Here is a 144,179-nt window from a genome sequence, read left to right as displayed (position 1 = left end):
GACGGACCTTCTGCGATCTAGTGAACAAGGCCCTCATACTGGAGGGTAAGTGTCGTGCAATGTATGATACCCGTAAGCGCAAGCTAATGGGTAGTGGACGACCCAATAACCCGAAGTCATGCCCATGGCAGTCAACCCCAGGAAGACCCAACTATCAGCAACAACAGTACAAGGCACCAACATTCCGCCAGAACTACCAGCCCCGGCATCAAGTCAACACCAAGCCATCAATCTACCCACCCAATAACGGTGGAGTCAAGCCCAACATCCCAGGGCAGGTTACCTGCTTCGTATTTGGTCAGACTGGGCACTATTCCAGGCAGTGCCCCAACAAGAAGCCTGATACACCCCACCCCAATGCGTCTAATCAAGGACAAGGTCAAGCAGCGCCAGGCAGGAACCAAGCTCCCCGCAACCAGCAGTACCGCAGCACGGGACATATTAATCACATCTCCGCAGAAAAAGCACAAGAAAACCCGGACTGCATTTTGGGTACGTTCCTCGTCAACTCCACCCAGCAACAGTATTGTTTGATTGTGGTGCTTCGTATTCTTTCGTTACTCAAAAGTTTGCGAAAAAGTGTGGTTTGAGGCCTACCCTCCTTAATGGTAAAATGGTAGGACATACACCGGGAGCAATGCTAAGGACCAACCTAGGATGTCGAAGAGGTTGAATCAACATTAATGGGATAAGCTTCACAACATATCTCATCGTCATTAAGTCCCAAGGCTTTGACATGATCCTTGAAATGGATTGGTTGGCCAAGCACCAAAGCATGTTGGGCTGCGCCAAAAGGGATATTACCATGATTAGCAACCAAGGGGTCAAAGTCAAGTATGTGCGTGAGCCTACATCCACTAAAGTTCCTCAGGTAAATTGCCTATCGGAAGAAGAGTTGGACCGAGTGCCAATAGTTTGTGAGTACCCGGACGACTTTCCTGATGAGCTGCCAGGGATGCCTCCTGACCGAGACATCGAGTTCATCATTGACCTCATGCCCGGATCAAGGCATATATATAAGAAGCCTTATAGGATGGGATCCGAAGAACTAGCGCAATTGAAGAAGAAGTTGGTTGAGCAACTCAGGAAGGGATTCATCCGTCTGAGTGCATCACCTTGGGGATCACCTCTTCTATTCGTGTCTAAGAAGGATGGGACTATCAGACTCTACGTCGATTACCGTTCTCTCAATGAAGTCATGATCAAGAACAAGTACCCACTCCCCAAGATTGAAGACCTATTTGACCAGTTGAATGGTGCCAAGGTATTTTCCAAGATCGACCTCACATGTGGATATTACCAACTGAAGATCTGACTTGAGGACATACCTAAGACGATGTTCGTAATCCGGTACGGTCTGTACGAGTACATAGTCATGTCATTTTGGTTGACCAATGCCCCAGCATACTTCATGTACCTCATGAATAAAGTCTTAATGGAATACCTGGATAAGTTTGTCGTCGTCTTCATCGATGACATATTAATCTTCTCCAAGTCCGAAGAAGAACAATAACAACACTTCAGGCTAGTGTTGGAAAAAGTTCGAGAGCACCAACTTTATGCCAAGTTTAGCAAATGCAAATTCTGGTTGCATGAAGTTGGATTCTTGGGTCATACCATGACGGCAAACAGATTGGCGGTCGATCCTTCCAAGATTACCACGGTAACCAAATCGGAGTCACCAATTGATGTGAAGGAAGTCAGAAGCTTCCTCGGACTCACGGGATACTACCGCAAGTTCGTGGAAGGATTCTCCCAAATCGCCCGGCTAATGACTCAGCACTGGAAGAAGGGCAAAAAGTTTGAATGGACGCCGCAGTGCGAAGAAAGCTTCCAGGAGTTGAAGAAGAGATTAATTACCGCTCCAGTATTGGCTATTCCGGATATCAGCCAGGAGTTTGTCATATACTGTGATGCCTCAAGAACCGGGCTCGGTGGAGTCCTATTGCAAGACGGCAGGGTCGTGGCTTACCTGTCACGGTAACTGCGCCCATATTAGGAGAACTACGCCACGCATGATCTCGAGTTGGCAGTCGTAGTGCATGCCCTGAAGACAAGGTGACCTTACCTTCTAGGGAAGCAATGTGAAATATCATCGACCATAAGAGTCTGAAGTATATCTTTACTCAAAGGTAATTGAATATTAGGCAGCGAAGGTGGTTGCAGCTAATCAAAGACTACAACCTCAGCATTCAATACCACCCCAGTGGGGACCCCGACTTACGAGGTGAGATCGCCGAATGAACGTGCTCAGTGATCCCATAGATCAATGCTCACCGAACACACAAATGTTGAATAATAAGAATCTTACATCCAATGTACTGAATTAATACAACACATGACCTATAAGGTCAAGTTCACAAGGTAGGCCCATAAGGCCAAATCATATTGATACAACTAGTAGCAGAAATCTCGGGGCTAAGTGGGTGCCCATGCCATCAGCCTACACCAACAGGCATTCTGACAGGGAAGTGTCCAAGTTCGTAGGGCCGTCTCCGATGATGTACTCTTCTCCAAACTCCGGTCCTTCCATGTCTGGTCAATCATATAACAAGTGTCAAGCCAATGAGTACTTTGAATGTACTCGCAAAGAGCCCATGATACGAATAAAGCAACTGGTAGGGTAACACGTAATATGCAGAATTGGTGGATAGCAGCTTAACTGTAAATAAACATGATCATGGATGTGCAACATAAGCTAGATGGTATTTAGAAGAACAGGTTAGACTTATCAACATATTTGTCAAGGGCTAAACACTCCGGGTTCACCCGATATGCCAAGTCACCAAACTTTGTCATATCAACTCTTTCTCAGATAACACCTTTATACACAGACACACACACTTGGTTTACACGGAAATGATTGGACGTAGTTTAAGCAGGATTACCCAAGTGTCCTTGACCGTGGACACGTCTATTCGAATAGTTTTACACTCTACAGAGGTTGTACGCTGTACCCACGAGATCCGAGAAACTTCCGTGTCATCCACGACTCGCGGTATATAACATACCCAAGGTAAGTACACGATCAATGCCTTTACCCTAACGATACTAGAAAAAGAGATCCAATCAATTGGTACCCAGCCCACATGATGTACATCTTACGAGGACCGACTCTGGATAGTATCATCCATGCGGGGACCAACGGTGTGCCCGGAACACGTAAAAATGGCATAGTTGTCCTACCTGGCACACCCCCATCACGAGAGTGACCACACATCACTCCCACCACTAGTAATGTGGCTCTTTGCTAGACCCGACCAGAGTAATCAACAAAGCCCCGTCCCATAAACGGGTAACATGGTCGCACATGTAAGGTTGGGACGGCGGACACATCATAAATCTATTCCCATTTCCGAAACCACTCACACCAAAATACCCGGTGCACCACTTCAGCAAAAGTGGCCACCTATCTCATCATCACCCTCAAAAAACCGATCACAAAATCATTTTAAAAATGTTTCTTAATTCTGATAAATCCATGTTGTTATTTAAAAAATATTTGTCTCTGGTTTTAGTGAAATGATTATTTTTAAAATCCCTTTAACACAAGCAAAACTATTCCAAATAGCCTTTTCAATTATTTAAAATAGAAAGGTTGTCTAAAAAATTTGTAGAAAGGCTCTGTTAAATAATACACATTTTTAGAAGAATTATGGTGGAAGAATAATAAAAATATATTGAATAATTATTTTTATAAAAATCATTTAAAACTAGATTAAATAGAAAAAGGAAAGAGGCTGGGGCTCACGCCTAGCTCAGCCTGTGGGTTAGTCCGGCCCAGCTAGCCACCCAGCCAGCCAGCCCAGGCGTGCGCGTGGCCAGGTTCAAACCTGAGACGCATGCCCATGCGGTCAGTGGCAAAGAGCAGAGAGGGGGAGTGTCACGCCCAAGATGTGACCCTATCCTCAATTTGGCACGAGGGCCTCGTCAGGGATAGAAGCGCATCTCGTCGTGTCGCTAGAATGGATATCGTTACAGGTACATGTACTGAAAAGAAGGGATATATAGATAGAATTGGCTTACACTCACCACAAGCTACATCAGAGTCACATCAGTACATTACATAATCATCAAGTGTAAGAGCAGGGTCCTACTACGGACGAAAACAAACGAGAATAGAAGAACGACGTCCATCCTTGCTATCTCAGGCTGCCGGCCTGGAACCCATCCTAGATCGATGAAGAAGAAGAAGAAGATGAAGCAACTCCACATGAACAATCAACGCGCTCGCGTCAAGTTACCTTTACCTGTACCTGCAACTGGTGTTGTAGTAATCTATGAGCCACAGGGGACTCAGCAATCTCATTTCCAAAGGTATCAAGACTAGCAAAGCTTATTAGGTGAGGTAAGGTTAAGTGGTGAGGTTGCAGCACTGGCTAAGCATATATTTGGTGGCTAACTTACGAGTACAAGAAATAAGAGGGGGACGATCTACGCATAACGAACGTGTCTACTGATGATCAACTGAATGATCCTGAACACCTACCTACGTGAGACATAACCCCACCGTGTCCTCGATCGGAGAAGGAACTCACGAAAGAGACAGACACGGTTACGCACATAGTTGGCATATTTTAATTAAGTAATTTCATGTTATCTAGAACCAGTCTTAAACAAAGTTTCCACGTTGCCACACAACCGCGGGCACGGCTTTCCGAAAAGATTTAACCATGCAGGGGTGCTCCAACTAGTCCATCACAAATTACCACAAGCCGCATAGAAATCCTCAATCACGAAACTCGCGATCTCGTCGGATTCCCTAGTGGAAAACCTCAACGCTGAGATTACCCAAAGCATCACCGGAATCCCGATGCACAAGATATCTCGTCAAAGGTAAAACTAATCCAGCAAGGCCGCCCGGCGTGTCGATGATCCCGATAGGAGCCGCGTATCTCGTTCTCAGGACACGACGGATAAGCACAGCGTACGGTGGCCTGATAGAAATCTCCCGAGTTGCCCCGGGTTGGCCCCGCAAACGGCTCTAGTTTTGGACTAGCACCAACAGCACTGGCCCCCCTGTATTATGTGAAATTACTCCTCGGGTTCGTGACGCCCTATGCTTTCAGTATTAACAAATTATTATGTTGGGCAAATGTAGTACCAATGTTGGGCCTTGCCGGACCAGCTTTAATCTAAAACGAATTATCAAGGGGGTCCCCATAACAACCCCAATCGTGTTAGGAGCGCTCATTTATGGAACATAACACCGGTAGCTGAAACTAAGGGGGCAAAGGTGGAACAAAACACCAGGCTAGAAAGGCCGAGCCTTCCACCTTTTACCAAGTATATAGGTGCATTAAATTAAATAGCATTTAATATGATGATATAACAAGGAACCCATGTTATCACATGGAAGCAACTGCACCTGCAACTAGCAACGCTAATACATGGTTAAGCAAGCGGTAACATAGCCAATCAGTGGTTTGCTAGGTTGAACAAGTTGAAGGATTTTCATGGCATTGTTGAGAGGCTGATATTTAACATGTGGTAGGCAACGAGACATAATCGATAGAAGCGATGAAACTAGCATGGCAATGATAGTAATGTTATCTGGGGAAATGGTCATCTTGCCTGAGATCCCGCTTGGAAGAAGAAAGACTCCGTGAAGCAGACGAACCGACGTAGTCGAACGGGTCCTCACAATCCGACACGCTTGCGGAACTCTATCGAGACGAAGCAAACCGGAAACACAAATCAACACACGATATTCACCAGACGATGCAAGACACATATGATGCATGAACGGTCTAATGCAAGGCATGACATTCACAACAATCAAACACTACACATTAAGTGAGCTCGATATGCAACGAGTTGCATATCGATGAAACTCCCTGTTGAATTATTTAGTTCACTCCTGTTCAGGTACACGGCTATATTAAATGTTGTTAAACATGGCACGGGGGTGAAGCACAAATTAATCTACCTACCTAGGCATTTTAAATGAGGCCGGATACGACATATAACATCCCCGAAATAACCCCACGTGTTAAATCTTAATTCTGTCCAGATTTGTCCTAAACACTCTTTAGGTTTGTTAAACAGTAAAACAAAGTGGTTCACGTGATTCTGCTCGTTTGTCTGCTCCATTCACATATATGGCACATCTCCAACGGAGCTACGGACAAATAGTTACGACCTATACCGTTTTCAACATGTCGACACACAAACCGATGCAAACAACACTCTAAATAGTTCTAATTATGCATGAGGGTTGGAAAATATTAATCTACGCAAAATTCTACACGTTCTACATATATAACTCGTTCCGGTCCATTGCACGGTTTAAAACTTACGGACGGTTGAAGAACATGCTATTTTGTGAAATCTAGCAAATTCGCTAGTTAATAGCAAAAACGTAGACAGCAAAAAAAAATAGCTATGGGTCGAATTGCAACATAGTGCAACAGACCATAATTGAATAAGCCCGAGGGGCTGAGTGTAGGATAAAAGAAATAAAACATAGCAAAATGAGGAGGCTGGGAATTGAACCCAACACCTATTAGGTGTGACCTAACAAGGGTCACCAATGGGCTAGTCGTGACATTGTGCTAGTGATGTGCATACGATTATTATACATAACAACCAGAGCTGACAAAATTCAATGCAAAATCGCTGAGAAAAACTATATTGGAGCCGGTGGGATTTGATCCCTGGTCTGCTGGATGGAAGTTCAACGCTGTGATCAGCTGAGCTACGATGGGTACGTGATAAAATGGGGTTCCGTCTGAAGATGAGCACAACACCACGCTGAATCTGAACCTGAACAAACTGTATCACAAGATTATAACTGAACCTGAGAAAATCAGGTCGGCCTTGCCTCTACTCGCGGCAATGTAGCTGCTCTCCGGCGCGGATCCTAGGGCGAACGCCGGGGTTGCTCAAGCCGTGACAGATCCGACAAGGGAAGTTGGGCGATGGACGGATCCGACCCTCGGGGCCCCAAACCCGACCGGCGGCGGAGCTCCCTGGCGATGACGGGATCCTGCCCATGGCTCTAATTTTTACCTGACAAGAGCAGGGAGAGTAACAAGGTGAGAGAAAGAGAGATGGGTAGAGAAGGGAGAGACCGATGGGGACCTTGCCTGATGGCTGGCTCGCGGTTGCCGGGAGAACAGGGCGACGGTCGAGAGCGGTCATCCGACCACTACAGCTCCGATGGAAGACAAGGCCGCAGGCGCGCTGCCGCGACGAGCGGTGTGTCCAGGAGCACGCGATGAAGGGGCTGCGGGCTATCGTCACCGGACACGTCCAGGGACAGCAGGGCGAGGTGGCCAATGGGCTACTGGCTACGGTGGTCAGCTGGGGCTCTTGTTGGATGGATTTGGATCGGGAGGGGTCGAGAGGTGGAGGGGAATTGGTCGGGCATGAAATTGCAGACACGGTTGGCGGTGCGGATAGAAAAAGAAGGAGGTTTGTCTGCCTAGGCTAGGGTTGGTCCATACATATAGGAAAAGAAAATAGCTCACGACCCTTCGATCGTAATTGAAGGGTCGCAGATAAATAGGTTAGGGATCCAATGGACAAATCGATGACAATTTGTGGTAAAACGGGGTTGATCCGGATCCAACGGTCACGACCGCCCGGTTCGGGTTTCGGGAGGTTTTAGGACTAGGCTGCGCGTAGGGTCCGTGCACTATGCAGAGGGGCTAGGCGAAGATGAGAGGGGAAAACGGGCAACCCGACGACGGACTTTTAAAACAGCAAAAAACGTGAGACGATAAACCAATGACGGTGCCGCTACGATCGACCGTTCGGCTATCAAACGAGCTCTGATCGCGACGAAAATTGGCACGCGGCCTACCTACATTAAAATAAGACCGCACGCCAAGTTTCAACTCAATCGGTGAATATTTTCTGGACACTTTTGAAAAAACCAATATTTTAACGATGTCGCACGCGCGTGCGTGTGTAGTTGGGCTCAAAACGGACATCGATGAATACAGAGGGAACCGGTAACTAATAACGGATGCAAGTTTTGAAAATTGGCGGTAACGGAGATGCCGATGCAATGCAGATGATGCGCATGATGCGGTGATGATGCCACAAAAGAAAATAGAAACCCGACGAAAACGGAATAAAGGGGGAATCTTCTGGAACGTCGGTCTCGGGCTGTCACAACTCTCCTACACTACAAGAGGATCTCGCCCCGAGATCCAAGAATGAAAGGGGGAGAGGATGATAAAGAATAAGAGGTAAAAACTTAGTCGCTTCTTTGACAAACGAGTGAAATCAACGATCCTTGATAGTTGCAAGGCGACGAGGAATGATAAGAGAAAGGAGCAATAATTCACGGAAAATTTCGGCAGCACTTCGGTAGGAAAATGGGACAAAAAATTCGATAAGAAGAGATAATTAGACAATATGCACAACAAACAACTAAGTAGAGCAAGGAAACACCATGATCTTGATAAAACAACATAATAGACCGAAAAGAGCAACATCACAAAGCCTCCGGGACAAGAGAATATGAACTAGCTCAAGCGGAAGAAGAGAATGAAGAAAGAATTCCAACTATCATCACAATAGAATTGAAGAGCCTCCGGACAAAGAATTGACGTAGCAATTGGAAAACCAATAACGAAAAGAACAAGATAGTAGTGGGCTTATGAAAATCATCTTAACAAATATGAGGTTACAACCAACCACTAAAAGAAACAAGGATAACTTTGGAGCAACAAGAAATGGACACTTCTTACACCAAGAGGGTACATTGAGAACTGGGATTAATGACAAGCACCATCATAGCATAGTCCATTGGAAAAGCTTTAGGTGAAATCCAAAGCAAGATAGCTCAATGAAGAAATCATGGGTTGCAAATATCTCATGATCATAGAATTGGTGGTTTAATTATCTCATACTTGAAAGGAAATCTCTTCGAAACTCCTACACGAACAAGAATGCTATAATACCAGCTCAAAGGATAAGGAAGAACAATTGCACATATAAATGCAAGAGGAAGGATACTTGAGGTACTCCAACAGAATCTTGAGGAACACTTGAGAATGAATTGAAACCTTGATGAACCACCATGAAGGACCACAATATACAAATGAATGGTGCAACGATATGAAGGTAGAAAGAATAAGATTATGACCTTACCAAGATTTAGATGAAGCCTCACAAAGAGATACTTAAAAGAACTTGGAACTTCGGAAAAAAACATAAGCACTTGAGAAAAGAATTGATATCACGAGCCACTCCGAAAGAAGAATTGAAATCACTATGAACAAGAATAAGAATTACTTTATGCTTATCCTTCATCAAGTTTAATTGATGACAAGCAACGGATTTAGCATACAACTTATTTTTCTTGAAAAGATTGAGGAGAGATATGAGCACAAACTAGAATAAGTCTTGAAGTAGACACCGGTGAGAATTGAAATAATGAGGCAACCATGAATGAATGGAGATACATGAGAATGAAGAGATCATGAGCCACCTGAGAGAAAACTAGAACAAGGCACCAGAATAAACGAGAGACGAACGAAGAGACAACAATGGAGAAGAATTTGAGAATGAAAGCTGCAATCTGAGAACGAAAAAAATCTTCCAAAATGATGGCCTTCGGAGGATCGAGAATGAAAACAACTCAGAAAAGCACCGGATAGCAAGAAAAGGGATTACTCATGATTGAAAACAAATTCAAGATGATAACACGAAGCTGAAATGATGAATCTCCAAGAGAATGGACCAAGATTCGAGAGAAACACTCCGTCGGATAGCAAGCTGAGAATGATCGAGAACAACACCAAGAATTACTGAGACCTCCAGAATAATGAAGAATGCAACGTTGAGCCAAATATGAGAATTAATTCAAATATATGTTAAAGAAGTAATATGACTGATGGAAATCATACTTACATCATAGTTGAAATAATTAGAGAACTTTGGGAAAAGATTAAAATAGCCAGGAGAGATCCTGTGAAAGAACCTGTGGTTATGGGCCCACTCAAAGAAACCACCGTTGGAAAAGATTACTTGGAAGAGAGATATTGCACCGGTACAAATGAAGAATAGATGAGGTTAGCACCTTGAAACAATTAAAAGAATTGAAACCACGAAACTCAGAGATAACTTCAGCACTCCGGATAGGAAAGAGAGAAATGAATAACAAGACTGAATAAGGATGAACATGAAGCTCCTGAGAATCTTCACAATGAATCACCGTGTAAGAGAGAAAAGAACAGACAGCGGAAGCACCATGAAAAGAAAACTCTTGGATGAAAATTGAATCACTGAAGAAAAAGGGTGGGAGGGCGGGGAAAAACAAAGACGACTTGGGACAGATGAGATGAACTCCGGAATAAAATGAGAGAAAGACCTTGCAAAAATTGGAGAGGATTGAATCCACTTGGGAGAGAAACACACCGGTTGGAAAATAATTGACACCACAACTCCGGTTGAAAAGGAATTGATAAGACAATTGATAGAGCAAAAGAATTTGCATTCCCATAAAAATATGAGAACACCTCTTAGGAAGGATCTGAAATCACCACTTGACATCGAAGCAACACAAATTACCATATTCCAACAAAACAAAGGGTGTGGCTTATGAAACAAGCCAGAACAAACTCATGAGAAAGATGTCGTCCGATATTTTCGTGGACAGGATCGCACGGGCTCGATTTTACAGTAGCCATCAAGTGCAAGGCAGTGCACCCGACATACGAAGCGTCCCCGAGTCATAGCAAGCTACAAGGACTCTTTAAGGCACAACGTGTACCGCTGTAAGTCGACCGTGAACAAACGAATCCACTAGATGTCGAACCCCAACCTAACATCATGCATTTGTTGGAAGAATGTCCTATAAGTAACTACTTGAATTCCCACCTATGAATTCCCGAAATATCTGGTCATGCAATCTGGTACACGGATACAAGGAGTAATATCACACAACTCCTATACTAACCCGTCACTTGTATCACATCCGTCAACACATAACCAGAATCTTGGACCTTCATCTACAACAGACCCTCGTGATCACAACAATACAAAGTATGGCAGTACTCCCGAACAATCGGCACCAGTACTGGGGATATCGGGGTTATCTCGCCACTACTAGTATTGAAGCAATTACGAACATCCTTCGTTCTGAGATACTAAGAAATCTGAATGATAACGATGTGCTCAAGAATCCCCTGGAGCTCAACTCCCCTGAAACTCAAAGAGGATAGGACGCACCAAGACAGAACTCCGTCACATCGGCATCATATAGATTCCAAAAATATCCGCATGATCCTAAAAAAATTTGAGTGAGAAGAGGAATAGAATAAATTATTATGTCAAGATTCCTCACCAGAGCATAGAAGAGGATAAAAAAGAATCCTACTCTCCGATATATAAGTAGACTCAAAGCAGTTTTTCAATAGACTCGACTCGGCCAAGTTCGATCTGTCAAGGGGGCTCCTAGGTCGGTACTTCTCTGATACCAACTTGTCACGCCCAAGATGCGACCCTATCCTCAATTTGGCACGAGGGCCTCGTCAGGGATAGAAGCGCATCTCGTCGTGTCGCAAGAATGGATATCGTTATAGGTACATGTACTGAAAAGAAGAGACATATAGATAGAATTGGCTTACACTCGCCACAAGCTACATCAGAGTCACATCAGTACATTACATAATCATCAAGAGTAAGAGCAGGGTCCGACTACGGACGAAAACAAACGAGAATAGAAGAACGACGTCCATCCTTGATATCCCAGGCTGCCGGCCTGGAACCCGTCCTAGATCGATGAAGAAGAAGAAGCAACTCGACATGAACAATCAACGCGCTCGCGTCAAGTAACCTTTACCTGTACCTACAACTGGTGTTGTACTAATCTGTGAGCCACAGGGGACTCAGCAATCTCATTTCCAAAGGTATCAAGACTAGCAAAGCTTATTAGGTGAGGTAATGTGAAGTGGTGAGGTTGCAGCAGTGGCTAAGCATATATTTGGTGGCTAACTTACGAGTACAATAAATAAGAGGGGGACGATCTACGCATAACGAACGTGTCTACTGATGATCAACTGAATGATCCTGAACACCAACCTACGTCAGACATAACCACACCGTGCCCTCGATCGGAGAAGGAACTCACGAAAGAGACAGTCACGGTTACGCACACAGTTGGCATATTTTAATTAAGTAATTTCAAGTTATCTAGAACCAATGTTAAACAAAGTTTCCACGTTGCCACATAACCACGGGCACAGCTTTCCGAAAAGATTTAACACTGCAGGGGTGCTCCAACTAGTCCATCAAAAATTACCACGAGCCGCATAGAAATCCTCAATCACAAAACTCGCGATCTCGTCGGATTCCTTAGTGGAAAACCTCAACTCTGAGATTACCCAAAGCATCACCGGAATCCCGATGCACAAGATATCTCGTCAAAGGTAAAACTAATCCAGCAAGGCCGCCCGGCGTGTCGATGATCCCGATAGGAGGCGCGCATCTCGTTCTCAGGACACGACGGATAAGCACAGCGTACGGTGGCCTGATAGAAATCTCCCGAGTTGCCCCGGGTTGGCCCCGCAAACAGCTCTAGTTTTGGACCAGCACCAACAATACTGCCCCCCAGTATTATGTGAAGTTACTCCTCGGGTTCATGACGCCCTATGCTTTCAGTATTAACAAGTTATTATGTTGGGAAAATGTAGTACCAATGTTGGGCCTTGCCGGACCAGCTTTAAGCTAAAACGAATTATCAAGGGGGTCCCCATAACAACCCCGATCGTGTTAGGAGCGCTTGTTTATGGAACATAACACCGGTAGCCGAAACTAAGGGGGCAAAGGTGGAACAAAACACCAGGCTAGAAAGGCCGAGCCTTCCACCTTTTACCAAGTATATAGGTGCATTAAATTAAATAGCATTTAATATGATGATATAACAAGGAACCCATGTTATCACATGGAAGCAACTGCACCTGCAACTAGCAACGCTAATACATGGTTAAGCAAGCGGTAACATAGCCAATCAGTGGTTTGCTAGATTGAACAAGTTGAAGGATTTTCTTGGCATTGTTGAGAGGCTGATATTTAACATGTGGTAGGCACCGAGACATAATCGATAGAAGCGATGAAACTAGCATGGCAATGATAGTAATGGTATCTGGGGAAATGGTCATCTTGCCTGAGATCCGCTTGGAAGAAGAAAGAGTCCGTGAAGCAGACGAACCGACGTAGTCGAACGGGTCCTCACAATCCGACACGCTTGCGGAACTCTATCGAGACGAAGAAAACCGGAAACACAAATCAACACACGATATTCACCACACAATGCAAGACACATATGATGCATGAACGGTCTCATGCAAGGCATGACATTCACAACAATCAAACACTACACATTAAGTGAGCTCGATATGCAACAAGTTGCATATCAACGAAACTCCACGTTGAATTATTTAGTTCACTCCCGTTCAGGTACACGGCTATATTAAATGTCGTTAAACATGGCACGGGGTGAAGCACAAATTAATCTTCCTAGCTAGGCATTTTAAATGAGGCTGGATACGACATATAACTTCCCCGAAATAACCCCACGTGTTAAATCTTAATTCTGTCCATATTTGTCCTAAACACATTTTAGGTTTGTTAAACGGTAAAACAAAGTGGTTCACGTGATTCTTCTCGTCGTTCTGCTCCATTCACATATATGGCACATCTCCAACGGAGCTACGGACAAATAGTTACGACCTAAACCGTTTTCAACACGTCGTCACACAAACCAATGCAAACAACACTCTAAATAATTCCAATTACGCATGAGGGTTGGAAAATATTAATCTACGCAAAATTCTACACGTTCTACATATATAACTCGTTCCGGTTCATTGCACGGTTTAAAAGTTACGGACGGTTGAAGAACATGCTATTTTGTGAAATCTAGGAAATTCGCTAGTTAATAGCAAAAACGTAGACAACAAAAAAATAGCTGTGGGTCGAATTGCAACATAGTGCAACAGGCCATAATTGAATAAGCCCGAGGGGGTGAGTGTAGGATAAATAAATAAAACATAGCAAAATGAGAAGGCTGGGAATTGAACCCAAGACCTATTAGGTGTGACCTAACATGGGTCACCAATGGGCTAGTCGTGACATTGTGCTAGTGATGTGCATACGGTTATTATACATAACAACCAGAGCTGACAAAATTCAATGCAAAATCGCTGAGAAAAACTATATTGGAGCCGGTGGGATTTGATCCCTGGTCCGCTGGGTGGAAGTTCAACAAAATTCAATGCAAAATCGCTGAGAAAAACTATATTGGAGCCGGTGGGATTTGATCCCTGGTCTGCTGGGTGGAAGTTCAACGCTGGGACCAGCTGAGCTACGATGGGTACGTGATAAAATGGGGTTCCTTCTGAAGATGAGCACAACACCACGCTGAATCTGAACCTGAACAAACTGTATCACAAGATTATAACTGAACCTGAGAAAATCAGGTTGGCCTTTCCTCTGCTCGTGGCGCTGTAGCTGCTCTCCAGCGCGGATCCTATGTCGAACGGCGGGGTTGCTCAAGGCATGACAGATCCGACAAGGGAAGTTGGGGGATGGACGGATCCGACCCTCGGGGCCCCAAACCCGACCGGCGGCGGACCTCCCTGGCGATGAAAGGCTCCTGCCCATGGCTCTAATTTCTACCTGACAAGAGCAGGGAGAGTAACAAGGTGACAGAGAGAGATGGGTAGGGAAGGGAGAGACCGATGGTGAACTGTCCTGATGGCTGGCTCGTGGTTGCCGGGAGAATAGGGCGACGGTCGAGAGTGGGCATCCGATGACTGCAGCTCCGATGGAAGACAAGGCCGCGAGCGCGCTGCCGCGACGAGCGGTGTGTCCAGGAGCACGCGATGAAGGGGTTGTGGGCTATCGTCACCGGACATGTCCAGGAACAGCAGGGCGAGGTGGCTGCTCGCTACGGTAGTCAGCTGGGGCTCTTGTTGGATGGATTTGGATCGGGAGGGGTTCCAGAGGTGGAGGGGAATTGGTCGGGCATGAAATTGGAGACACGGTTGGCGGCGCGGGGAGAAAAACAAGGAGGGTTTTCTGCCTACGCTATGGTTGGTCCATACATATAGGAAAAGAAAATAGCTCACGACCCTTCGATCGTAATTGAACGGTCGCACATAAATAGGTTAGGGATCCAATGGACAAACCAATGACGGTTTGTGATAAAACGGGGTTGATCCGTATCCAACGGTCACGACCGCCCGGTTCAGGTTCCGGCAGGTTTTCGGACTGGGCTGCGCATAGGGTCCGTGCACTGTGCAGAGGGGCTAGGCGAAGATGAGAGGGAAAAATGGGCAACCCGGCGATAGAGTTTTAAAACAGCAAAAAACGTGTGACGATAAACCGATGACGGTGCCGCTACGGTCGACCGTTCGGCTATCAAACGAGCTCTTATCGCGACGAAAATTTGCACGCGGCCTACCTACATTAAAATAAGACCGCACGCCAAGTTTCAACTCAATGTGTGAATATTTTCCGGACACTTTTAAAAAAACAAATATTTTAATAATGTCGCGGGCGGTTGCGTGTGTGGTTGGGCTCAAAACGGACATCGATGAATACAGAGGGAACCGGTAACTAATAACGGATGCAAATTTTGAAAACTGGCGGCAACAGAGATGCCAATGCAATGCAGATGATGCGCATGATGCGATGATGATGCCACAAAAGAAAATAGAAACCCGACGAAAACGGAATAAAGGGGGATCTTCAGGAACGTCGGTCTCGGGTTGTCACAGGGAGAGAAAGGAGGCACCCGCAGGTGAGCCCCACTTGTCGGGGTCATTTTCCACCTCGGGACAGAGAGGAGGGGAGGCACGCCGGCGACGCTACTGATATCCTCAAGCCCAACTGAAGGCAGAAATAGAACTAGCTCACCATCGCCTGCCTGCTGGTGGTCGAGGGGTCGATGGGGAGGCCCTAGTTCAGCGGCGATGAGTTGGCTACGGCGGATCTGTTTTGGGAGGCTGATGAATGAGGTGCTACGGGCGTGGATTAGCTCCGATAGGTGATGGGGAAGCTCCCTGAGGTTGCTAGGATCACGAAGGAGGTGAAAGGAGCACCGGAGCTGGCCCGTAGCCCGAGATCGACGGAGCTCCAAAGCGGTGGGGCCTTAGTCGATCTCGAGCACATGAGCTTGTTGTGCTCAAATGGAGAGGCTAGGGGTTGAATTTAGGCACTTGAGAGGTGGGATGGAGGTGCTGGAGCAAGGGGGAGGGTCTATTTATAGGCTCCCGACGGTGCACCGAGCCGGTGGCGCTGGTGGTTTCACAACTATTCGCAGGAGGGGAAGTGAGTGCTCGGGGTCGAAACCACAGTATGCGAGCCTGGTTTAGGACTTGCGAGACCTACTAAGAGGGTGAGAGAGCGAGGAGGAGCGTGCACGCATGGACCTGCTCTTCTGGTTGGATTGGCACACGTGGGCACACGTCTCTCCGGTCAACAGAGTGATGGAGGACGACCCATGGGGCTGCCCTGATACAGAGAGACGGTCGGGGACTCGAATGGGCATCAGGGGGAGGCTTGAACCGGCTGCGGCTGGTCACCTTTGCTTCGGGTGCACCCAACAGCGTGCCCAGAGCACAGTTTTGGCATGCCACGGCATGATAGCACGCTCTGGGGCACTTTGGCCTTATCTTGGGTGTCCTGGGGCTTGGCCTATAGATGCCTAGCCATTTGGGAGCCGAGGGACTTACTGTTGGCCATGGGGAGAGAGGAAAGAACAGATGCCAGCATTGGCTCAGATCTTAGAATGAAGATTTTGGGGCCTTCTGCTTGGATTCAAAGAGGACCCACTCTCCTGTAGTTGGGAAATGGTTCTGGCTGCTTGGTCAAAGAGTTTGGAGGGAAGAGCTTAGGTGTGGAGTGGGTTAGGGGCTGATTTGCTAACATGGCAGAAGGTGTTCGACAGGTGTTTGGGATAGAAACACCTCACTAGTAGTGATGCGAGTTAACAAGATTAACTTTGATGAAGAAATAAGATACTCCACAAAATTTGAGCATCATTGCACAAGTTTGGCAATGCAAACTGGAAATCACCCCCTAAATGGCAGATATGTCCCTTCCAAAGGGAATGTGGGTAGATTACCTTCTGCAAATCCCATATTTAGCAAAGACTCCTCATTTGGGGTGTTGAACACTCCTGCAATGTTTCAACCCATTTGGATAAACTTTGCAATGTAGAGATGTTTGAACTTGGTTCTAGACACAAAGGGTTTTAGGATTAATTAGTGAACCAAATCACCTTGGAATGAGGTGAAACTTGATGTGGCCACTAAATATAGCTTGGGAAGGTTCCTGGATTTTTATGGGATTTTATTGCAAATATTCCAACATATAAAAACAGACAGAATAGGGTTTGAGGGCTTTGCTCAAATATTTCGAATATAAATAGTGGTTGAAAATCTGATGTATGGAAAATATATGTCCTCTCAGTATCTCCAAATTTTCTGAGATTTTTCTAAGGCAGAAAAGTAATTTTCCATATAGGAATATCATTTGTGGCCTTAGAAATGGACATGCAAATAAAATAGGAAAATAATTAATAAAATAATTATTTTATGGTTTTGGGGAGTTAAAATAGTTTTAGAACTACACCACCATCTTTGGGTAAGAACACTCACTTGGTGCCAAGGACTTGTAGTGCAACCCAAAGCAGGGTTCGAAATAGTTAAAAATAAGAAAAAATAATTTTGGGAATATTTATGTTATGAAAAATATGGTTTTTGACACTACTCAGTCAAGCATACAAGCATACAATAACAACCATGGCACTCATAGCATTGGTTTTTGAAAAGTTTTAATAAACTCAGATTTTCACCTAAAGTGAAAGTGAGGTGAAAAGAGGGTGTGATAGACCTATCCCCCTTACAAGAATCTCGTCCCCGAGATTCCTAAGCTAGTTGCTAAAAAGGGACGGAAATTCGCATCGGAGATAGTCTTCACGCTCCCATGTTGCTTCTGCTTCGGTGTGGTTGCTCCACTGAACCTTGATGTACTTGATGGTGCGGCTTGTGGTGCAACGCTCTGCTTCATCCAAAATGTGGATCGGCCTCTCACGGTAAGTGAGGTCTGGCGGGAGGTTGGTGGCCTGATGGTCAATGTCCTTATAAAGATCTGGATGGTCCGGCGCTTGCAGACACTTCTAGAGTTGTGACACGTGGAAGACGTTGTACACACTTGAAAGTTCCGAAGGTAGCTCCAACTGGTAAGCAACTTCTCCGCGCCTTGCCGTCATCTTAAAAGGTCTAATGAACCTTGGAGCAAGTTTCCCCTTGACGTGGAAACGCTTGGTTCCATTGAGAGGTGTGACACAGAGGTATACCTGGTCTTCAAGGTTGAACTCGAAGTCGCTGCGGTGAGAGTCCGCATAGCTCTTTTGTCGTGACTTGGCCGCTTTTAAGTTTTCTCGGACAAGTTGCACCTTGTCTTCGGCCTCCTGGAGAACTTCTGGCCCGAAAATCAATCCTTCGCCAGTTTCGGACCAGTTGAGAGGGGTGTGGCACTTTCGTCCGTATAGCACTTCGAATGGGGCCATCTGGAGACTAGACTAGTAGCTATTGTTGTATGAGAACTCAGCAACGGCAGACAATCTTCCAATTTGGCACCATGTGCCAAGACACAAGCGCGAAGCATATCTTCAGGTATCTAGTTTACTCCCTTCGTCTGTCCGCCCGGGTGCGGGTGGAAGGCGGTGCTGAAAGAGAGCTTGGTTCTGGGAGCTTCTTGGAACTTCTTCCAGAATCTTGAGGTGAATTGTGTGCCTCGGTCAGATATGATTTCCTTGGGAACTCCATGAAGGCTCACAATACGCTCAATGTAGAGGCTAGCCAGCTTGTCGCCCCCATAGGTTGTATTGACTGGGATGAAGCAAAAAACCTTGGTCAGATGGTCGACGAGGACCCATATAGAGTCATGGCCTCTGCTGAACCTGGTTAAGCCGGTGACAAAGTCCATGCCGACTCGGTCCCACTTCCATTCGTGCACCTGGAGAGGTTGTACCAATCCAGCAAGTCGTTGGTGTTCAGCCTTGACCCTTTGGCATATGTCGCACTTGGCGATGTAAGATGCTATTTCCCTTTTCATGTCATGCAACCGGAATCTCTCTCGGAGGTCTTGATACATCTTGGTGCCGCCGGGGTGAATAGAGTAAGATGTGTCATGGGATTCCTGCAGGATCAATTCCTTGAGTTCTGCCTTGTTGGGTATGCATAAACGCTTCCCAAACCATACTACTCCTTGTTCATCCACCGAGAACTCTGGGGCCTTGCCTTCCTGGATCTTCTTCTTGATGCCTTCGATGCTCTTGTGCCCCTTCTGGGCCTCCTTGATGTCGTCTGCCAGCGTGGGTTTGACTTCGAGGTTAGGTAGGAATCTAGGTTCAACTAGGTCCAACCCGAAGCTTTCCATCTCTTCATACAAGGCGGTTAGCCTTTCCTTGAGCATAACATTCAAGGTGCTGGCCTTCCGGCTTAAGGCATTGGCCACCACATTGGCCTTACCGGGGTGGTATTGAATGATGAGGTCGTAGTCTTTGATTAACTCTAACCATCTTCACTGCCTCATATTCAATTCCCTTTGAGTAAAGATATACTTCAAACTTTTGTGGTCAGTGTATACTTCACATCGCTTCCCCAGAAGGTAATGTTGCCATGTCTTTAGGGCATCCACTACTGCTGCCAACTCGAGATCATGGGTGGCATAGTTTTCCTCATGCGGGCGCAGTTTCTGTAACAGATATGCCACGTCTCTGCCGTCTTGCATTAGGACTCCACCGAGCCCGGTTCTAGAGGCATCACAATATATCACAAACTCCTTGCTGATATTTGGAGTAGCCAATACCGGGGCGGTAGTCAAACTCTTCTTCAACTCCTGGAAGCTGGCTTCACACTCCAGCGTCCATTCGAACTTCTTGCCTTTCTTCAAGAGATGGGTCATTGGTCGAGCGATGCGGGAGAATCCTTCTACGAACTTGCGGTAATATCCTGCGAGTACAAGGAAACTCCTAACTTCCTTCACATCAATTGGCGACTCCCAATTGGTTACCGTGGTAATCTTGGAAGGATCACCCGCCAATCCGTTTGTCGTCATGGTATGACCCAAGAATCGAACTTCGTGCAGCCAGAATTGGCATTTGCTGAATTTAACATAAAGTTGGGGCTCTTGAGCCTTCTCCAACACTAACCTCAAGTGTTGTTCATGCTCTTCTTCAGATTTGGATAAGATTAATATCTCATCGATTAATATGACGACAAACTTGTCCAGGTATTCCATGAAGACCATGTTCATGAGGTACATGAAGTATGCTGGGGCATTTGTCAACAAAAATGACATGACAGTGCACTCGTATAGACCGTACCGGGTTACTAATGCAGTATGGGGTATGTCTTCGGGTCTGATCTTCAGTTGGTAATATCCAGATAGGAGATCGATCTTGGAAAATACCTTGGCTAAATTTAACTAGTCAAACAAGTCTTCAATCTTGGGGTGTGGGTACTTTTTCTTGATCGTGACTTCATTGAGAGAACGGTAATCGACGCAGAGTCTGATAGTCCCATCCTTCTTGGACATGAACAGAACAGGTGATCCCCAAGGTGATGCACTCGAATGAATGAACCCTTTCCTGAGTTGCTCATCCAGCTGCTTTTTTAGCTCTGTTAGATCTTTGTATCCCATCCTATAAGGCTTCTTATAGATAGGCCTTGACCCTAGCATGAGCTTAATGATGAACTCGATGTATCGGCCGGGAGGCATCCTTGGCAGCTCATCAGGAAAGACGTCCGGGTATTAACAGATCGGCGCTCGGTCCAGCTCTTCTCCCCATAGGCAATCTACTTGCGGGACATGAGTGGACGAAGGCTCAGGGACATACTTGACTTTGAGCCCTTGGTCGCTTGTCATGGTAATAGTCCTGTTGGCACAGTCTAAGATGCTCTGGTGCTTGGCCAACCAATCCATCCCAAGGATCACTTCTAAGCCTTGTGACTTAATGACGATCAGATCTCTTGAGAAGCTTATCCCATTAATATTGATCCCGACTCCTCTACATCCTAGGTTGGTCCTTAGCACTGCTCCCGGGGTATGTACTGCCATTTTCCCGTTAAGTAGGGTAGGCCTCAAACCACATTTTTCTGCAAACTTTTGAGTAACAAAAGAATGCGAAGCACCACAATCAAACAATATTGTTGCTGGGGTGGAGTTGACAAGGAACGTACCAAGAATGCAGTCCGGGTCTTCCTATGCTTCTTCTATGGGGATGCGATTAATACGTCCGCTGTTGTGGTACTCCCGATTGCGGGGAGCTTGGTTCCTGCCTGGCGCTCCTTGAACTTGTCCCTGATTTGGCACCTTGGGGCGCGGGGCATCCGGCTTCTTATTGGGGCACTGCCTGGAATAGTGCCTAGCTTGTCCACATCCAAAATAGGTAACCTGTCCCAGGATGTTGGTCTTGACTGCACTGTTATTCGGCGGGTTGATTGTTGGCTTGGTGTTGACTTTATGTTGGGGCTGGTAGTTCTAGCGGAATGTTGTGTCTTGTACTGTTGTTGCTGATAATTGGGTCTTGCTGGGGATGACTGCCATGGACGTGGTTTCGGGTTACTGGGTCCTCCACCACCCATCAACTTGCGCTTACGAGTGTCATCCATTGCACGATGCTTATCCTCCAACAAGAGCGTCTTGCTAACCAGATCGCAGAAGGTCCATCATTCACAAACAACCAGTTGATACTGGAGTGACTACTACGGTCCTTCCATAAAGCGTTCCACCTTAGAGGCCTCAGTGTTGACGTCCTCTGGTGCATATCTCAACAGGAGGTTAAACTTCTGCAGATACTCCTTGACGGTTCCACTTCCTCGCCTTAAGTAGCAGAATTCCCGCTTCTTAATGGTCATCATTCCAGGAGGAATGTGAGCAGCGCAGAATCCTTCCTTGAATACTTCCCAAGTGATAGCTTGCCCTTCCCGCATGATCTGGAACCCGTCCCACCAAGCTCTGGCTGTGCCTCCAAGACAGTGAGGAGCATAGAGGACTTTCTCGCGATCATCGATGCACTTGACCAGCATGACGAGGTCTTCGGTAGTACGGATCCAGTCATCGGCATCCAATGGTTCAGTTGTCGCCGTGAATATAGGAGGCGTAGTCCGCATAAACTTAGATAGAGTAGAGCGCCTGTTGCCATTTTTGTTTTGCGGCGGATTGTTCACCAAGACTTGAGCCAGCTGTTGGATGGCGTCATTGTTGGTGTGATGTTCCTCTCGGAGAGCTTGGAGGAACAGAGCCAAAGTCAGGCTCTCTAGAGGAGGCGGTGGCGGAGGAATATCGCCTTGCTGCTCCTCGTGGTGATCTCCAGCTTGAGCGTTTCCACCGGTTCCCTGGTGCTGTCCAGAGGTGGCAGAGCCAGGATTGCCAAAGGTGCTGGTGCGGGTTGAAATCACCAACCTTTCAGGGGAGTAGACAGGTCAACATGCCGAATTGGCCGAGAATCATAAGGGATGATGCTCTAAATAAGGGGGGTTCGGTACTGTCCTAGTGTGAGATTTTTAAACAAAAGTTTTTGGGAAAGCTAATGCATTGAATTAAAAACAAGTGATGTAGTCGCTTACAAGCTGCCTAAGGCAGGAATGTGGCTTGCATCATACATGTTCACACAACACTCGTGGTTTACATGAACTGATACATGGACTCAACTATGCTTGGGAAAGACTCCTAATTGCATAAGTCGTACTTCTAAGCGGCGGACTGCTCGGTCTTGTAGGCAGGCTCTGCAGGGTCTTCGTCTTCACCTCATCGATACTTTCCTCCTTCATATGTGTGGGAGACAGAAGTGGTCCATCACGGCGTCTCTTAGTCGGTGAAGGGTGAGAAGTTCAGTGTACTATTTCACGGTCACACAAAAACTCTGAATAGGAGTGGCCTGGAGCGGTGGTATCCCTCCTCGAAAGGCAATCGTTGACTGCCCTCTGCGTGCTCCTTCCTTCTTGACCTTGCGGGTCTGCATCTTTTCCAGGCGAAGTAGGTCCTTGACTTGGTGTAGCTCTTTGCGAAGCGTCATCGACTCCTTGATCAGACGGTGAGTCTAGGTGTTGGCGGAGAGGCTGAAGTAGGTTTGAAACCTGAGTGGCATCCCGTCATCCGAAGATGGGTTAAGTGTCCAACTCCCGTCAATCCCGTCCTTAATAAAAGGAAAGTGACGAGTAGCTGGCTTGTTAGCCATCTCGGGAAGGATGTCGCGGAGACGCACGAGCGCCTCTTGTGCGGCTGTCTCCACTGCCAACATCAGATTCTCCATATGTGGTCCTTCAAAGAACCAACTAGCTGGGGAGTCGTTAGCCTTCACTATTACCTGCACGTGATATTCCTTGGTGTCGGTGTTGACCCAATGCTCTTGGTGGAGAAAAATGGGTGTGCGGCATACTTGACACTTCTCGAGGCTATCTCCCCAAAGTAGGGGAAAGTCTGTCTCCAGAAGCATCTCGGGTACAGCGGTCATCTACAAGGTCGTAGGAGAGGGTTAGAAATTTTTGGTGGGTGCAGAAAATCTCAAGTGTAAGGCTGAGTGAACTACTCCTCTCTGCTCTCGTCCATGCTACCTAAGGCTTCTTACAGTCAAGATGGCTCTATTACCAGCTCTGTGGGGACCCCGATTTACGAGTCGAGATCACCCAATGAACGTGCTCAGTGATCCCAGAGATCAATGCTCACCGAACACACAGATGCTGAATCATAAGAGTCTTACATCCAATGTACATAATTAATAAAACACATGACCAGTAAGGTCAAGTTCACAATGTAGGGCCTATAAGGCCAAATCATACTGACACAACTAGTAGCGGAAATCTCGGGGCTAAGTGGGTGCCCATGCCATCAGCCTACACCAACAGGCATTCTCACTCGTAAGCGTCCTAGTTCGCACGGCCGTCTCCAATGACGTACTCTTCTTCAAACTCCGGTCCTTCCATGTCTGGTTAATCATATAACCAGTGGCAAGCCAATGTGTACTTTGAATGTACTCACAAACAGTCCATGATATGAATAATGCAACTGGTAGGGTAACAAGTAATATTTAGAATTGGTGGATAGCAGCTTAAAATGTAAATAAACATGATCATGGATGTGCAACATAAGCTAGATGGTATTTAGAAGAATAGGTTACAGATATCAACATATCTGTCAAGGGATGAACACTCCGGGTTCACCCAATATGCCAAGTCACCAAACTTGGTCATATCAACTCTTTCTCACATAACACCTTTACATACACACACACACACACACACTTTATTTTATGCGGAAACGACTCGACGTAGTTTAAGCAGGATTACCCAACTTTCCTTGACCGTGGACACGGCTATTCAAATAGTTTTACACTTTGTAGAGGTTGTACGCTGTACCCACGAGATCCGGGAAACTTTTGTGTCATCCACTACTCGTGTTATATAACATACACGAGGTAAGTACCCGATCAATGCCTTTCCCCTAACGATACTAGAAAAAGAGAACCACTCGATTGGTACCCAGCCCACATGATGTACGTCTTACGAGCACCGACTCAGGACAGTATCATCCATGCGGGGACCAACGGTGTGCTCGGAACACGTAAAAATGGCATAGTCGTCTTACCTCGCACGACCCCGTCACAAGACTGACCACACATCACTATCTCTACTAGTATTGTGGCTCTTTGCTAGCACCGACCAGAGTAATCAACAAAGCCCCGTCCCATAAAGGGGTAACGTGGTCGCACATGTAAGGTTGGGACGGTCGACACATCATAAATCTATTCCCATTTACGAAACCACTCACACCAAAATACCCGGTGCACCACTTCACCAAAAGTGGCCACCTATCTCGTCATTACCCTCGGGAATTAGTGGCACCCGACGGGGTTTTCATAAACCTTTGATTTACACCATCATCATGCTCATGTTTCTACTATGCTTAGTTCTACTTGTGAACATGGTATTAGCGTGACCCTCATAGGTGGTAGGATCATGCTCAAAATGCAAGTGCTCCGGAGGAGCCATCAGTAACTTCATATCGATGATTTACCGAATACTTATGATCACATGCAATGGAAATATTTGCTCTACTAGCATGCAATATAGTATTTGCTCAGATATGGTCAAAGGGCTACTTGCCTTGATCAGCTAAGTATCCGGGGTCTTCAAGTCCAACTCGTTCGTCAAACGTGGTTTCTATCGTTGTAAGTAACAAAAAGCAATAAGTAGCTCATCACAAAATCATTTTAAAAATGTTGCTTAATTCTGATAAATCCATATTGTTATTTGAAAAATATTTGTCTCTAGTTTTAGTGAAAGGATTATTTTTAGGATCACTTTAACACAGGCAAAATTTTTCCAAATAGCCTTTTTAATTATTATAAAACAGAAAGGTTGTCTCAATTTTTTTTACAAAGGCTCTCTTAAATACTACTCCCTCCGTCCGGAAATACTTGTCCTAAAAATGAATATATTGGATGTATCTATAGCTAAAATAAGTCTATATTCATCCATTCATAGGACAAGTATTTCCGGACGGAGGGAGTACTCATTTTTGAAGAATTATGGTGGAGAATAATAAAAATATATTGAGTAATTATTTTTATAAAAATCATTTAAGACCAGAATAAACAGAAAAATCAAAGAGGCTGGGGCTCAGTCCTGGCTCGGCTTGTGGCTTTGGCCGGCCCAGCTAGCCATCCATCCAGCCAGCCAAGGCACCCGCGCGGCTAGGTTCAAACCTGACACGCGGGCCCGTGCGGCCAGTGGCACAGAGGAGAGAGGGGGAGAGACAGGAGCCACTGATAGGTGAGCCCCACTTATTGGGTTCGTCTTCCACCTCGGGACAGAGAGGAGGGGAGGCACGCCGTCAACGTTACCGACATCCTCGAGCCCAACCAAAGGAAGAAATGGAACTAGCTCACTGTTGCCTACCTGCTGGTGGTCGAGGGGTCGATAGGGAGGCCCTGGTTCATCAGGGACGAGGTGGCTATGACGGAGGTGTTTTGGGAGGCTGATGAACTAGGTGCTACAGGCGTGGATTAGCTCGGAGAGGTGATGGGGAAGCTCCCTGAGGTTGCTACGATCACGGAGGAGGTGAAAGGAGCACCAGAGTTGGCCCGTAGCCCGAGATCGACGGAGCTCCTAAGCGGCGGGACCTCGGTCGATCTCGAGCACAGGAGCTTGCTGTGCTCAAACGGAGAGGCTAGGGGTGGAATTTAGGCACTGGAGAGGTGTGATGGATGTGCTGGAGCGAGGAGGAGGGCCTATTTATAGGCTCCCGGCGATGGACCGAGCCGGTGCCGCCAGTGGTTTCACCGCTGCTTGCAGGAGGGGTAGTGAGTGCTCGGGGTCGAAACCACGACATGTGGACATGGTTTAGGACCTGCGAGACCCACTAAGAGGGAGAGAGAGCGAGGAGGAGCATGCACGCGTGGACATGGTCTTCTGGTTGGATCTGGTGCACGTCGGCACGCATCACTCCGGTCAACAGAGCGATGGAGGAGGGCCCCTGGGGCTTGAACCGGCCGAGGCTGGCCACCTTTGCTTTGGGTGCGCCCAGCAGCATGCCTAGAGCACAGTTTTGGCATGCCACGGCATGCTGGCGTGGTGTGGGCGCTTTGGCCGTGTCTGGGGTGTCCTCGGTCTTGGCCTAAAGATGCCTAGCCATTTGGGAGCCAAGGGACTTACTGCTGGCCATGGGGAGAGAGGAAAGAAGAGATATCAGCATTGGCTCAGATCTTAGAATGTGAATTTTGGGGCCTTCTGCTTGGATTCAAAGAGGGGCCACTCTCCTTCAGTTGGGGAGTGGTTCTGGCTACTTGGTCAAAGAATTTAGAGGGAAGAGCTTAGGTGTGGAGTGGGTTAGGGGCTGATTTGCTAATATGGCAGAAGGTGTTCGACACGTGTTTGGGATAGCAACACCTCACCACTCGTGATGAGAGTAAACAAGATTAACTTTGACGAACAAATAAGATACTCCACCAAATTTGAGCCTCATTGGACAAGTTTGGCAAGGCAAACTTGAAATCACCCCCTAAATGGCAGATCTGTCCCTTCCAAAGGGAATGCGGGTAGATTACCTTCCGCAAATCCCATTTTTGGAAAAGACTCCTCATTTGGGGCGTTGAACACTCCTGCAAAGTTTCAACCCATTTGGATAAACTTTGCAATGTAGAGATGTTTCAACATGGTTCTCGACAAAGAGGATTTAAGATTATTTAGTGAACCAAATCACCTTGGAATGAGGAGAAACTTGAAGTGGCTACTAAATATAGCTTGGGAAGGTTCCTGGAATTTTATTGGAAATATTTCCTTTGGAAATATTCCAAAAGATCAAAATAGATAGAATAGGTTTTATGGGGTTGCTCAAATATTTTTAATATAAATAGGGGTTGAAAATCTTATGTATGGAAAATATATGTCTTGTGAGTATCTCCAAATTTTCTCACATTTTTCTAAGGCAGAAAAGTAATTTTCCATATAGGAATATCTTTTCTGGCCTCAGAAATGGACATGCAAATAAAATAGAAAATAATTTAGAAAATAATTATTATATGGTTTTGGAGAGGTAAAATAGTTTTAGAACTAGACCACCATCTTTGGGTAAGAGCACCCCCATGCTGCCAAGGACTTGTACTGCAACCCAAAGCAGGGTTTGAAATAGTCAAAAATAAGAAAAAAGTTGGGAATATTTATGTTATGAAAAATATGGTTTTTGACACTACTCAATCAAGAATCTAAGCATACAATGACAACCATGGCACTCACAACATTGGTTTTTGAAAAGTTTTAATAAACTCAGATTTTGGAACTACAGTGAAAGTGAGGTGAAAACAGGGTGTGACAACCCGGTAAGGCCAATGTGGTGGCCGATGCCTTAAGCCGGAAGGCCAGCACCTTGAATATTATGCTTAAGGAAAGGCTACCGGCCTTATATGAAGAGCTGGAAAGCTTCGGGTTGGAGCTAGTTCAATCGGGATTCCTAGCTAACCTCGAAGTCAAACCCACTATGGCAGACAACATCAAAGAGGTCTAGAAGGGGCACAAGAGCATTGAAGGCATCAAGAAGAAGATCCAGGAAGGCAAGGCCCCAGAATTCTCAATGGATGAATCAGGAGTAGTGTGGTTTGGGAAACGTTTATGCGTACCCAAGAAGGCTGAACTCATGGATTTGATCCTGCGAGAAGCTCATGACACAGCCTAATCTATTCACCACGGGGGCACCAAGATGTATCAAGACCTCCGGGAAAGATTCTGGTGGCATTGCATGAACAGGGAAATAGCTTCCTATACCGCCAAACGTGACGTGTGCCAGCGGGTCAAGGCTGGGCACCAATGACCCGCTGGATTGCTACAACCTCTCCAAGTGCCCAAATGGAAGTGGGACCGAGTCAGCATGGACTTCCTCATCGGTGTACCTAGGTCCAGCACAGGCCATGACTCCATACGGGTCATCGTCGACCATCTGACCAAGGTATCTCACTTCATTCCGGTCAGCACCACTTATGGTGGCGACAAGCTGTTCATTCTCTACATTGAACGTATTATGAGCCTCCATGGAGTTCCCAACGAAATTGTATCTGACGGAGGTACGCAATTCACCTCAAGATTTTGGAAGAAGTTCCAAGAAGCTCTCGGAACCAAGCTCTCCTTCATTACTGCCTTCCACCCACAGACGGGCGGACAGACGGAGCGAATGAATGAGATACTTGAAGATATGCTCTGCGCTTGTGTCTTTGCACATGGGCCCTAATGGGAAGACTGTCTTCGGTTTGCTGAGTTCTCATACAACAACAACTACCAGTCCAGCCTCCAGATGGCCCCATTTGAAGTACAATACGGACGAAAATGCCGCACCCCACTCAACTAGTCCGAAACTGGTGAAGGGTTAATTTTCGGGCCGGAAGTTCTTCGTGAAGCCGACGATAAAGTGCAACTTGTCTGAGAAAACTTGAAAGCGGCCAAGTCATGACAAAAGAGCTATGTAGATTCCCACCGCAGGGATTTGGAATTCAACCTAGGAGACCAGGTGTACCTCCACGTCACACCTCTCAAGGGAACTAAGTGTTTCCACGTCAAGGGGAAGCTTGCTCCAAGGTTCATTGGACCTTTTAAGATCACAACAAGGCGTGGAGAAGTTGCTTACCAGTTGGAGCTACCTCTGGAACTTTCGGGTGTGCACAACGTCTTCCATGTGTCGCAACTTTGGAAGTGTCTGCAATCGCTGAACCGTCCAGATCTTTATAAGGACATTGACCATCATGCCATCTACCTCCAGCCAGATGTCACTTACCATGAGAAGCCGATCCGCATCCTGGACGAAGCAGAGCATTGCACGAAAAGCTGCACCATCAAGTATTTCAAGGTTTAATGGAGCAACCACACCAAAGCAGAAGCAACATGAGAGCATGAAGACTATCTCCGATCCGAATTTCCTAACCTTTTTTGCACCTAGCTTAGGAATCTGGGGGACGAGATTCTTGTATGGGGGATAGGTCTGTCACACCCTGTTTTTACTTTACTTCTACTATAGTTTTCAAAAATTTGAATTTATTAAAACTTTTTAAACAAATGCTATGAGTGCCATGATTGTCATTCATTGTGTGTATGATTGATTGAGTGACCCCAAAACTAGCTTTTATAACATGGCTATTTAAAAAAACCTTCTTATCGTTTTTGATTATTTCAAAATCTTGCTTTGTGTTTGCACTACTAGTCCCTACTGTCAAGGGAGTGCCTTTACCCAAAGATGGTAATCTGGTTTTAGAACTATTTTTACTCTCCTGTATCATAAAATAATTGTTCTATAAAATATTTTCCGATTTTATTTGCATGTCCATTTCTGAGGCCTAAAATCATATTTCTGTATGAAAAATTACTTTTCTGCCTTAAAACTGTGAGAAAATTTGGAGATACTCACAGCAGATATATTTTCCATACATAAGATTTTCAACCCCTATTTATGTTCAAATTATTTGAGGAAATACGTGAAAACCTATTCTCTCTGTTTTGACCTTTTGAAATATTTCCAAAGGAAACATTTCCAATAAATTCCCATAAAATTTCGGCATTCTTCCCAAGCTATATTTGGTGGCCATGCCAAGTTTCACATCATTTCAAGCTCGTTTGGCTCACCAAATAATCCTAAAACCCTGTGTGTCCAGAACAAAGTTGGAGCAACTCTACATAGCAAAGTTTGTCCAAATGGTTTGAAACTTTGCAGGAGTGCTCAACACCCCAAATAAGGATCCTCTGCCAAAAATGGGATTTGTAGGGATTAATTTACCCACATTCCCTTTGGAAGGGAAAGATCTGTCCATTTGGGGATGATTTCAAGTTTGCACTACCAAACTTGTCCAATGAAGCTCAAATTTGGTGGAGCATCTTATTTTTACATCAAACTTAATCCTATTAACTTTCATCACTAGTGGTGAAGTATAGCTACCCCAAACACCTGTCGAACACATTTTGCCAGCTTAGGAAAAAAGCACTTACCTCACTCTACACCCATGCTCTTTCCTTCAAACTCATAGACCAAGAAACCAGCACAACTCCTCAACTCCAAACGAGTGGCCCCTATTGGGTTCCAAGCAGAAGAGCCAGAATCTTCTTCTTTTTCCCGGCTCAAGTCTGGCATCATCTCTTTAGCCACCCAGTTTGACCCATAGTGAGTCTCTCGGCTCTCAAACGGCTAGGGATCATCTAACCCCACCCCAGGACACACGGAACACAGCCAAGGCACCCCAGAGCGCGCCAGCATGCCGTGGCATGCCAAAACTACGCTCTGGGCACACTGCAGGGTGCACCCGAGGCAAAGGTGGCCAGCCCCGGCCGGTTCAAGCCTCTCCTCGATGCCTCTCCACGTCACAGACAACCTTATGGCGTCAGGGAAGCCTCAGGGCCCCTCCTCCTCAGCTCCGTTGTTTGGAGCGACGCGTGCCCACACGCGCCAGATTCGGCCAGAAGTACGTGTCCACGCATGCACTCACACTCCTCGCTGTCTCTCTCTCTCAGTGAGCCATAGGGGTCCTAAACCACGTTTGCAATATCGTGGTTTGGACCCTGAGCTCTCTCTGCCTTTCCTGCGAGCCATGTTGAAACCACCGATGCTTCCCACTCGGTGCACCATCGAGGGCCTATAAATAGGCCTTCCCCCTCGCTCATGCACCCTCACTCCACTCCTCGAGAGCCTAAATCGAGCCCCTAGCCACCCATTCGAGCACAGCGAGCTCCGGTGCTCGAGATCGACCGAGGTCCCGCTGCTTAGGAGCTCCGTCGATATCGGGCTAAAGGCGAGCTCTCACGCTCCTCTCACCTCCTCCATGACCGTAGTGAGCGCAGGGAGCTCCCCCACCTCTTTCCTAAGCTAATCCTTGTCCATAGCACCCACTTCATCCACCTCCCGAATCGGCTCCGCCACTGCCACATCGTCGGCGGTGAACCTGATGTTCCCCGTCGACCCTTCGACCACCAGCAGGTAGGGGGCAACGTGATGGGGAATCGTTGGGGCTTGAGGGCATCGGTGTCACCGCGTGCGTGCCTCCCCTCCCCTCTGTCAAGAGTTGGAAAACGACCCTGACAGGTGAGCCCCACCTGTCAGTGGCTCATCTCTCTCCCTCTCTCCTCTCTCAGCCGCTGACCGCAGGGGCCCGCGCGGCAGGTTTTAACCTAACGGCGCAAGCTCCTGGGCTGGTTGGCTGGCTGGCCAGCTGGGCCGTCCCAGCCACACGCCGAGCCAGGCCAGGGCTGGGACCTTTTTCATTTATTTTTTAATTCTATTTTAAAAGATTTTTGTAGAATTTGATATTCAACTAAATTTAATTATTTTTCCACCACAATTCCTCTAAAAATGAGCAGAATTTAATAGAGCTGTTAGGCAATTTTTTATGACAACTTTTCTGCATAGCTATAATTAAAATGGTTTATTTTGAATAATTTAGCTTCTATTAAATTGATTTTAAAAATAATCTTTTCACCAAAATGAGCGACAAATCTTTTTAAAACTCCAATATAGAATTATCAGAATAGGATAACATTTTTGAAGAGAGTTTGTGTTTCGTTTTTGATTGAGCTACTTATTATCTTATTATTTACTACGACAATAGATACCACGTTTGACGAAGGAGTTGGACTCGAAACCCCGAAGACCCCGGATACTTAGGTGATCAAGGCAAGAAGTCCTTTGACCATGTTTGAGAAAAATATTATTCGCATGCTAAGTAGAGCATGAGTATTCTGTAAATCATCGATATGATGTTTCCGATGGCTCCTCCGAAGCACTTGCATTTGAGCATGATCCTACCACCTACGAGGGTCACGATAATATCATCTTGACAAGTACATCTAAGCATAGTAGAAGCATGAGCATAATGATGGTAAATATCAAAGGATTATGAAAAACCCGTCGGGTGCCACTAATGCTAGAGGGTGATGCTGAGTTAGGTGGCCACTTGTGAAGAAGTGGTGCACCGGGTATATTTGGTGTGAGTGGTTTCGGAAACAGGAATAGATTTATGATGTGTTGACCGTCCCAACCTTACATGTGCGACAACATTACGCCTTTTTGGGACGAGGCTTTATTGATTACTTTGGTCGGTGCTAGCAAAGAGCCACATTACTAGTGGCGGGAGTAATATGTGGTCACTCTCGTGACGGGGTCGTACCATGTTGGTCGACTATGCCGTTTTTATGTGTTCCGGGCACACCGTTGGTCCCCGCATGGATGGTACTGTCCAGAGTTGGTGCTCGTAAGACGTACATCATGTGGAATGGGTACCTCTTGACCGGTGTACCTACAAATTGGGTTGAATACTCTACCCTCGAAAACTGCTGCGAACCCACGCGCTGGTGGGCCAGCAACAACATTCTTCCAGTTTCATTGTCGGGGAGTTCTATCAGCATTCTTCCGGTGCCATTGCAGGAGAAGGTTAGTTGTTTATAAGCATTCGTCTAGCTAACACTAGAGATTGCAGGATCAGCCCTTTTCTGGAGCCATTGCCAGGGAAGCACAACTGAGGTCAGCACTTTTCTCGCGCCGTTGCCGGGGAGGTATTGCTATATTCTCTGAGTCACTTGGGATTTATATCTGCTGATCACTATGAAGAATCTGAAGGATCCGAAGACCAAAGTCTTGCCCTCAACTACGAGGGGAGGTAAGGAATTGCCATCTAGCTCTACACTTGATTCACCTTCAGTTATGAGTAAGTTTGCGACATCACCTCCTCCTAGAAATCTTGATATGTCGCCTATGCTTGATGATGCTTGTGATACTACTGCTAGAGATGCTATGCTTGATACTATGCCTGATACTGCTAGAGATACTTGCTTGATACTGTTAGAGATTCTATGCTTGATACTGCTTTTCCTGATGATGCTAGAGATGTTATTATGCCTGATGATGCTATGCTTGATACTCCTAGAGATACTCCTTTGCCTGATGTTCCACTGGGAGCATTCCTTGATGCTTATATTGCTAGAGTTACTGCCAATGCTCATGATGCTGGTGATACTGCCTATGCTATTGAGATAGAACCTGCTTTTGCTCCTGTTAGACCTAGCTCTCCTAGATATGAATTGCCTGATATACCTGAGGGTTACGTTATGGAGCGAGAGATAGCTGAGGATTTTCTTGCGTGTAAGGATGCCTATGACGTTGAGAAATTAATTCTCAAGTGGAAGGAAAAATGTCGGGAAGTTAGGATGAGAAATGATCCAAAGTTTGCCACTTCGCCTATCTTTGTCACCGATAAGGATTATGAATTCTTTGTCAACCCTGAGATAATCTCTCTAGTCGAATCTGATCCTTTTCATGGTTATGAGTCTGAGACGGTCATAGCCCATCTTGCCAAACTATCCGAAATAGCCAACCTTTTCACTAATGAGGAGAAGATCCGCCACTACTATATCCTTAAGTTGTTTCCTTTCTCTCTAAAGGATGACGCTAAAGCCTGGTTCACCTCTCTTGCTCCTGGATGTGTGCGTAGTCCCCAGGAGATGGTCTATTACTTCTGTGAGAGATATTTCCCTGCCCATAAGAAGCAAGCTGCCTTGCAGTAAATGTACAACTTTGCTCAACTCCAAGAAGAGAGTCTTCCGCAAGCTTGGGGGAGGCTCGTCCAGCTGCAGAATGCTTTGCCTGATCACCCTCTTAAGAAGAAAGAGATACTTGATATCCTCTATAACGGACTTACCGATGCCTCTAGAGACTACCTAGATGGTTGAGTCGGTTGTGTTTTTAGGGAACGAACTGTAGAACAAGCTGAGACTCTGCTGAATCACATCTTGATCAACGATAATGCTTGGACTATTCCCGAACCACCTCCTAAGCCAACTCCTAAGAAAAGAGGTATTCTATTCCTCAGTCCCGAAGATATGCAAGAAGCCAAGAAATCTATGCAAGAGAAAGGCATTAGATATGAAGATGTCAAAAATCTACCACCTATCGAAGAGATCCACGGTCTCGATAACCCGATACAGGTAGTAGAAGTGAATTCTCTGTGTAGGTTTGATGAGAGTGATATTCCTTTTTATAAACCTGCTAGGCTATGCTTTGATGAATTTGACAACTTTGTTGCCAAACAACAGAGTTTCAATGATTATGTTAGCAGACATTTGGAACAAAGTACTCGTATGCTTAGCCATTTAAGTGCTTGTGTAGACAGAAATGTCAATGCTTTGAAGCTTCTGAGTAAACATGCCTCTATGATTACTACTCAGGTAGAACAAGTACTTAAAGCTCAGAATGACCTACTCAATGAATTAAATGATAACTCTGTCAGACTCATTACTAGAGGAGGTAAAATGACTTAGGAACCTTTGTATCCTGAAGGTCATCCTAAGAGAATTGATCAAGATTCTCAAGGAATCAATGATGATACACCTATTCATCCTAAGGAGAAGAAGAAGGATGATAGAAACCTGCACGCCAATTCGCCAAATACTATCACACCTGAAGAACCTAATGATATTTCTGCGTCTGATGCAGAAACACAATCAGGTGATGAACATGAACCTGGTGACAATGTGGACAGTGGTGTTCATAATAATGCTCAACCTAGCCATGATGAGGATGTGGAGATTGAACCTACGGTTAATCCTGATAATCCACAACCTAAGAGATACGACAAGAATGACTTCACTACTAGGAAGCATGGTAAAGAAAGAGAGCCATGGGTTCAGAGACCTATGCCCTTTCCTCCTAAGCCATCCAAGAAAAAGGATGATGAGGATTTTGAGAGCTTGGTTGAGATGATAAGACCCGTTTTTCTGTAGATGCGGTTAACTGATATTCTCAAGATGTCTCTGTATGCTAAGTACATGAAAGATATCGTGACTAATAAATGGAAGGTACTAGATCTTGAGATCTCCACCATGCTTGCCAATTACAATTTCAAAGGTGGAACTCCTAAGAAACTTGGTAATCCCGGAGTGCCCACTATACCTTGCTCCATTAAAGGAAACTACGTAAGAACTGCCTTATGTGACCTTGGAGCCGGTGTTAGTGTTATGCTGCTCTCTCTTTATCGTAGACTTGAGTTGGATAAGTTGACACCCACTAAAATTTCTCTGCAAATGGCCGACAAATGAACTGCTTTCCCTATCGGCATTTGCGAGGATGTGCCTGTTGTGGTTGCTAATACCACTACCTTAACAGACTTTGTTATCTTTGATATTCCCGAGGAAGATGACATGGCTATCATCCTCGGAAGACCCTTTTTAAACACTGCATGGGCTGTTATAGATTGCAACAAAGGCAATGTCACTTTCCACGTCAACGGTAATGAGCACACGGTGCACTTTCCGAAGAAACGATATCCAGTACATTGCATCAATGTTAACGAAAAGACTTCATCGATTCTCCTTGGGAGCTTTGAATGCCCTATTCCTCGTGTCAAGATGAAGTATGATTGGCTTGTTGGGGAGATACATATCCCCATTGAGGTGACTTAGTGGCTATTCAAAAATTCTCCGTTCTCTCTTGCGATTCGAGAAAGTTTTGTCGTAAGGACTTGATCAATCCCACTGACGGATTTCTTTCTATGACCATGAAACGGATGAATCAAAGAGCCACATACCTCTGTTTTAAGTTTTCCTTTTCTTTTGCTTAGAAGAAAAATGATAGAATTAGTTTAGTTTTTCCTATTTTCTATTTTAGCATCTCGGAGAAAAAAATACCTCGAGAATAAAAGTTCTCCAATGGTCCTGAGAATTTAGTATGATTTTTTCTGGAATTTTTGAAAATTTCTGAGCCTGAGAGCTGGTCAGGGGGCCTGACCAATGGGCCACAAGCCCCCCACCGCCACCTACCCCCTTGGTGGCGGGGTGCAAGCTTGTGGAGCCCACATGCACCCCATCCACTCATTCCAGCTCTCAACCTCTTCTTCCACCTCCAGAAAAAATTGTTTCGCAGCTCAAACCCGTCTTCTTGCTCATTTGGCTGTGATTTTCGATCTCCTTGCTCAAAGCACCATTCTCTAAACTGTTTTGGGGAAATTACTCCTTGGTAAGTGACTCCTCCATTGGTCCAATTAGTTTTTTCTCGAGTGCTTTATCCTTCGCGAATTCTTGCTGCCTTGGTGACCCTGTTCTTGAGCTTGAAAAGTTGATTTTAGCTGGTCCCAAGTAGTTTTAGCGCGTGATACGGTCTCTAGGCACTAGTAGGAGTAGTTGCTACAAGGTGTGGTGGGTCTTTATTCACTTTTCTCTTGAACTTCAAGAATTTCAGCAAAAGGAAGTTATGTTCAGGAGGAAGTTTCATGGTGGTTCCTCAAGTAAGAAGGGTCCTCGTCTCTCCTTTCGGGAGCCCGAACCTTTTCAACTAAGGGACACACCGGTGCAACCATGTGAATGGACTTCCGATGAGTTCATGATCAAAGCAGGCTTCAGGGATGAGTTTGATGCACTTGTCCGCAATGCCGGGTTAGAAGAATTCCTCTCAGATAATTGTGAACAGTATGCTATGCTCACTTCCTCTTTCGTGCGTAGATTTAATTTTTTAGCTGGGCATGAATCATCCATACTGTTTGATTTGTACGATAAATCCTATACCTTGGGTCTAGAGGATTTCAATAGGATTTGCAAGATACCCGATGAAGGTAGTGTTATTGATCCTCCTAAGTCTTCTGTTAGAGACTTTGTCTCCAGTATAACTGTTGGAGAAACCAGAGATATCACGCAAGCCACCATAGGAAGCATCCATTTCTCTGCCTTGCACTACCTTGCCCGCTTCATAGGTAGGTGCATTATTGGCAAGGGTGCACATTGTCCCCTATGCGCTTCCAACCTTATTATCCTTAAGAGCGCAGTAACAGGTGACAGGAGCTTCATTATGGGAGCTATTATAGCAAGGAGGCTGAATAAAAATGCCAGTGAGGGGGATTTCTTTGGCGGAGTTCATGCTACACACTTAGAAAATTTTCTAGTAGTATCCATCCATCCAGAAGACCCTCCTCTCCGTACAGCCTACCTTGATCGTGTCGCTCTAACACGCTACCAGTTCCTTGAGAGAGATTATGAATCTCTTCTATACCGCTTGATATTTAACCGGCAGCGTGTTTTCCATATTACCCTTCCTTCTCCTGCTTTCTTTGACTTTTAGGTTAAACGAAGATACTACATAACCATAGGAGAAGCAGAGGAGTATGAGAGGGAGGCGACGGCTGCTCGACTTCGCGAGACAGCTATTCAGGCAGTGGCTGGAGCACTCCCGTATAACACTCATTATGACTTTGGGTTTCGCCAGGATCATCCATGGGAGTAGACCAAGCTAGGACAAAAGCCTAAGATTGGGGGAGTACGTGTTCTCACCGACTTTACATTCATGCTTATGCTTTCACTTTGTTAGCCGGTGTTCACACTTTTCCACTGTATTATCCATGCTTGTTTCTTTTTGTTTTCTTGTTTTCTTGTTTTGTGTCCTTTTGAGAAAACCCAAAAAGATTTTTGTTCTTCTTTTGCTTGTTGGGAGCTTTCCCATGTAAATAGTTTTCTTTTTCTTTGTGTCAAGGTAGAAGATATTGGTTACAATGCTTGATGTTTCTTACATGCTTACCTGTTTAGCTTTCAAAGAGCCATATTATCTTGTCGTCTCCTTTGTGTTTGCCTGCAGATTCAGCTTAGTCCAATCCGCTTATTATCGTTTTCATCGTTCGATCATGCAAATGAAAGGCAACAATGATGATATATGAAGAAGTGACTGAGACTGAAAAGCTAGTATGAACTCTATCTATTTTGTTTTTGTAAATATGACTAGCTTGTCGACCCAGATTTAGCTTTGTTGTGAAAAAACCATGTTTGCAATGACAACTTAGAGATCATAGTTTCTGATGCCATGCTTATTTAGCTGAGAGCTTATAATGGTTTGTCTTGAATGCCAACATAGATTTTGAGATGACTATGATGTAGTATGATAGGATGGTATTCTCCTTTGAATTTTTCAAGTGGCTTGACTTGGCGCATGTTCATGCATGTAGTTGAAACAAAATCAACATAGCCCCTATGATGTTCGTGTTCATAGTGATTTATATCCTGTTCCTGCTTGCATTCAATGTTAGTCAAACTCATTGCATCTTACCAAGACCAAGTAATTTACCCTTGGAGTTGTCTACAAAGGTCACATACCTTCAAGGTCCATGCTTTGGTGTGATCTCATGGTACATTTTTTTATCTCCGGTGATTTGATCGGTGCATCCATTGTGAAGCACCCACTCCTTTCCACCGACCATGTAGTCTCTAAGGTTCACCATAAGACTAAGGTTCATCATGGTCTTCTCATACTCGATGTCAAACCCTTCATCTTCACTGTAGTATGCATGCTTTACATCGTCGACGTCGGGCAAAATATCCTCATCATATGAAACAAGAATTTCATCAGAATTTTGACTACGACAAAGTTCATATTTATGCATGTGAATGGCTTCAACAATGACAATGTTAATGGTAATGACATCTCCTTTAGCACGCATGAGACCATGAAGCTCAAAAATGCATTTATCAAAATTAGGATCGGTTGGCTTCATTTTATGAAAGGCAATGCATTTATGGAAAATGATCTCAAGATTTTTTAGTGAATAGTCGGGATATCTTATCTCTAAGTTTTTCCACAAGGTGTGAGTACACTCAAAATTTTGCATTTGATTAAGCACATTTCTTGGGAGTCCTGTAATGATTAGATTTGCAGTTTTAAGATTACCAAGCATATCAAGTTCTTTATCATGAGAAGGACGCAAAGGATTGACGGGAGGCTCATAGGGATATTTAACATACTTGCGCAAATGGAATTTATCAAATATATCAAGCATTTCATATTTCCATTGTCTAAAATATTCCCCATCAAGAATATGCACTCTACAATTAATACTCCCCAAACTAGGCGCATCCATGTTCCCCGAATGGTTTTGGACATGTTGCTCTGATACCAATTGAGAGATCGACATAAGTGGTGTTTATAGGGGGTGAATAGACTCCTAGCATAAATAAATATCCTATACTTTTCCAATTTAATTGTTGGCAGATTTTAGCGATTCTAACAAGTCTATTGCACCCTACACATGCTAGTCAACAAGTATGGCCACCGAAATTAAAGACTTTGCACATGTAGTAAGGAGTAAAGTTTAGGAAGATCAAACGCGAAGAAGTTGACATGGCAATTTTTGGCAAGGTTCTGATAGGTGGCACTATTATACGTCCATGTTATTGAATACTTCCACCCACGAAAGGGTAACGACTGTGAGAGTCCACTTAGGTATCCACCCACAAGGTGTCCACAAAGAAGCGGCCTTGTCTATTCCACCACGGCTTCCGTCCACATAGAACTAGCCTCACTCACGATATATCTTCACGAAGTAGGCAATATCCTTGCCCTTACAAACATCTTGGTTCAAATCCACAACACAAAGTAGTAGGCTCCCAAGCGACACCTAATCAATCTAGGAGGCACCACCCTCCAAAAGGTAATAGACGTGGTAGAACGATGAACTGCTTGCTCTTTTTTGTTCACAAGATAGTCTGCTCAACACTCAATCACTCTCTCTTAGATTTGGCAGGGGTGGGTGTTAGGGCCTATGAGGACTAATCATGTGCATTGAGCATTTCAGATAATTCATGTCTAGGCACAAGACGATTCGATGCCCCTCGGAATATCTCGAAGACGGTTGGTTTCTACGTTTCTCTTTAGTGGATTTGAGTCATAGGAAAGATGTCCTATTAAGAGGGGTCCGCATCGGAAAGGTTTGGGTGGAATCATCACGTACACATTTAGTGCACTACCTTCCCTTGCTACAATGGAGCTCCATCCTTATATTTCATGCCTATGAAAAAGGGCCAGCGGTAGTACTGTGATACGTCTCCAACGTATCTACTTTTCCAAACTCTTTTGCCCTTGTTTTGGACTATAATTTGCATGATTTGAATGGAACTAACCTGGACTGATGCTGTTTTCAGCAGAATTGCCTTGGTGTTATTTTTGTGCAGAAATCAAAATTCTCCAAACGTCCTGAAAATTTACGGGGAGCAGTTTTGGAAAATATCAAAAATACCTGCGCCAGAATCCACCTGAGGGGGTGGGCCAGTGGGCCACAAGGCCCTGCTCCGCCACCACCCCCCTGGTGGCGGTGGGCAGGCTTGTGGTGCCCATAGGCCTCTGCCGCCCCCAACTCCAGCTTTATAAGTTGTCTTTCATCCCAGAAAAAATAAAAAGAGAATTTTCGTCGCGTATTGGATACGGAGGCGCCACCACCACCTGTTCTTCATCTGGAGGGCAGATCTGGAGTCCGTCTTGGGCTCCGTAGAGGGGAAATAGTCGCCATCGCCATCATCAACCTTCTTCCCTCTCCAATTCCATGAAGCTCTTCGTCGTTCGTGAGTAATCTATTCGTAGGCTCGCTGGACGGTGATTAGTAGGATGAGATCTATCATGTAATTGAGTTAGTTTTGACGGGGATTGATCCCTAGTATCCACTATGTTCTAAGATTTGATGTTGCTACTACCTTGCCATGCTTAATGCTTGTCACTAGGGCCCGAGTGCCATGATTGCAGATCTGAAATTATTATGTTGTCACCAATATGTGTGTGTTTTAGATCTGATCTTGCAAGTTGTAGTTACCTACTATGTGTTATGATCCGGCAACCCCGGAGTGACAATAACCGGAACCACTCCCGATGATGACCATAGTTTGAGGAGTTCATGTGTCCACCAAGTGCTAATGCGTTGGTCTGGTTCTTTATTAAAAGGAGAACCTTAATATCCCGTAGTTTCCTTTTGGACCCCGCTGCCACGGGAGGGATGGACAATAGATGTCATGCAAGTTATTTTCCCTAAGCACGTATGACGACACACGGAATGCATGCCTACATCACATTGACGAATGGGAGCTAGCCACATATCTCTCCGTGTTATAGCTGTTGCATGATGAATATCATCCAAACAAATCACCGATCCAATGCCTACGAGTTTGTCCTACTGTTGCTACTGCCGTTACTTGTCTTGCTCTGCTGCTGCTACTGTTGCTACTGCTTTTACTTGTCTTGCTCTGCTGTTATTGCTCGTTACACTGCTACTACCTACTACACTGTTGGATCGCTGGCCGTTGACGGGAGTTGACAACTTTCGTCAACGCGGCAATGAAGGCGCCATTGATACAATCGTTAGGAATAGTCTGCCGTCAACAGATCGTTTCTGACACCGTTGTTATCATATTACTTTGTTGTTACTATTGTGTTTGCAGATACTAATCTTTCAGGTGTGGTTGAATCTGACAAATTCAGCTGCTAATACTTGAGAGTATACTCTCACCTCCTGACTGGCGTACCTACAAATTGGGTCGAACAATCTACCCTCGAAAACTGCTGCGAACCCACGCGCTGGTGGGCCATCAACAACATTCTTCCAGTTTCATTGCCGGGGAGTGCTATTAGCATTCTTCTGGTGCCGTTGCAGGAGAAGGTTAGTTGTTTATAAGCATTCGTCTAGCTAACACTAGAGATTGCAGGATCAGCCCTTTTTCTGGAGCCATTGCCAGGGAAGCACAGCTGACATCATACCGCTCTAAGAGCGGTAGTAATTTTTTACTACCGTCCTCGGGGCGGTAGTAAGTTTTACTACCATCCTCGGGGCGGTAGTAGTTTTTAAATACCACTCCGCCAGACTTTTTGCGCATACTCCCCCCCATAGTAGTACGCACGGTAGTATTTTCTTACTACCGTGCTTGGTGAGATGCAACGCTCCTACCAGCGGTAGTACCGCTTCGAGAGCGGTAGTACCGCTTGGCTATTGTTGTGGTGTGTGGGTAACGGTTGGTTTTTACCCCCCCCCACTATATATAGGTGTCTTCTTCCTCTAGAAGCTCACCTCTTACCTCCCAGGCTCCATTGTTGCTCCATAAGCTTATTCTTGCCCGATCTCTCTCCCTAGCCAATCAAACTTGTTGATTTTCTAGGGATTGCTTGAGAGGGCCTTGATCTACACTTCCACCAAGAGATTTTTGATTCCCCCCACTAATCCCTTGTGGATCTTGTTACTCTTGGGTGTTTGAGCACCCCAGATGGTTGAGGTTACCTCGGAGCCACATTCCATTGTGATGAAGCTCCATGGTCTTGTTGGGAGCCTCCAAGCTTTCTGTGGAGATAGCCCCAACCTTGTTTGTAAAGGTTCGATCGCCGCCTTCAAGGGCACCCATAGTGGAATCACGACATCTCGCATTGTGTGAGGGCGTGAGGACAATACGGTGGCCCTAGTGGTTTCTTGGGGAGCATTGTTCCTCCACACCTCTCCAACGGAGACGTACTTCCTGTCAAAGGGAAGGAACTTCGGTAACACATCATCGTTTCCATCGGTTCCACCTGTGGTTATCTCTTACCTTTCCTTTGTACTTTTTATTGCTGTGGGGTATTCTTTGTTTGCACTTGTTATCCTTGTGGTTAGCATCATATATGTTGCTCATCTAGTTGTTAATATGAGAACCTTTTGTTGCTAACGCTAATTTGTTAAGACAAGCTAAAAATTGGTAGTTTCCTATTCACCCCCCTCTAGTCAACCATATCGATCCTTTCAACTGGTATCAGAGCAACGTCTCTTTATTAAGGGTTTAACGACTCGAAGAGTATGGTTGACGATGGTGAGGTTCGGCCCGAAGGGTCTGAGGCCGTGGAGTTGGTTTCGGTCACATGGCACGATTTAGATGAGGCCATGGATTTACTCAAGACGTCCGTGATGACCGAAGTCAAATCCATGCTTAAAGAATTACTTGAGAGGATGAAGAATTCTTCCAACCCGTTGCTTATGGTTAAACCCACCTCATCGGTGTTGGAGGCCAATTTCAACAAGGAAGCGGCTAAAAGGTACTCAAACTTCCTCTCCTCATGACAAGAATGGGATGGAGACTTTTGCCTCGGTTCCCCCTCCCCCGGTCTATGGAGGACCGGTTCCTACACCGCATATTAATAACTTGGGACCTCCTCCAAAACTTATTAAAGGTGATTTCGCTAATTGGTTTTTTTCCATCAAGTCTCATTTGATTCACAACTCAACAAATCTTTGGAGAATCATCGAACAAGGCTATTACCCTCATTATCCAAGGAACCTTACTCCAAGAGAAGAGGCGGACAACCAATACAATCATTCAACATTGTTCATCCTTCAATCCGCGGTTCCACCAGAAGATCTCCCATACATGCGTCCCTTCACTCGTTCAAAGGATTGTTGAGAGCACATCATGGTATTGTACAAGCGGAGCTCAAGCATTCCATAGTCTAACTTTGAAGTGGTCCTTGATCAGGTCGATGAGTTTGTGATGCTAGAAATGAGGACCCCCGTGATCTGTATCGAAGGGTGAGTGCCCTCGCTGTTGCTCTCCAAGACCATGGGAGCAAAGATACAGATGACACTTGGATCAAGCGCAAGTTTCTCAAGACCATCATGCCTTTCAACAAAGCCATGTCTTCCATCATTCGACAAAGACCAGATTTCCACTCCTTGACCTGAGGCGGAGTGTTGGATGAGTTCATTGCTATGAAAACAACATCACCCAACCTTGCCTTAAAGACCAAGGCCATTGTTGATTAAGAAGAAGAGGAAGAAGATGGCTGCCCCGAGGACACAAAATACGCTTATCATGAGCACATGGCTCTTGCTTCAAGGCAGTTTTGGGGAAACAAAAGAAACTCAAGGCCCAACTTATCCAAGGACAACTCAAGTGGGTCTAAGAACAAACAACGAGTACGGACATGCTACCACTGCGGTAATGTGAGTTACTTTGTGGCCGATTGTCCTTATGAGAAGAGGGAAGACAACCGGGGCAAGCTCATTCGCAAGGACAGGCCCAAGTCTTTCCCTAGCAAGACCACCTTCACCAAGAAGACTCGTCCAAGGGGCTTGGTGGACCATAAAGAGTACACCTCCGATGTTGACAAAGACGATACACGCCGCGAGGGGATGGCAACGGCTACCGTCACCATTACCACTTCCTCCCCCAAGGTATCTCTCTTCGGCGCCACCAACAAGAACCGTATCGCAAAATGCCTCATGGACAAATGTATCAATAAGGTAACCCCCAGCATCAAGACCACTCTCACTACCTCTCCTTCTTTGTTGGACTGTGTTGATAATAGTGAGGTAGTGGAACTTGATGAAAATGAGTTTGATAAATTCTTGTGTAAGATCAAAGGTGAAATCAAAAGAAACTTTGTTGCTCTTTTGTAACAACTTGGTGAAGCCAATGATCTCATTGAGACTCATGAGGATACTATATCCAAGTTGCAAGAACATAGTCGTGATTACACCGATGAGATAGCAGAACTATCCTTTACTCTAGAAGAAGAGCATGTTATTCGTTTGGCTCTTGAGGAGTCACACAACGTTGATCATGGTAAATTACAAAAGGATCTTGATCATGCTAGTGTTCTTACTCATGTTCTTAAATCTGAGAAGGTTGCACTTGGGGTTGGCCATGATAGTCTCAATGAAAAAATTGACATACTTGACAAGGCCCACAAGGTCCTGAAAAGTGCTCATTCCTCCCTGAAGGAGTCTCATGATCAACTCCAAGTAAAACTAACCAAGGAGATTTCTACTTGTCCTTCTTTTGTTATAATTGATAATGCTTGTGCTACTAACCCTTGTTGTGAGCATGTGCATCTTATGGAGGAGAATGCCAAGTTGAAAGAATAGCTTGAAAAGGGCCTTGTGACATGCATCCGAGGCGAGAAAAATCTAAATGCTCTTTTGAGTAATCAAAAGGAAGTTGCAAGAAAGAAAGGACTTGGGTTTGCACCCATGTCTAAGAAGAAAAAGAAAATCATGACCAAGCTATCTTCCTCTCTCAAGGACATCTTTGTCAAAGAGGGTGAGAGTACTCATAAGAAGATGAAGAACAAGAAAGGGGGTGACAATGCCAAGAAGGGCAAAACCACCGCCACCAACACTACCGACGATTTTAACCCCTCTTATGTTTTATGTCGTGGTAGTGATGGGCATGTTTATGCCAAATTTGTTGGTTCTTATTATGAGTACATTGAGTGGGCCATTTGGGTTCCTAAGATCCTTGTTTCGGACCCATTAAAAAATGGGTGCCTAGATCCAAGCATTGATCTCTTGCGGGAGTTTGATTCCGGTGGAGTGTCATGGTTTCTCTATAGTGGAGCAACAAATCATATGATCGGGAGCAAGGACTTGGTGGTGAATGTGCATCAAATACCATCTATGCCCACCCATGTCCAATTTGTTGATGCTTCAACATCTAAGGTAATGGGATTTGGTAAGGTGGTCATCTCTCAAATTTATATATAGAGAAGGTCATGCTTGTTGAGTGCCTTGCATTCAATTTGCTTTCCGTTGGTCAGCTTGCAATTATGGGCTTTGTCACATTATTTAATCTTGATACCGTGGCCCTTTTGTGGAGCAAGACTCTTATAGTAGGCTTTGTTGGATATGTCAAGAACGGTCTCTATGTAGTGAACTTTTCGAAGCAACCTACTAAGATCTCGACTTGTCTAATGGCTAAGGTTGATGTGGGTTGGCTATGACATCGCCGAGTAGCCCATGTCAATATGAGATCTTTGCAAAGTCTCCTCAAAGGTGACCATGTTAGTGGGCTTACAAATGTGAGTTTTTCCAGAGACCGTGCTTGCAGTGCTTGTATTGAAGGAAGCTTCATGAAATAGCTCATCATCCCACAACTATCATCTACTCTAAAAGGCCTTTGGAGCTCCTTCACATGGATCTCTTCGGTCCTCCTTATTTTGATAGCCTTGTGGGAAGAAAGTGTTGCTTGGTGATTGTGGATGACTACTCAAGACACACTTGGGTATATTTCTTCAAAAGGAAGAGTGAGACTCAACAAACTATCATTGACTTTCCTAACGAAGCTCAACGTCAACATGAAGCAAATATATTGATGATTAGAAGTGACAACGGCACCGAGTTCAAGAACTACACCTTAAATGAGTTCCTTAGTGATGAAGGGGTCAAGCATCAATATTCAGCACCCTATACCCCCAACAGAACGGTGTTGCAGAATGGAAGAACCGGACGTTGATGGACGCGGCAAGAACCATGATGGTAGAATTCAAATCTCCGTACAACTTCTGGGCCGAAGCCATTAGGACTGCATGTCATGCATCCAATCGGCTCTACCTCCGCAAAGGCTTGAACAAGACTCCATATGAGATTCTTACCGGGAACAAGCCGAATATCAAGTACTTCCGGGTGTTCGGTTGTAAGTGTTTCATACTCAAGAAAAATGTCCGTTTGTCTAAATTTGAAGCTACACCTCAAGAGGGCATATTTGTTGGTTATGCTACAAACTCTCATGCTTACCATGTTCTCAACAAGTACGCCAGGCTCATTCAGGATACGTGTAACGTGGAATTTGATGAAAATAATGGCTCCGAGGTGGAGCAAAGTGCTCTTTGTGATGTAGGTGATGAAACTCCTCCTCAAGGCATAAGAATAATGGGGATTGGTCAAATACTCCCCATTGAGGAACCCCTTATGGACGATGGAGAAGGACAATGCTCTACTCAACTAAATCCATCACCCTCGATAGACTCACACGCTTCCGAAGAACAAAGTGAAGGCCCTCAATCCGACGAACCTGATCAAAGACAAGATCAACCTCATGAAGATGGTGTTGCACCAAATGATGCCCAAGATCATGCTCCATATTCCGAGCCTGCTCAAGATCAAGTGGAACCCCAAGATCAAGTGCAAGCATAAGATGATGGGCAATTTAGTGAGCAAGCTCAAGACAGTGCCCAAAGTGTTTAAGCAGAAACTCGTAAAATATCAAGTAGGGAAGTCATGAAGCGTCGTGCCGCCAGGATAGCAAACAGGCTCCGAGTTCGACAACATATCTTCAAGAATGTGCTTGGTAGCTTCAATAGAGGGGTAACCACTCGTCAACAATTATCACAATTTTGTATGCATCACGCGTTTGTTTCGTGTGCTTAACCCCAAAAGGTACATGATGCGCTCGATGATGAGGATTGGCTTTAAGCTATGCATGATGAACTTAACAACTTCGAGCGCAATCAAGTTTGGGAATTAGTGCCAAGGCCAACGGAGGAAGAAAATGTCATTGAACCAAATGGATCTTCAAGAACAAGCAGGATGCAAATGGTGTTGTCATTTGAAACAAGGAAAGACTGGTGGCACAAGGCTACTCCCAAGTCGAGGGTATCGACTACAATGAAACCTTTGCTCATGTCGCTCGTCTTGAATCTATTCGCACGTTACTTGCTTTTGCTTCTCATCATGACTTTAAATTGCAACAAATGGATGTGAAGAGTGCTTTTCTTAGTGGTCCATTAAATGAGCTGGTATATGTTAAACAACCCCCGGGATTTGAGGATCCCAAGTTCCCCACTCATGTATACAAACTCAGGAAGGCACTCTACGGTCTTAAACAAGCCCCACGTGCGTGGTATGAGTACCATACTGAGTTGTTGCAAGATCGTGGGTTTGAGATTGGGAAAATTGATCCCACTCTTTTTACCAAGAAGGTCAAAGAGGATTTGTTCATATGCCATCTGTATGTTGATGATATTATATTTGGTTCTCCTAAAAAATCTTTGAATGAAGAGTTTGCTGCACTAATGACCGAGAAGTTTGAGAAGTCGATGATGGGAGCGTTGAAGTTATTTCTCGGATTTGAAATCAAACAAGGAAAAGAAGGAACCTTCATCAAACAAGCCAAGTACACTCAAGACATGCTCAAGAGGTTCGAGCTCGAGGACGTCAAGCCAGTCAAATTTCCCATACCAACCAAATGCAAGCTCGACAATGATCCCAATGGTAAAGTCGTGGATCAAAAGGTATATCGCTCCATGATTGGATCCTTGCTTTACCTTTGTGCATCTAGACCCAATGTCAGGTTAAGTGTGGGAATTTGTGCACGGTTTCAATCCGCACCAAAGCATATCCACTATGCGGCAGTCAAATGAATCTTTCGATATTTGGCTCATACCCCAAATTTGGCTTATGGTACCCCAAAGGAGCAAGCTTTAGTTTAGTAGGTTACTCTGACTCAGATTGGGCTAGAGAGTGTGTTGGAACGAAGTCAACCTTTGGAGGATGCCAATTCCTTGGTCGTTCTTTGGTAAGTTGGTCTTCGAAGAAGCAAAACTGTGTGTCACTTTCTTCCACCGAGGCTGAGTACGTAGCTGTCGCAAGTTGCTATGCTCAATTATTATGGATGAGGCAAACTTTAAAGGATTACGGTGTCACTTGTGTCAAAGTGCCTCTTTTGTGCGACAATGAGAGTGCCATCAAGATATCTCTTAATCCGGTGCAACATAGGAAGACCAACATATTTATATACGTCATCATTTCATTCGAGATCATATCAAGCAAGGAGATATTGAGGTCCTCTTTATCAACACTCAAGAGAAACTTCGGATATTTTCACCAAACCTCTATATGAAGCAAGGTTTCGCGAGTTAAGGCATGAGCTAAATATCATTGATTCAAGTAATGTAGATTGAAACGAGGCACACCACACCTCAGACATCATTATATTTGGCTCTAGGTGTAGGCATGGATATAGGGGAGTGTTGTTCTCTCAATGAACTTCTCCTCCCCCTATTATGCATAAATTGATCAAGTATTCTACATTAGCCATTGTTGATGGCACTTGTGCTTCAAAGACGAGTTGTGGTCATGAACCCAAGGATAATTCTTCGTTGTGTCATGCCATTTGTCTCAAACATTGGTGGCTTCGGCCACCGCCCTCTCTTTGTTAGAAGATTCGGTTCTTTTTTCCAGTGCGTACGTGTCTCTTCTTATCTTCATTTAGGTTTTCTGTATTTTTTCCTTGTTCACTGGCCAAGTTCAGGTCCTTTTTATTGTCGAGGAGAGTAGAGCAAGTTTTCTAGGTTGTTTAGTCAATAGGGGAACGATACTACCGCTCCCAGCACGGTATTAAAATTTTACTACCGCTGGGCGAGCGGTACTACCGCCCCCAGCATGTAGTAAAGTTTTACTACCGCTGGGCGAGCGGTACTACCGCTATCCAAGCGATACTATGCAATGACTACGGTACTACCGCGCCACCACAACCGCAGGGGGTTATTTTAGGCAGGGGGAAGTTCTTTTTGCCCCTTACCCATTCATCCCGTGTTCTTCTTCTTTTTCTCTCTATCCTCTCTCAAGTTGCTGCCCAAGGGACTCGCCGGATCTCCTTCTCCGACCAGCCTTCTCCGATTCTGTTTGGTGGGATCCTCTCCCTTGTGCCATGGACCTCGGTACTGCCCCTCATTCCCTTCGTTTTTTCTTAGTTTTTGTTGAATCTAGGGTTAGGGGCATGTATGTGTTCTTTCCTTCATGGCACCATATCCTCATGCTAGAAGGATTGGGGAGTTCCTGGTTAGTAGATCTTTCATGTGTAAGGTGACTTGTGTGTTGGGGTCCCCGGCAGCTCACAGTTCCATTGTCAAGATTTGGCACTCTATCTTCCGTGCGGTACTACCGCTCCTCCTCGAGCGGTACTACCACCGTTAGAGCGGTAGTAAAATTTTACTACCGCTCGAGCAGTGGTACTACCTGTGTCAGAATGGTACTACCGCTGCCAGAGCGGTAGTAAAATTTTACTACCACTCCAGCGGAGGTACTACCGCCATTCCTTTCACACACACATCGTACCCTCTCTTATTTGGTATTTTCTGTTGCTTGTTGATCTTTGCCTTGAGTTCTTGTGTCCTTTGTGTTGTGTTTGCTTTTTGCGTGTCATACGTGGTGGCTCAAGGCGCTCTAACCCACCTCGGGATGCTAGTTCCAAGTGTCCCCGCTCATCAGATGTCCCTGAGGGTTCTCAAGCTCGAAAGCGCAATTTTAAGAAGAATGCTTAGAAGCCCAAGAACAATGTTGACTGGGATGCCATACCACTTGCACAGTTTCAGCTTCGCTGAAAGGTCAACCCCTACACCAGCAATAGGGTTCAGTTCCCTAGAGGTGACATGTTCTGGACTAAGGACTAGTTTCTTATTTATGAAGACGTCATCAAATCGAACAAGAATATGTATGTTCCTGTGGAGTGGATTGATATCAACCATCTGAAGAAGACCCTGCATACTTTAGTGATGCTCTGTCCATGGTGGAACAACTTCAGATTGAGGAGCTCATCACTTTTCAACAAGATTTTGATTATGAAGTAGTGGCCCACTTCTTCGCTATTGTTCACTTGCACACTGATGATAGACCGCACCATGACCTGGCTAACAAATGGGGAGTTACTGTCTGCTAAGTGGAAGGACTTCATGGACCTTCTAAATGTCCAGGATTAGGGGCTTGAGCATCCAGTTGGGTTGTGCCCACATGCTAAGCCTATTGCTCTAGCAAAGGAGAAGTTGCTGCCCTACTATATTGTGAGGGAAACCCCATCTCGTGAGGTCTCCTACACTATGAACCCTTTTCTGGACGTCATGCACCGTATTTTTCGCAACACACTGTTTCCACGAGTTGGCAACAAGGACCAGGTCCACCCATACCTGGTAGATATGCTTATCATGTGTCAGAAAGGGCGGACTCGCTCCTCGGGATCACTGGATGTCTCTCATGTTATGTGGAGCGAGCTTTACTCCGCAGTCTTCAACTGTAAGGTCCCAATCTATGGTCCTTATCTGTTTTACGTAATCAAGATGACGCGGGCCAAGGAATTTCCATCTATTGAGTTACATGCTCCTATGTGGATTCGACATGAGCCCATCAAACTGCGCCAGAAGGACAAATGGGCCAGCACGATGTGATAGTTCTAAAGTCACATGTGCCTTCATCTTCCGAGCCATCATGGGCCAAGAAGCTCACACACATGATGAAGACCTTGTTCTGCATGCTGGCCCAGGGACAGTACTGGACCCATCTCACTCAGAAGGAGAGCTATCGGCATGACAAACTGATTATGAGGAAGCTTGACATGCACATCTCAAGTGGGTCTGAGCGAGAGATCACCCCGGAGGCTTAGTGGATGCTGAAGAACAATCTGAAGTGGGCTGCGTCTGACAAGGACTCTGAGGAGGAGACCGAAGACGAGACAGATGAGGAGTATATTCAGCAGGAGACGAAGACTGATGGTTGTGTTCTCTCCAGTTCGATCTACCACATATGTCGTAGGTGTCCTCTCTGCCTTTTTGGTGCCCCGATGCCAAAGGGGGAGAGAGTGTACGATTTGCAAGTTTTCTCATTTTCATGGTTGATTTATTTGTTGAAATTTATTTGCTTCCCTGGTTGTCTTTGCTTTACAGGTGAAACTATGAGACGTCATACTTTATCATATAGTGTGAGACATATGCTATATATTCCCTATCTTTTCTCACATTATTGTCTAGTTTATCAGTAGCTTGTGAGTCTTATTATCTTGTGCCCTTATCTTCATGCTCACATGCTATGCCTTGCTTCCATGCATAATATTTATTCTATTATGTTGCAAGGATTGCTTGGTCTATAAAATCTAGGGGGAGTGCTTTTTCTTCGGTTGTGTGTTGGTATGCACACATCCAGGGGGAGCTTGTGTCTAGTTTGTATATTTGGGGTTTGCATATGCTTTCTCTATATCCTTTTTGTGCAAATCGTGTATTGTCATCAATCCACCAAAAAGGGGGAGATTGTTAGGGCATATTTCTCCCTAAGTGGTTTGAGTGATTGATGACAATGCATGTGCAGACTAATTATGTGCATTGAGCATTTCAGATAATTCATGTCTAGGCACAAGACGATTCGATGCCCCTCAGAATCTCTCAAAGATGGTTGCTTTCTACGTTTCTCTTTGGTGGATTTGAGTCGTAGGAAAGCCGTACTATTAAGAGGGGGTGCGCATCGGAAAGGTTTGGGTGGAATCATCACGTACACATTTAGTGCACCACCTATCCCTTGCTACAATGGACCTCCATCGTTATTGATACGTCTCCAATGTATCAATAATTTTTTATGTTTCCATGCTATTATCTTGTCAACTTTGGATGTTTTGTATGCATGAATATGCTATTATATATATTTTTTGGGACTAACCTATTAACTCAGTACCAAGTGCCAGTTTCTGTTTTTCTCGTGTTTTTTACCTTTTTCAGAGAAAATATTAAACGGAGTCCAAACGGAATAAAACCTACGGGATGATTTTTTCCATAATAGAAGATACGTAGGGGACTTGAGAACCAATGCAAAGGACCTCGGGGGAGTTCACAAGCCCCCTAGCCGCGGCCTGGGGGGCGCGCCTAGAAGGCTTGTGTGCCCCCCGTGGCTCCTTTGCCCTACCCCTTTCGCCTATAAATTCTCTACAAATCGAAAACCACGGGAGAGAGCCACGAAAATACTTCTCCGCCGCCGCAAGCTTCTGTCTCCGCAAGATCCCATCTGGGGACCGTTCTGGTGCCCTGCCGCAGGGGGATTCAGACACAGAGGGCTTCTTCATCAACTCCATTGCCTCTCCGATGATGCGTGAGTAGTTCACCATAGACCTTCGGGTCCATAGCTAGTAGCTAGATGGCTTCTTCTCTCTCTTGGATCTTCAATACAAAGTTCTCCTTGATCTTCACGGAGATCTATCCGACGTACTCTTCTTTTGCGGTGTGTTTGTCGATATCCGATGAATTGTGGATTTATGATCATATTATCTATGTATATTATTTGAGTCTCCCCTGATCTCTTATCTGCATGATTTCGTATCCTTGTAATTCTCTTCGAGTTGTGGGTTTCGCTTGGCCAACTTGATCTATAATTCTTGCAATGGGAGAAGTTCTTGGTTTTGGGTTCATACCATGCGGTGTCCTCACCTAGTGACAGAAGGGGTAGCGAGGCACGCATCATGTTGTTTCCATCAAGGGTAAAAAGATGGGGTTTAATCATATTGCTTAAGGCGTTACTCTGTTTGTTATGAACTCAATACACTAGATGCATACTGGATAGCGGTCGATGTGTGGAGTAATAGTAGTAGATGCAGAAAGTATCGGTCTACTTATCTCGGACGTGATGCCTATATGTATGATCATTTCCTTAGAAATCATCATGACTTTGCGCGGTTCTATTAATTGCTCGACAGTAATTCGTTCACCCATCGTAATACTTACTATCATGAGAGAAGCCTCTAGTGAACACTATGGCCCCCGGGTCTACTTCACATCATATTTTCGGATCTACACAATTACTTTGTTGCACTTTTCACCTACAGATCTCACCTTGCAATTATTCGTGAAGGGATTGACAACCCCTTTATAGCGTTGGGTGCAAGTTTGTTTGTTTTTGCGCAGGTACATTGGTGCCTCATCTTGATACTCCTACTGGATTGATACCTTGGTTCTCAAACTAAGGGAAATACTTATCGCTACTGTGCTGCATCACCCTTTCCTCTTCAAGGGAAAAACCAACGCAAGCTCAAGAGGTAGCAAGAACAATTTCTGGCTCCGTTGTCGGGGAGTATTCAAAGTGAAGCATATCCAAGTAACTATCGTCAACTCATCTCTTGCGTTTACATTATTTGCCTTTTGCCTCTCGTTTTCATCTCCCCCACTTCTGTAAAAACAAAATTTACAAAAATATTTGCCTTTTTCGTTCGCCCTTTCTTTCGTTTGCCTTTCCTTTGCTTTTGTGCTATGTGCCTTCAATATGCTTGCATCTTCGCTTGCTAAAAATCTATTGATATAGATCCTCATCCACTTGCTAATCTTTTCAAGAGATCGAATTATGTTGAGCCAATTGCTAGTGAGTTTTGTGCACTAGATTATCTTTATGAAGTTTTTCTTGAGATGCGTGAATCTGAAAATTGTGATGAAGAAATTTATGAAGTGATTCATGAGGGCTCCTAGAATGAAAAGCATGATTTCAATGGTTTCACTATGAATTCTATTAATGTCAATCCTGCTAAAAATATGCAAAACCCTAAGCTTGGGGATGCTAGTTTTGCTATGTCCGCTACTTGTTGCAATGATCATGATTGGGGTGATGATTTGTCTTATGATCTTGAAAATTTGTTTAAGCCTCATGATGAATATGATATTGATAATAATGTTTGCAATAATATTGATAGTGGGTTTGGAGAAGTCATGACTTTAGTTGATGATAATCCCACTATTTTTGAAGAGCGTCAACCTTGCATGCATGTGGATCATGAAAAGAATATCCTATCTGATAGTTATATTTTTTGAATTTGAATATGATCCCAAATGTAATTATTATGAGAGAGGAAAATATTGTGGTAGAAACTTTCATGTTACTAATTTATCTCTCGTTATGTTGAGATTGATATTGTCTCTTTCTTCTTCCTTGCATATGGTAGCTATTGGTTGTCTTGATAATTTGTTTTCCTATAAAATTCCTATGCATAGGAAGTATGTTAGACTTAGATGTGATTTTCACATGCCTTATGATACTCTCCTTGTGCTTCAATTCTTGTCTTTTGTGTGAGCATCATTGAATTATCAATGCCTAGCTAAGGGTGTTAAATGATAGCGCTTGTTGGGAGGCAACCCAATGAATGAACTTATTTTTGCTTTTCACTTTCTGTTTTGTTGTGTACACACCATCATAATTCTGTTATGATTGTGTTTTTTATGTTTTAATTAGTGTTTGTGTCAAGTAGAACCTTTATGATTAGTTTTGGTGATGGTTGTTTGATCTTGCTGAAAAAGACATAAACTTTGCGCTCACGAAATTATTTTTAATTCCTATCCAGAAAGAGATTTTGAGTTGATTCGTTTTTCTGATGGTTGATATGTGAATTGTCCTAATTGTCATGATTTTTCAGAATTTTTGGGATACCATAGGTATACGAAGTATACAGATTGCTACAGACTGGTCTGTTTTTGACATATTCTGTTTTTGTTGTGTTGATTGCTTATTTCGATGAAACTATGGATACTATCGGGGGTTCTAGCCATGGAAAAGTGAGAATACAATAATATAACATCAATCTAAATAGAAATCAAGTTTACTACAGTACCTAAAAATAGTGGTGGTTTGTTTTCTTATGCAAATGATGTCACGAGTTTTTGTTTAAGTTTTGTGTTGTGAAGTTTTCAAGTTTTGGGTGATGTTCTCATGGACAATGGGATAAAGAGTGGAAATAGCTTAAGCTTGGGCATGCTCAACACATTCCAAACCAAATTCAAGGACACCAAAAATCCTAAGCCTGGGGATGCCCTGGGAAGACATCCCCTCTTCCGTCTTCAATCCATCGGTAACGTTACTTGGAGCTATATTTTTATTCACCACATGATATGTGTTTTGCTTGAAGCGTCGTGTATTATAGGAGTGTTTTATTTTTGTTTTGTCACAATCATCCTTGCTGCACACCTTTTTGAGAGTAACATGCACTCATCATGAATTTGCTAGAATACTCATTGAGCTTCACTTATATCTTTTGAGTTAGGCAATTTAGCTCGCATGTGCTTCACTTGTATCTTTCGAGCTAGATAACTTTGCTCTAGTACTTCACTTAGATATTTTTAGAGCACGGCGGTGTCATTTTTTGAAGAAATAAAAACTCTCGATCTTCACTTATATCTTTTTGAGAGTGCTCCCTCTAAGTACCTTGGTAATTGCCCTGTCCTATGAAAGTAGTCCTAAAGATGATAGGCGTCCAAAGAGGATATAATAAAAAATTCCATATTCAAGTGCATTGATTAGTAAGAGAAGTCTGATTCCTCAAAATTAGTTGTGAGATATGGTTATGGTAATATTAGAGTTATGTTAGTAGGGTGTTGTAAATCTAGAAATACTTGTGTTGAAGTTAGTGATTCCCATAGCATGCACGTACGGTGAACCGCTATGTTAGGAAGTCGAAGCATAATCGATTTATTAATTGTCATCCTTTGTGTGGCGTTCGAGGTCGCGCGATGGTTAACACCTACCAACCCTTCCCCTAGGAGTATGCGTTTAGCACTTTGTTTCGATTACTAATAAAACTTTCGCAATAAGTATATGAGTTCTTCATGACTAATGTGAGTCTATGGTATAGATGCACTTTCACCTTCCACCATTTCTAGCCTCTCTAGTACCGCGCAACTTTCACCGGTGCACAAACCCACCATATACCATCCTCAAAACAGCCACCATACCTACCTATTATGGCATTTTCATAGCCATTCCGAGATATATTGCCATGCAACTCCCACCGTTCCGTCTCATGACATGTGTCGTCACTTTCATATTGCCATTGCATGATCGTAACATAGCTAGCGAGATATTTCAACGTCATACGCTAAGCTAGATCGTTGCACATCCCGGTACACTACTGGAGGCATTTCCTATAGAGTCATCATTGTTCTAAGTATTGATATGTGAGTAAATAAAAGTGTGATGATCATCATTATTAGAGCATTGTCCCATGTGAGGAAATGAAAAAAGAGAAAATTGGGCAAAGAGCCCAAACAAAAAAAATGAGAGAAAAAGAGAGAAGGGACAATGCTACTATCTTTTTCCACACTTGTGCTTCAAAATAGCACCATGTTCTTCATGATATAGAGTCTCTTGTTTTGACACTTCCATATACTAGTGGGAATTTTCTTTTTATAACATGGCTTGTATATTCCAATGATGGGCTTCCTCAAAATTGCCCTACGTATTCGTGAGCAAGCAAGTTGGGTGCACACCCACTACTTTTCCTTTTGATCTTTCACACACTTATAGCTCTTGTGCATCCACCGCATGGCAATCCCTACTCATTCACATTGATATCTATTGATGGGCATCTCCATAGCCCATTAATACGCCAAGTCAATGTGACCATCTCCTCTTTTTTGTCTCACAACCTCCACCACACTCTATTTCACCTATAGTGCTATATCCATGGCTCACGCTCATGTATTGCATGAGAGTTGAAAAAGTCTGAGAAAGTAAGAGTGCGAAAACAATTACTTGGCGAATACCGGGGTTGTGCATGATTTAAATTCGTTGTGTGGGGATGATGGAGCATAGCCAGACTATATGATTTTATAGGGATAACTTTCTTTGGCCTTGTTATTTCAAAAGTTCATGATTACTTTGCTAGTATGCTTGAAGTATTATTGTTTTCATGTCAATAGTAAACTATTGTTTTGAATCTTACGGATCTGAATATTCATGCCACAAGAAAGAAGTTACAAAGGACAAATATGTTAGGTAGAAATCCACATCAAAAATTCAGTCTTTATCACTTCCCTACTCGAGGACGAGCATGAGTTAAGCTTGGGGATGCTTGATACGTCTCCAACGTATCAATAACTTTTTATGGTTCCATGCTATTATCTTGTCAACTTTGGATGTTTTGTATGCATGAATATGCTATTTTATATCTTTTTTGGGACTAAACTATTAACTCAGTGCCAAGTGCCAGTTTCTGTTTTTCCCGTGTTTTTGACCTTTTTCAGAGAAGAATATTAAACGGACTCCAAACGAAATTAAACCTGCAGGATGATTTTTTCCATAACAGAAGATACGCAGGGGACTTGAGAACCAAGGCAAAGGCCCTCGGGGGAGGTCACAAGCCCCGTAGCCGCAGCCTGGGGGCGCACCTAGCAAGCTTTTCGGCCCCCCATGGCTCCTTTGCCCTACCTCTTTCGCCTATAAATTCTCTAAAAATCCAAAACCACGGGAGAGAGCCACGAAAATACTTTTCCGCCGCCGCAAGCTTCTGTCTCCGCAAGATCCCATCTTGGGACCGTTCTGGTGCCCTGCTGGAGAGGGATTCGGACACTGAGGGCTTCTTCATCAACACCATTGCCTCTCAGATGATGCATGAGTAGTTCACCACAGAACTTCGGGTCCATAGCTAGTAGCTAGATGGCTTCTTCTCTCTCTTGGATCGTAAATACAAAGTCTCCATGATCTTCATGGAGATATATCCGATGTAATCTTCTTTTGCGGTGTGTTTGTCGAGATCCGATGAATTGTGGATTTATGATTAGATTATCTATGAATATTATTTGAGTCTCCTTTGATCTCTTATATGCATGATTTCGTATCCTTGTAATTCTCTTCGAGTTGTGGGTTTCGTTTGGCCAACTTGATCTATAATTCTTGCAATGGGAGAAGTGCTTGGTTTTGGCTTCATGCCGTGCACTGTCCTCACCTTGTGACAGAAGGGGTAGTGAGGCACGCATCGTGTTCTTGCCATCAAGGGTAAAAAGATGGGGTTTATATCATATTGCATGAATCTATCCCTCTACATCATGTCATCTTGCTTAAGGCGTTACTCTATTTGTTATGAACTCAATACACTAGATGCATGTTGGATAGAGGTTGATGTGTGGAGTAATAGTAATAGATGCAGAAAGTATCGGTCTACTTGTCTCAGACGTGATGCCTATATTTATGATCATTGCCTTAGAATCATCATGACTTTTCGCGATTCTATCAATTTCTCGACAGTAATTCGTTCACCCACCGTAATACTTGCTATCATGAGAGAAGCCTCTAGTGAACACTATGGCCCCCGGGTCTACTTCACATCATATTTTCAGATCTACACAATTACTTTGTTGCACTTTTCACCTTCAGATCTCACCTTGCAAATAATCGTGATGGGATTGACAACCCCTTTATAGCGTTGGGTGCTAGTTTGTTTGTTTTTGCGCACGTACATTGGTGCCTCATCTTGATACTCCTACTGGATTGATACCTTGGTTCTCAAACTGAGGGAAATACTTATCGTTACTGTGTTGCATCACCCTTTCCTCTTCAAGGGAATAACCAACGCAAGCTCAAGAGGTAGCATTTATCTTTCATGCCTATGCAAAAGGGCCAGCGGTAGTACCACTGTAGGAGCGGTAGTAATTTTTTACTACTGCTCCATGAGCGGTACTACCGCCCTCGGGGCGGTAGTAGTTTTTTACTACCGCTCCGTTGGACTTTTTGCGCATACTCCCCCCCCCAGAGTAGTAGGCATGGTAGTATTTTCTTACTACCGTGGTTGGTGAGATGTGGAGCGGTAGTACCGCTCCTAGTAGCAGTAGTACCACTCCAAGAGCGGTAGTACCGCTTGGCTATTGCTTTGGTGGGTGGGTAATGGTTGGTTTTTACCCACCCCTCCACTATATATAGGTGTCTTCTTGCTCTAGAAGCTCACCTCTTACCGTTCCAAACTCCATTGTTGCTCCATAAGCTTATTCTTGCCCGATCTCTCTCCCTAGCCAATCAAACTTGTTGATTTTCTAGGGATTGCTTGAGAGGGCATTGATCTACACTTCCACCAAGAGATATTTGATTCCCCCCACTAATCCCTTGCAGATCTTGTTACTCTTGGGTGTTTGATCACCCTATACGGTTAAGGTCACCTCGGAGCCACCTTCCATTGTGCTGAAGCTCCGTGGTCTTGTTGGGAGCCTCCAAGCTTTGTGTGGAGATATCCCCAACCTTGTTTGTAAAGATCCGGTCGCCGCCTTCAAGGTCACCAATAGTCGAATGATGACATCTTGCATTTGTGTGAGGGTGTGAGTAGAATACGGTGGCCCTAGTGGCTTCTTGGGGACCATTGTGTCTCCACACCGCTCCAACTAATACGTACTTCCTTTCAAAGAGAAGGAACTTCGGTAACACATCCTCGCCTCCATCGGTTCCACTTGCGGTTATCTTTTACCTTTATTTTGTACTTGTTATTGTTGTAGTGTATTCTTTGCTTGCACTTGTTATCCTTGTGGTTAGCATCATATAGTTTGCTCATCTAGTTGTTCACATAGAGAGCCTTTTCTTGCTAACGCTAATTTGTTAAGACAAGCTGAAAATTGGTAGTTGCCTATTCACCCCCCACCTCTAGTCAATCATATCGACCATTTCAGTGGGTGAGATTGATCTTGTGGAAACCAACTTGGGTAGGCTAGAGATCAAGTTTAAAATGGTTGGTCTGGAATATCTTGATCTCAACACATGAGTAGGTGGTCTCTCTCAGAAAAATGGATCTGGCAAGTGTAAGTGTGTTCTGATTGCTTCCTCTGTAAATGAGAGGTAGGTGGAAGGGTATATATAGGCACCCCCAAAGTCCAACCGTTACAACATTATTGCCCAACTCGGTACCACCAAAATGAATCTCGGTCGTACCGACTTGCACTAAATGTGGCAACTTTTGAATTGTCGGTGGGACCGATATAGGAATCTCGCTGGTACTAATACGATGACCTTGACTAGCTCCCAGACTCGGTGAGACCAACTTTAAACTCGGAAATTCTGTAACTTGAAGTTATCTCAACAGAATGTTGGTCACCCAATCTCGGTGGAACTGATGGAAATGTTGGTTGTACCGAGATGGTGGGTTTGGCATAGGATATGTCTAAGTGTAAAATCGGTATGGACGAGTTAGAAATGTTGGTGGCACCGATTTTGCATATGTGGCTTGGGACAAATATATTTTTTAGGAAAGTGGCTGCGCATTTTTGGTGGCTAACTCTAAGCGCTTGAGCGACCAATTCACCATAATACCTCATCCCCTTTTAATAGTATTGGCTTTCCTATGGACTCAAAGTGATTTCTCACAAAGTGCAAAATTTGGAAAGTTGATGTTAGAGAAATATGAGATGTCAATTATGTCCGAGCTTAAATACCTCTCTATGTTGTCATGAATTATCAAAACCACCAAGGGAGCATATGTGCTTTCAAGCGTTCACCTCGCGGGAGAGCTGCTTGAGCTGGCGATTCAATGAGGGGGTGTGGGCCCCACCGAAGATGCAGGCCACAGTGTGAGGATCCTCCTAGGCCCCGATATCCTCATCGCGTTTGTGGTCCTTGTTCCTCCTCGGATGAAGCGGAGGCGGCGGAGGGAGCTGCATGTTGTCCGGAGGGTGCATCTCGCGAGGCTGCTCGTACCAACCCCGGTGAGGGTTGCCGCTGCGGTTGTCCCATCTCCCTCCATCGCAACCGGCACCGCGGTCATTGTGCTCCGGGCGCCGGCCAACCCGCTCGTCCTGGTGGACCCTAAGTTCCTGGAAATCTTCGGTGTTGTGAGTGTGCACGTCATGGTAGATGTAGAACAGACGGCGTTCCTTCTTGACCACGCTTTGCTCGCACCCACGTTTCTGCTCGTGTTCAGCCGCGACCATGGCCGGTTCCTTGTGCTTCACCTCCTTAGCCTTAGCCTTGGGATCTTCGGGCACGTCGTCGGTTTTGTCACGGGCGAACGAGTGGCCTTCTTCAGCCTTGGTGCACTTGTCGGCCAATTCGAGGAGCTCGATGGCCATGCTCAAGGTGTCGTTGATGGCGAGCTTCTTACACATCTTGAGGTCCCGGACGCCGTTCGTGAACTCCGTGATAACTGCCTCGTCCTTGGCATGCGGGATCTTGTTGCGCACCTAGCTGAACCTCTGGATGTACTTGGAGAGGGTCTCGCGAGGGTGCTTCTTCATGTGGAGCAGGTCGTTGACAGAGAGGGGTGGTCATGTGTGCCCTTGAAGTTGGGCGATGAATAGCTCCCAGAGGTCGCTCCATGAAGAGACCGATCCCTCAGGCGGGTTCTGGAGCCAGGACCGTGCGCCCTCTTTGACCGCCATCACGAGCTAGTTCGCCATGACCTTGTCGTCACTCGCCCGCCACCTCGATGATCTGGGCGTAGAATTGGAGGAACTCCGCAGGGTCGAGGGAACCATTATAGCGCGGGAGCAGGTCAGGCTTGAAGTTAGCCGACCACGCCACCTTGCGCAGTTCGCAGGAGAAGGCCCGGCAACCCACGGTGCTCGTGTGGCCGCCGTGTGTAAGAGCGGCCTCGTTCTGTAGCTCGGCTTCTACAATACCCTTGACGACCCTGTCGAGGCGCTGGCGCTACTGCTTGATGACAGCACGCGCATCTTGTGATGCCTTGTCTTTGGACGATCTAACATCTGTCTCCATCTTCTTGGGCGCGCAGTGGAGGTTCGCACGGCAGGTTCCCCATGTGCGCGCTGCACCTTAACTCGGCCTGGTCACCGCGTGCGGGAGGAGGTGGCAGTGCCCCCTGAGCCTCCTCTTTACCACGAAACGGAGGGCGGCGGAGCAAACAAGAAGGCGCCTGGGCTTCTTCGACGACGGTGACGAGCTGGGTGATGCGGGCTAGACATGCATCGTAGCCGGCGTTTGTCGGACGATAAAGGAGCAGTTCGCGGGACATGAGCAACGCCGCCTACGCGTTCACCTGCTCGAGACAGGCGTAGGAGGACGAAGCCGTGGCAGTGCAGCCTTCCCTCCGCACAGAAGGGTGTATGGACGAAGCTTGCTCCTTGTTGACTGTAGGGTCGGTGGCTGCGTCCTCGGCCCCGACGGAGTGACGGTGGATGCCAGGGCTTGCAGGCGCAGTCACCACGACCCATGCAGCCCTGCGCTCATAGCGCACATGGCGAGCGTCGACCATGGGGTTGGTGAAGCTGGGAGTGAAACTGGAACTAAAGAGCGGCTGCACACCCCTACTTGGCGCGCCAAATGTCGAAATCGGGGCTCCGCAGACCCAAGAAAATGTTCGAACTCTGGGGTGTGCTCGCTCTCCTACCCTGTTCTACCTCTCTACTTCACGGCGACTCTCCGGTGGCACGAGCTAAGGGAAGCGAACAGGGTAGATTACCCAGGTTCGGGCCACCTTGTGGTGTAAAACCCTACTCTTGCTTGTATATATTGCTCGAGATGAAAGATGAGTACAAAGGCGGATTCTTACCCTAGTCTAAATAACGGGGGGGGGACGATTTTCACTACAGAGTTCGGGCAACTCTTTTATACTGTCATTGGTCCTCTTCCCCGAAAACACAATTGGCGGGAAGGGCAGCCACAGCAGCCATTTTGAAAGGGGACACGACTGCAGCGTGCCCTCACAAAGGTGGTCTTCGGAAAAGATCTTCTTCATGATGCGCCGGTGGTCTCGGGGGTGACCTCCGTCCCGCCGAGCCCCTAGCTTTAGTCATGTTGCACCGATCAGGAAACCTTTGGGAGTTTCTTTGGGAATCCACACATAGCTTTGCTCCCTTAACACCAAAGGGGGAAAGCCTCTGTATTTGTGCTCGCTCACACCGACCATGGCGTCGCGCAACATGGCTCACGTCATCCATGTGAGGAGGCTCAACCGGTGACCTCGGTAGGTCGCCCTCGGTTAGCCCGCTCATTAGTGGGTGCGTCAGGAGGCGCCTTATTCCCACGAGCCTCGCAGGGAACATCATGGGGAGAACCCCACGTTCGGCCCCTCGTGAGGAGGGGCCATCCCAAGGGCCGAACCCTCGGGCCTTAACGGGGGGCACCGTAGGGCCCCCACCATGCACTGGGCCTTGGGGCGTAGGCAGGCGGGCCTGGGGACCCCCGGTCCTTTAGCCCCGACAAAGACATTCGATAAGGGGAAACAAATCCAGAAAGACCACCCAACGTGTCGACGAACCCGACAGGAGCCGCGTATTTCGTTCTTAGGACATCACCGAATGAGTGCAGCATACAATGGCCTGATAGAAATCTCCTGAGTTGCTCGGGTTGGCCCCGCACACGACTCTAGTTTGACCCTACACTCGTGACAAGCACCGACCCGAGGGTTGATTAATTATCCACGGGGTAGCTAAGTCCTATGGATTTTATTAGGTTGTTAAGAAAATATACTACCAATGTTGGGCCTTGCCGGAAAAGTTTTATCCCAAAACAAATTATCAAGGGGTGGCCATAACAAACCCAAGCATGTTAGGTGCGCTCAATATGGAAGATAATATAGGTAAACATAAACTAGGGCGACATAGGCGAAAAAAAATAAACGAGCAAAAGGCCAAGCCATCCGCCTTTAACCAAGTACATATATGCATTAAATTGATACTAATAATATGGTGATATCCCAAAATATCCATGTTATCACATGGACCAACCTGCTCCTGCAACTAGCAATGCTATAAGAAGGGTCGAGCAAGCGGTAACTTAGCCAAACAACACTTTTCTAGGTGTGATGGGGTTAGAAGCTTATCATGGCATTTTGGGAGGCTTTACATTCAAGTGGAAGGCAGCACACTACTCGGAAAAAGGCTTATAGGTGAACCCTAATTTGTGGTGGGTGTGCCTTGCCACCAGCCACTACTTGTAGCTGTGGTGGGTGACAAACAGTGATCGCTAGAGCTTATACTCTTGTAGTGGCGGGTGCTATGTACGACTGGCGACAAATCAGCAGTCGTGCGCTGAATGTTATGAGTGGAGGGTGGGCGGCATCACCCGCCACTGATCAGGAAGTTAGAACTAGCGAGCACGCACTACTGCTTGGCATAGCTCAGTGTGCGCAATAGTGGCCAGCTCAAAAACCATTTGCCACCCACCACCCCAAATTTGCAGTGTTGGGTCTGTTAGCGCACCCTTCGTAGACTCTCAACTTACCTGCCTACACGCACATGTTGATACGTCCATTTTGCATCTTGCTTTGTTACTATTATTTGTAGTGTTTTTATGCATTGAACCTCTTGGTGCAGTCATTCTAATGTCTTTTCTCTCATAATATGCAAGATTTACGCCAAGAGGGAGAATGCCGACAGATGGAATTATGGACCTTAAAAAGCTACGGCAAATATACCTATTCTGCACATCTCCAAATGGGCTGAAACTTTATGGAGATTTATTTTGGAATAAATGAAAAATACTGGAGGAAAGATGTACGATAGGGCGCTACCACGCACCCACTAGGCACCAGGGCGCGCGAGCCCCCCTAGCGCGACGTGTTGGTTAGTGGGCCCCTTGATCCACCTCTGACGACCATATTCTCATATAAATTCTCTTTTAACCAGTAAATAATCAGGAGAGAACTTTCGGGACGAAGTGCCACCGTCTCGAGGCGTAACCTGGGCAGGAGTACTTTTGCCCTCCGGCGGAGCGATTCCGCTCGAGGAACTTCCCTCGCGGAGGGGGAAATGAAAAAAATGTCATCACCAACAACCCTCTCATCTTGGGAAGGGAAATCTTCCTCAACATCTTCAGAATCACCATCTCCTCTCAAAACTCTAGTTTATCTTTTGTGCTCAATCTTGTACCGGAACCTCAGATTGGTACCTCGGGTGTGACTACTAGTGTTGATTACATCTTGTAGTTGATGCTTCATGGTTTATTTGGTAGAAGATCATATGTTCAGTGTAGTTGATGCTTCATGGTTTATTTGGTAGAAGATCATATGTTCAGATCCAATATGCTACTGAATACATCTCTGATCATGACCATGCTTATCACTTGTGATTAGTTATCTTTTCTTGAGGACACCGGAGAAGTCATGTGAAGTTGATATTCGTTCGATATTTTGATGATGTTAATGTTGTGACTCCCTTAGTGGTGTTATGTGAATGTTGACTATATAACACTTCACCATATTTGGGCCAAAGGGAATGGATTATTTAGTAGTAATTACATGATGTGTTGCGAGAGTGATAGAAACTTCGACCCTAGTTTATGCGCTGCTCCGTAAGGGGCTGATTTGGATCCCTATGTTTAATGCTATGGTTAGAATTTATTCTTAATACTTTTCTCGTAGTTGCAGATGCTTGCAGGACAGTTAATCACAAGTGTGAGGCTTGTTCAAGTAACAACAACACCCAAACACTGGTCCACCCAAATATCGAATTATCAAAGTACCGAATGTGAATTAACCGAACATGAGAAAAGTGACTAGATGAAATTCCAGTGTGCCCTCAAGAATGCTTTGCCTATTATAAGAAACTGTTCCGGCCTGTCCTTTGCTAGAAAAGTATTGGGCTACCTTTCTGCACCTATTGTTACTATTGCTATTTGCCACTTGTTACAAATATCTTGCTATCAAACAACTTGTTATCGCTATTTCAGTGCTTGTAGAAATTACCGTGCTGATAACCGTTTGTCATTTCCTTTCGCTCCTCGTTGGGTTCGACCCTCGTACTTATCGAAAGGACTATGATTGATGCCCTTTACTTGTGAGTCATCAAGACTCTTTTCACGTGTCGTTGCTTGGTACTGAAAATTTGTATTGTTGTGCTGAAATTTACTGTTACTTGTCAGTATGGGAAGTAATCCTTTGAGTTGTTTGTTCGGGTATGTTCACCTAGAGCGGAAACACCAAGAGTTCTCCCTCAGCCCGTTGAGCCTACTCAAAATGTTTATTATGAAATTCCTTCGGGTTTGATAGAGACACTGCTAGCTAATCCTTATGTAGGAGACACTACAAAACATCCCGATATGCACCAAATCTATGTGGATGAAGCTTACGAATTATTTAAGCTTGCGGGTTTATCCAGAGATGAAGTCAATAATAAGGTTTTCCTTTTATCTTTTGCGGGAAAGCATTGATGTGGTATGTGCTATGTGATGATACATGATCTTGGAACTAGAATCGATTGCATTTGGAGTTTCACCAAAACATTTATCCTATGCATCTTGTTCATCATGATCGGAATTTTATCTATAATTTTTGGCCTCATGAAGGAGAAAGTATCGCTCTATCTTGGGGAGGCTGAAGTAAATGTTATATTCAAGCCCCAATCATGAGCTCCTGAGGGAAATTATTATTCAGAATTTGTATGCTCCGCTTTCTCGTAATGATCAAACCATGCTCGATACTTCTTCTTTTGGTTCTTTTATGAAGAAGACTATTGAATTCAGGTGAGATCTTTTGGAAAGAATTAACACAACTCTCAAGATTGGGAACTCGACGAAGGTAAAGAGTGAGGTACAAAACTTAAGTTTGGTTGTGTTAAATCTTTTATGAATACCGATGCTTTCAATGATTTTAGCACTAAATATGGACTTGACTCTGAGATAGTAGCCTCATTCTATGAAACCTTTGGTATTCATGTTGATATCCCTAAAGATAAATGGTTTAAATATCACCACATATTAAATAAAAACTTGAAGAACCAATTGAAGTTGAGGATGAAACTATCATTTACAATGTTGATCATGTTGTGCCTACTTCTTATATTGAGAAACCACCTTTCCCTGTTAGGATAAAGGAACATGCTAAAGCTTCAACCATGGTTAACAAAAGTTAGGTTAGAATAACCAAACCCTCCGAGCAAATCAAATTAGAACCTAGTAATGTTATGGTTAAGGATCTCTTGGTCGATAATATTGATGGGTATGTTATTTATTTTTGTGATGAAGCTACTAGAATTGCCAAACTTGATATTAAAGATAAGAATAGACCTATTGTTGGCATGCATGTCGTCTCAGTCAAAATAGGAGCTCATTGCTATCATGGTTTATGTGATATGGGTGCTAGTGTTAGTGTTATTCCTATTACCTTATATCAAGAAATTATGCATTAGATAGCACCCGCTGAAATAAAATATATAGATGTTGCTATTAAACTTGCTAATATAGACACCATCACAACACATGGGATTGTTAGAGATGTTGAAGTCTCGTGTGACAAAGTAAAATATCCTACTCATTTCTTAGTACTTGGCTGACCACAAGATGATTTTTGTCCCATAATATTTGGTAGACCCTTCTTGAACACTGTCATTTCTCAAATAGATTGCAAAAAGGAAATGTCAGTGTTAATTTCGGTGGTATGTATCATGAGTTTCATTTTCCAAGTTCAGTAAGCAACCCCATGATGAAGAATTGCCTAGTAAAGATGAAGTAATTGGTGTTGCTTCAATTGCCATTCCACCTACTGATCTATTAGAACAATATTTGCTAGACCATGAAAATGATATGCATATGCGTGAGAGAAATGAACTAGATAATATGTTCTTTGAGCAAAAGCCTATCCTTAAACACAACTTGCTTGTTGAAACTCTAGGAGGTTCTCCTCCACCAAAGGGTGATCCCGTGATTGAATTGAAGCAATTACCTGAAACTTTGAAATATGCTTACCGTGATGAAAAGAAGATATATCATGTCATTATTAGTGCTAACCTTATAGAGCATGAAGAAGCAAGATTGTTAAAAACTCTAAGGAAGCAACGAGATGCTATTAGGTATACTCTTGACGATCTTAAGGGCATTAGTCCCACTCTCTATCAGCACAAGATTAATATGGAAACAGATGCTAAACCCGTTGTTGATCACCAATGAAGACTGGATCTCAAAATGAAAGAAGTTGTGAGAAATGAAATATTAAAGATTCTGGAAGCAGGTATAAGTTATCCCATAGCTGATAGTAGATGGGTATGTCCCATTCATTGTGTTCCTAAGAAAGGAGGTATTACTGTTGTTCCAAATGATAAAAATGCATTCATTCCACAAAGAATTGCGACTGGCTATAGAATGGTAATTGATTTTAGAAAATTAAACAAAGCTACTAGAAAAGATCATTACCCTTTACCTTTCATGGACCAAATTCTAGAAACATTATCAAGGCACACACATTATTTCTTTCTAGATGGTTATTCTGGTTTCTCTCAAATACTAGTGTCACAACGTGATCAAGAGAAAACCACCTTTACTTGTCCCTTTGGAACCTATGCTTATAGATGTATGCCTGTTTGATTATGCAATGCACCTGCTACCTTTCAAAGATGCATGGCTGCTATATTCTCTAATTTTTTTCGAAAATATTATTGAGGTCTTCATGGATGATTTTTCTGTTTATGGAACTTCTTATGATGATTTCTTAAGCATCATTGATCGAGTTTTGCACAGATGTGAGCAAACTAACCTTGTCTTGAATTGGGAGAAGTGCCAATTTATGGTAAATGAAGGTATTGTCTTGGGCCATAAAATTTTGGAACGAGGTATTTAGGTGGATAAGGCTAAATTTGATGCAATTGGGAAGATGCCATGTCCTAAAGATATTAAAGGAATCCGTAGTTTCCTTGGTCATGCTGGTTTCTATAGGAGGTTTCTTAAAGACTTCTCTAAAATTTCTAGGCCTCTTACAAATTTATTACAAAAGGATGTTCCTTTCACTTTTGATGATGATTGTGTATAAGACTTTGAACACTTAATGAAGCCTTAACTTCTACACCCATTGTTCAACAACGTGATTGGAACTTGCCTTCTGAAATCATGTGTGATGTTAGTGATTATGTTGTTGCTGCTGTTCTAGGACAAAGAGTTGATAAGAAATTAAATGTTATCCATTATGCTAGTAAAACTCAAGAAAGTGCCTAGAGAAATTATGCTACCGCTGAAAAAGAATTCTTAGGAGTTGTACTTACTGGTGATAAATTCATATCTTACATAGTTGACTCTAAAGTAATTGTTCACACTGATCATGCTGCTATTAAATACCTTATGCACAAGAAAGATGCTAAGCCTAGACCTATTAGGCTGGTTATTTTGCTATAAGAATATGATTAGCATATTATTGACAGGAAAGGAGTCGAGAACCCCGTAGGTGATAACTTATCTAGGTTAGAAAATGTTCTTGATGACCCACCACCTATTAATGATAGTTTTCCTGATGAACAACTCGCTAGGGTCAATGTTTCTCATAACACATCGTGGTTTGCTGATTATGCTAATTACATTGTTGCTAAATACATACCACCTAGTTTTACCTATCAGCAAGAGAAAAAAATTATTCTTTGATTTCAGACATTACTTTTGGAATGACCCACATCTTTATAAAGAGGGAGTAAATGGTATTGTTAGATGTTGTATACCTGAGCATGAACAGGGACAAGTCCTTTGGAAGTGTCACTCCGAGGCTTATGGAGAACACCATCCAGGAGATAGAACTGCACACAAGGTATTATAGTTTGGATTTTCTTGGCCTACTCTTTTCAAAGATGCTCGTGAGTTTGTACTCTCTTGTGATGAATGTCAAATAATTGGTAATATTAGTAGACGTCAGGAAATTCCTATGAATTATTCACTTGTTATTGAACCATTTGATGTTTGGGGATTTGATTATATGGGACCTTTCCTTCCTCTAATGGATATACACATATTTTGGTTGCTCTTGATTATGTCACTAATTGGCTAGAAGCTTTTCCAACCAATAGTGCTTATTATAACACCTCTACTAAAATGCCTAAGGAAGTTATTTTCCCATGTTTTGGACTTCCTAGGTACTTAATGAGTGATGGTGGTTCAGATTTTATTCATGGTGTTTTTCGTAAGTTCCTTGCTAGATATGATGTTAACCATAGAATTGCATCTCCCTATCTTCCTCAATCTAGTGGTCCATTAGAATTAACCAATAGGGATATAAAATTAATATTGCAAAAGACTGTCAACAGGTCACGAAAGAATTGGTCTAAGAAATTAGATGATGCATTATGGGCCTACAGAACATCTTATAAAAATTCTATGGGTATGTCTCCTTATAAATTGGTTTATGGGAAAGCATGTCATTTACATATTGAGTTAGAACATAAAGCTTATTCGGAAATTAAAGAACTCAACTATGATTTCAAACTTGCTGGTGAAACAAGGTTACTTGATATTAGCTCTTTAGATGAATGGAGAACCCAAAATGCCAAACTGTTGAAAGAAAAAATAGTTAAAAGATGGCATGAAAAAATAATCCAAAATCGAGAATTCAAAGTTGGTGAATATGTTTTATTGTACAATTCTCGCCTTCAATTTTTTGGAGGAAAAATTCTCTCCAAGCGGGAAGGACCATATATCATCAAAAAAGTTTATCGGTTTGGAGCTATTAAGATCAATAATCCCGAAGGAACTAGCCTGAAGGTTGTCAATGGAAAAATAATAAAGCATTATATTTCAGGTACATCAATTAATGTTGCAATAAATATTATCCAAATCAGGGGAGCACATTAAGGATACCTTCCAGAACACTCCAGAACCCTTAAAAGGAAGAGGTATGTGATACGGTAAGTAAACAGACTTAGAAGTATCCACAAAAATAATTTCTGGACTACGGAGGAGGAGGAAGACGGGGATATGAAGGTAGCAAAGGGGGATAGCTCCGAGGAACAGGAAGATACACTACCTCAACACGGAGATATGCACGTGGAATCCAACAACTCAAGCCTCCCTATCAAGTATGAACCTAAGGTCCAACTTATCCCTTCCCGTTCTCTCTAAGAGAGCAAAGCAGCTTTATGTGAAAATATATTAAAGTTGGAGTTGGAGAATGAGGGTGTGAGGGAGGATAGTTTCAGGCTCAGATGCAAGTTGGAGAAGAAAAACACACCACCATGCACCTACATCTTCATTACCAAAGAAGGAGACTTGACTACAAGGGTATGGGCACTCCCCTTGGCTTGTGCCAAGCTTGGGGTAGGTGCTCGAGTATCGTATCACCGTTTCTCTTATTATATTTATACATCTTAGTTTTATCTTTAGCTACTTCATGATTTAGTCAAATAAAAGTTTAGTTTGATCCATCCTTTTGAGTGCTAGTTTCGTGAAATCTATGTATCCGTGTAATCAAGTGAGAGTTATATAACCAAGTTTAGTTTGAGTAGTTCTTCTTTACTTTCTTACAGCAATCAAAATAGAGGAAAATAATGAAAAGGATCATATACTAATCTCATACTAAGTAGTGAAATAACATAACAAACAGTATACGTGGTAAAATTTGTTGAAGGTTGACATACATAGAATTGGTTGTTGATGCAACACATGAAATAATTAATAAGGGAAGAGAAAATTTACATGCAAACACACTATCATGCAAATACACTATCCTTGACATCTTTCATGATTGTGAGCCCCCATTAATTATAATATGCAAAAACTATTGACGTTGGACAAGGAAGACAATGTAATGATTTATGTTTGTTCACATTGACATAGAAGTTATATTGTTATAGATACTCTAACAAGTGGTTGTTTCCCAATATCTTTGCTAGCCAAAACTCCGCACTAAGTAGATATACTACTTGTGCATCCAAAACCTTAAACCAAAATCCATGTTTTAAGAGTCCACAATACCTACCTATGGATTGAGTAAGATCCTTCAAGTAAGTTGTCATCGGTGCCCGAAGCAATAAAAATTGCTCCTAAACATGTTTGATCATTTAGTGTGACGGAAATTAAGAATTGTACAAACTTGTGATGGCAATAATAAAAGCGAAGAACTCCATAATAAAGGTTGCAATCACAAGGGGCAATATAATGTAACGTTCCATTGCACCAAGGGATTTTACATACAACCATGAAACACATGACAACTTGTGCTTCCCTCTGCGAAGGGCCTATATTTTACCTTTATGTATTTACATTTATGCAAGAGTGAAAGTATTCTACTCTACTCCCCTTTGTGTTCTCTATGGCAAGCATCATTTGGTGGGGAAAGATCTAGACATATATATCCAGCTGAATGTGGGTGGTCATGAGTTATTATTGTTGACATCACCCTGGAGTTGAATACATTGGGAGGCAAGACTCTAAGCCCCTATATTTCTATGTGTGCGGTTGAAACCTTTTGCTCATATATATCTGGTGAGTCTTAGCAATCATAGAAGACTAAACGACGGTTGAGTTTGTAGACTTGCCTAAAAGCTTCGAGATGTGACCCTTCGTGAAAATATGATGAATTGTGTTGCAAAGTCGAGTGAAAACATTGTTTGTTAGTTTGCAATAGAGTTAATGCTTCATACTTCAATGTTGTGATGAATTGTTACTTGTTAATAAGAAGCCTTTATGATGACAGTTATATAATGAAAATGCTATGATGAAGTATTTTATAAAGTTTTGTTTGGTGTTATAGTAATGATCATAATGCTACTATGTTAGTATTTTGTTTTTATCGACACCTCCCTCTCAAAGCATGTGGTCATGATCTTCGTTATCGGCTTTCGCTTGAGGATAAGCAAGGTCTAAGCTTGGGGCATTTGATATGTCCGTTTTACATCATGTTTTGTTATTGTTATTTATAGTTTTTTATGCATTATACCTCTTGGTGGAGTAATTCTAATGCCTTTTCTCTCATAATATGCAAGATTTACATCAACAGGGAGAATGCCGACAGATAGAATTCTACACATCTCCAAATGGGCTGAATCTTTACAAAGATTTATTTTGGAATAAATGAAAAATACTGGAGGAAAGAAGTACCAAAGGGGGGCTACCAAGCGCCCACTAGGCACCAGGGCGCGAGCCACAGGCGCGACCTGGTGGTTAGTGCCCCCCGTGGCCCACCTGTGGCGACCATCTTCTAGTATAAATTCTCTTTTAACCTAAAAAAATGAGGAGAGGACTTTTGGGATGAAGCGTTGCCGCCTCGAGGCGGAACCTGGGCAGGAATAATCTTGCTCTACGGCGGAGCGATTCCGCTGAAGGAACTTCCCTCACGGAGGGGAAAACCGAAGCCATCGTCATCACTAACAACCCTCTCATCTTGGGGAGGGCAATCTTCATCAACATCTTCATCAGCACCATCTCGTCCCAAAACCCTAGTTCATCTCTTGTGCTCAATCTTGTACCGAAACCTTGTTGGAAATATGCCCTAGAGGCAATGATAAAATAGTTATTATAATATTTCCTGTTTCAAGGTAATCGTTTAGTATCCATATTATAATTGTATTGAATGAAAACATAAAGGCATGTGTGGATATATAGACAAAACAATGTCCCTAGTAAGCCTCTAGTTTACTAGCCAGTTGATCAAGGATGGTTAAGGTTTTCTGACCATATGCAAGTCTTGTCACTTGATGTCTGGATGACATCATTAGGAGAATGAAGTGATGGAAAAGACCCAAACTATAAACGTAGCACGTGATCGTGTCATTTTGTTGCTATTGTTTTCTGCGTATCAAGTATTCATTCCTATGACCATGAGATCATGTAACTCATTGACACCGGAGGAATACCTTGTGTGTATAAAACGTCGCAAAGTTACTAGGTGACTATTAAGATGCTCTACAGGTATGTTCGAAGGTGTTCGTTGAGTTAGCATGGATCAAGACTGGGATTTGTCACTCCGTGTGACGGAGAGGTATCTCGGGGCCCACTCGGTAATACAACATCACATATAAGCCTTGCAAGCAATGTGACTAAAGTGTTAGTCACGGGATCTTGTATTACGGAACGAGTAAAGAGACTTGCCGGTAACGAGATTGAAATATGTATAGGGATACAGACAATCAAATCTCGGGCAAGTAACATACCGAAGGACAAAGGGAATGGTATACGGGATTATATGAATCCTTGGCACAGAGGTTCAACCGATAAGATCTTCATAGAATATGTATCCTATATGGACATCCAGGTCCCGCTGTTGGATATTGACCGGGGAGTGTCTCAGGTCATGTCTGCATAGTTCTCGAACCCGCAGGGTTTGCACACTTAAGGTTCGATGACGTTTCGGTATAGTTGAGTTACAGGTGTTGGTGAACAAAGGTTTGTTCAGAGTCCCATATGATATCACGGACGTCACGAGGGTTTCTGGAATGGTCCGGAAATGAAGATTGATATATAGGATTGTTTCATTTGGCCTCTCGAAAGATTTCGGGCATTACTAGGAGTGTACCGGGAGTGACGAATGGGTTCCGGGTTTTTCCCGGGAGGGGGCCACCCGCCCGGGAGAGAACCTAATAGACCATGGGTAGCGCATCGCCCTTGGTGGGCTGGTGAGGCCAGCCCAAGTTGTCTATTTCGGCTAAGGGGAAAAAATCAAGGAGAAAATAAAAAAAGAGGGAGGTGGGAAGGAAGGAAGGGACTCCTCCTTCCCCAAACCGAACTGGAGTTGGAGTCCCTCCTCTCCCACTTCGGCCGAGGCCCTAGGGGCTCCCTTGAGCCCCAAGGCTAGCCCCTTCCCTCCTCCTATATATACTAGAGGTGTTAGGGTTTTTTAGACACAACTTTGCCACGTGCAACCCTAAACCTCTACTTCGTACTTCTTCCTCTAGATCGGTTTTCTGCGTAGCTTGGACGGAGCCCTACAGGAATAGATCATCACCATCATTGGCGCACCGTTACACCGCCGGAGAACTCATCTACTTCCCCATCTCTCTTTCTGGATCAAGAAGTCAGAGATCGTCATCGAGTTGTGCGTGTCCTGAACGCGGAGGTGTTGTCCGTTCAGTGCTAGATCGGGACGGATCGTGGGACGACGGTGATTTGAATCATGAAGCTGTTCCACTTATACGTCTCCAACGTATCTATAATTTTTTATGGTTCCATGCTATTATCTTGTCAACTTTGGATGTTTTATATGCACGAATATGCTATTTTATATCTTTTTTGGGACTAACCTATTAACTCAGTGCCAAGTGCAAGTTTCTGTTTTTTCCGTGTTTTTGGCCCATTTTCAGACGGAGTCCAAATGGAATGAAACTTTACGATGATTTTTTTGGACCAAAAGAGACCCTCGAAGCTTTGGAAGAAGGCAAGAAGAGCCACGAGGGAGTCACAAGCCCTGACGCCGCCACCCCCCCCCCCCCCCGGGTGGTGGCGACCAGGCTTGTGACCTCCTCGTGGGCCCAACCGACGTAATTCCACCGCCATAAATTCCTATAAATTCAGAAAGCCCCCAAAAGAAACCCAGATCGGGAGTTCCGCAAGCCTCTGTAGCCACCAAAAACCAATCTGGAGCCCGTTCCGACACCCTGCTGGAGGGGAAATCCATCTCAAGTGGCCATCTTCATCATCCCGGCGATCTCCATGATGAGGAGGGAGTAGTTCTCCCTCGGGGCTGAGGGTATGTACGAGTAGCTATGTGTTTGATCTCTCTCTCTCATGTTCTTGAGATGTCTTGATCTCGATGTACCATGGGCTTTGCTACTATAGTTGGATCTTATGATGTTCGTCCCCCTCTCCCTCTTGTAATGAATTGAGTTTCCCCTTTGGAGTTATCTTATCGGATTGAGTCTTTGAGAACACTTGATGTATGTCTTGCACGTGTCTATCTGTTGTGATCAACTTGCGGGTTTGTGACAATTGGGAACCTATGCATATGGGTTGGCACACGTGGATTCATGTGAGTACTTGATGTATGTTTTGGTGATCAACTTGCGGGTTCGTGACATTGGGAACCTATGCACAAGGGTTGGCACATGTTTTGACTCTCTGGTAGAAACCTTGAGGCACTCTTTGAAGTTCTATGTGTTGGTTGAATAGATGATTCTAAGATTGTGTGATGCATATCGTATAATCATGCCCACGGATACTTGAGGTGACAATGGAGTATCTAGGTGACATTAGGGTCTTGGTTGATATGTATCTTAAGGTGTTATTCTAGTACGAACTCTATGATGGATCGAACAGAAATAATAGCTTCGTGTTATTTTACTACAGACTCTTGAATAGATCGATCATAAAGAATAACTTTGTGGTGGTTTCGTACCCGACAATAATCTCTTCGTTTGTTCCCCGCTATTAGTGACTTTGGAGTGACTCTTTGTTACATGTTGAGGTCTAGTTATATGATCCAATTATGTTATCATTGTTGAGAGAACTTCATAGTGAAAGTATGAACCCTAGGCCTTGTTTCCACGCATTGCAATACCGTTCGTGCTCACTTTTACCATTTGTTACCGTGCTGTTTTTGTAATTTCAGATTACAAAAACCTATATCTACCATCCATATTGCACTTGTTTCACCTTCTCTTCGCCGAACTAGTGCACCTATACAACTTACCATTGTATTAGGTGTGTTGGGGACACAAGAGACCCTTTGTTATTTGGTTGCAGGGTTGCTTGACAGAGACCATCTTCATCCTATGCCTCCTGCGGATTGATAAACCTTAGGTCACCCACTTGAGGGAAAATTGCTACTGTCCTACAACCCTCTGCACTTGGAGGGCCAACAACGTCTACAAGGAGAAGGTTGCGTAGTAGACATCAAGCTCTTTTCTGGCGCTGTTGCCGGGGAGATTAGCGCTTGAAGGTATACCTTTATATCTTGCAATTGAATCTTTTTGTTTCTTGTTCTTTCGCTAGAAAACTACAAAAAAATGGAATTGAGGATGCCTCATATGCTCCATCTTTTCGATGTCTTTCGTGAGCATGATGGGAAGGAAAATTGTGCTCAAGTGCTGAAAGAAGAATTACATAGAATGCTTGGCATAGAATATGTGAATGATGAGCATGATTGCAATGTTGTTAGCATGAATTCTATGAATACCCATGATGCTAATGGTATGCAAAGCCACAAGCTTGGGGATGCTATATTTGATGAAGATGATATTTTTAGTTCTTCCACTTTGAATGATCAAAATCATTTTGATGAAAGCATGCCCCTATCTTTGATGATTATTGTGAGGATACTTATGCTTTAAAGAAGAGGGATGATAAAACTTGTCATACTCTCGAAAATCCCTTTGCTCAACCTTGCTTTTTCATTGTGGACACAATTTGTAGTGCTCAAGTCTTTTACGATACTCCCACTACTATTCTTGAGAATAGATTTCCTTATGTGGAGAGTAGTAAAATTTCTATGCTTGTAGATCATGAAAAGAATGCTTTAGGTGTTGGTTATATTGTTGAATTCATTCATGATGCTACTGAAAATTACTATGAGAGAGGATCATATGCTTCTACTTATTGCAATAGTATCAATCTTCCTATCAATATGTTGAAATTTTTGAAGCTATGCTTGTTTTGCCTTCCTATGCTAGTTCATTCTTGCTCCAATAAATTGTTTGATCACAAAATCCCTATGCATAGGAAGTGGGTTAGACTTAAATGTGCTAGACATTTGCTCCATGATGCTCTCTTTGTGTTTCAATCCTTACCTTTTATGTGAGCATCATTGAAATCAATGCCTAATTAAGGGCGTTAAACGATAGCGCTTGTTGGGAGGCAACCGAATGAATAAATTGTTCTTTGCTTTTTGCTTCCTGTTTTTTTTTCTCCACACCATCATAATTCTTTTATGATTGTGTCTTTTGTGTTTGTTTTTCTGTTTGTGCCAAGCAAAACCGTTATGATTAGTCTTGGTGATGATTGTTTGATCATGCTGGAAAAAGACAGAAACTTTCTGCTCACGAAAAGAATTTTAATTTTTATTCTGTAAGAGATTTTGAGTTTATTCCTTTTGCTGCTGATTTCTACGCAATTTCTTCAGACTGTCGTAATTTTTCAGATTTTTTGAAGTACCATAAGTATACGAAGTATACAGATTGCTTCAGACTAGTCTGCTGTTAACAGATTCTGTTTTTGTTGAGTTGGTTGCTTATTTTGATGAAACTATGGATAGTATCGGAGGTTATTATCCATGGAAGATAGAAAATATAGTAACCCAACATCAGCATAAGTAGAATTTAAGTTTTCTACAGTGCCGAAGGAAGTGGTGGTTTGCTTTCTCATACTAATGTTATCACGAGTTTCTGTTTAAGTTTTGTGTTGTGAAGTTTTCAAGTTCAGGGTGAAGTTCTTATGGACAAAGAGATAAAGAGTGGCAAGATCTCAAGCTTGGGGATTCCCAAGGCACCCCAAGTTGATTCAAGGATGCCGAAAAAGCCTAAGCTTGGGGATAACCCGGGAAGGCATCCCCTCTTTCGTCTTGAATCCATCGGTAATGTTACTTGGGGCTATATTTTTATTCACCACATGTTATGTGTTTTGCTTGGAGCGTCTTGTATCGTAGGATTCTTTTATTTTTGTTGTGTCACAATTTTCCTTGCTTCACACCTAGAGTGAGAGACATGCACTCACCATGATTTTGTCGAGCTTCACTTATATCCTTTGGTAGACAATTCAGCTCACATGTGCTTCATTTATATCTTTTGAGCTAGATACTTTTGCTCTATGTGCTTCACTTATATCTTTTAGAGCACAGCGGTGCGTGTCTTGGTAGTTGATTTGTTCTTTGAAAGTAGTCTCAAAAGGGGTAGTCATCCAAAGGGATACGAAAACTTCCACCTTCATGTGCATTTAATAGTTAGAGAAGTTTGATTCCTCTCAATTAGTTTTGAGATATGATTGTGGTAATATTGAAGTTATGCTAGTAAGGCGTTGTGGATCTAGAAATACTTGTCTTGAAGTTAGTTATTCTCGTAGCATGCACGTATGGTGAACCTCTATGTGATGAAGTCTGAGAATGATTAGTCTTTTGATTGTCATCCTTTGTGTGGCGGTCAGGATCGCGCGATGGTTTATACCTACCAACCCTTCCCCTAGGAGTATGCGTTGAATGCTTTGTTTCTATTACTAATAAAACTTTTGCAACAAGTATATGAGTTCTTCATGACTAATGTTGAGTCCATGTTTTACATGCACTTTCACCTTCCACCATCACTATCTTCTTAGTGCCGTGCAACTTTCGCCGGTGCACAAAATCCACCATTAGCCTCCCTCAAAACAGCCACCATACCTACCTACTATGGCTTTTTCAAAGTCATTCCGAGATATATTGCCATGCAACTACCACCATGACATGTGCCACCACGTCTACATTGCCATTGCATGATCGTAAGATAGCTAGCATGATGTTTCCATTAATGTCTATGCCATACTAGATCATTGTCACGGTACACTACCGAAGGCATTCCATATAGAGTCATAGTTGCTCTAAGTTTTGAGTTGAAAGTGTGATGATCATCATTGATGGAGCATTGTCCCATGTGAGGAAATAAAAGAGGCCAAAGATTCCCACCAAAAAAAAGGAGGCCAAAGAGCCCACCAAAAAAATACAAAAAATGAGCGAAAAAGAGAGAAGGGACAATGCTACCACTTTTCCACAATTGTGCATATTAAGCACCATGATCTTCATGATTGAGAGTCTCTCGTTTCGTCACCACCATATAGCTAGTGGGAAATTTTCATTATATAACTTGGCTTGTATATTCCAATGATAGGCTTCCTCAAAATTGCCTTAGGTCTCCGTGAGAAAGCAAGTTGGATGCACACCCACTAGTTTTCTTTAAGAGCATTCACATACTCTTAGCTCTAGTGCATCATTTGTATGGCAATCCCTACTCATTCACATTGATATCTATTGATGAGCATCTCCACAGCTCATAGATATGCCTAGTTAATGTGATCATCTTCTCCTTTTTTGTCTTGCAACCTCCACCACACTCCACACCACTTATAGTGCTAAAACCATGGCTCACGCTCATGTATTGCGTGAGAGTTGAAAAGGTTTGAGAAAGTAAAGATGTGAAAACAATTACTTGGCCATTACCGGGGTTGTGCATGATTTAAATTCGTTGTGCAATGATGATAGAGCATAGCCAGACTATATGCCTTTGTAGGGATAACTTTCTTTTGGCCTTGTTATTTTGAAAGTTCATGATTACCTTGCTAGTTTGCTTGAATTATTATTGTTTCCACGTCAATAGCAAACTATTGTTTTGAATCTAACGGATCTGAACATTCATGTGACATAAGAGGAGTTACAAAGGACATCTATGCAAGGTAGCATGAAAGCATCAAAAATTCATTTTTATCACTTCCCTACTCGAGGACGAGCAGGAGTTAAGCTTGGGGATGCTTGATACGTCTCCAACATATCCATTATTTTTGATGGTTCCATGCTATTATCTTGTCAACTTTGGATGTTTTATATGCATGAATATGCTATTTTATATCTTTTTTGGGACTAACCTATTAACTCAGTGCCAAGTGCGAGCTTCTGTTTTTTCCGTGTTTTTAGCCCATTTTCAGACGGAGTCCAAATGGAATGAAACTTTACGATGATTTTTTTGGACCAAAAGAGACCCCCGAAGCTTTGGATGAACGCTAGAAGAGCCATGAGGGAGTCAAAAGCCCTAACGCCGCCACCACCCCCCTGGTGGTGGCGACCAGGCTTGTGACCTCCTCGTGGGCCCAACCGATGTAATTCCACCACCATAAATTCCTATAAATTCAGAAACCCCCCAAAAGTAACCTAGATCGGGAGTTCCGCTGCCGCAAGCCTTTGTAGTCACCAAAAACCAATCTGGAGCCCGTTCCGGCACCCTGCCGGAGGGGGAATCCATCTCCGGTGGCCATCTTCATCATCCCGGTGATCTCCATGACGAGGAGGGAGTAGTTCTCCCTCGGGGCTGAGGGTATGTACCAATAGCTATGTGTTTGATCTCTCTCTCTCTCGTGTTCTTGAGATGTCTTGATCTCTATGTACCATGGGCTTTGCTACTATAGTTGGATCTTATGATGTTCTTCCCCCTCTCCCTCTTGTAATGAATTGAGTTTCCCCTTTGGAGTTATCTTATCGGATTGAGTCTTTGAGAACACTTGATGTATGTCTTGCACGTGTCTATCTATTGTGATCAACTTGTGGGTTTGTGACAATTGGGAACCTATGCATATGGGTTGGCACACGTGGATTCATGTGAGTACTTGATGTATGTATTGGTGATCAACTTGCGGGTTCGTGACATTGGGAACCTATGCACAAGGGTTGTCACACGTTTTGACTCTCGTAGAAACTTTGGGGCACTCTTTGAAGTTCTATGTGTTGGTTGAATAGATGATTCTGAGATTGTGTGATGCATATCGTATAATCATGCCCACGGATACTTGAGGTGACAATGGAGTATCTAGGTGACATTAGGGTCTTGGTTGATATGTATCTTAAGGTGTTATTCTAGTACGAACTCTATGATGGATCGAACGGAAAGAATAGCTTCGTGTTATTTTACTACAGACTCTTGAATATATCAATCAGAAAGAATAACTTTGTGGTGGTTTTGTACCCGACAATAATCTATTCGTTTGTTCCCCGCTATTAGTTACTTTGGAGTGACTCTTTGTTACATGTTGAGGTCTAGTTATATGATCCAATTATGTTATCATTGTTGAGAGAACTTCACTAGTGAAAGTATGAACCCTAGGCCTTGTTTCCACGCATTGCAATACCGTTCGTGCTCACTTTTACCATTTTTTACCTTGCTGTTTTTGTAATTTCATATTACAGAAACCTATATCTACCATCCATATTGCACTTGGTTCACCTTCTCTTCGCCGCACTAGTGCACCTATACAACTTACCATTGTATTAGGTGTGTTGGGGACACAAGAGACTCTTTGTTATTTGGTTGCAGGGTTGCTTGAGAGAGACCATCTTCATCCTACGCCTCCCACGGATTGATAAACCTTAGGTCACCCACTTGAGGGAAAATTGCTACTGTCCTACAACCCTCTGCACTTGGAGGCCCAACTACGTCTACAAGGAGAAGGTTGTGCTGTAGACATCATCCACTACATCAATCGTGGTTCTTGACGCTTCACGCTTAGCGATATACAAGGGTATGTGGATCCGATCTCCCTCTCGTAGATGAACATCACCATGATAGGTCTTTGTGTGCGTAGGAAATTGTTTGTTTCCCATGCAACGTTCCCCAACAGTGGCATCATGAGCTAGGTTCGTGCGTAGATGTAATCTCGAGTATAACACAAAAGTTTTTGTGGGTGTTGATGTTCGATTTGCTGCCCTCCTTAGTCTTTCTCGATTCGGCGGTATTGTTGGATTGAAGAGGCCCCGATCAACATTACTCGTACGCTTACGAGAGACTGGTTTCATCGACTAACATGCAACTTGTGGCATAAAGATGACTGGCTGGTGTCTGTTTCTTCATCTTTAGTTGAATTGGTTTTGACCAAGGCGGTCCTTGGAGAGAGGTTAAATAGCAATTTGCACATCACCGTTGTGGTTTTGCGTAAGTAAGATGCGATCATACTATATACCCATAGCAGCCACGTAAAACATGCAACAATAAATTAGAGGACGTCTAACTTGTTTTTGCAGGGTATGCATGTGATGTGATATGGCCAAAGACATGATGTGATATATTGGATCTATGAGATGATCATGTTGTAATAGTTAAATATCGACTTGCTTGTCGATTCTACGGCAACCGGCAGGAGCCATAGGGTTGTCTTTAAACTAAGGTTTGTGTTTGGAGATGCGGTTACTATATTGCTAGGTTCTAGCTTTAGTAGTAATAGCATAGATAGCACGACAACCTCGATGGCGGCACAATTATGGAGATCATGATGATGGAGATCATGGTGTGGCGCTGGTGATGATGAAGATCATGTCAGTGCTTTGGTGATGGAGATCAAGAAGCACAAGATCATGGCCATATCATGTCACTTATGAATTGCATGTGATGTTAATCCTTTTATGCACCTTATCTTGCTTAGAACGACGGTAGCATGCTAAGGTGATCCCTCACTAAATTTCAAGATAAAATTGTGTTCTCCCCGACTGTGCACCGTTGCGACAGTTCGTCGTTTCGAGACACCACGTGATGATCGGGTGTGATAGACTCAACGTTCACATAAAACGGGTGCAAAACAGTTGCACACGCGGAACACTCGGGTTAAACTTGACGAGACTAGCATGTACAGACATGACCTCGGAACACAAGAGACCGAAAGGTCGAGCATGAATCGTATGGATGATATGATTAGCATAGAGATGTTTACCACTGAAACTACACTCAACTCACGTAATGATCGGACTTGAATTAGTGAATTTGGATCATGCCACAATCAAATAACTAGAGGGATGTCTATTTGAGTGGGAGTTTATTAGTAATATGATTAACTGAACTCTAATTGTCTTAAACATAGTCTAAGTACACTTTGCAATATTTTATGTTGTAGATCAAATGGCTCACGCAGTAGCAACCCTGAATTTCAATACGTTCCTAGAGAAAGCTAAGCTGAAAGATGATGGTAGAAACTTTGTAGACTGGGCTCGTAATCTGAGGCTCATCCAACAAGCTGGTAAAAATAATTATGTCCTTGATGCAGCGCTAGGAGATGAACCACCCGCTACGTCTGATCATGATGTTTTGAATGCTTGTCAAGCACGTAAGGAGGACTACTCGGTAGTTCAATGTGCGGTCTTGTATGGATTAGAACCAGGACTTCAACGACGCTTTGAAAGTCATGGAGCATATAAGATGTTCCAGGAGTTGAACTTTATCTTTTAGAAGAATGCCCGGATCGAGAGGTATGAGACCTCCGATAAATCCTATGCTTGCAAAATGGAGGAGAAATCGTGTGTCACTGAACATGTGTTCAAAATGTCTGGGTACTCAAACCGTCTAGCTGAGGTGGGTGATGACCCACCAGTATAGGGGATCAATCGTAGTCCTTTCGATAAGTAAGAGTGTCAAACCCAACGAGGAGCAGAAGGCTCTGATAAACGGATTTCAGCAAGGTAATAACTGCAAGCACTGAAAGTAGCGGTAACAAGTGATTGTGTAGAGAGGTGAAACGTAGCAAGCAAAGAGTAACAAGTAACAAGTAGTAGCAACAGTGCAGCAAGTGGCCCAAACCGTTTTGTAGGAAGGGACAAGCCTGAACAAAGTCTTATAGGAGGAAAAACACTCCTGAGGACACACGGGAATTTCTGTCATGCTAGTTTCATCATGTTCATATGATTCGCGTTCGTCACTTTGATAGTTTGATATGTGGGTGTACCGGCGCTTGGGTACTGCCCGTACATGGACAAGCATCCCACTTATGATTAACCTCTCTCGCAAGCATCCGCAACTACAAAATAAGAATTAAGACAAAGTCTAACCATAGCATTAAACTAGTGGATCCAAATCAGCCCCTCTCGAAGCAACGCATAGACTGGGGTTTAAGCTTCTGTCACTCCAGCAACGAATAGTCTACTTACTACTCCCCAATGCTTTCCTCTAGGCCCAAATATGGTGAAGCGTTATGTAGTCGACGTTCACATAACACCACTAGAGGAAAAATAACATACATCATATCAAAATACCGAACGAATATCAAATTCACATGACTATTATCAGCCTGACTTATCCCATGTCCTCAGGAACAAAAGTAACTACTCACAAGACATAATCATAATCATGACCAGAGGTGTAATGAATAGCATCAAGGATCTGAACATAAACTCTTCCACCAAGTAATCCAACTAGCATCAACTACAAAGTGTAATCAACACTACTAGCAACCTTACAAGTACCAATGTGAGTTGCGAGACAAAGATTCGTTACAAGATATGAACTAGGGATTGGAGAGGAGATGGTGCTGGCGAAGATGTTGATGAAGATGCCTCCCCTCCGACGAGAGGAGTGTTGGTGATGACGATGGCGACGATTTCCCCCTCCGGGAGGGAAGTTTCCCCGGCAGGATCATCCTGCCAGAGCTCTAGATTGCATCTTCTCAAGTTCCGCCTCATGGCGGCGCCGAAACCACGAAAAAGCTCCCGATTAATTTTTTCCAGACCAGGACGCTTCATCTAGCAAAATAGGGGGGCTAGTGTGTCTTCAGGCATCCCACAAGCCTGCCCTGCGCCACTAGGGGTGGTGGTGGCGGTGGGCAACCTTGTGGGGCTCTGGTGGGCCCCCTCCGGTAGTTCTTTCGCCCAGTATTTTTAATATATTCTAGAAAAAATCCACGTAAATTTTCAGGGCATTTGGAGATGTGCAGAATAGTGGACTAGGATTTGCTCCTTTTCCATTCCAGAATTCCAGCTGCCTGAATTCTCCCTCTTCAAATAATCCTTGCAAAATAAGAGAGAAGGCAAAAATATGGTACCACAAGTAATATAACAGCCCAGAAAGCAATAAATATCAACATGAAAGCATGATGCAAAATGGACGTATCAACTCCCCCAAGCTTAGACCTCGCTTGTCCTCAAGCGAAAACCAAGTTCCATAAACATGTCCACATGTTGAGGGACGAAGGTGTCGATAAAACATAATACGGACATGAGGGCATCATGATCACACATAGACATTACAGGAATCAGCTTCTTTGCCGTCTGCCATCACAGACGGCAAAGACAAATCCCAGACGGCAAAGACAAAACAACAGACGGCAAAGAATCTTACGGCCGGCAAAATTTTTGCGTCAGCCTACGACGGCATAGGACCTTCTTTGCCGTCTGTCCCCCCAAAGCGGACGGCAAAGCTCTTTGCCGTCAGCTTTCCTTAGGAGCAGTCGGCAAAGTTCTCGAGACGGCAGCCGACAGGCGTTGCCTCCGTTAGGGGTTAACAGAGGCTTTGCCGTCTGCCTCCCCCTTATTCTTTGTCGTTTGCCTCCCCCTTATTCTTTGCCGTCTGCCTCCTCCTCCCCCCCCTCCACTCTTTGTCATCTGCCTCCTCCTCCCCCCTCCTCTATGCCCTCTTCTTTGCCGTCTGCCCGCCCTGGAGGCAGACGGCAAAGAGCCTGTATAGACACCCCAGGATGCACAGCTGGGTGCCATGTGGCACCTTTGCCATCTGCCAGCTGATGGCACAGGTCTTTGCCATCAGCTGGCAGACGACAAAGAGCCCATATAGTACCTGTTTTTTTATATTATTTCACAGCACATATATATATATATATATATATATATATTTGACATCACATTTATATAATTCACCACACATATATGACATATAGTGCACCACACATATACTTGCCAACACATATATATAATTGACCACACATATATGATATACATACAAATCAATGTACATCCCCATATATCGAAAGAACCAACATACAAAGTATTGCATTGTTTATCCATATATACATATACATATAGTTCGACATTGTTCATCAACTCAAATGAAAACTAGATGATATACATATAAGTTCATCCATCGACATTGTTTAACTCCATGAATGCCAGCTTCCATGCATGTAGTATATCCAATCTGCAAAAATGTGAATAAGAAAGTGAGAAGAAGAACAAAATATGATGTTTTTCAGCTAATTATGTCATTTTTAGCGGAAAACAAGCTAAGAATATAATATTCATGAGCTAACCAAGGTTCTTATGCCATTTTTAGCTTATTGTGGCATTTTGGAGCTAAATGGGTTAATTAAAGCAAGGATAATATGAAAGAGGAGAAGAAACAGTAGGAGGAGGAGAAGAAGAAGAAATCAAGAAGAAGGAGGAGAAGGACTAGAAGGTCCTTGGCCTTCTCCTCCTCCTCCTCCTCCTCCTGCTCCTTCTTCTCTTCTTCTTCTTCTTCTTCTTTCTTTTCATTTTGCCTATTTCTTCTCCTCTTCTCCTCTTGTTGGAGCTAAATTACCTAATTATGACTTTTGGAGCTAAATGGTTAATTATCCCATTTTAGAGGAAAACAAGCTAAGTATATAATATTCATGAGCTAACCAAGGTTCTTTTGCCATTTTGAACTTATTATGGTATTTTGGAGCTAAATGGGCTAATTATGTCATTGTTGGGGAAATTAAAGCAAGGATAATATGAAAGAGGAGAAGAAAGAGGAGGAGGAGGAGGAGAATAAGAACAAATCAAGAAGAAGGAGGAGGAGGAGAAGGACTAGAAGGTCCTTGGCGTTCTCCTTCTCCTCCTCCTCCTCCTCCTCCTCCTTCTTCTTCTTCTTCTTCTTCTTTCTTTTCATTTTTCCTATTTCTTCTCCTTTTCTCCTCTTGATGGAGCAAAATTACCTAATTATGTCTTTTTGGAGCTAAATAGGCTAATTATCCCATTTTAGAGGAAAACAAGCTAAGTATATAATATTCATGAGCTAACCAAGGTTCTTATGCCATTTTGAGCTTATTATGGTATTTTGGAGCCAAATGGGCTAATTATGTCATTGTTGGGGAAATTAAATCAAGGATAATATGAAAGAGGAGAAGAAATAGGAGGAGGAGGAGAAGAAGAATAAATCAAGAAGGAGGAGAAGGAGGAGAATCAGGAGGAGGAGAAGGATTAGAAGGTCCTTGGCCTTCTCCTCCTCCTCCTCCGCCTTCTCCTTCTTCTTCTCTTCTTCTTCTTCTTCTTCTTCTTTCTTTTCATTTTTCCTATTTCTTCTCCTCTTCTCCTCTTGTTGGAGCTAAATTACCTAATTATGTCTTTTTGGAGCTAAATGGGCTAATTATCCCATTTTATAGGAAAACAAACTAAGTATATAATATTCATGAGCTAACCAAGGTTCTTATGCCATTTTGAGCTTATTATGGTATTTTGGAGCTAAATGGGCAATTATGTCATTGTTGGGGAAATTAAAGCATGGATAATATGAAAGAGGAGAAGAAAGAGGAGGAGGAGGAGGAGAAGAAGAAATCAAGAAGAAGGAGGAGAAGGAGGAGGAGGAGGAGGAGAAGGACTACAATGTCCTTGGCCTTCTCCTTCTCCTCCTCCTCCTCGTCCTTCTCCTTCTTCTCTTCTTCTTCTTCTTCTTCTTCTTCTTTCTTTTCATTTTTCCTATTTCTTCTCCTCTTCTCCTCTTGGTGGAGCTAAATTACCTAATTATGTCTTTTTAGAGCTAAATGGGCTAATTATCCCATTTTAGAGGAAAACAAGCTAAGTATATAATATTCATGAGCTAACCAAGGTTCTTATGCCATTTTGAGCTTTTTATGGTATTTTGGAGCTAAATGGGCTAATTATGTCATTGTTGGGAAAATTAAAGCAAGGATAATATGAAAGAGGAGAAGAAATAGGAGGAGGAGGACAAGAAGAAGAAATCAAGAAGAAGGAGGAGAAGGAAGAGAAGGAGGAGCAGGAGAAGGACTAGAAGGTCCTTGGCCTTCTCCTTCTCCTCCTCCTCCTCCTCCTTCTCCTTCTTCTCTTCTTCTTCTTCTTCTTCTTCTTCTTGTTTCTTTTCATTTTTCCTATTTGTTATCCTCTTCTCCTCTTGTTGGAGCTAAATTACCTAATTATGTCTTTTTGGAGCTAAATGGGCTAATTATCCCATTTTAGAGGAAACCAAGCTAAGTATATAATATTCATGAGCTAACCAAGGTTCTTATGCCATTTTGAGCTTATTATGGTATTTTGGAGCTAAATGAGCTAATTATGTCATTGTTGGGGAAACTAAATCAAGGATAATATGAAATAGGAGAAGAAAGAGGAGGAGGAGGAGAAGAAGAATAAATCAAGAAGGAGGAGAAGGAGGAGAATCAGGAGGAGGAGAAGGACTAGAAGGTCCTTGGCCTTCTCCTCCTCCTCCTCCTCCGTCTCCTTCTTCTTCTCTTCTTCTTCTTCTTCTTCTTCTTTCTTTTCATTTTTCCTATTTCTTCTCCTCTTCTCCTCTTGTTGGAGCTAAATTACCTAACTATGTCTTTTGGAGCTAAATGGGCTAATTATCCTATTTTAGAGGAAAACAAGCTAAGTGTATAATATTCATGAGCTAACCAAGGTTCTTATGCCATTTTGAGCTTATTATGGTATTTTGGAGCTAAATGGGCTAATTATGTCATTGTTGGGGACATTAAAGCAAGGATAATATGAAAGAGGAGAAGAAAGAGGAGGAGGAGAAGAATCAGAAATCAAGAAGAAGGAGGAGAAGGACTAGAAGGTCCTTGGCCTTCTCCTGCTCCTCCTCCTCCTCCTTCTCCTTCTTCTCTTGTTCTTGTTCTTCTTCTTCTTTCTTTTCATTTTTCCTATTTCTTCTCGTCTTCTCCTCTTGTTGGAGCTAAATAACCTAATTATGTCTTTTTGGAGCTAAATGGGCTAATTATCCCATTTTAGAGGAAAACAAGCTAAGTATATAATATTCATGAGCTAACCAAGGTTCTTATGCCATTTTGAGCTTATTATGGTATTTTGGAGCTAAATAGGCTAATTATGTCATTGTTGGGGAAATTAATGCAAGGATAATATGAAAGAGGAGAAGAAAGAGGAGGAGGAGGAGAAGAATAAGAAATCAAGAAGAAGGAGGAGAAGGAGGAGAAGGAGGAGGAGGAGAAGGACTAGAAGGTCCTTGGCCTTCTCCTCCTCCTCCTCCTCCTCCTTCTCCTTCTTCTCTTCTTCTTCTTCTTCTTCTTCTTCTTCTTCTTCGACTTCTTCTTCTTTCTTTTCATTTTTCCTATTTGTTCTCCTCTTCTCCTCTTGTTGGAGCTAAATTACCTAATTATGTGTTTTTGGAGCTAAATGGGATAATTATCCCATTTTAGAGGAAAACAAGCTAAGTATATAATATTCATGAGCTAACCAAGGTTCTTATGCCATTTTGAGCTTATTATGGTATTTTGGAGCTAAATGGGATAATTATGTCATTGTTGGGGAAATTAAATCAAGGATAATATGAAAGAGGAGAAGCAACAGGAGGAGGAGTAGAATAAGAAGAAATCAAAAATAAGGACGCGAAGGAGGAGGAGGAGAAGGACTAGAAGGTCCTTGGCCTTCTCCTTCTCCTCCTGCTCCTCCTCCTTCTCCTTCTTCTCTTCTTCTTCTTCTTCTTCTTCTTTTTCTTCTTCTTGTTTGTTTTCATTTTTCCTATTTCTTCTCATTTGTCCTCTTGTTGGAGCTAAATTACCTAATTATGTCTTTTTGGAGGTAAATGGGCTAATTATCTAATTTTAGAGGAAAACAAGCTAAGTATATAATATTCATGAGCTAACCAAGGTTCTTATGCCATTTTGAGCTTATTATGGTATTTTGGAGCTAAATGGGCTAATTATGTCATTGTTGGGGAAACTAAAGCAAGGATAATATGAAAGAGGAGAATAAAGATGAGGAGGAGGACAAGAAGAAGAAATCAAGAAGAAGGAGGAGAAGGAGGAGAAGGAGGAGGAGGAGAAGGACTAGAAGGTCCTTGGCCTTCTCTTTCTCCTCCTCCTCCTCCTCCTTCTCCTTCTTCTCTTCTTCTTCTTCTTCTTCTTTCTTTTCATTTTTCCTACTTCTTATCCTCTTCTCCTCTTGTTGGAGCTAAATTACCTAATTATGTCTTTTTGGAGAAAAATGGGCTAATTATCCCATTTTAGAGGAAAACAAGCTAAGTATATAATATTCATGAGCTAACCAAGGTTCTTATGCCATTTTGAGCTTATTATGTTATTTTGGAGCTAAATGGGCTAATTATGTCATTGTTGGGGAATTAAAGCAAGGATAATATGAAAGATGAGAAGAAAGAGGAGGAGGAGGAGAAGAAGAATAAATCAAGGAGAACGAGGAGAAGGACTAGAAGGTCCTTGGCCTTCTCCTCCTCCTCCTCCTCCTTCTCCTTCTTCTATTCTTCTTCTTCTTCTTCTTCTTCTTCTTCTTCTTCTTCTTCTTCTTTCTTTTCAGTTTTCCTATTTATTCTCCTCTTCTCCTCTTGTTGGAGCTAAATTACCTAACTATGTCTTTTTGGAGCTAAATGGGCTAATTATCCCATTTTAGAGGAAAACAAGCTAAGTATATAATATTCATGAGCTAACCAAGGTTCTTATGCCATTTTGAGCTTATTATGGCATTTTGGAGCTAAATGGGCTAATTATGTCATTGTTGGGGAAATTAAAGAAAGGATAATATGAAAGAGGAGAAGAAAGAGGAGGAGGAGGAGAATAAGAAGAAATCAACAAGAAGGAGGAGAAGAAGGAGGAGGAGAAGGACTAGAAGGTCCTTGGCCTTCTCCTCCTCCTCCTCCTTCTCCTTCTTCTCTTCTTCTTCTTCTTCTTTCTTTTCATCTTTCCTATTTCTTCTCCTCTTCTTGGAGCTAAATTACCTAATTATGTCTTTTTGGAGCTAAATGGGCTAATTATCTCATTTTAGAGGAAAACAAGCTAAGTATATAATATTCATGAGCTAACCAAGGTTCTTATGCCATTTTGAGGTTATTATGGCATTTTGGAGCTAAATGGGCTAATTATGTATTTTTGGGGAAATTAAAGCAAGGATAATATGAAAGAGGAGAAGAGAAACTTACCGTAGTGGTCATCAAGGAGGAGAATCACCACGGTTGCTCGCGACGGCTTCGTTTGGAGACGGTTGCCCTCGAGAAGGGTCGTGCGATGCCGCTCGGGAGTTATTCTGCAGAAAAGATATTTTGCAATGTCTCAGTTAGAATGATGACACTCAATTATTAATACTAGTTTATAATGAAACTCGCCGTGCCAATCGAAGAGAAGACGGGCATCGGCGGAGGGACTTGACCGCTCTTCTCGCACAGACCCTGAAGAGTGGGTCATATTAGTTAGTAATGAAACAGACATTACACACATTATTTGGCTAGTGTGAAAAAAAACATACCACAAAAAGCTCGTACAGGGCCCGTTGACCCGCCTCATTCCGGGTCCTCTCCTCCTCAATCAATCGTGCCGAGGTCTCGTCCCTCTCATCAAGAGCAGCCTGAAGAGCAGCTTGGCTTGCCAATCTCTCTTTCTCAAGAGCAGCCTGGTTTACCGCTCTCTCTTTCTGAAGAGCAGCCTGAAACACCATTCCTCGTTACCATAGTAATGATCTACGGTGACACACATAATGAAATGGATGAAAGTGTTCTTAGTCCGTACAACTAACCTCGATGGCAAGTTCGATTGGTCGTGGACGACGCGTTATCTCAGGACAACTGCTCGACTGGCGCGCCTTGATCTCCAGAAGAGTGAGTGGACAAAGTATTATCCCATGTCCAATGGCTATCGAGCCATGGGGCCTCCCGCCACCAGATATCATCACCAGCTCTGGATCCAAAGGTTCCTGGCTAGGGTTAAAGTCATCCCCTTTCGTAGCCTTCCCCGCGTCCCTGTATGGCACGAGCTTCTGGTGGGATGATATGTTGGTGAAGTTATTGGGGTCATCTAGGTCAGACTCAGAGAATGCCTTCGCCTTCTTCTACGAGGCAGTATGGGCCATGCCATAAAGGTCCTACAAGTGTGGCATCTCCGTCTTATTGTGATGCGCCTAAAAGAGAGGAACAAAATATTAGCATCAATAATGAATTGCATGAATCATGAAGCAAATCACATACCCAGTTTCGTCCAAACTGAAGTAAGTTGGCGCTGCCTTGATGATGTGGCACACCAACCATTTGGCTACGCTGATCCTTCGCATTCTCATGGACGGCTCGCCAGCTGCCTGTGCACCACTCATCAACCAACGCCTCCCAACAATCTATCTTATCCGCAAACCATCTCGGGGGCACCTATAAGTTATTAGAAAGAATTTTCAGCGCTACGCCTATGAATGAAATCAAGAAAACTACGTAGAAGGAGTTAAGGATAGGTAATTACCTTCATGTATTGCTCCTTCTTCAGAAACTTTCCGCGGAAATCCTTCTTCTGCTTCTTAATACCACGCGTGGCGTAGTAATCTCGAATAGCATGTGGCCAAGCCTCGTGGCGTAAGTTCTGTAGTAACCGCCTACACTTGGGCTCAAGAACCCTGGCCGCCTCCTCCTCATATCCATCCTCACACCTATAGAAGGTCTGCAATCAAACGTGAAAACACCGATTAGTACAATAATTAGCTATATTGTTAATTTTAGATTCTGTAAAAGGATAATTTACCCAAAAGCTCTTGATCACCATCTCGGCCCTCGTGTGGCACAAGACACCATCTATAATCTCCTCCGGCGGGGCCTGCGCAGCCTGGTAGTGCTCCCAGGAAAATCCTAGTGTAGGAACCTGACCCTCACCAGGCAACGTGACAAACCCCGGGAAATTTGTCCGGCAAAGCACACCAACGACGGAGTTCGGCCTGCGGACTCCAAGAGGGTGTACCAATCCCCTGCAGTATGATAAGGTCAACGCATTAGATATTTGAACAAACTTGAAGGCAAAAGCTAAAAAAAGAGTAAATGTACTTACCTATCTCCTTCAGGTTTAATCACCGGCCTCTGCTTGCGGGTAGCCGGCATGACCTGGAGACGTGTACTACCACGCTTGTACACGGTGGCCCCGTCCACCTGCACATCGCCCTCACTATCCGTAAGCTCATCCCCGCCATCCCCACCCCCTGAGCCACCCGGACCCTCGGTCCAATCCGGCAACTAGGTACGATCCGGCCAGGTCTCCCATCCGGGCCTCTCCACGTCGGGTGAAGCCTCCGGAACAGTAGTCTCCTCCGGCTGCTCCTGGGCCGAATGCACCTCGACCCGAGGCTTCTCCTGGACCGGAGTCTCATGGGACGAACGCCTGTCAACAACAGGCTCCTGGAACGGAGTCCCCGTAGCCTCCTTCGCAAACCGGTCGACCATACTAGTCCTATGCTCGGGTGAATGAGCTGGTGGTGGTGGCGAGGACGGCTCAACAGTCCTCCTGGATCTTCTGCGGCCACCACCTCACCCTGTACCCTTCCCCTTCTTCCCTACCCGACCAGCACCTCTCCGAGTGGGCAATGCTGCCGACGAAGAAGAACCCATGGGGGGTGTCGACAGACTGTCTGCCAAGGCTCTACGGAGAGATAGGGGTGGAAGGGAAGTACCACCCCTCGTGCGGGGCGCCTAGGAAGAACCCGTCGAGCGGTCTGGACCAGCGCCCACCATCTTTCCACATCTGGTGACCTGCCATGATAAAGATTAAAAGAAACTAGTACAACATAAAAAAAATTGAATAACTGACATGAATAATAATATGTACATGAATAATAAAGATTAAAATATATATAATTTAAGTTGTGAATCTTACAAACTAATAATCATCATCACTAAATGCATCATCATCATCACTATCACGCATGTCTTCATGAATGACGTGCTCGTCGGGTTCAACGGCGTGATGTTTTGAAAGGCCTTCCTTTAATCGTTGAAGCATTGACAGGTCATCCGCATCAGTAACCTCTACGAGTTCCAAGTCTTCTGGTTCCGGCTCAGGGCTGGAGTCGGATTCATTTTCGCTGTCTACTTCCATGTTCCTGGGTGAAGCACGGCGGTTCTTGAAACGTTTCTTGGAAAGACGTGTTTCTTGGAAGAATTCTCCATCATATGTGTCTGGGTTAATGTGAGGTTCATAATCCTGTTCATTTGGGACAGGTGGTCTGACATGTGGCGGCACTTCATAAACAACATACCACTTTCCAGATTCTTATCCGTTTGGCATGCCCACGGTAGATAGAAAACTTGGGTCGCCTGTTGAGCCGAAATATAGACATCGGGAACATCTAAATGGGTGTTTGGATTGATTTCGACTAGTCCTATATGTTCATGAGTCCTTCTAGTCTTTTTCGGCTGGAACCAATAACATTTGAAGACTACGACGTTCGGTGGGTTTTCACCATAGAATTGAAGTTCATAAATTGCTTCAACTCGTCCATAATACTCGATAACACCTTCGCCGATAGCAGAGACACCACAATTTGTATATTTCCGGTCGGGCATAGATAGCTCTTTGCCAAAGGTACGAAAGAGATACCCGTTGATGTTGTATTTCTCAAATGAACGGACCTTATAGTCAAAACCATTAGCGACTTGTCTCAATTCGGTGTCCATAGACTCTGAATTAGCCTACAAGTTTAATACGAAACGGTTGTTGCATTAGCCGCAAGTTAGACCAAGAATGAAATGGTCCATTATTGATAATTACCGTTTGTTTGAACCAAGAGATGAAACCGGGATAGCCGCCTCCTATCTTTGACAGAAGCTCATACTCTTCGACGGAATCATTTTCGATCACCGCTCCATCCGAGAATTTGACAACGTAACGGCTGTTTGAAATATCCGGGAATAAGAGCAGTTCAAATGAATTAGAAGTTATGGGAAAATGTGCCAGGAACTCACTCGATGTACGGCCGCACTTCTGTTAGGTTGTTGAAGATATACAACGAAATGTTCCGCCATTCTTCAACATCCAACATTATTGGTTTCGAAGCACCTGCTGGTGCGAGCTTCTCTTTGAATAGGCTGACATTGGACCCACCTTTTTTAGGGTCTGCATTATTGTGCCGAGGCTTCGGATTACGCAAATGATGATTTTTGGCTTCGTAGTGTGCTGTCACAAAGTTTGCCACCTCCTCAGTAATGAATGCCTCAGCCATCGATGCTTCAATTCTATGCTTATTTTTACATTTAGCTCGAAGGGTCTTCTGCATCCTCTCAGTTGCATAGCACCAACGATCTTGCACGGGCCCACCCAATCTTGCCTCGGTCGGTGGATGTAAAATCAAATGCTGCATTGGCTTAAAGAAGCCCGCTGGAAAGATCTTCTCTAACTTGCACAACAACTCCGGTGCAAACTCCTCCATGTCTTCTACCATGCCAGGCGAGAATTATTTCGCACAAAGAACACGGAAGAAATAGCTCAGCTCCGCCAGTACTAGCCATTCATCCTCAGGAATAAAGCCACGTAACATCACCGACATTACCCGCTCTAGCCATATGTGCCAATCATGACCCTTGAGACCAAAGATTTTTAATTTTTCAAGACTCACTCCCCTCTTTTGGTTCGCTGCATACCCATCGGGGAACATCAAGTTCATTTTGACCCACAAGATAATTTCCCTCATAGCTGGCCTTCCAAGATTGAACCAGGCCTTTGGCTTCGACCACTTCTGCTTTCCTTTGCCTTCTCGCATGTTTTGTAACGGTCTATGACATAGTGTCTCTTGATCAACTCTAGCCTTAATATTATCCTTTGTCTTCCCATCTATGTCGAACAATGTACCCAAAATAGCCTCTCCGATATTCTTTTCAGTGTGCATCATGTCGATATTGTGTGGAAGAAGGAGGTCATTGAAGTAAGGAAGATCCGAGAAGCATGGCTTGTGAGTCCACGCGTGTTTTGAATTATACCCCTTGAAATACCCTGGATGCTCTGGATCAGGCTCAAGGGCGTTTAACTGATCCAGGATCCGTTTCCCTATGAATGCAGGTGGTGCCAAGTTTTTGACAACTTTACCTTTCATAAAGTTCTTCTTGTCTTTTCTGAACTGATGGTCAGGATCCAGGAACTGTCTATGCAAGTCAAAGCAAGAATACTTTTGACCCTCCTGCAACCAATGAAACTAAAGAGCTGCCTTGCATTGGGGGCACGGCAACCTTCCATGCACACACCATCCAGAGAATATCGCATACGCTGGCAAGTCATGCATAGAGTACATGTACCACACATGCATTTTGAAGTTTTCTTTTCTAGCGGCATCGTATGTCTTGACCCCATTATCCCAAGCTTCTTCCAATTCATCCTTAAGCGGTTGCAGGTACACATTCATATTCTTCCCCGGATAATTGGGCCCTGGAATTATCAACGTCAGAAATATGTTCTTTCTTTGCATAATTTGCCCGGGGGGGGAGATTGAGTGGAATGACAAATACAGGCCAACAACTGTATTGGGTTGCCGTCATGCCAAAGGGATTAAAACCATCCGTGGCGGCGCAGACTCGAGGATTCCTTGGATCTGCCGCTTTATCCTGATGCAATCCATCGAAATGTTTCCATGCTTCCCCATCCAATGTGTGTACCATCATCTTATTCCCATCCGCATCTAGTTCGGTTCTTTTGCCCAATTTGTGCCATGTCATCTGTCTCGCTGTCTCTTCGACCATGAAAAGACGTTGATGTCTTGGTATGATTGGCATATACCGAAGAACACTAACTGCGATTTTGGTCTGCCTCTTCTTACCCATACCGTTGTCTACCACAAGATACCTGCAAGACTCGCAATTGGGAGAATAGTCCAAGTGTGCATACTCCTTCCTAAATAAGACACATCCTTTCTCACATGCATCTATCTTCTCACAGGGCATCTTAAGTACACGAAGTATTTTGTCCGATTGGTACAGGTTTGCAGGCATGACATGGCCTTTGGGTAGGAAACGTCCAAATAGTGTCATCATCGTGTCGTAGCATTCTCTTCCCAAGTTGAACTGAGCCTTCAGAGCCATTACTTGTGCAATTGCATCCAGCTGACAGAGCTCAGTGTGCTCATGGAGAGGACGTTTTGAAGACTCCAACATTTCATAAAAGGCCTTTGTAGATTCCTCCATCTCATTTTCCGAATCCCGAGCATCATCAAAGTCTTGCACCATGTCTTCGATCCCGGTACCATGCTCGTCCGTGCGACGACGAACCACCTCAGCTCTTGTGCATTGCATAGAGTCACCATGAAATGTCCACACCGTATAATTAGGCTTAAAACCCCTCCTCTGCAGGTGTTTAATCATTACTGCCTCTGTCGTCTTTTTATAGTTGTCGCATCCAGGACAGGGGCAATAGTTTCTTTCCTGACCATTTGCGAATGCGGCTTTCACAAATTCCTTTGTTTCTACAAACCATTCTTTCGTCATCTCTTTCTGACTAGGGTGACCGGAATACATCCACGCACGATCACTCATCTTGCGTAGCTACTAAAGACAGAAGAAATATATTTATATATAATTTAGCATTTATATTCATCGGTTAATCAGGTTCACCATTTTTATTACGCCCACGCAACCTACACGCTAATAGGTAAAGATAGGTCCTAATCCCACCCGAGTATGTGTAGATTGGGTTCGTTTTCCCATGCTCTGCTCCGGATCCAACACAAAATTTCGGCAGCACCTCCCCGCTGTTCTCCTGATACACGTCTCCGCAATAAACACACAGGATGTGCATCCGGAGAACAACAGGGAGGCACTGACGAAATTCCGCATCAGATCCAGAGCACAGCATACGGGAAAACGAACCCAATCTACACATACTCGGGCTGTCCATGGATAATGTTGGACAATTCGAAACGATGGCGGTTATAAATATGCAAAGACATGCATATTTATAGATGTCGCCCTTTCTAACGGGAGACGCATACTGGTCACACATACTGATAAATTAATTGAATTACCTAAATCTAGAAAGTTTCATCCAGAAACCGAGCCACAGTAAATGAAGGGGCGAGTAGGAGATGAAATTTGTACTGACCCACGAATGCAGGGGCGGAGCTCGTACAAAGCACGGCCAGGTCTTCGCACACCAGACCTCACAACGACGAGACAACTATCACATGTAAATCCACCCGATCAACACACATATTCTAATTATGTCATTTTAGAGGAAAACAAGTTAAGAATATAATATTCATGATCTAACCAAGGTTTTTATGCCATTTTGTAGCTAAATGGGCTAATTATCTCATTGTTGGGGGAAATAAGGTCAGGAGAATAAGATAGAGGAGAAGAAAGAGGAGGAGGAGAAGAAGAAGAAGAAATCAAGATGAAGGAGAAGGAGGAGGAGGAGAAGAAGGAGGAGGAGAAGGTATTCTTCTTCTCTTCTTTTCTTCTTCTTTCCTGCTTCTCCTTCTTATTTTTGTCTTCTCCTCCTCCTATTCTTCTTCTTCTTCTTCTTCTTCTTCTTCTTCTTCTCCTCCTCCTCCTCTTCTCCTCTTCTCCTCCTCCTCCTCTTCTTCTTCTTCCTATTCGTTCTATTAAGCTAACTAACTAACTAACCTAACTAACCAAGCTAACTAAACGTATCGCTAAACCTAGATAGCACTAAACAGAAAAAAATAACAAAAAAAGAATCTACCACTAAGTAACTAAAAAAGAATCTAGCTACCACTAAATTCCAAACCATAAAAAATCAACTTCTTCTTCTTTTCTCTTCTTCTCTTTCTTATATTTTTCTTATTCTCTTCTTCTCTTCTTCTTTACTTCTTCTCCTTCTTATTTTTTCTTCGTCTCTTCTTCTTCTTCTTCTTCTCCTTATTTTTTCTTCTCCTCTTCTTCTTCTTCTTCTTCTTCTTCTTCTTCTTCTTCTTCTTCTTCTTCTTCTTTTTCTTCTCCTCCTCCTCCTACTCCTACTCCTCTTCTTCTTCTCCTCTTCTTGTCCTCCTCCTCCTCCTCTTCTCCTCTTCTCCTCCTCCACCTAACGAACCAAGCTAACTAACTAACCTAACTAAAAATACTAACCTAACTAAATCTACCACTAAAACTGCTAACAATAACAACTACCAAAACTACTAAAACTACTAAAATATAATAAAACTACTAAAAAATAATGTGGGTGGGGGTGGGGGTGGGGTGTGGGGGCTCGCCGGGAGGGGCGGCTATGGAGGGGCCGGGGTGTTGGGGTGGCGGGGCGGCGCCGGGGGCGCCATGGGAGGCGGCGCGACGGTGGTGGGGCAGCGGCAGCGGGGGCGAGGTGGGGAGAGAGAGAGGGGGGCGGCGGCGGGGGCGACAGGGGCGGCGGCAGGGGCGACAGGGGCGACAGGGGCGGCAGTGGGGGCGACAGGGGCGGCGGCGGGGGCGACAGGGGCGGCGACGCGATGGGGGCGGTGGCGTGACGGTGGTGGCGGCGGCCGTTACAGAGAGAGGGGCGCGCGGGGTGGGGAGAGAGAGAGGGGCGGGGTGGGGGGAAGGAGCCATTAACGGTGTTAGAGCATTGCCGTCTGCCGGCGGACGGCAAGGAGTCTAGACTCTTTGCCGTCTGTCTCTGGACTCTTTGTCCTCCGCTAGCAAACGGCAAAGGTCCGACTCCAATTTGACCTAGCCACCCCGCGGTCAGGTGGGCCTATCTATATCTTTGCCGTCTGCCTCTGGACTCTTTGCCGTCCGCTAGGAGACGGCAAAGATGTGACAGATGGCAAAAAGACTTTATGCCATCAGCCTGTGCTTTGCCGTCTGTTTTGCTGAAGCTCACGGCAAAGACACTCTTTGCCATCAGCTAGCAGACGGCAAAGACTAGGCAGATGGCAAAAAACTGTTTTCCAGTAGTGAGAACAGCAATACATCATAAAGATTCTTATGGGAAAGTATCAATTCCTTCACAAAGCAAAGCATGAAGCAAAAACCTTACCGAGAAGTAACCAACAATAGTCCATGGTCATTGAAGCAATTGCAATTTATCACAACATCAGAAAGATTCAAATAAGAGCTTGTAAGGCAAACCCACATACTCAATCATCTCTTTTGTTTTCCACAATTGTTACAACTCACGTGGTAATCATGGTGTCAGAGTTTCAGCTGGACACAGAGGAAGATAGGGGCTTATGGTTTTGCCTCCCAACGGTTTACCTCAAGGGTAAAGTCAACAACAATAAAGCATGAGTACTCAATTCCAAGTTGATATATGAATATATATCTTTCCCAAGCATGTGAAGGTAGCCAAGACAAAGGCAAAAGGGAATTGGCGATGATCACCATGACTCTTACAAGGGTAAAAAGTAAAGGTAGAAGATAGGCCCTTCGCAGAGGGAAGAAGAGGTTGTCATGCGCTTTTGAGGTATGAATCCGTGTCCTCTTAGTGCGGAGGAAAATATTTCCTCCTGTGACAAAGAACTTTATTATGCAGTCTGTCGCTTTTATGTCTTCCTCATCACAGGTTCGTACAAAGCTTATTTTCCACACACTAATAGATCATACATATTAGAGAGCAATTTTTATTGCTTGCACCGATGACAACTTACTTGAAGGATCTTATTCAATCCATAGGTAGGTATGGTGGACTCTCATGGCAAAACTGGTTGGAGGTTTATGGATGCACAAGTACTATCTCTACTTGGTGCGGGAGTTTTGGCTAATATGAGGTGGAAGCAATCGTCACATGCTAAGGGATCTCTAATCATATAACATTGTTTGGAACCAAGCAAACACAATTCATTGTGTCGTCTTCCTTGTCTAACATCTACTCCTAGGCATGTAATAGTTTGGTGAGTGCTCACAATTGTAAAAAGTGTCTAAGATGATATATTTATATGTGAACCTCTCTTTCCTTATTACTTCTTATTAATTGCAGCAATGACTGAGGTCTATGTTGATTTATTCTCAACAAGTTTCAATCATCATACGTGTCATAAGTGAAGTTATCACTTTCCATAAGATCGTCTCATAATCTTTCATGCTATCGTTCTTTCCATACTTTTGATCATGGCCCAAAGCAAATCCCTTGACTAAGACACTCTTTATTATATAGCTTGTAAGCTCGAATACAACGGGGGAGAGACAAAAGCAAAAGACTCAAACTAAAAACTAAAGACTTATTCCTCTAAAAGAAGAAATAAAAACTGAAAAGGAAAGAACTAAAACAAAGGTAAAAGCAAAAGATGTAAAGGTGATACGATACCAGGGCAACTCCCCCAAGCTTGGCAGAAGCCAAGGGGATTGCCCATACCAATGCTTAGTTGTCTTCCTATGGCGGTGCTGGTGGTGTTGTTGGAGTAGTCTGATCCTCCGTCTTCCAGGGTACAGTTTCTTTGGGCACTGTCTAGAGTTTTACTAGCGTAGTGAATGACATTCAACTTCTTGTCAATTCTTTGTCCTAGAACAACACCAACAACATAATCACTAGCGTCACACATGATTTCAAAGGGCAAGTTCTAGTCAGGTGGTTGAACAATAGGTGCGGTTATCAAAGCCTTCTTAAGTATTTCAATGGCTTCCTCACAATCCTCATCAAAAACAAAAGGAACATCCTTCTGCAAGAGGTTGGTAACAGGCCTAGAAATCTTAGAGAAGTATTTAATGAACCTTCTATAGAAACCAGCATGACCTAGGAAACTTCGTATACCTCTGATATGTTTGGGGCAAGGCATTTTCTCATCAACCTTAGCCTTATCAACTTCAATGCCTCTTTCAGAGATTTTGTGTCCTAAGACGATACCTTCATTAACCATAAAGTGGCACTTCTCCCAATTCAAGACGAGGTTGGTTTCTTCGCATCTTTGTAAGACTCGATCAAGGTTGCTGAGGCAATCATCAAAGTAAGACCCGTAAACGGAGAAGTCATCCATGAAAACCTCGACAATCTTTTCACAAAAGTCAGAGAATATAGCCATCATACATCTTTGGAAGGTGGTAGGTGCATTACATAAGCCAAAAGGCATACATCTATAGGCAAAGGTACCGAAAGGGCAGGTGAAAGTGGTTTTCTCTTGATCAGATTGTGCAACAGGTATCTTCGAGAAACCTGAATAACCATCTAGAAAGCAGAACTGTGTGTGTTTTGATAGCCTTCCTAGCATTTGGTCGATGAACGACAAAGTATAATGATCTTTCCTGGTTGCCTTGTTCAGTTTTTGGAAGTCTATCACCATTCTACAGCCGGTAATAATCCTTTGTGGGATTAGTTCATCCTTATCATTAGGAATGACGGTGATACCTCCCTTTTTAGGTACGCAATGTACTCGACTTACCCAATCACTATGAGCAACGGGACAAATGATTCCTGTTTCCAGAAGCTTTAATATTTCTTTTCTAACGACCTCTTTCATCTTAGGATTCAATCTCCTTTGATGATCAGCAACTGGTTTAAAGTCAGGATCGGTTTTAATCTTGTGCTAACATAGAGTAGGACTAATACCCTTAAGATCATCAAGAGTATATCCAATAGCAACGCGGTGCTTCCTCTGAGTTTTTAGTAACTTCTTCTCTCCACGCTCTGAGAGGAGAGCACTAATAATGATAGGATATATCTCCTTCTCATCAAGATAGGCATACTTAAGAGTATCAAGAAATTGCTTAAGCTCGAACACAGGATCACCCTTGGGTGGGGGAGGATCCCCAAGCAGTTCAACAGGCAGATTATTCTTGAGAATAGAATACTGTTCTAAGACAATTTTATCTATCTCATCTCTCTCCTCCATATGCATATCATTTTCATGCTCAAGCAGATATTGCTCTAAAGGATCCGTAGGAGGTACGGCAATAGAGGCAAGAGCAATGATTTCATCTCTACCAGACGACTCTCTTTCATGGGGTTTTCTCCCAAACTTAGAGAAGTTAAATTCATGAGACACACCCTCGGAACTAACTGTGACAGTCTGCTTAGTGCAATCAATGTGAGCATTGACAGTGTTGAGAAAGGGTCTACCTAATATGATGGGACAAAAGCTATCTTGTGCAGTACCAACGACGAGGAAATCAGTAGGATACTTCGTCTTACCACACAGGACTTCTACGTCTCTCACAATTCCCAGAGGGCAGATAGTGTCTCTATTAGCTAGCGTAATAGTGACATCAATGGATTCTAACTCAGCAGGTGCAATCTCATCTTTGATTTCATCATAGAGAGAACGGGGTATTGCACTAACAGTATCTCCCATATCACATAAACCATGGTAATAGTGATCTCCTATCTTAACAGAAACAACGGGCAAACCAACTACAGGTCCGTGTTTGTCTTTCACGTGAGGTTTAGCAATTCTAGCGGACTCCTCACAGAATTTGATAACATGCCCATCTATGTCTTCGGCTAAGAGATCTTTGATAATAGCAACACTAGGTTCAACTCTAATCTCCTCACGGGTGCAAGTGGTCTAATGTAACCCCTACGTATCACAGTTGGAGCTTTAGAATAATCCTTTATCCTAGCAGGGTATGGTGGTTTCTCAGTGTAAGCACAAGGAACAACAGGATCACTAAAAGCTATGATTTTCTCCTCAACTAGATTGGTTTTGGCTATGTTGCTTTCTACAGGAGGATGATATTTAAACCACTTCTCTTTGGGAAGATCAACATGAGAAGCAAAAAATTCACAAAGAGAAGCTACTATCTCAGAGTCAATTCCATACTTAGCGCTAAAATCTCTAGAAGTGTTTGTCTCAACAAAAGATTTAATGCAATCAAACTCGAAATTCATACCAAACTCCTTACCTTCCTCTAGCTCCCAATCTTCAGAGTTGCGTTTGATTCTCTCCAATAAATTCAACTTGTGATCAATATCCTTCATAAAAGAACCGGCACAAGAAGTGTCAAGCATGGTACGATCTTCATGAGAAGCCGAGCATAAAAGTTTTGAGTGATGATTTCTCTCGAGAGCTCATGATTGGGGCATGAATATAGCATTGATTTAAGCCTACCCCAAGCTTGAGCTATGCTTTCCCTGTCACAAGGCCAAAAGTTATAAATAAAGTTCCGATCACGATGTACTAAATGCATAGGATAGAACTTTTGACGAAATTCCAATTTCAACCGATTGTAGCCCCATGATCCAGCATCATCACATAGACTATACCATGTCAACGCCTTATACTTCAAAGATAAAGGAAAGACTTTCTTCTTTACCTCATCCTCGGGCAAACCTACAAGCTTAAATAAACCACAAACTTCATCTACATAGATTAGATGCAAGTCTCGATGTGAAGATCCATCTCCTGTGAAAGGATTAGCCAGCAGTTTCTCAAGCATACCCGAAGGAATTTCATGAAATATATTTTAAGTAGGTACCTCAGGTTGAGGAGCAACTCCTCGTGCTTCCATTCGTGGTGAATATACCCCGAACAAACTCCTCAAAGAAACAGTTTCCATAGTGACAAGTGACAATAAATTTCAGCATAGTATATAAATGTTTCCTTACCAATTTCCACTTACCAAATGCGCTTCACTCCCCGGCAACGGCGCGAGAAAAGAGTCTTGATGACCCACAAGTATAGGGGATCAATCGTAGTCCTTTCGATAAGTAAGAGTGTCGAACCCAACGAGGAGTAGAAGGCTCTGATAAACGGATTTTAGCAAGGTAATAACTGCAAGCACTGAAAGTAGCGGTAACAAGTGATTGTGTAGCGAGGTGAAACGTAGCAAGCAAAGAGTAACAAGTAACAAGTAGTAGCAACGGTGCAGCAAGTGGCCCAATCCCTTTTGTAGGAAGGGACAAGCCTGAACAAAGTCTTATAGGAGGAAAAACGCTCCCGAGCACACACGGGAATTTCTGTCATGCTAGTTTCATCATGTTCATATGATTCGCTTTCGTTACTTTGATAGTTTGATATGTGGGTGGACCGGCGCTTGGGTACTGCCCTTACTTGCACAAGCATCCCACTTATTATTAACCTATCTCGCAAGCATCCGCAACTACAAAAGAAGAATTAAGACAAAGTCTAACCATAGCATTAAACTAGTGGATCCAAATCAGCCCCTCACGAAGCAACACAGAGACTGGGGTTTAAGCTTCTGTCACTCCAGCAACCCATCATCTACTTACTACTCCCCAATGCTTTCCTCTTGGTCCAAATAGGTGAAGTGTTATGTAGTCGACGTTCACATAACACCACTAGAGGAAAAACAACATACATCATATCAAAATACCGAACGAATATCAAATTCACATGACTATTATCAGCATGACTTATCCCATGTTCTCTGGAACAAAAGTAACTACTCACAAGACATAATCATAATCATGACCAGAGGTGTAATGAATAGCATCAAGGATCTGAACATAAACTCTTCCACCAAGTAATCCAACTAGCATCAACTACAAAGTGTAATCACCACTACTAGCAACCTTACAAGTACCAATCTGAGTTGCGAAACAAAGATTGGTTACAAGAGATGAACTAGGGATTGGAGAGGAGATGGTGTTGATGAAGATGTTGATGAAGATGCCTCCCCTCCGACGAGAGGAGTGTTGGTGATGACGATGGCGACGATTTCCCCCTCCGGGAGGGAAGTTTCCCCGACGGGATCGTCCTCCCGGAGCTCTAGATTTGATCTGCTCAAGTTCTGCCTCGTGGCAGCGGCGAAACCACGAAAAAGCTCCCGATTGATTTTTCCAGACCAGGACGCTTCATATAGCAAAAGAGGGGGGCTAGCGGGCCTTTAGGCAGCCCACAAGCCTGCCCTGCGCCACCAGGGCGGTTGGCAAGCTTGTGGGGCCTTGGTGGCCCCCCTCCGGTAGTTCTTTCGCCCAGTATTTTTAATATATTCCAAAAAAATCCACGTAAATTTTCAGGGCATTTGGAGATGTGCAGAATAGTGGACTAGGATTTGCTCCTTTTCCAATCCAGAATTCCAGCTGTCTGAATTCTCCCTCTTCAAATAATCCTTGCAAACTAAGAGAGAAGAGGCATAAATATGGTACCACAAGTAATATAACTGCCCAAAAAGCAATAAATATCAACATGAAAGCATGATGCAAAGTGGACGTATCAGTGGGGATTGAAGTCCCGCAAGAGGCTATCACTGACAAAATTCTTCAATCACTGCCACCTAGCTACAAGAGCTTTGTGTTGAACTATAACATGCAAGGGATGAATAAGTCACCCCGTGAGTTATTCGCGATGCTGAAAGTCGCAGATTCAGAACTCCGGAGAGAATATCAAGTGTTGGTGGTGAATAATACCACTGGTTTCAAGAAAAGCGGCAAAGGCAAGAAAGGTAACTCCAAGAAGAGCGGCAAAGATGTTGCTCCTCCGATGAAGAAACCAAAGGTTGGACCTAAGCCGGAAACCGAGTGCTATTATTGCAAGGGAATGGGTCACTTGAAGCGCAACTCCCCCCAAGTATTTGGCTGATAAGAAGGCAGCCAATGCCAAACCAAGCATATGTGATATACATGTTATTGATGTGTACCTAACCACCCTCGTAGTAGTTCCTGGGTATTTGATACCGGTTCTGTTGCTCATATTTGCAACTCGAAGCAGGAACTGCGGAATAAACGAAGGCTGGCGAAGGATGAAGTGACAATGCGCGTGGGAAATGGTTACAAGGTTGATGCAATCGTCGTCGGCATGATCTCACTTCAGATACCATCACGATTAGTTATGAACTTAAATAATTGTTATTTAGTGCCTGCGTTAAGCATGAACATTATATCTGGATCTTGTTTATTGCGAGATGGTTACTCATTTAAGTCAGAGAATAATGGTTGTTCTATTTTTATGAGTAATATCTTTTATGGTCATGCACCCAATGTGAGGGGTTTGTTCATATTGAATCTTGATTGTGATGACACACATATCCATAACATTGAGACCAAAAGATGTAGAGTTAACAATGATAGCACCACCTTTTTGTGGCACTGCCGCTTAGGTCATATTGGAGTAAAGCGCATGAAGAAACTCCATGTTGACGGACTTTTGGAGTCACTTGATTTCGAATCACTTGACACGTGCGAACCATGCATCATGGGTAAGATGACTAAGACTCCGTTCTCCGGAATAATGGAGCATGCAAGTGACTTGTTGGAAATCATGATGTGTGCGGGCCGATGAGTGTGGAGGCACGCGGCGGATATCATTATTTTCTCACCTTCACTGATGATTTGAGTAGGTATGGATATATCTACTTGATGAAGCACAAGTCTGGAACGTTTGAAAAGTTCAAGCAATTTCAGAGTGAAGTTGAAAATCGTCATAACAAGAAGATCAAGTTCCTACGATCTGATCGAGGGGGAGAATATCTGAGTTTCGAGTTTGGTTCTCACTTAGGATAATGTGGAATCGTTTCACAGTTGACACCGCCTGGAACACCACAGCGTAATGGTGTGTCCGAACGTAGTAATCGTACTTTGTTACATATGGTGCAATCTATGATGTCTCTTACCGATTTACCATTATCGTTTTGGGGTTACGCATTGGAGATAGATGCATTCACTTTAAATAGGGCACCATCAAAATCCATTGAGACGACACCATATTAGCTATGGCATGGAAAGAGGCCAAAGTTGTCGTTTCTTAAAGATTGGGGATGCGATGCTTATGTCAAAAAGCTTCAGCCTGAAAAGATGGAACCCAAAGCGGAAAAGTACGTCTTCATAGGTTACCCAAAACATACAGTTGGGTACACCTTCTATCTCAAATCCGAGGGCAAAGTGTTTGTTGCTAAGAACGGAGCTTTTCTTGAGAAAGAGTTTCTCTCTAAAGAATTGAGTGGGAGGAAGATAGAACTTGATGAGGTTGTGGAACCTCTGCTCCCTCTCGATGGTCGCGCAGGGCAGACGGAAATATTTGTCGAGGCAACACTGGTTGAGGAGGAAGCTAATCATGATGACCATGAAGCTTCGGATCAAGTTGATGTTGGACCTTGCAGGTCGACAAGATCACATACTGCTCCTGAGTGGTACGGGAATCTTGTCTTATCTATCATGTTGTTAGACAACAATGAGCCTGCAAATTATGAAGAAGTAATGGTGGGCCCGGATTCCAACAAATGGTTAGAGGCCATGAAGTCCGAGATAGGATCTCTGTATGAAAACAAAGTGTGGACTTTGGAAGTATTACCTGAAGATCGCAAGGCTATTCAGAACAAATGGATCTTTAAGAAGAAGATGGACGCGGACGGTAATGTGACCGTTTATAAAGCTCGACTTGTGGCAAAGGTTTTTTGACAAGTTCAAGGAGTTGACTACGATGATACATTATCACCGGTAGCGATGCTTAAGTCCGTCCGAATCATGTTAGCAATAGCTGCATTTTTTGATTATGAAATCTGGCAGATGGACGTCAAAACGGCGTTCCTTAATGGTTTTCTTAAGGAAGAGTTGTATATGATGCAACCCGAAGGTTTTTTCGATCCAAAGAATGCTAACAACGTATGCATGCTCTAGCGATCCTTTTATGGACTGGTGCAAGCATCTCGGAGTTGGAATAAGCGCTTTGATGAGGTGCTCAAGGCGTTTGGGTTTATACAAGTTGTTGAAGAATCTTGTATATTCAAGAAAGTGAGTGGGAGCTCTATAACGTTTCTAATATTATATGTGGATGACATATTGCTGATTGGAAACAATGAGGAGTTTTTAGAGAGCGTAAAGGATTACTTGAACAAATGTTTTTCAATGAAAGACCTAGGAGATGCTGCTTACATATTAGGCATAAAGATCTATAGATAGAGGCGCCTAATATGACTTTCGCAAAGCACATACCTTGATAAAGTTTTGAAGAAATTCAAAATGGAGCAATCCAAGAAGGGGTTCTTGCCAGTATTCCAATGTATAAAGTTGAGTAAGACTCAATGTCCAGTAAGTACAGAAGATAGATAAAAGATGAGTATTGTCCCCTATGCTTCAGCCATAGGGTCTATCATGTATGCAATGTTGTGCACAAGACCGGACGTCAGCCTGGCCATAAGAATGGCAGGCAGGTTTGAAAGTGATCCATGAGTGGAACACTGGGAGGCGGTCAAGAATATTCTGAAGTACCTGAAATGGACTAAGGAAATGTTTATCGTTTATGGAGGTTACGAAGAGCTTGTCATAAAGGGTTACGTCGACGCAAGCTTTGACACTGAGACAGATGACTCTAAGTCTCAAACCAGATAGGTATTTATCCTTAATGGGGGTGCGGTAAGTTGGTGAAGTTCCAAGCAAAGCGTCATAGCAGATTCTACATGTGAAGAGGAGTACATGGCTACCTAGGAGGTGGCTAAGGAGGGTGTCTGGATGAAGTAGTTCATGATGGATCTTGGAGTTGTGCCGAGCGCACTAAATCCAATAACTCTGTTCTGTGACAACACTGGTGCCATTGCTCTAGCCAAGGAACCAAGGTTTCACAAGAAGACCAGACACATCAAACGACGCTTCAACCTCATCCACGACTATGTCGAAGGAGAGGACGAAAATATTTGCAAAGTGCACACCGATCTGAATGTTGCAGATCCACTGACTAAGACTCTTCCACGAGCGAAGCATGATCAACACCAGAACTGTATGGGTGTCAGATTCATTCCAATGTAAATCGCATAGCGATGTGAGACTAGATTATTGACTCTAGTGCAAGTGGGAGACTGTTGGAAATATGCCCTAGAGGCAATGATAAAATAGTTATTATTATATTTCATGTTTCAATATATTCGTTCGTTATCCATCCTATAATTGTATTGAATGAAAACATAAATGCATGTGTGGATATATAGACAAAACAATGTCCCTAGTAAGCCTCTAGTTGACTAGCGAGTTGATCAAGGATGGTTAAGGTTTTCTGACCATATGCAAGTGTTGTCAGTTGATGACTGGATCACATCATTAGGAGAATGATGTGATGGACAAGACCCAAACTATAAATGTAGCATGTGAGTGTGTCATTTTGTTGCTATTGTTTTCTGTGTGTCAAGTATTCATTCCTATGACCATGAGATCATGTAACTCACTGACACCGGAGGAATACCTTGTGTGTATCAAACGTCACAACGTTACTGGGTGACTATAAAGGTGCTCTACAGGTATCTCCGAAGGTGTCCGTTGAGTTAGCATGGATCAAAACTGGGATTTGTCACTCCATGTGACGGAGAGGTATCTCGGGGCCCACTCGGTAATACAACATAATATATAAGACTTGGAAGCAATGTTACTAAAGTGTTAGTCACGGGATCTTGTATTACGGAACGAGTAAAGAGACTTGCTAGTAACAAGAATGAAATATGTATAGGGATACCGACGATCAAATCTTGGGCAAGTAACATATCGAAGGACAAATGGAATGGTATACGGGATTATATGAATCCTTGGCACAGAGGTTCAACCGATAAGATCTTCGTAGAATATGTAGAATCCAATATGTACATCCAGGTCCCACTGTTGAATATTGACCGGGGAGTGTCTCAGATCATGTCTGCATAGTTCTCGAACCCGCAGGGTCTGCACACTTAAGGTTCGGTGACGTTTTGGTATAGTTGAGTTATAGGTGTTGGTGACCGAAGGTTTGTTCGGAGTCCCGGATGAGATAACGGACGTCACGAGGGTTTCCGGAATGGTCCGGAAACAAAGATTGATATATAGGATTGTTTCATTTGGCCTCCGGAAAGATTTCGGGCATTACCGGCAGTGTACCGGGAGTGACGAATGGGTTCCGGGTTTTTACCAGGAGGGGGCCACCCGCCCAGGAGAGAACCTAATAACCCATGGGTGGCGCACCAGCCCTTGGTGGGCTGGTGAGGCCAGCCCAAGTGGTGTATTTCGGCCAAGGGAAAAGTCAAGGAGAAAAGAAAAAAAAGAGGGAGGTGGGAAGGAAGGAAGGGACTCCTCCTTCCCCAAACCGAATTGGAGTTGGATTCCCTCCTCTCCCACTTCGGCCGATGCCCTAGGGGCTCCCTTGAGCCCCAAGGCTAGCCCCTCCCCTCCTCCTATATATACTAGAGGTTTTAGGGTTTTTGAGACAAAACTTTGCCACGTACAACCCTAAACCTCTACTTCGTAGTTCTTCCTATAGATCGGTTTTCTACGAAGCTCAGGCGGAGCCCTACAGGAATAGATCATCACCGTCACCGCCGCGCCGTCACGCTGTCGGAGAACTCATCACTTCCCCGTCTCTCTTGCTGGATCAACAAGGCGGAGATCGTCATCGAGCTGTACGTGTCCTGAACGCGGAGGTGTCGTCCGTTTGGTGCTAGATCGGGACGAATCGTGGGACGACAGTGATTTGAATCATGAAGCTATTCCACTACATCAACCGCGTTTCTTAACGCTTCCCGCTTAGCGATCTACAAGGTTATCTGGATCCGATCTCCCTCTCGTAGATGAACATCACCATGATTGGTCTTCGTGTGCGTAGGAATTTTTTTGTTTCCCATACAACGTTCCCCAACAAACCTCAGGTTGGTACCTCGGGTGTGACTAGTACTATTGATTACATCTTGTAGTTGATGCTTCATGGTTTATTTGGTGGAAGATCAGATGTTTAGATCCAGTATGCTATTTAATACCTCTCTGATCATGAGGATGTTTATCACTTGTGAGTAATTATTTTTGTTCTTGAGGCCACAGGAGAAGTGATGTTGCCAGTAGTCATGTGAAGTTGATATTCGTTCAATATTTTGATGATGTGAATGTTGTGATTCCCTTAGTGGTGTTATGTGAACGTCGACTACATAACACTTCACCATCTTTGGGCCTAAGGGAATCCATTGTGGAGTAGTAATTAGATGATGGGTTGCGAGAGTGACAGAAAATTAAACCCCAGTTTATGTGCTACTCCATAACGGACTGATTTGGATCCGTATGTTTAATGCTATGGTTAGAATTTATTCTTAATACTTTTCTCGTAGTTGCGGATGCTTGCGGGGGGTTAATCATAAGTGGGAGGCTTGTTCAAGTAACAACCAGTGGCGGAGCTAGAGAATTCTCACAGCCTAGGCACATCATAACTAAAATTTACTTTGGTTTATCTTAGTTGTTGGGCCTATTAGTTGTGTTGGACCTTTTAATACATACATGCTCCTCTCATCATATCCTTAATATTCGGATGATAATCATAAATTTGTTGCCTACGAAAGAGGCAGCCAAACAAGCTTGAGATGCAGATTATAGATTCACATTCGTTTTCCGTCCAGCCTCATCGAGAGAGATGCACGAGTTTTTTTAGGGAGATAGATTTTTTTTAGACAATGAGGCAGAGAGCTGCACGAGGTGACCCTGTTGTGGCCTATGGAGAAAATAATGAATGGAGCCTATGGCGTTCCACCCATGGTCCTAGTTTGCCGTCAGTTGCCCAAAAGGGAAAGAGGACGTCTAAACTAGCCCAGTTCGTGAAGCCCATTTATTTTGTACCGTATTTCTGTACGTTTTCAGGGATCGTTGTGATTTCGATGGCTCGGCTGCTCATAAAACTACAAAAAATCGGCAGGGTCGAGCCCGGGCACGTGCCCGGGGCGCCCCTATGGCAAAATTACCTTTGGTAATAACACCACCAAGCACCGGTCCATCCACATATCAAATTATCAAAGTACCGAATGTGAATTAACCTAACATGATGAAAGTGACTAGATGAAATTCCCATGTGTCCTCAAGAATGCTTTGCCTATTATAAGAAACTGTTTCAGCCTTTCTTTTGCAATAAAAGGATTGGGCCACCTTGTTGCACCTATTATTACTATTGCTACTTGTCACTTGTTACAATTATTTTGCTATCAAACAACTTGTTGCCGCTATTTTAATGCTTGCAGAAATTACCTTGCTGAAAACCGCTTGTCATTTCCTACCACTCCTGGTTGGGTTCGGCACTCTTATTGAAAGGACTACGATTGATCCCATATTCGTGTGCGTCATCACACACTCCTCTCCCTACTTCACTTAACTCTCCCTCTCCCCCGTTGGTGACGGCGCAACTTCACTCTCTCTCACTCCCACTCTCCCCCGTCATCGTCCGATGCTGCCATCACCGTCCGTTTCCGCCGTTGCCCCGATCCTCCCCATCACCGTAGCCCCGATCCACCCCATCCCATTCCACTCGGTAATACATCATCATCCCGGCCTTCACCGCCTCTCTCTCATAGCTTTCCTCATCGCCACCCGTGACCGCGTCTCCATGCAGACCGACAGTCGCGGAAGCAGCCATGCACACGCACACGGCTAGGGTTAGGGTATACTTCATCATTTAGATAACTGACATAGTGAAATTTCAGTAGTATAGCATGAACCATTGAAATATTTCATATGAACCCAACTTTTCCCTTTGTTCAACTTTTTATGTATTGCATCTAGACATGCACAAACGAACGAAATGTGGATTACATTTCAGAATGGGTGACCATATATATTTGTCAATCTTGGACATGCATGTAATTAGTAACACTTATACGTTGATTGCCTAGGTAAAAAATGTTTAGAAAATTTAGAACATAAAAATATTCCTAATATAACATTTTCATTATGAAATGTATGCACTTTCATATAATAAGTTTTGATCAATTAAAGTAATCTAGAACATAAAATGATAGAACATCATCTATTCTTAGGATGCAATGATAAATTGTTTTTTTTTTGAGTTATCACCAAAGAAAGTTGATAGGACAATATCAATTTATAACACTAGTCGTCAACCCGTGCCTCTGCACGGACTAGCACTTTTACTTCTTACTGTGATCATTTTTTATGGACTGTCTCCAATAATAAGATGTTTTCTTGAAGTTCTTACTACGTTAAAAAAATTCTACCATACAAAATGTCAGACAATAATAAGATGTTTCCTTAAGTTTTCGATAAAATTGGCGTGCACTATTTTATTGGTAGACATTGGGCCAACATGAGTTATAACCCTCAAACCAATACCTCATTATGATATTTGAATGATCAAATGTTCATAAATTATATATACACATTGTTGTCGTGTCATTGCGAAAGATGCATTGTAAGAATATGAACTTGGAACTTTGGCAAGGTCTACATTTGTGGACAATATGTAAAGTTGCTAAATATGGTAGAACTAATCTTACACTACCGAGAATACATGAAGCAAAGTTACATATTGGTCATACATAACAAATATTAAGCATTAGACCCTAACGAATATAATTAGTGTGTGCATTTTATTTTCATCTATATTTTATAAATTAAGTGAAATGCATATCCGTTATGAGCATATGTTGTCACTTTAAAAAAAACAAATAGTGTTTCAACTGACTTAAAAAAAAAAGATATTATTGGAACTTAAAATTTAGAGATATCCACAACATAGGAAGGTATTTTAAAAGTTTGATTATAAACATGCCTTTCAAAATAGATTATGTTCGTTTCCTATATAATGGGTTAATGGAATGATTTGCTTAGATATTTGGGAAGAAAAACATTCGGAATGTTTTGTGGGAAACGATACACGTAAAAGCCTACCTCTCAACACATTTTGGAGCACTCGTATTTTTTTGAGACCTTAGTGGATATAATTCCATAACAAAAATTTGCGCGTAGTAGGTAAAAGACTAAACAAATTTTGTTTTTATAAAAAATTGAAATATTTTGAATTTGTTTCCTATTTTCTTGGTATTTAGTTTTCAAGTATAAGAATTTATGCAATATATTAGAATGACACTATCGAGACTCCTTCACTCATAAAATAATGTGACGACATATTTGTCTATTTAATGTATATTACAGAAAATTAATGATATATAAATACATATGCCCCACTATATATTCTACTTCATCAAGTAGAATAATTCATCTACGTCCAATCCTTTTTTATCCTTTTTTCATCAAGAAATTTATGATAATTTCTAACAAAATATTTTAACTAAAGTTTACCCTGAAAAATTGGACCTAATATTCAATATCATGTTATAAAAAGTAATATTAATTTGGAGGACAACAGACGAAGCATCCAGTGAGTTTAGCCAAACTGCATGATGCTGATACATCGCATGTGGTGACGTTGGATCTAACTGGTGCACCACGTCCCATTTGGCGACTTCCTTGTAGCCTCTGCCCGACAAAACAGAGGAGTTCCTAAAAATTTGATGATGCGCCAAAGCTTCACTTTGTATGTATTAAGTCGTCGCGTCATGATGGCTCTGTACACGCTGAGCAAGTTTCTCTTTGGATGATTCCTCTTGAATGGTTGCAAGAATAAATTAGATAGAAGCACTACACATGTACGTATGCAAATATCTTGATATGAAGCTACATTAAGCTTTATTTATTTTTCGTTAGGACTCTTTCCAGAAAAAATGTATATCCTGAGGACCTACGTCTAAAGAGTCCAAGTATTTTCTTTTACGAGGAAAGAGTCCATGTCTTAACTGTCGCCTTTTTTCCTTTGCATATATGATTTGTACGCACAATTTGTTATTGTCATGTATGTCATGGGACTCGTGTAAAAAGAGCTATGTCATGGGACTCAAGAGTCCAAGTCCGAACGGTCTCCTTCTTTTGCCTTTTGATAAATGATTTGCACGTAGAATGTATTGTCATATAATATCACGTTGAGGAACAACCTTTTGCTGGTTTAATCCTAGCCATGTATCCGTGATCTAAGTGCTTAATTAATTTAAATGATGTGAATTAATGAATAGGCTTCATTGATGCATCCAATTTTTCACCTGTTGAGTTTTTATGGAAGGTGGCAGTCTTTTTTGAGCCATCAACGAATCTAGGAGTAACTATAACAAAAACGAATCCGTTTTTCCTTTTCATCAATGGAATTTTTATGGAAGGAGGCTATGATGATTAGATATATTTTTATGCTAGACATGGATGATTTCTTTGTTTTGTACACCAACCTTGAACGTGCCACATGATTTTATTCTCGACGCGTCCATTTGTGTAACGTAAGTTTACTTCTTATCTCGGACGTAAATTTTGTAATCCAATAATCCAATATATTTTGATGAGGTGGATTAATGAGAAGGCTTTAAAGGTGACTCCAATTAGTAAATAAGAGATAAGAGATGGAATCAATATTTATATTATGTTGTGGTAGCTGTATTCATTTCTTTACAATGATTCATACTATAAGCGCCAAAGTATTGACAAAACATTGATTTATTTCCATTTTGCCAAATTTCTAGCTCTTAATGTGTCCATTTTTACGAAGAGCTCATGCCTAATTTTCTTGTTTATTTTTAATTTAGATTATGTTTGTACAGCTCTAGGACCGGGGGTCCCCAGGCCCGCCTGCCTGTGGCCCAGGGCCTAGTGCATGTTGTGCGCCCTGAGGCGCCCCCCTTTAAGGCCCGAAGGTTCGGCCCTCGTGAGGGCCTCTCTTCGCAAGGGGCCGATCATGGGGTTCTCTCGAGAATGTTCTCCTCGATGCTCGTGGGGAGAAGGCGCCTCCTGACGCTCCCCCCCCCCCCCCCGAGGAGGAGGCTAACCGAGGGCGGCCTACCGAGGTCACGCGGTCCAACCTCCTCAAGTGGATAAAGTGAGCCATGTTGTGCGGCGCCAAGATCGTTGCTAGCGGATATAAACAGAATGTAGGATGGAAAGTATGTCTAGAGGGGGTGATTAGACTACTTGACAAGATAAAAACTTAGCATTTTCCCAGTTTTAGTTCTAGGCCAGTTTTAGCAATTATGGCAAGTCAAGTACACCCTACACATGCAGTTCTAAGAGTATAGCAATGGAATGTAAAACATGCAATTGTAAAGTAAAGGAGTAAGGTAGGGAGATAAAACGCATGAAGTTGACACGGTGATTTTTGGCATGGTTCCGATAGTTGGCGCTATCGTACGTCCATGTTAGTGGAGGCTTCAACCCACGGAGGGTAACGACTGCGAGGGTCCACGGAGGGCTCCACCTAGAAGGGGTCCACGAAGAAGCGGCATTGTTTATTCCACCACGGCTTCCGTCCACGAAGGACTAGCCTCACTCACGGTAGATCTTCATGAAGTAGGCGATCTCCTTGCCCATACAAACATCTTGGTTCAACTACACAACACAAAGTAGGAGGCTCCCAAGCGACACCTAACCAATCTAGGAGGCACCACCGTCCAAAAGGTAATGGATGTGCTAGAACGATGAACTCCTTGCTCTTGTGCTTCTAAAGATAGTCTCCTCAACACACAATCATTCTCTCACAAAATAGGCATGGGTAGGAGAGGTGGACTTGGGGAGGGTAGAGATCAAGTTTCAAATGATTGGATTGGAATATCTTGATCTCAACACATGAGTAGGTGACTCTCTCTCAGAAAAATGGATCTCACAATGAAGTGTGTGTTCTGAGTGCTTCTCCCTCAAATGAGAGATGGGTGGAGGGGTATATATAGGAAGGCCCCAAAATCCATCTGTTACACCTAAAGTGACCAACTCGATAACACCGAAGTCATGAAAGCGGTGGTACCGACTTGCACTAAAGGAAGCAACTTTTGAATCTCGATGTAAACAATATACACAACTCGGTGACACCGAAAAGGTGGCTAACGGTCAGATGACACGACTCGATGATCCCAATACCCAAACTCAGGAATTCCGATTTTGTGTACCGAGGCAACGGAAAGTTGGTCACCTAAACTCGGTAGCACCGACACAGTTTTGGTTGCACCGATTTGATGGCTTTGGCTAGGGTTGTGTGTGGGATGAAAATCGATAGGGCCAAATTGAGAATATTGTTGGCACCGATTTTGTGTATGTGGCTTTGGACAGAATGGTTATGTGGAAAACTGACTGAGTAGTTTTGGTGGCTATCTCTAAGAACTTGAGCAAGCAATTCATTTTAATACCTCACCCCCTTTTAATAGTATTGGCTTTCCTATGGACTCAAAAGTGATTTCTCACAAATTTAAAATGAAGAGTCTTCTAGCTTGAAGCTTGGGGCAATCTTATTCCTTTCTTGCATCAAAGGGCATCTCCGCATAAGCCTTTAGCCAATGCATCTTTTGAACTTTTCTAAAATATACTTGGATAAACATATTATACCAATGATGCATATGTTGTGAGAAATATCAAAACCACCTTAGGGAGCAATTGTGCTTTGAGAGAGACTTTCCCCTTTGGTGTTAAGGGATGCAAGCGAGCTACGGGTTCCCAAAGAAACCCCAAAGGTTTCCCGATCAATGCATGAGGACTAAGGTTGGGGGCTCAACATGATGGAGGTCATACCTGAGCCCACCATCGCACCATGAAGAAGGGATTTTGCATGTGAAGACCACCTTTGTTAGGGCAGGCCGCAGTCTTGTGCCCTTTCAAAATGACTGTTGTGGTTGCCCTTCCCGCTAACTGTGTTTTTGGGGAAGAGGACCACGGCGAGTATAGAAAAGAGGACCAACCTCCGTAGTAAACAACATCCTCCCCCCCCCCCCCCCCCCGTTATTTCGACTAGGGCAAGAACCCACCTCTGTACTTGTCTTGCACCCGGAGCTTTCTATACAAGCAGGAGTAGGGTTTTACACCACAAGGTGGCCTAACCTGGGTAAACTACCACGTCCGCTTCCCTTAGCTCATCGGAGAGTCGCCGTGAAGTTGAGAGGTATAGCAGGGTAGGAGAGGGAGCACACCCCAGCGTTCGAACCTTTTCTTGGGTCTGCGGAGCTCCGATTCCGACATTTGGCACACCAGGTAGGGGTGCGCAACCGCTCTTCAACTCGAGTTTCGGTCCCAGCTTCACCGACCCCATGCCCGATGCTCGTTGTGTGCGTGTTGAGCACAGGGATGCACGGGTCATGGTGACTGCACTCGCACGCCTTGGCATCCGTCGTCACTCCGCCGGGGCGGAGGCGGCGGCCACTGACCCTTCAGCCCGCGAGCAGGAAGCTTCGTCCGTACATCCTTCCGTGCAGAGGGAAGGCCACACCACCACAGCTTCCTCCTCCCACACCCATCTAGAGCGGGTGAACGTGTAGGTGGCGCTGCTGATGGCCCGCGAACTGCTCCACTACCGTCTGGAAGACGTCAGCTATGACACGTCGCTAGCCCGCATCACCCAGCTTGTCACCGTCGTCGAAGAAGCCTAGGTGCCTTCTCGTTCGCTCCGCCCCCTCCATCCCACGACGAAGAGGAGGATCAGGGGGCGCCATCGGCTCCCCTTGCGCACGGCGACCAGCCCGAGCCCAGGTGCGGTGCGCGCCCGGGGAACCTGCCTCGCGAACCGCCACCATGCGCTCAAGAAGATAGAGACAGATGTTAGATCATCCAGCACGAGGCACCGTTAAATGCATGTGCAGTCCTCGAGAAGCAGTGCTAGCGCCTCGACAGGGTCATCTAGGACGTTGCAGCGGTCGGGCGCCACAACTAGGCCACTTTCATGCATGGAGGCTATGCCAGCACCGTTGGTTATCGGGCCTTCACCCGCGAACAATGCAGGATGTTGTGGCCTTCTAAGTTAAAGCCCGACCTACCCCCACGCTATGACGGCTCCCTAGACCATGCGGAGTTCCTCCAACTCTATGCCCTGAGCGTCGAGGCGGCACGCGGCAACGACAACGTCATGGCGATTTGGTGCTCGATGGCACTCAAAGACGGTGCGCGGTCCTGGATCCTAAACCTGCATGAGGGCTCGGTCTCTTGTTGGAGTGACCCGTGCGGGCTGTTCATCACCAACTTCAAGGGCACACATGACCGCCCTCTCTTCGTCAACAAACTTCGCCACATGAAGCAGCACCCTGGCGAGACCCTTCGCATGTACATCCCAAGGTTCAGCGACGTGCACAACAAGACCACACACGCCACGGACGAGGCGGTCATCAAGGCGTTCACCAACAGCGTCAAGGACCTCAAGATGTGTGAGAAGCTCGCCGTCAACGACACCCTGAACACAGACATGGAGCTGTTTAACTTGGCCGACAAGTGTGCCAATGCTAAAGATGGCTGCATGTTCGCCCGAAGACGCCAAGGCCAAGGCTAAGGAGTTCAAGCGCAAGGCACCCGTCGTGCTCGCAGCTGAAGCCAAGCAGAAGCGCGACTGCGAGTGAAGCGTGCCCGAGAAGGAAGGTCGCTCGTTCAGCATCTATCACGACGTGCACACCGACAACAGCGAAGATAGCTAGGAGCTGATGGTACTCCGGGACGAGCGGGTTGGCCGGAGCCCGGAGCACAACGACCGCGGTGCCGGTCTCGATGGCGACCGTGATGGTGGCAGATGGGACAACCGCAACGGTAACCCTTGTCGGGACTGGTACGCGCAGCTTTCCAACAATAGCTGGCGTGACTAGCCTCGCGAGATGCACCCTCGGGACAACGCGGAGCTCCCTCCACTGCCTCAGCCACCTCCGAGGAGGAACAAGGACAACCAACGTGATGAGGAGATCAGGGCCCACCAGGAGCCTCGCACGGTGGCCTACATCCTCGATCAGCAATGGGCTATCAAGCCCCTCAAGTGGTCCCAATACACCATCACCTTTGACGCCAAGGATAGCCTGAAGTCTGTAGCCGTCGTAGGCACGTTTCCCATAATGTGCACTCCCACCATCAGCAACGTGGCAGTCACCAAGGCCCTCATCGACGGGGGCGCGGGCCTCAACATGCTATCTGTCGATACCTTCGACATGCTCCAGGTGCCCTACGACCAGCTGAAGCCGACCAGGCCATTCTCGGGGGTGACCAACAGCTCCACCATCCCTCTGGGCAGGTATGCCTTCTGGCCACCTTCGACAGGCACGACAACTATCACATTGAACACATCGACTTCGATGTGGCGCACATCGGGCTCCCATACAATGCCATCCTGGGCTACCTCGTGCTGGCCAAGTTCATGGCCGCGACCCACCACGGCTACAACGTCCTCAAGATGTCGGGCTGCAATGGAAGCATCACCGTTGCATGTGATGAGAGGGAAGCTATCTTCTCCCTAGAGCGCGCTTATAGGACTGCTTCCACCGAGCACTCAGACGATGCCGGAGGCGATGTGCCTTGCGAGGCCGCACCTCCGAGGAAGAGGCAGCCGCTGCTCGCCTTTAGCTCTGCCAAGGCAAAGGATCCGATGGCTAGAGCCAAGGTCACAAGCCCCACACGTGCCACGAGTGCTTTCCCTCTTCCGGCATAGGAAGTCGTAGCCAGCTCCTCCCTCGGGTCGGGCTCGGGGTCTTTCACACGAAAGGCATCCGACCTAGGCACTACACTAAGAGAGGTGCTTGGGCACCACGTGGAGGAGCGCCTCAACACGCGCCCTCACGAGCGAGGGGTACAACATTAGGCACCGGGAGCTGAGGAGTTCATCGCCTAGGAGATCAACAGGCTCCGGGAGGCATGCTCCATGCATGGCGGGTGCTGCACTGAGCGCTGCGTCGGGAGGCTCATCACTCCCGATGGGATTGTGGAGATGCGCATGTGCATAGATGTCGCAGGCCTCAACGGGGTTGCCCTCGGAGTTCCTTCTGGCCAACGCGAGCGGGGCCGGGCTGAGGCGCCCATGCTGGCTGCGCTCGCATGCCAGTTGGCCTGGAGAACGCCGTGGCCGAGTTCCAAAGGCTGGTTCGGCTCGCGTAGGCGCCTCTCATGGCACCAGGGCTCCGCGAGCCCACGGGTCCCGAGGAGGCAGCAGACCCCTAAGAAGATCGACCGTCATGATGCGCTTCATCCAGCGACTCGAAGCTCCCATGACAACACGATCGCGCGGTGAAGTTCCGTGTCATCCAAGATCGAGGCCGTCATTCAGGCTGCACTACCTCTCAGGCATGATGGCCCTTCCTCGTGAAGTTCTCGCCTTTTGATTGTGTGGTAAACTTTGTTATTTCCCTTGAAAACTTATGTTGTTTGCTTGAAATGCATCACTGCTGGTTTGGCACCTCGTTCCCTCGAGCGCTATGCGACATATGATTTTTTGCTTGATCATTCCATGAAGAAACCTGTCACGGCATTTGTGCTCGGGTTCGTCCCTGCAGTGTTGCTAAATCCGAACGACTGAGCTTCGAGTGAAGGGCTTACGCGTGTATACGTCACCTCCTCGGGTCCTCGGTGCCTAACATCTTCATGTAGTGGCCTCACAATGGTCACCCGATGTGTGTTGCCCCCCTTCGTGTTGCAGGTTTCGTGAGCATGCTCATGCGCGAAGGATGAGGTGCAACCCACCTGAAGGCTGAGGCTAGGAGCTCTCGAGCCTTGTGCGTGGGGTGTCCGACACCTTATAAATCACCACCCATGACACTCTCACATAATAATGAGTTTGGGGATGTAAACATTCCGGAGCCTCCCGAAGTGGAAGCCCGCGACGGACCGCCTCGTGGCCTCACGAGGGGGCTCCCGCCCACGCCCAAGTGGAAGTTCCCATGCTCCATGCTGGCGGCATTAGTGTCGAACTATGACTATGCCCACGCCCAAGTGGAAGCTCCATGCATTGCGCTGGGGAGGATCCTTGGAGTTCCACGCTTGCCAGCTTCCCCTTGTACCTCCCACCAGGGGGGGTGCTAGGACATGGTGCCTGTGCTCGGGTACGTCTCTGAAGCGCTGAAAAATCCAAGTGATCAAGCTCTGTCTCACAGGCTCACCCCCATGCACATCACCTCCTGAAGTCCTTAGTGTCTAGTTCTTGCACGACACCCAAGCAGAAGCAGGGGAGCGCATGAAGCTCTGACCAATTCGCTCCTATGAGAGCCTCTTGCGTGTCAAGGGGGGTGCCTGAGTATCACGAGTGGGGACCTTCACTGGCCGTGTAGCCTCTCACCTCCCGGTAATCCACTGGTGGTTGAGATACGTGCAGGGTTGGGACCTCCCGACACAGAGTTAAAGTCTTCATCACGGAGCGGGAGTTGCTTGCGCGCCGGGGTGGGGGGGGGGTACATCAGCATCGCAACTCAGGACCTTCACTGGCCCTTTAGCCTCTCACCTCCTAGTAATCTAGTGGCGGTTGAGATACGCGCAGGGTTGGACCTTGCCAATATAGAGCGCAAAGGCTCCAAATAGTAAGTACTAGGATTCTCATGGGAGTCGCTTGCGTGTCAAGGGGGGTAGCTGAGCATCACGGCTAAGGACCTTCACTAGCCGTGTATCCTCTCACCTCCTGGTAATCCATTTGCGGTTGAGATACTTGCAGGGTTGGGCCCTGCCGAGGTAGACCTCCAAGGCTTCCGGAGGAGAACATTAGGGCCCTCAAGGGAGTCGATTGTGCGTCAAGGGGGGCTGCCTGAGCATCATGACTCAGGACCTTCACTGGCCCTGTAGCCTCTCACCTCCTAGTAATCTAGTGGCGGTTGATACACGCGTAGTGTTGGGCCCCGCCGACGTAGAGCGCCAAGGCTTCTAGTGGAGAACTTTAGGTCCCTCAAGGGGGTTGCTTGCGCGTCGAGGGGGGGTGCGTGAGCATCGCGACTCATGACCTTCACTGGCCATGTAGCCTCTCACCTCCTCGTAATCTAGTGGCAGTTAAGATACGTGCATGGTTGGGCCCTGCTGATGCAGAGCGTCAAGGCACCTGAAGGGGAACGCGAAGGTCCTCAAGGGAGTCTCTCGCGCGTCAAGCGGAGGGCGGGGGAGGGGGGGCTGCGCATCGTGACTCAGGAGCTTCACTCGCCAAGTAGCCTCTCATCTCCTAGTAATCCATTGGGAGCAGAGATACACGCAGGGTTGGGCCCTGTCGACGCAGAGCACAAATACAAGCAAGAGAAGAACCTAACACAGAAATAGACATTATGAATCGCAAATAGTTATTACAGAATTCAAATTGTTCCATAGAAGAAATGGTGATGCCTAACGCCTCCTTGAGTCAAGGATAATCTCTTTCAGGGCAAGGCAGAGGGCTCTTCGCCAGACTCCTCGCAATCACCACAGGAGAACTTCTCGAGCAGCATATGCACATGACCCTCCATGGCGGTCGCCATGTCATCGTGGGACTCCTCAGTCACACGGCCCATCACGCCTTCTAACTCGAAGTGGGGATCGTGAAGTAGGAGGTGGTTCAAGACGCGAGTCGTGGACACGGTGAAAATGCCGTGGCACTCCTCCTCGAGGATGTTGTCCACCTTCATGATCTCGGAAGAAAACTTGGCGTAGCCGACGTCCTGAGGAATGAGGGGAGCCTCGAGCCCGAACCTGTAGATATAGCTCACTGTTTGGTGGGTTGTGAGGTCCACAAAAGAATGTGTGGCATGGTCCGCTGCCGCCTTCGCGTAAGCAGCGGCCCGGGACTCATCTTCCCGAGCGGCCATCTTGGCGTTGGCCTCAGATACTTGCTTCGTGTGGGCATCCCGAGCCTCAGCAACCTCATGCTGAAGCACCTCCAAACGCCGGCGCTTTGCGACCTGCTTGACTGCTGCCCTCGCTAGCTCGGAGTCGCGGTAGGTAAGCTTCACCTTGCGGGTCTTCGTGGCCTCCCGAAGTGCCTTCGATCCGGCCTTTGCCTCTTCGCATCGCCAGGTGAGCGCTTCCTTCTCAGCAAGGGCGCTCTAGCAGGCAGCCTTTGCCTCGGCGGCCTCCCGCCGGCCCTCTGTGCGGACGGCCTCGGCCTTGCCTCTGACTTCCGTGGTGGAGGCATCAAGTTGGCACCACCACATGGCCAACCTCTCGCGCTCTGCAGCTAGACGTGCCTCAGCGTCCGAGATGTGTTCCTTCAGACGGGGGAGCAGGCTCAAGGCATCGGTCAGAGCCCCGCGTTGGAGCAAGGCATCCAGGCCCGCCGGGGCAAGGGCCTCCGGAGGTGGTGTCGCCCCGCCGCTGCTCGCTGCCACAACCATAGAGACCTTGACACCCTCTGCTCGGGGTTTCGGGGGCTCTAGGTCCTTCCGTGCTCTGGGCGTGTGTAGTGCGCTCACGAGGGTCACCTCCCCCGCCTCCAAGGTCCCGAAGGAGACCGCAGCCCCGACAATTGGCATAGGGGTTGAACCGTCGTTGCCTTGGCTGGCATCCTCGGCGGTAGGGCCGCCACGTCCCCGACAATCACATCTTCTCGCCGCGTGGGGGAGATGCCCGAAGATGTAGCAGCGCATCTGCGTGGGAGCATGACAGCCAAGTTGTGCGGGCTACCTACACACACGCCTATACCCCTACCAAGGGATGAAGGCGCCCTCAAGACCTGCATCACCTTCACCTCAGCACCGGTATTCTTCTTCTTTTCCTTGCCACCGCTAGGGAACCTGCGCCGAAGGAGAGACAACCTAAGCATACTATTCATGGAATAATAGCATGAGGACGGGCTAAGGTACTAAGTCATCCTCGGTGGCCCACTTCCTCATCTTCTCGACGACGGGCAGCGCGTCTTCGCCACCCTCGTGCGCCTCCCTCCCGCCACCAGAGGGCACTCGATGCAGTCCCTGGTGAGCTCATCTCTTTCTCCCTCCTTCCTGGGAGCCCGACGGGCCCCCGTGGGAAGTACAACCGCCACCGAGGGAGGAGCAGCACCATCATCGGGGGCTTCCGCCCCTGTCACCTCGGCCATCGTGGAGTCAGGCCCCGCTCCACCTCCTGAGGCCGCGGGCTCAGGGGGATCGCGTGGCGCTGCTCGTCCACGACAACATTGTCCCCAAGACTGCGTAAGGATGGATGGAGGCTGGGCGGCAGAATCCGACCATCGTCTTCCTCCCCTTCCGATGCATCTGAGTCCTGGTCGCTGTTGTCTTCGCCCGAGGACGAGACTATGATGGGGGAGTCCTTGTGCGGCCCGACGAGCCCCAGTTGTCGAAGGCGGGCATTTTCACAACCATTCCCTCCATGTTGTCGCATGTGTATAGCGGCGGCGTGGCCTGCGGGAGGTCCTCAGGGCAGGGACCCGGCAGAGCCCCCATGGCTCCATCCAGCTCATCGTACGTCAGGCCGTTGACGTGCATGCAGATTGGGTCGCCACCCGCGGCGAATTCCCACAGGGGGCACGAGTGCGCCTGGAGCAACGCGATACGATGCCCCAAGAACTCTTTGATAATCATCGCCCTCGTCAGGCGGGCCTCTGCGAGGGAAGGGATTCTCTCCATGACGGGTCCCTCCCCCGGGTTAGTGAGCTTCTTGTAGCTCCACTTGGGGGTTTGCTCGGCGGACTCAAGGGGGTCCCCAGGACCGAGCTCTCCCGACGCGCGTCCATGAAGAGCTAGTTGTTCCGGTATACCTCGACCTTCTTCCCGGCCTTCAGGCAGGGGCCCGCGCTCGCGACGTCGACAAAGGAGATGCATGCGGAGCGTTGGCCTTGGCAGTGAACTGCAAGCTGAAGAAGTGATGAAAGAGCGCCACCGAGGGCCTTATCCCCATGAAGGCCTCGTAGTAAAAGCCGAAGAAGGCCAGGAGGAGGACGGAGTTCGGCTGAAGGTACAGAGCCCGAATCTTGTAATGGGAAAGCATGGTGTAGAAAAGTTGGAGAACAACAGGACCAGCCTGGTGTAAATGCTACGGAGGAAGAAGGGGTAGGAAGACTTCACCAAGCTTCTCGGCGCTGCTGAGCCCGGCCAGACGACAGTCGCTCCCCACTTGTTCGTGTCTCCATCCATGAAAGGGAGCACCGGACCCACGTGCTCCACCTTTGAGATGCGGGAAGGCATCAGAGCATACCCGACAGTGGTGTGGCTCATGGAAGGAGCCGCAACCTTCCCTTTCTTACCGGCGGGTGCCATCCATCGAACGGAGCCGCAAAGGGGGCAAGAAGCCAACTTGCTCGAAGATTGTACCTAATGTGCCCTAGCACGGAGGGAGAAGATCCAGAAAGGTGAGAATGTCGTGGATGTGAGTAATGATGATTCACTCCCGCGTGCCTGCTTTGTGAAAGCAGGGGCGAATGTGAGAGCACTCAGAAAAGGGGGGGTGCCCCTCGTCCCGTCGCGCGCCATGCGTCTGGCCTGGCCCCCTGACGGAGAGAGCCCACACCGTCTCACCCCAGACTGCTAGGCTATAAACACCGCGGGCTAGGGGCTACTGTCGGGGCTCTAGGACTGGGGTCCCCAGGCCCACCTGCGTGCGACCTCGGTCCTAGTGCATTCTATGGGCGCTGTGGCGCTCCCCGTTAAGGCCCGAGCATTCGGACGTCGTGAGGCCCCTCCTCACGAGGGGCCGATCATGGGGTACTCCCCAGGATGTTCCATGCAAGGATCATGGGGAGAAGGCACCTCCTGACGCCCCCTGAGGAGCGGGCTAACCGAGAGCGGCCTACCGAGGTCGGGCGGTCCATACTCCTCATGTGGATGACGCGAACCATGTTGAGTGGCGCCAGGGTCGGTGCGAGCGGGTACAAACACAAATGCTTTCCCATTTGGTTTAAAGGGAGCCAAGCCGGCTGCAGTTTCCCGAAGCAACCCCCAAAGGATTCCTGATCGATGCAAGAGGACTAAGGCTGGGGGCTTGGCAGGACGGTGCTCACCCGTGAGCCCACCAGTGCATCATGAAGAAGGGCTTTTGTAGGCGAAGACCACCATTGTCAAGGCGGGCCGCAGTCTTGTCCCCTTTCAAAATGGCTGTTGTGGCTGCCCTTCTCGCCAACCGTGTTTTTGGGGAAGAGGACCAAAGCAAGTATAAATAGAGGCTCAAGCTCCGTAGTAAACAATGGACCCCATTATATCGACTAGGGCAAGAACCCGCGTTTGTACTCGTCTTCCACCTCGAGCAATCTATACAAGCAGGAGTAGGATTTTACACCACAAGGTGACCCGAACCTGGGTAATCTGTCGTGTTCTCTTCCCTTAGCTCGTGCCACCAGAGAGTCGTTGTAAAGTTGAGAGGTAGAACAGGGTAGGAGAGCGAGCGCACCCCAGAGTTCGAATCTTTCCTTGGGTCTCGGGAGCCCCGATTCCGACAGTGTTGTTGAAGATTTCTTCGGTTGTAGAAAATGGAGGATAAAAACAAGTACCGTGGTGTTGTCCAGAGGCCGTGGGGAAGTGATGCTCCCAAATCGAGAACCCCGTCACTTGCAAGAAATAATGGCTCGGCATGTTCAACTTCATTGAGGAAGCAACACACGCTTAGAATGCCAAGGCGCTCGACTACCAGGGGCGAAGCAGGGCCCAACTCAACTTTCCCCAAGATGCTTCGTGTGCGAGTGAGATAGCGCCTCCTAACATGAGCATAGTTTCCAAGGCCAAGGAGGAGGAGCACCTAAAGGTTGAGGCGCTCCTCGGGGCCCGTGAGCGTCAGAGCAACGATCCCTTGGTGGAACGGTATTTTCGGGAGGATCCACAACTGTATGACATTAACAAGGTGTTGGTGATCACCACATGCAACGAGAAGGATACCGAGGATGAACCGATAGAGTGGGATGATCTCGCGAAACAGGATGACGAGAATTAGATTAGGAGTTGATTTGTCTATCGTTCCTAGTCGTATAACTCCGTGCTTTAGATGTTTTATTAATATTTAATGTAGTACTTACGAATTTGGCTATGGCGTGCTATATATGTCCGTGACTTCATGCTAAACCTGCTTAGTAATATACCTATTTATCTAATAATACTAAAGCGGCTACTGCTTGTGTCCGGTCACCATCGCGCCTCTTTTGTAAAAAGGCCCCTGAGGTTTTAGGTATTCAACCCACGGTCCTTCTTTTAAAGTGAGAAAACGTTTCATCCCGTGTTGGAAACAAAAAACATTAGCAGGCACGAGCACGAGCTTCTTCTCTCTCCCTCATCTCGCGACCTAGCCGCCAGAGGCGGCAAAGTGCAACCTTGCGCGACAGTCGATCCACTGCCGCGCCGGTCGCCGGCTCACGCTATAGATCGCGGCACCGTGCAACACTGTTCCGCATGAGCTCCTCCTCTTGCCAGCGCGCCCGATCCCCTCGTTATGCGCCGCTAGGGAGGATTCATGCTCGCCGCTCGACGAGAGCCACCACCAACCGATCATCATTTGCAGTTGCCAGCGACCTTGCTGGCCCTTCTGCATCGCGCTCCATCAACTTGAGATGCACACGCGTGTGTGTGGATGTCCTCAGTTATGTTGTGCACACAAGGTATTTATGTGTTTGTGCGAGACAAAAAAATCCTTGGAAAATACTTACAATCCCCTACAGAACCATCCTTTTCTTTGTAGGGAAGCAAATACTTTGGGTCGTATCATATTAAGGTGAGACAGAATGGATCAGTATGAGGTGTTGGAGCAGACTTGGAAGGGCTCACTACATGGATCCTTTTTTTTCTTATGAATCTATATTTGCCCTTGCGCATACGGCTGAGGGTGTAAAAAGGGAACATTTGGCTATCACTGAATACACGAGTTTGATATCCATATCATTTCCACTGAAGAATTCTAGAGATATTTAGCTGCTCCACAATTAGTATACCTTTATATCTATATGTTAACAAATAATTGGAGTATGAAAATATCGCTAGAACCAGTATGAAAATTTGACCTCTCGAAACATGAAAACAGTGGCTTACTTCAGCACGCAAGCATAAGAGATGGTTTAGAATTAACAGCTCAGTTCACAAATATGGCTCATTATTTCCATCTAAGAGGTTGTCATGTTGATTACATCTGGATGTGCGCAGAGTGCCCATGACGAATTAAAAATAGGCCCCTCTTTCAATGTCTAAGGATTGGTCGTCTCATAACGGGCCGTCAAAGGGAGAAATTCAGCTCCATAACCTGAATGTAATTACCATCGTTCATGTTCCCTCCTATCCACTTCTGGATGTGCACTTTTTTCCCTTGTCAAAATTATCCGAAATCTAGACTTACGGGCAAATAAATTGCTTGATTCAGTGCTTTGCCAGATCAACAATAGAATCGTTCTAACTAGCACATGTCCTTAAGTTTTTAATAATGGTGCTTGGTGCAGGTGAGATATACTCCAAGGCATGAAGACATGTATTGTTAGTACAACAGTCACTCGTAAATCAATTCTCATGCATGCCCTTCTACGTATCATTGATTGTACTGTCCGGATAAACGTTGACCCTCTAGGAGAGTACAACGACAATAATATCTCAGATGTAGTCTTGATGCTCAGATGCTCATTACTTGTCATTTCTCAAATTACTAAGAAAACACTTCGAAAAATATTGCCATGGTTTGGAGTATGAATCTATTGGTTGCATTGTTTTTTAGTTTGATATGTCTTCACAATTATTCTTATAATCCTATGAACCTACTTCTTCCCGTTAATAATTTGCGAACCTTGTACTCGCAACAATGGTTGTGTGCATTTCTCGAATACAGAGGCCTATGATCTTCTTAACTTATCTGAAAATGTTATTCCACATTTCAGGCCTTGGATTACTGTCAGCTAGGTGATGAAGTTGAGAGCAAGCGGAGTTAAATCTTGATTCGCCAAGTTTGCTTTATATTGTACCATATAGTTCATATTCTGGTAGTCTTGCTTCTTCCGAAATTACAAAAACTCTAAATTACCTTCGAAGTAGTAGAGAATGGAGAAAACTTTTTATAAGGAGAACCTATAGAAACATTAAATGCAACTAAATTGCTTCTCTCATTCTGTAGGATATTAGGGCTTAGCACATCATGTGTTTCTATGGCAACTTTGGAAAATATTCTCTTTCTTTTTGGCCTATATCTACCAACATCCTGGAACTAGCCCCGTAGATGTATACCTAATATTAGTTCCGGAGTTTGTCTCAGTACTGAGATTTACATCTAGCTTATCTAGCTTACAAGTACCAGTGCACTGTCATTTCTTTCTATCAAGAAAGGAAATAATTATAAGAGATTCACAAAAGCAAGGAAGTGCTCCCAAAATTTCCTTTTGTATCTGTTAAATTGTGATTCAAATTATATTGTATTGGACTAGACGTAGTACAAATGGTGTGGACCTTTGCGTTGGTACTGACGCGTACGAGTACAACTCGTTTACTTGTCCCCAAGGACTCTCATGTATTCCCCTCATATATATTCCATGTAGTTGCACCTAAAAACGGCCTATGGTCTCGTGCTTGTAATACTTCACCCTTATACTGATTGCGTCTTCGTGCGTCCGTGATTTTTCTGCCGCAAGGGTTTTCACGTAAAAATCCGTGTCTCTCGTGTCTCGTTGATCTTATTCTATCTAACAAGTGGTATACAGAGTTAAGATTCTACGCATACCAGATTTGAGACCAGAGAGCTGGGGTTTTCCACGCCGCCGCCGCGTCAGCCGACGCGACCATCCGAAGCCGGATCGATTTCTGGTGTGTCGCCGTACGACGCCGAGACCGACAGAAGCTCTGTTCGTACGCACGCGTGCAAATTTCTTCGAGGCCGAGCCGCTACAGCCATTAGTCGCCGCTGTCTCATGTGCTCCCGTTGCTGCTGTTGCTTTCGATATTTTAATTGATCCACACCAAGCAATCCCTAAATACGTGAAGGCTCCAAGTTGGTGCTGCTGAGTTGCCGCTGCTGAGTCACGTGATCTAACAAAGATCAGGAGCTGCTTGCTTACGGCGACCCCAGGACACGCACCTGCACGTACGTTCATCGACGAGTTTAACAGATCTTGTGTCATGTTGCTACATCTACACCCGAGGCATACTATTAGGTGCTATTTACTTTGTTCGTTTGATCCGCAAATTAATTCTTCAAGAATTTTCTATCGGCTTGTACTACTTTGTCTACACAGATTTATCTACTCATGGCTTTCATGAAGTACGATCTTCCGCTGCTGGACCGTGACACAAGGTTTACCCTATGGAAAGTCAAGATGCGGGCGTTGTTGGCGCATGCCGACTATGATGATGCACTGGATAGTTTTGGGAAGAAAATAATTGAGGATTGGACTGCCGATGAGAAAAGAAGGGACCGTAAGGCTTTATCACAAATTCAACTCCATTTGCATAATAATATTTTGTAGGAAGTTTTGAGCGAGAAAACTGCCGCCGCTCTATGGTTAAAGCTGGAAGGGATTTGCATGACGAAAGATCTCACCAGCGAGATGCATCTGAAGGAAAAATTATTCATGCACAGGTTACCCGAGGGAGTTTATGAAGCTTTGAACTCTCAAGAGAAGATGAAATTAATGGTGCCTCATGATTGTTCAAGTTCATCCCAAGCCGAGGGATTATCTGTTCGTGGTAGGACAAAGGAGAAGAACTCACATAATGGAAACCGTGATAAAAGCAAAGAATAGCCAGAGGGATCAATCGCAATTCAGAGACAAGAAGCAATCTTGCAGGTATTGCAAGAGAGACGGGCATGACATCTCAGAATCTTTCAAGTTGCAAAACAAGGAAAATAGGAATGGTACGGATAAATCGAAAGGTAACAAACAAAGTGAAAATTCTGCTAATGTTGCTCGTGATGATAGTTCCGATGATGCTCTTGTTGTTATTGCTGGATGTGCCGAGACCAATGATGAGTGGGTGTTTGACACTGCGTGTATTTTTCATATGTGCCCGCATAGTGATTGGTTTACTACTTTTGATTCTAGTACTGCTTCTGGTTCCATTTTGGGTTTTGATAATTCACCATGCAAGATTGAAGGCATAGGTTCCATTCGATTCAAGATGTTTGGTGGCACAATCAGAACTTTGACAGATGTTCGACATATTCCGAAGATGAAGAGAAATCTTATCTCCGTGAGTGCCCTTGATGCAAAGGGGTACAAGAATTCAGGTGGATATAGCGTTTTGAAGGTCACTAAAGGTTCTGTCATTGTGATGAAAAGGTGACTTAAGTTCGACCAACGGAATTTATTACCTTCAAGGTTCTACCGTTTTATGTAACGCTAGTCCGGTTATTTCAAAGAAATTCTGATTGTGATGCTTCTAACCTTTGGCATATGCGTCTTGGACATATGAGTGAACTTTTTTTGGCAGAGTTAAATAAGAGAGGTCTTCTTAAAGGATATCAAACTGGTAAACTAAAATTTTGTGAGCATTATATTTTCGGCAAGCACAAGAGGGTGAAGTTCAACACTTCGACTCATACAACTGAAGGTATTCTTGATTCTGTCCATTCTGATTTATGGGGACCATCTCGCAAAAAATCACTAGGTGGTGCTAGTTACATGTTGACCATTGTTGATTATTATTTGATAAAGGTTTGGCCTTATTTCTTGAAGCATAAATGGCAAGCTTTCTCAACTTTTAAGGAGTGGAATATCATGATTGAGAGAAAAATTGAAAAGAAGGTAAAAAATACTTTGCACTGATAATGGTATGGAATTCTGTTCTAAGCAATTTGGGAATAATTGCAAGTCTGAAGGCATTGTCAAGCACTACACCGTTCCTTATACTCCTCAAAAAATGGTGTTGCTGAGCGTATGAACAGGACCATTATGTCCAGAGCCTGTTGCATGTTGTCCAATGCAAGTTTGCATAGGCGTTTTTTGGCTGAGGCCGCTTCCACTACTTGTTATCTCATCAACCGTTCACCATCTATTGCTCTTAATAAGAAAACTCCAATTGAGATATGGTCTGGTTCACCCGCTGATTATTCAGAGTTGAGAGTTTTTGGTTGCATTGCTTATGCTCATGTTGATAATGGAAAGTTGGAGCCTAGGGCTGTTAAGTGCATCTTTCTTGGTTATAAATCGGGTGTTAAAGGTTTTAAATTGTGGAATCCTGAAACACAAAAGATTGTTATTAGCAGAAATGTTATATTTAATGAATCTGCTATGTTACATGATGTTCCATCTACTAATGTTCCTCTTGAGAATGAACAACAATCTACTGTGCAACAGCCTACTGTTCCGGTGGAGCATGTTATCAATTCAGGTGATACTTATGATAAGGAAAATGTTGATGCACATGATGAACCCATCTTTGATGATGGACATGTCACTCCAAATCAGCCTATTGTTCCACCCGGTTCAAATCTCGCACGTGCAGACTTAGGCGAGGTATTAGTGCACCTGAAAGGTTAATTGAGGAGTGCAATATTGTTTCTTTTGTTTTATCTGTTGCAGAAGAAATTCAAGGTAATGCTGAGCCTTCTTAATATTCCGAGGCTATTATTTCTGGTGATAGTAATAAGTGGATGAGTGCTATGAATGATGAGATGGAATCACTTGAAAAGAATGGCACATGGGATTTAGAAAGATTACCTAGAGAGAAGAAACCTATTCGTTGCAAGTGGGTTTTCAAAATAAAGGAAGGTGTTTCTCCTAATGATGAGACAAGATATAAAGAAGGGTTGGTGGCTAAAGGTTATAGCCAAATTCCAGGTATTGACTATAACGAAGTCTTTTCTCCTGTTGTAAATCATAACTCTATTCGCACTTTACTTAGTATTGTTGCCATGAATGATTTTGAGCTTGAACAATTGGATGTTAAAACTGCATTCTTACATGGAGAATTAGAAGAGGATATTTATATGGAACAACCAGAAGGTTTTGTTATTCCTCGAAAATAAAAGCTTGTCTATAAGTTGCAGAAATCTCTTTATGGATTGAAGCAATCTCCTCGACAGTGGTACAAGAGATTTGACACCTTTATGCTCTCCCAAGGTTTCAAACGGTCTAATTATGATAGTTGTGTTTATTTGAAAACTGTCAATGGCTCAACTATTTATTTGCTCCTTTATGTTGATGACATGTCAATTGCTGCAAAGAGCATGTTAGAGATTAATGAACTAAAGAAGAAATTGAGTAATGAATTTGAGATGCAGGATTTGGGTGCAGCAAAGAAAATACTTGGCATGGAAATATCCAGAGATAGACCGTCTGGAAAATTATATCTCAGTTAGAAGGAATATATTGATAAAGTTCTTCGTCGTTTTAATATGCATAATGCCAAGCCTGTAAGTACTCCATTAGCTGCACACTTCAAATTATCATCAGCCTTATGTCCTGAGTCAGATGCAGATATTGACTACATGTCTAGAGTTCCCTATTCGAGTGTAGTTGGTTCACTTATGTATGCCATGATTTGTTCACGTCCGGATTTATCTTATGGACTGAGTGTTGTTAGTAGATACATGGCTAATCCTGGAAAAGAGCATTGGAAAGCAGTTCAGTGGATTTCCATATACCTGCGAGGTACTTCCAATGCTTATTCACAGTTTGGGAAAACTGGAGATGGACTTGTTGGTTTTGTTGATTCTGATTTTGCTGGTGATTTGGATAAGAGAATATCACTCATAGGTTATGTTTTCAACATTGGTGGTTGTGTTGTGAGTTGGAGAACAACTTTGCAGTCTATTGTGGCTTGTTCCACTACTGATGCCGAGTATATGGCTATTTCTGAGGCATGCAAAGAAGCTATGTGGTTGAGAGGTTTGTACACTGATCTTTGTGGAGACTCATCTTGCCCTACCATATTTTTTGACAGTCAAAGTGCTATATATCTTACAAAGAATCCAATGAATCATGAGAGAACAAAACACATTGATGTCAGATTTCACTATGTTCGAGATGTTGTTGCCAAAGGTCATTTGAAGGTATGCAAGATAAGTACACGTGATAATCCTGCTGATATGATGACAAAGCCAGTTCCTACCAATAAGTTTGAGCTTTGCTGAGGCTTAGTTGGTAAGCTCAGGCTTAGTTGGTATTTCTCACTAATCCTATGGACTTCGACGCACAAGGTGTTTAAGCTGATTTGGATGGAGTTATTCAATTTCTTCGACTACTGGAGGGAATTTGGATCAAGGTGGAGATTGTTAAATTGTGATCCAAATTCTACCGTATTGGACTAGACTAGTACAAACGGTGTGGGCCTTTGCGTTGGTACCGACACATACGAGTACAACTCATTTACTTGTCCTCCAAGGACTCTCATGTATTGCCCCTCATATATACTCCACGTAGTCGCACCTAAAGACGGCCCGTCGTCTCATGCTTGTAATACTCCACCCTCATAGTGATTGCGCCTTCGTGCGTCCGTGGTTTTCCTCCCGCAAGGGTTTCCATGTAAACATCTGTGTCTCTCGTGTCTCGTTGATCTCGTTTTATCTAACAGTAACTTCGGTTCAATACTTATATTATATATTTTAAGAAACATGAGTTATGGGAATCCATGTAACTATGATTCATCAGAGTCTAATTGACATGACTCATGAAAATTACAAATTTACTGTGTGATGTAAACTTAGAACTATTTTGATATATCGTTTGATTGTCTCCCTTCCCTGCTCAATATCCCCTCCGTGCCGCACATTATTCTTTGGCCTCCCTATGTGATTTGCTTCTCAGAAGGGCTGATATTTCTTCCATGTATACTAACTCGCTCAATATTAATTAGACAGAGGTTTAGTTTGAGTGGATCTTGGAAAACTTTGTCAGGTTAGTCTATAAAATAACCTAATAACCAAGCAATTCAATATAAATTTTAATTAGTTATCGATCTGTTCCACACTTGAATGTTGTCTTTCTCTACTCAAGACGCTCCATTTTTGGTTCCGTCTCATAATGGCCGCAACAAAAAAATGTCTGGTGCAAGCAGCCATAAGTTTCATATCTGCATGTAAGCACTACTTGTAATAAGCCTCTACCTCAGGTCAAAGGAAAAAAACATACAAGTTTTCTTCACTATTTTAAAAGAAAGGCAAAGACACATTTGTATGTGTTGTTGGTTGATGTATTTATTTTAATGAGTGCTTCATTTACGAGTCGGTATGTTTAGAACTACGAGTATTGGATGGTCGCAAGTCCACATTATCTATTTTAAACGAAGTCTGCAGTATGTAGTGGCGGTTGTAATCAGTGCTCGATGGTAGCTCGGGTACGAACTTTTGCTCTAATTACTATGTGCTTGACGCTGATATTAAATTCCTGGATAGATTATATAATTAAGTTGTTTGTGATTTTTTGGTCTACACTGCCTTCCTAACAAATGACCTTATTGTTCATAATTTGGATATCATGTAAGCTTCTATGATCTTTGAAGGAACACTCCATTGCTCTTAATACAAATCAATTCTGAATCCTTTAAGATTCTCTAATATTTGAATGAATTCTTCCCTTGTTTATGTTGACCTAGCTTGTCGATAAGGTATAAGATAACATTCTTGATGATCAATTCATTTGGCTTAACTTTAAAAAATTGAGAGTATTGCTGGTTAAACATTTGATTTATATTGACTTCTAGAAAGGGGATTGTATACATCTGCTGGTGGTAATTGTTTTAGAAAGGAAGGGTGTATGCATGTTTGGGGTTATGGAAAATGTAACCGAAGTTCTTTGGTATTACCTAGAGCTAAGATATGTAAGTAGATTGTATTTTCATTCAGTTGAGGTCATGCAAAAATTTGGAACATCACATTGTAGTTATGGAATCATTCAGGCATCATGCTATGGATGAGCCTAATTTTTTCAGCGAAATTATCGTGTGTTATGAGATTGTTAATCTATAGTTATGTCTTATTTCTGAATATGACTACGAACAAAATGCAAGGTTCTTCAACCTTCTATGATCTTTTCTTGTTTTAGTGAGAACAAGTGATTTACTGCTTTGATATTAAACTAATATAATTAGTGTGAACCATTGTTGAGGAAATCGTTAACTCGTAGCTGCTCAGTTGGCTCATGAGTAGGGGATTAATGGGCTAATCGACAATTTTTTTAAGAAAAGGAAGAATACCTCTGGCCTCTGCATCAGCATGATGCATACATCCCCTTTATTAAAAACAGAACACAAATAGTCTGCAGTGACGCATAGCCTTAGAAATAGAAAAACAAAATAATAAAGCAAAAGTGCCGCAACCTGCAAAAATAGCCCTAGATGCCTAGCCATCTATCCTATTAGTGGACCGCCATCGAAATCGGATGTAGATATCCTGCGCTACCATCTGCCACCAGATAGACCGAGTAACCAAAGGCTCCCTGGTCTCCACAGGAGTGAGTAATGACCATGTACGGATTAACGCTCATGCTCTGTGTAGTGCCTGCAAAAAATTCATATGTGTTTGTCTGTTAAAAACCATGTCATTCACGCAATTCCATATGGCCCAAAGAAGTGCACAAACCCCTATATGAATGTGTTGAACATATCTTGTCAACTCCATCGAGCCACGTTCCAAATAACATGTCAATGCTCTTTGGAGGCATAATATTAATGGCAATACGAACTGTCTGCCATAGAATTCTTGCAAGTGGACATTGGAGAAAAAGGTGTTTGATGCATTCCTCATTATCAAAAAAGCTACTAATGATGAGTTGATGAATATACTTCTCAACCCTCGTTGGTTACCCAAAGTGGAAGCTGGAGATGTAGTCAGCAGCAAGTTTCCCTTACACGGAGACTGTAAGGTTTATCGAACCAGGAGGACTCCGAAGATCAACAAGTAGGTGTCCGATGCCCTAGCGCTAGCAGAATACATGGACCTGGACACACAACAAATAACTTTGCTCCCAGCGAGTATAGAGAGGTTATCAATCTCTCCGGCCTTGTAGTTTGCAAAGGATCAAAACATAAGCGGAAATAGTGATAGTAATTGCAATGAAAAAGTAAATAAAATAAATAAATGGTGGAGGTGTAAGCAATGGTGGTAATATGAACCAGAGTCACAAGATGTTCACTAGTGATGTCTCTGTCCCAAAAGACGATAAACAACTATGCTTGGGTAAACAAATTACAGCTGGGGAATTGATAGAATTATGAATGCACCACAATGCTAATTATGCTACTTGAAAGTTAGAGGCTCAATAGTAATTGGCAGTACGCCAAGACAAGTAGACTGTTTGTTCACCAGCATCTACTTACTAATCATCCACCTTGAGATATCTATCCAGAACATCTCGCTGGTATTAAGTTGCGAGCCCCACCCAAACTGTAAACTTAAAGTAACGGACAACTGCATTAACGAACTATGCATAAGGTAAACAATCCTTGCAACCATGATCACAAGCATCATTGTTTTCTCCATGGTGGCAACAACACATCCCCTAGTCTCATGTTTCTGTCACTCAAGCTAGACATGAGGGGGCATGAACCCACAATCATGCATAGCGCTCCCTCTTGGAGTTACAATCTACTACTCGGCCGAAGCAATAAAGAGCAATGGAGAACATGCATGAATCACTAAAGAACATAATATAAAAGGATAATAAAATATATAACTCATAAAAATCTGAACATAATCTCATAATCCATCAGATCCCAACAAACCGAGCATAGCAATAGCATGAAAATTACGTAGGTGCCTTGATCATGTAGGGCAGCTCACAAGGGCTAATCATTGAAGCACAAGATTGGAGAGAATACATCACATAGCTACTGGTCATGGACTCATGGTCCAAGGAGGACTACTCACGACACGTCCGGGAAGCGTCCATGGTCGTGGAGAAGCTCCCGGAGGTCAATCCTCCCTCCGGCACGGTTCCGGAAGAGGTTTCCTGACGCTCCCGATCTCAGAAGCGCTGCAGCGACGAAACGATGGAGAAATTTGCGATTCTGGATCTCCTAGAAGAGTTTCCTATCGGAGGGGTAAATATAGGCCAAAGGAGGGCATCAAAGGAGGTGGGGCCCACCTAGGCGGCCTGTGGGCTCGGCCAGGGGCCAGGCCGCACAGGGTGGCTGCCTGGGCAGTCTGTGGATCCCCTCTGGCCCATCTTCGGTGATCTGGAAGCTTCCGTCACGCTGATTTTTATATATTTTTCTCGGGATTTTTGGGTCTCTGGAAATTTGGGTAAAAGCCCTTGCAAAAAAAAGACATCAGCACACAGAAACTTGCACTGGGTGCACTGAGTTAGTAGGATAGTCCAAATATGTGTAAAAAGATATAAAATCGTAGCAAAACATATAACAATGTCACCCAAAATATCATGGAACAAACAGAAATTATAGATACGTTTGGGACGTATCAACATCCCCAAGCTTAATTCTGGCTCGTCCTCGAGTAGGTAAATGATAACACTACTAATTTCTATGGTGACATGCTAACACACATATAAGAACTTCAAAGTAAAGCAAGTAAGATATGCAATTCAAGTCAAGACAATAATGAGCAAGAGTCTATATCTAGTATTGAAATTAGCAAGGTAAGAACATAAAGGTGCAAGAGCTCACGCTGTCCGTGACTCGAATGTCTCCAAATGGTGTTTGCGTGCAAGAAGTGGGAGATGGGTTGAGAGTATAAAATATTTTTTTAATTGAGAACTCAATCTACTAAACTTCACACTTGGTCTCCTTCGGAATCTTATTCTGACTCATCCCCAGACCACTAGTCAGGCACAAGTCAAAATGATCCTCTCCCTTTCGACTTTGAGCACTCATGCAATGGATGAGCGCAAGCAAGATATGTCGGCACTTAGTATGGCAAATATAATAATGATGGGGAAGGAGGACAAAAAAGGTGTGAAAGGCTCACATCAATGAGGACAACCATAGGTGAGAGAAAGCCAAATGATAGATATGATGTGAGGAGTAGGGATTGCCATGCAACGAATGCACATATGACCTAAGGTAAGCTCCCCAATGGAACTAGTGGGGGTGCATCCAACTTGCTTGCTCATGAAGACCTAGAGCTCATTTGAGGAGGCTCGTCATTGGAATATACAAGCCAAGTTCTATAGCGTAAGGGTCCCCACATAGTCATGCATGAACGATAATCTCTATGTAGTACAAATATAGCAATGGAGTACGAGTGTGGATCTTTCAAAAGGAATAGTAGTGTTGCCCCCTTCTCTCTTTTTATTTCCTTTCTTATTTTTATTTTTCTCTCTTTTTTATTTTCTTGTGGCCTCTTTGGCTCTTTCTTTTTATCTGTCATTTGTCCTCTTTGGGATCTCTTCATTTGTCCTCTTTGGGATCTTTTCCTCATTTAAGGGCAACACTCTATAATAAGTACTCGACATAAAGACAAGTGAAAACTATCATGATGTATGCAAATGTATGCCTGTGCGAGTGTAGCAGGATATGAAATGATACTAGCACGTCATGTAGAAATAATAAGGGCAAGGCCCAACTAGCATGTGGCTCCTCGATCAAGCAAAAGCATGTATGACATGAAGATCAAGTCATGAGATGGTGGATGTTGCATGGGAATGTATCTGAGAAAGGCTATGGAAATGCATTAATAGGTCGGTATGGTGGCTGTTTTGAGGAAATATATAATCAGGCTTATGATGAAAAAGTGTATCATGTCAAGGGTTTGGATGCACCGGCAAAGTTTGCACCAACTCTCAAGATGAGAAAGGGCAATGCACGGTTTTGAAGAGGCTACCAAAATATGGATGGTGGAAGTGCCAACAATCGAATACTTGCATTAGTCCGAAGAACTCATACACTTATTATCGGTAACTCTCTATCTAGTTAGTAGATTCACAAAGAGACAAGTACCCCTAGGAGGAGTGTTTGGGGGTTTGGTTATCCTTGCGCATCCTCGATCCATGGTAATGTGAGGGTACTCTATATATTCCAACCCCTCCAGAGGTTAGCGGTCAATTTAGTAGCTAGAGTTCTGAACTAATTTTTAGTTTTTGAAAAACACAAGGATATCCCAAAATACAACACCTATCACAAATAGGCTCAAGCTCTTGGCACCAATAGTCCAAACATTACTCAAATCAATACCTCAAAACTATTGCAAGTTACTACTATACTTAAATAGTAACCTCAATTACCTACTCATGCAAGACACACAAATCAGTGTAACGAGCCAACTGTCTAAACAAGATAAGCATGATAACTCAAGAGAGATCCAAAATAATCCTAAATAAAAGCTCTTAAAAATATATAGCATGAAAACTAAGAGCTAAGCATGACAACAACTATGTAAAGATAGAGAACACACAAAAAGGATAAGCATGAAAACCTATGTTGTGTTCTAGAGTGGAATGGAGCGTGTTTCTCTCCCAAACAAGGAAGGCTAGGTTCCGACTTGTTATGAACAACAAGAAAAACTAAAAAAAACTAAAAGTAAAGAGCGGGATGCTCCAAGTATAGCACATAACATATGAAGTGATAAAAATATAGCATGGAGATGGACGAACTGATGATTGTTGATAGAGAAGGGGATGCACGGGTGCATCCCCAAGCTTAGACGCTTGAGTCTCCTTGAATATTTCTTGGGGTTGCATGGGGGCTTCCCCAAGCTTGAGCGCTTGACACTCCTGGATGTTCTTTCATCATATTCCATCGCATACTTGAAAACTCCCTTCATACGAAACTCATCATAAGCTGATTAGAGTGGTTAGTACCCATGATAAAATAATCATTCCCTATTGGAAATAATGATTTTCATGAAAAGCTACTGTTTCTCATGATTGCCAAAAGGTTTTTGCAAAGGAAAAGCAAGCTTAAGATTTGCAAAATGAAGAAAACGCAGAACGTGGCAGAATTTGTGAAAACAGAACAACAGGTAGTAAATAATTGTTTCGTGGCACTTCTGCAACTCAAATCAAAAAACTCAGAACAGATGACAGAAATACAATTATATAGAGCATTTTTTCAAAATAATTGAGATCCAAAAGATGATCTAATGATTTTTGGTGAATTTTTCCATCAAGCAGAGAGAATCTGTTTCTGGACAGCATGTCACAACTTTTGAACTTTATTGCAATCAGAGGCTAAAACTTAGCACAAAGCTTAAAGATACAATGGTGTTGCTACAGTAGTAACAAGCGTCAAGACTACTAAAACTGAAAGTAAAAAAAAATGGGTTACCTAGCAACAAGAGCTTTCTTTTATGCCTTCGAGCTAGGCATGATACAAAAATATCAAGTGTTATCAACTCCATAAGAATAACTTGCCCGAATAACGGACTCATAAGGTAACTTAATCTTCTTTCGAGGGAAGTGTTCCATTCCCTTTTTAAGGGGAAATTGGAATATAATGGTCCCTGCTTTCATGTCAATGATAGCACCAACGGTGTGGAGAAAAGGACGTCCCAAAATAATTGGACATGAAGGATCACACTCAATGTCCATAATAAGAAAATCAACGGGAACATAATTATCATTGACAACAATAAGAACATCATCAATTCTCCCTAAAGGTTTCTTTATGGAAGAATCAACAAGACGAACACCAAAAGAACATTGATCAAAAGGTTTCAAATCAAGCATATCATACATTCCTTTGGGCATAACGGAGGCACTAGCTCCAACATCACATAACGCAAAGCAAGAGATATTATTCAATTTAATCTTGACCATAGGATCCCAACCATATTCTAGTTTTCTAGGAATAGAAGTCTCTAGGTTGACCTTGTCCTCCCTGGCTTTGATAAGAGCGTTGGTAATATGCTCGGTGAAGGCAATATTGAGTGGACTAGTGTGGTGGTCTTTAGCCATTCTTTGCAAAAGGTGATAACTTCGGAAAGACAACAATTGTCAAAATCAATATCATCGCTATTAAGTAAAATTGTAGTGTTATCCTCTATATTCGATTTGCTCTCTATTATAATAGTTTGGATGTGTTCCCAAGTTTGGGGATGTTTAGGAGGAACTTCAAACCAAAGATTCGGTTCCTTCCCGGGGAGACCATGCCAAGGGCATAATTCTAAATAAAGACTAACATAGTCACAAGATCTATTACTTCTATAAATACCCAAAGTGGCAATTGGAGCAATAAAAGTGAAGGTAAAATCATTGTTGTTGTGATTAGTGGAGTCACACAAATTGGTGTTCTCAGTGGAACCCATACCAGTTTTGGTTCTTCACCTTGTAGAAAAATGTACATGAATAACTTTGCAGTTCACTATGTCTCATTCGAGTCGAGTACACATGTTATTGAGCTTCCTTTTATTTATTATTCATCTTAGTGCAACTATAGGACGTATAATCTCGTGCAATTCGGCTGGTGGAGAGTGAAAGTTTCGTAGGTGTGTGTGACTGTAAAGCAATCGCATTGATGTGTATGATTTGAAGCTCAATTTTTCTCCCACGAAGTTTGCTATAAAACTCGTTCTATGCGAAAGCATAGTTCACTTTCTCAGGTGAGAAAAATTACGTCTGAATAAAAGAAATCATGCAGTTAGCTTGACTGTTGTGACAGCCCGA

This window comes from Hordeum vulgare, chromosome 3H, assembly GCF_904849725.1.
Source record: "Hordeum vulgare subsp. vulgare chromosome 3H, MorexV3_pseudomolecules_assembly, whole genome shotgun sequence".
Taxonomy (NCBI): Eukaryota; Viridiplantae; Streptophyta; class Magnoliopsida; order Poales; family Poaceae; genus Hordeum; species Hordeum vulgare.
This window is presented reverse-complemented; position numbering follows the sequence as displayed.